Genomic DNA, 122,487 nt, shown 5'->3' with positions numbered 1-122,487 from the left:
ATGGAAATAGGGACTTACCCGCACGGGCTTTTGCAGCTTTGCCCCTCCGCAAAGCCCCGCTCTCCGCTCAGAGCTGCTGACCCACAGCCCCTGCACTGGGGGCTCATCGGAGCCAGCAGCGGGACAGCAGCCGCACCGACCTGCCAGGACACCCTGCAACCAGCCCTGGCCTGCTCGGTGGCACCAGGGACCGGCTGGGGCTGGCCCAGCTTTGCAGGAACCCGTGGGAATGGAGGCAGTCCCATCTTGCAGCTCCACACGTGGGGATGTCACCGTGGCAAGGCTGGGGCAGCGCTGCTGGCACCGGTGGCGTTGGTTGAGCAGCTGTGGTGCTCAGCCTGGGCTGGGTGGCAGAGCCAGGGTTGGTGCCGGGGCTGCAGGCAGGGCTGGGGGGGGACAGTGGCGGTGGAGCTCCCAGCGATTCCCGCACAGCCTGCCACACAGTCCCAGGCTGGTTGGGCTGCAGGAGCTCTGCAGATCCCAGCCCAGCCCTGCTCACGCAGGGTCACAGAGCAGATCACACAGGTGGGTCCAGGGGGTTTGAATGTCTCAGAGCAGGAGACTCCACACCCGCTCTGGGCAGCCTGGGCCAGGCTCTGGCACCTCCCAGCAAACAAGTTTCTGCTCATGTTCACATGGAGCCTCCTGTGTTTCAGTCTGTGCCCGTTGCCCCTCACCCTGGCGTTGGGCACCATGAACAGAGTCTGGTCCATCCTCTGACACCCGCCCTGAGCTATTGATCCATTGATCACATCCCTCTCAGCTTCTCTTCTCCGGCTCAACAGCCCCAGCTCTCTCAGTGTCTCCTCATCACAAAGATGCTCCAGATCCCTCAGCATCTTCATAGTCCAAAGCCCTTCCAGACCCTGAGGGTCTCCAGGTGCTGCTTGATCGCAGCCACGGCCTTGTCTGGCTCTGCCAGGCTCTGGGACTCTTACAGAATCCCAGAATATCAGGGATTGGAAGGGACCTGGAAAGCTCATCCAGTGCAATCCCCCCATGGAGCAGGAACACCCAGATGAGGTTACACAGGAAGGTGTCCAGGCGGGTTGGAATGTCTGCACAGAAGGAGACTCCACAACCCCCTGGGCAGCCTGGGCCAGGCTCTGCCACCCTCACCCCAACAAGTTTCTGCTCAAATTTAAGTGGAACCTCCTGTGTTCCAGTTTGCACCCATTGCCCCTTGTCCTGTCACTGGTTGTCACTGAGAAGAGCCTGGCTCCATCCTCCTGACACTCACCCTTTATATATCTGTAAACATTAACAAGGTCACCCCTCAGTCTCCTCTTGTCCAGCTCCAGAGCCCCAGCTCCCTCAGCCTTTCCTCACACGGGAGATGCTCCACTCCCTGCAGCATCTTGGTGGCTGCGCTGGACTCTCTGCAGCAGTTCCCTGTCCTGCTGGAACTGAGGGGCCACAGCTGGACACAAGATTCCAGGTGTGGTCTCCCCAGGGCAGAGCAGAGGGGCAGCAGAACCTCTCTGACCTACTGACCACCCCCCTTCTCATACACCCCTCTTAGTCCGGTTCTGCTCTTGTTCCTCTGGCCACCTCCATCCCCTGGGCTCATACCCAGCTGTGCTGTGTCAGCACTAACCTGTGCAGGGGGGTTCCTGCCCAACCCCCAAGTTGAGACCCCCCCAGCCCCTCACTGCACCGAAGCACCAGCTGTTCTCCCCCCAGCTCTCCTCAGCACTGGGAGAGGGGCGGCAGCCCACGAAACACTGGAATTGCTCTTCCCCCACTGCCAAGGTGGCCAAGGACACAAAGTAGACACAAAAAGCCTTTTCTTGCAGACTTTGCTGCTGGCTTGGACCCCACATATGTGGAGGGACAGCTCTTCACCACCCATCGGTTTTCACTGAAGTCAGAGCTCCAGAGCCTGATAACAGCTTCACCCTTTGATCATATATTCTCTTTGGAGAACAGTAAGGAAGATGCTTATATCCAGGGATCCTTCTCATGAAGACAACAGCCATCTCCTTTGTGCTAAGGATCACTGTCATCAAGAGCAGAGGCCAGGAGTTGTTCTTGAGGCTCTTTACCCCAAACTTCTACCGCCTTTGCTGCTATTTGATTTTTAGGTGTCCCCAGCTACCCAGCCCCCCTGATGGTCACCTGGCGGATGGCACCATGGTCCCAATATGGGACCGTCACCCCCAATCCAACCTCTGCCTGGGGGACACAACAGGCTCTCCTGAGACAGGAGTCGAGCTTCACCCCCACCTGCTGCAAACTGGTGGCACTAACACGTCCTAGGGAGCCCCCAGATGGGGAATCTGAAGGTGGCATCTATCTCTGACAAAGATTTAATGCTGACTGCATTCTTGCTCTTGAAGAGGCTCCATTTACATGTCAGCGAACTCTGGCAAGGACGTGAATAGCCACGATTGCGTTTGCTACACTCCAGCACCCACTTCAGCGCGGTATTAATGACTACCCAGTGAAGTAGGACAACATCCCGTTTCAGAAACAAAAATGAAACTCCAACATGGATGCTCTCCAGCAGCCTGAGTGCCCTCATTTGCATTATGAATGCACGTTAAATACATACACAATCTTCTGCTGTGGTACAACCTTCCTAAATGAATTCCGGCAACAGGAAAAACAGACCAAAAGGACCACCCTCCGAGCCACCCCAAGGAGCCGCATCCAGACCGTGAGCAACCAAACGGTGGCTGTGGGGACAATTCCTTTCTCCGCTGGAGGTGATGCCTGCCAGGATCTGGATGGGTTGATCTGTGGTCCCCAATGGGTCGATGTGAGTCTTCCCCACATAAAAAAGTGAACATCTCTATAAATGTGGGTGCTGCAAAACACCGTTTTCTGGCAACTCAGTGACCCTCAGGGTGAAGAAATGACCCGGCGGCAGCACAGGGGAATGGCAGAGGTGGGCACGAGACAAACTGATCTGCTACTTGCTGCAAGGAGATGAAGAATGAACAAAGCTGCCCCGAGATACTGGGGTGAGATGCGGAGAGTGACAGGTGGAACGAGCCAAGGGTGTCACTGAGACAAGCAGCAGGTCAGAGCACACACAGCTGTGATACAAGTTCTGCGTTTGGTCACAGCAGAAGCCACAGGGCTGGAGCAACCCACAAAATCATTTGTGCTACAGAAACTATGATTTATTTGACAGTTTTCAGCTGAGCTCTTGTCCATATTGCATATCCATGACACTTCTCAGTCTTCCAGGAATGGAGGGAGGGAGCTGGCTTCTCAGGAGGCCAGAGAAAGAAAGAAAAGACAACCAAAGCTTTATAAAAAGATACAATTTATTGGTCAGAGAGATCTTTGCCCCTTGAACTTCTTGTTCGAGGCGAAAGTTGCCGAGGAGTCATGGAAACACCCCAGAGCCAAAGCCAACGAAGAGCTGTGAAACGCGTCTCCCCGGGCAGGAGGGCAGCACGAAGCTCTCCTGCTCCGCACTGCACTCCTCCATTGATTCCATTAAGCCAGTAAAAAGGTGTTAAGTTAAAACTTAACCTCAATTTAAACTTGATTTATGTGGCTTTGGTTTGCACCAGTAAGTTTACAAGGGCAAAGCGCAAGAGTTTTAAACCAGTAAAACATACCTGTGCAGGACTCGAGCTCTTGTTCGCCAAACTGGCTCTACCTTCATCAGTGCAACCTGGGTTTCATTTTCTGCTTCATGACACCTATATGATAAATTCCCAGCTCCAAAGTGAGGACAGTGTCAGAAACTCAAGTCCCAGCCACCTGGTGCTGTGAAAGGGCACGATCCAGCAAAAACACACCTGACAACTAACCTGAGACATAACAGCCTCTTGTTTCAGTGCACAGGGGCTAGTTCAGCCTATAAGACTTATGGACAAAAAAGCCACAAACACACACACACGTACAATTAGAAAACATTTAATCTGTATTTTTAGAGATTTACAAAAATAATTTATTTTAAAATCATTTTGATCCATGTGGCCTGCTGAGCTTCCACGTGCCCAGCCTGGCCGAGGCCAAGCTTCCCTCTCTCCACCACCCTCTCCTCTCCCAACCCTCTTGGTCCTGTTCCTAGACACATCCTGATCCAAGGAAAAGAAGAATGAGCAGCTCATTAGAAGGAAAGAAGTTTCAAACATGCGGCTCAGCAAGATGCGGTTTCCAAGTCCTGGGTGGTTTTTTCCCCTCTCAGAACAGGCATGAGCTCCTCAACGTGCTCCCATCACTTCAGCACTTTGCCACTCGGGGCTCTCGCTTCCCAATTGTGTCCTCGGCCACGATGGGACCAGCAGCGTTTGTCCCACGAGCAGCAGGAAGAACGTTTTCATTGACACTGAAACATACCGTTCCCCTTCTCTCTTCAGCCTCTCCGTTCCACCACAGCGGACTTCTGAACATTTGCGCAGCAACATATTTCAGTGCTGTGCCCGAGGGCAGCCATCCTCTCCGTTCTGCTTTACGTCCCCACGTTTTCGGCCAACGCTCAGCCCATTTGATGTGCCTGCAGCTAATGCCACCTTTTCAGCGCTTGTCCCTTGCGGAACTTCTTGTGGCCGCTGGTCAGGTACTTGGCAGAGGGGCTGGACCACAGGAGCCAAGCGAAGCGGGTTCCCTAAATGTTATCGTAGGGAACGGCGAGGCCAACGTTGTAGTTGTAACCAGTCACTTCATCGTAGGACGAGCGGCAAATCGGAATGACGCTTTCCACAGCCAGCTGGTCCACCGAGAAGTCATAGGCGTAAATGATCCCTCGGTGCCTGTACGAAACACAACCAGGGCACAACATTTTACCTTAATTATATATTTCAACGAAGGACACTAACAAAGTTAGAGATTGTCATAAAGGATCAAAATTCGACGCTTCAGCAGCTGAATATAAAAACCCTTCTGCGCTAGGGCTGTCTGTGCAGTTTGAACAGGAAAAGCTCCCTCCTGCCTCCTTCCAGGGATCCCATCGGGCCCTGGAAATGAACACAACAGTGAATCATTCACTTTAGCGCTGCCGAGATGTGACTGTCATCAGCTGAGACATCTCTAGTCTATTCAGGAAGGGGAAGATACGTATATTGTAGTCTGATAGTTCAATTAGAGATGTTAACAGCCACCCGAGATGCAAATACCACAATGTGGAGTTTAAACACCAGTGGTTTTCGTTTAGGAGGAGATATCACTACTAATAATTAAAGCAAGGAAAGGGCTGTGTTCCCTCTCTGGCTTCAGTGTCCTTTATATCACCATGCTGAAAAAGAAATGATTTTTTTGGTGCTCAGAAGAAAATCAAGAGTCAATCCACTGATGGTTTTGAAAGCCTTTTGTTTAACCTTTTTTTATCTTTTAGATGCTATACCTTCTCTATTACCGCTCTGGATCATGACTCAGGTGTCATTTAAAAATATGTAACAGAGCAGATCTTCACAGAGCCAAAAATCCTGCCCTTTGGCGCGGGTTCACTCACTTGCGGTGCGCGGTAAGGTCGTCGTCCGTGATGCTGCCGCCCCGGGGGCTTTTCTCATCAGGGATGTTTGCGGTGATGAGGCTGTGAGAATTAAACCAGACGTGGCGGACTGGATGCCTGAAAAATAACCCACAGCACTGGGTGAGATGCCACCTGCGTTAGGCTCCTACAGGGCAAGTGCAGGAAAGGAATAGCTCTGGATTAAAGAAGAAATAATATAAATCAGCGGCCTCTCTATGGAAAGAGACTGAGAACATGCACCTTCGGCTCTTCCCCTGTGTGGAGCAGATATCTGGAGCTTTTATCCCCATCTAGTGGGCTCTTACCAGAACACACGTGGAGGCCAGAAAATTGGCAGCACATGAGCTGTAAGAGATGCAGGTCTGTTCTTCTTTTCTTTTCCTCTCACTGGTAAATAAACTAACGCTGAACCATGTTAACAGGATTTCCTGTTCAAGTAGCAGTAACTTATCTTCTCAGATTACGACAGCTCATCTCCCTGACCCTAACGTGTCTCCTGTCACCTCCCTTGGCTTCTGCCCTTGCTTTCCATCCACAACACGGGGCTGTGGGCACAGATAACACCACACACACCTTATCTCTGGAGGCCTTTTTGATTGAAGTGATCCCTCCTGATTCCTGTATAGATTAAACAGTATTTTAAACGCTTAATCTAATGATTTCACTTTTAGTACACCCCCAAAGCTCAGCAGACCTGCTCTCCTCCTTGGCACGCTCATTAGTGCTGCTCCAGGAGGTAATCAATGCAATATTGTCCTTAATGCATCAGCTGCATCACAACAGGCTTTATAATTCACAGGGTCAAAAGAGAAGGAGATACCTGCTATTAATCAATGCCAAATCCAACTTGAACTTCTCTGACTGTAAATGCCTCATCTAGCTACTCTTTGGGGAAAATGCATTAAGAAAAAAATCAGGATTTATCTCAGCATTTTATTAAGTATCACTCAGACTTACAAGGGGCTAAATCCTTCATTTATTCGAAGTTGACTCCCTGGGAATTTTCCCTTGAAATAATAATTTGGCTGTAGCAACCAACAGTTCTCTGCAACTCCAGGATCCTGATCGCTGTTTGTACTTTCAGTGCTGTACCGCTCGTGCTTTCGGAACAAACTGGTATTTCAATACTTCAGTGAGCGTCAGTACCAACCCGGCTCTGCCCGTCCCTGCGCAGGGAACGCGAGTACGAGCTGAACAGAAACGCAGGTATCGTGTGAGGATACAGCAAACGGAGAGAACCAGAACCAGCTGCTCCGAAGGCAGCAGCCAGTAGTGTGGCATTTAAAATCCAAGGTTTGATAAAGTAAATACTGCTTGGGGATGGGCCAGGGAGAAGATACTAATGGAAAACCCAGGGGAAAGCATTTCCACGCTCCCTTAGGCCAACCAAAGCGCTATTTTAAGTAATGAGTAAAAAGCTACGTTAGCTAAAGGGCACACAAAGAACCAGGCGCAGGACTCCAGGTGGGGAGACAATCTGTTCCCAAATCACAGGAAAACAAACAGAACTCTCAGAAGCTTTAGCCACGGGCACATTCTCATTTTGGTGGTGGATCATCCCATTCCCGTGTCCTTCCAGTTGGCCAGACCCAATCAACACCTTCGCAATAAGACCCCAAAAGGATTAAATTACCTGGCGTGCATTTCCCAGAGCTTGGTGCCCATGCGCTGGTCCCAGACGCACACCAAGCCCTCTTCTCCTCCGCTGACGATCTTCCAGTCGTCCATCTGCACCGCGGACACTCCTAACTGGTGGGCATAGATGGAGCACAAGGACTCGCTTCTGCGGAGATCGAACACCCTGATCCTAAGGGAAAGACAGCGAGGAACAGATAAAAGCAGCTGTGGATCTACAGGCTGGGGGCACCAAGAGCATCAATACTTGTGGGGTCATGACAATGCAGGATACCAGGAGTCCCACGGCCACCACCAGGACAGAAATCCAACAGGGTTGACGCTGTTCCACCACCAAGTATTCACACTGATGTCTATTATGGAAGATCTTTTGAGGCAGAGTTTTCACGCCATACAGGACATCTCTGTCTCTTTATTAAGTCCAAGGTGATATAAACTGCAAGTGAAATTTGGAGACAGCTCTTCTCTCTCTGCCTCCCCAAGCATCAGCGGTGCTGAGAGGTATACAGGACAGTGTTTTGGGGCCAACGCTAACTCGTCCTACCTCTGGATACTGGACTCATGGCCACTATGGCCTAGGGGTAATAACACTGAGGATCAAGGAAAGAATTACTATTACAAAGATTGATGAGGAGACTAAATGTGAGCAATTCAAGAGACAAGTCTAGGAAATCATAGGTTTATATGCTTGAGTTATTCACCAATATTGAAACAAATCTATCCACAAGCACCCAGCAACCAGTATCTCTTCTGAAAAGCCTTCGAAAACACGACCAGTGACTGTGGGCAGCTTTTAGGTATGTCAGATGTTCCAGAGATCATCGATCGCTCAGTCAAGGCATTTTGAAGAGAAATGGATCAAAAACCAGGCTATGTTTAATGAAGCAGAACTGTAGAAAAGGAGCTTAGATTCCAACCACTGCACCAAGCCCACAGAAACAGCTAAAGCTGATGGTGTTAAGTTTTAAATCCAGTACATATCACAAAGGAGTATGGGTTTTGATCCTTTTATGTCAAGGTAAAGCAAAGTACATGAGTGAATTACAGAAAAATGCAGCGAGTGAAAACAAAAGTAAAGGGAAAATACTGATCTCAGATTTGAAAAGAAGCCAGAGAAGTTCCTCCCAGCGGATGGCTATCAAGAATAAATCCACCAAGTACACATTAATTCCAGAAAAAGCCAAAACACACGTGTTCCAACACATCAACTGTACTTTATTCCGTAACCCTGCCATGATCCTAACAGTGCTGCGACTCTCTCCTTTTCCGTTCTCACGTGGAAATTGCATCATATGATTTTACAAATAACACACTGAAATAAAAGGCAGCGCAACAGTCCAAAACTCCAGCACGGCAACATCTGACATGCAGAACATGCTGAAGGGAGCGAGAAGCACACGTTGTGTGGCTCTGCGGCCGCCCGCTGGAAAACCCAACAGTCGCTGATGGCGAAAAGAACTTCTGGCTTTCTCCACCTCCAGCGGAGAGCAGCTTTGGCTCTGTATTAGAGCTGTGCTTTGGGTAAGGATGGGGGATTTTGGAAGTGTTCACACCCAGCGCTCTCCCTGTCTTCCCGCATGTGTTCTGCACGGAAATCAAAGCCTCTGCTGTTCGCAAGCACAGTTGGAAACGAAGATCTGATCGTGTCCTGGTTATTTCATTAGCGAGGGCCCAGGTTTCAGGCAGGTGGCCATTCTGGCACACTCTGGGAAGCACTTGAGTAGTTTAGATGTGCTTTATTAAAGAAAAAAAAACAAAAACAAAAGGAAAAGCATTTTGCAAATCTAATGGGATGCTCTAATGCGGACCTGGCATGGCCCAAACCTCCCGCCTCAACAGCTGGGCTCAGCGGGAGCGCGTCGCATCCATCCCAGCTCGAGGAGCCACAAGGAAGGTGTTCTCATGACCGGGCTTTGCCTCTCCTGTCAGATTACCTTACAACACTCACTCGCCTTAAGGAGAGCATGAAATACATGTTTTGATCTGCATCCTTCAGCGATTACACACACTGGGTTTGCCATATGTTTGCTTTCCCAGCGCTGGCCTCAGGTTCCACCAAGAAACTGGGTGCTGGTGTGTGGTGCACCAGCTCACGCTCCCCGTTACCAGATGTCCCGCCAATGCAGAGCGCAGCTTAGTGACCAAACCCACCAGTGATGCTTCAGGGGGATTTTCTGATGGAAAGACAGGTTTTACAGGTTCTACCCAAAGTATTTTATGAGTGTTACTTCTCAAAATCATGTCGTTGAATAAAAGAATAGCATATAGTAGTATAAATGGTGAAATTGCTGTATTTAACTCAAGCAATACGTCTTCCCAAGGCCACTGTTTTGTACACTTGCTCCGTAATACGGCTACATGTGTTCCAGCCCCATCCCATGTATGGGTGCCGTTGGTGCAGCACCACACAAGAAACCAACCTCTGAGGCACCATAGTCTTGCCTTCTGATGCCAAACTTATCTGCCGGACTATTGATTTCCAGCTTCTTGCTATTTTAGTGATGGGCAACCCCTTGAACTCAGGTTTGTGCTTGAGCTGAAAACCCGAAAAGCTTTTTGGAGGGGAAAGGGCACAAACGTTTACTCTGGTATGGAGTAGATTTCAATATTACTTAAGGGTTATCAACTTTATCTCTCTCCAGTCATTGTGCAAGAGATCAAAACTGGAGGTAGTTTTACCAGGGTGCTTTGGAAAATCAATTATCTACTTTTTAGGGGAAAAAAAAACTGCCAAGGATTCAACCAGACGTCTCAAACTTCAGATATTTCCTTTATCCTCTTTGCTGAGGAAGCGTGAGGTTTGCTTGCGCTACCTATTCACCGAGAAGGGAAAAAAAAAGGAGCTGTTTGACAAAATAATCATTTTTGCAAGCTGCCGCGCTGGCGGGACAGAGGCCTGGGATTTGGCAAAGGGAAATACCCGCCTCACAATCTGATCCCCACCGCCACACCAGACCAACCACCTGCAGCCCGCTGCCCAGCGGAGGGGGAAGGAACCGGGAGCCATTAGGGGTTGGCTCCTCGCCACCCCACGTCTCCTTTGGTGCACTGGATCAGAACCCGCAAACAACCAGCCAACAAAAAAAGAAGAGAAAGCTAAAAATTGGACTCAAAGGGTCTTTTTAAGCACTTTAATCCTTTCGCGCTGGCTGTTCCCAGCGCGTCCGTTCCTGGCACCAGATATTGTGCTGGGAAAATCCTACTCCCCAAGCCAAGGAGTTAAAGAGAAAGCTGCTAATCAGCTAAATAGAAGCTGGAATCTGTTCATATGAAAGTCTCTTTTTTTTGTCACCTGAGGGACATCACAGTGTTCCGAAATACACTCTTGACATCATTTGGCAGCCGGACCCATCTCATCCTACATCATTCATCCCTTAGGTTATTTTTTTAATATCAGAAAGTGAGCTTTTAAATGCCAAACTAATTTTGCGGGTGGTGGTGGGGAAGTGGAAGATATTCCAAGTGGTCTCGCTGGGCTGTACACCAACTGTGTCCACCAAATGGCTTAAAAAGAAAGTCTTCCCATGGAGCTTTCTGAAACAAAGCAAACTGGCAGCCACATCCAACTATTACCTAATAGTTTGATCCTGAAGTTCACGCAGGCTGCATTTGAAGCATTAGAGGAGAAACAAATTCAAGCAGGTCCAGATGTAGGACAGCAGGACAAGAAGGAAGCTAATTGAGGATGGGTTACAGCTCTTGGTTGTACCTACCTTCTGTCTTTATTGCCCGAAACGAGCATGTTTGGAGGACTGTTCTGGAGGTTGACACACGTAAAGTCACCTATGGAGTTGCCCATCTTCTTCAGACACTGACTTGTTTCCAGATCGTAAAGAAGAATCTGGCAGAAAGAGAATAAACAGCGGCTAATGTAACGTGAGCACAACCACCACGCTCTGCTGCAGCATAAAGCGGAGCAGAGAGGGTTTGCAGGACTCGTTTCTCAATGTGCTAATCCACAACCAAGATACAGATGAATCCTTATTAAGAAGGGCAACAACGCCCTCAGAAATAAGGAAACCAAGTTTCGGGATGGAATCCATCCAGAAGCAGGGACGTGACGTTCCTGCCAACCAGCATCGGACAGGTACAGCTCCCGGTCAAACCTTTGAAGGCTTACGTGGAAAAGCAAATAGTTCCCACATTGATTTTAATATCTAAAATAGGAAAAGCAAACAACCACCACGTAGCAGGTTTAGGCAGATGGACTGTGCGAGACAGATTCAATCAAATAAGCAAAAAAACAGCCGAGCAGAACTGAGTCAGCGCTGACAGGCCCTGCTGATCGCTCCTCTGCCGATCCCGCGGCGGAGACAGATGAAGGGAAACGCTACGTTACATCTGAAGTGGCAGCTCAGATGGGAAAGGAATAAAAACAACTCTTATTTTAAGTAACATCCAAGATGATTCGACCAGAGACTGGAAGAGAGGGATGAGTCGTTTCCGTCTGCTCACCCTGCTCCGCTCGGTGCAGCAATCGCTTTCATCGCCTTCCCTGTCTGTCCTGTGCGGCCAGATGAAATTTATCTACTTGGGCCTTTCGATTTAGGAAAGGAGGTATTTTTAGAAATAGAAAAATGTGCTGGTCAAAGCCCAGTGGAGCTCAGCACATCACCTGCTCTTACATAACTTTACAAACTTTATTCAATTTCATGGTGATGCTTCTTTAATTTAAAGGAAATCTATGACCGTGAACAGAGGAACAGTAGCTAAAACATCAGAAAAAAACCTTATGGCTTCCATGGCAACATCGGCATTGGGTTAATTTCTTAATTTCTACTGTTCTAATTATATCCCCATGCAGCTTAATAAATACGACGCTATGTGTACATATTATTTAAGCATTTGCCAGTCCAGCGCCGGCGATGCTGCCTGGCCTTTTATTTAGCTATCTGTGCAATTTTAATAAGCATGTGAAAGGCCGAATTAAGAGAGCAGGAGGGGATCATTTTGTGATGGGTGCCTCTAGGCAACAAAAGTGAAGCTTTAAAAACCTCTAGGAATACTGCAAAGAAAGGCAGAGAATTTGCAGGTTTCCTCCACTTGCCATTTCACCCAACGAAAGAGCAGGTTTTATTGAGCCATATTATCAACTCCCTACTAAAATCAACACCTCCTCAGTTGTCTATAATATTTACAATTCCCCAACTCTTTCCCAGCCTTGTCTTTGTGACGCTATCTGCCTCAAACACCTTTAAAATATAACTTTCCATGCTTTAGACCAAAAACCCCAAAGCAATTTCACCCAAGCTCTGTAGAGCAAGGAAGACTCTATTTTTGCACAGAGACTTAAGTTGCTAAAAAATGAATTTAAGCTTCTACACCTTTAAAAAGTCGCTACAAACTGCATGAAAACGTTGGTCTTCAAGGTAAAGACCAATTTACAGCCTGTTCGCACTTGCGGCGCAGCTTCCAACAGCTCACGAACCAAACCCAGAGATAATGACGTTCTGGCAAAGGTACTTTGCACAGTTTTCCATGCAAAGGAAATTAATTTCTGTGCCTGGCAACTGAATTTCTCCTTGGAAAGTTCTGAACAAAAGACAAAGTCAATAAACTGCTGAATTCAACTTGGGAACAATGAAGGATCGGGTCCCAGTCGGGGTTCTGAACCAGCCCTGGGGCAAGTGCTTCTTCCAGCCCCCCTGGGGCTAATGCTTCAAGTGAACATCCATAAACTATTCATTTATCTAAACGTCCAGAGCTCCCATCTATCCTATAAACATATGATACATACTTGAAAATTCAGTTATGGCCATGAAAGACTAGAATGAAAAATTGCTTCCCCTATTTTGCAGCAACAGTATTTAAAGATTCCCTTGTTTTACACATTGTCCTGTTTGCAGTCTTGATTTTAGACCTGTAGGCAGCGCCAGCTGAAAAATTATGCATTTCTCCTCCAACTGGCCACCAATTTAAAGTGTTTGTGTCTAAGAGAATCCGTAAACAATAAAAGTTCAGATACACAAAACTGGAAGAAAAGCTTTTCCCTCTTATCTTCTCCTACTCCCTTCTCCCTTCTTCATTTTTTTAAAGATCCTTGAGTTGGTTTTGGGTTTTAATTTTATAACGCATAGGTGTATTTCTAGCCAATTAGCCATATCATTGCAAGAATGATTGTCTTTGCGATTCGCAGTATCTGGGTTTTACCCATCTTTAAACTCTCCTTCTGTCTTGAGCAATTTTATGGTCTTGCAAATGAATTTCCAAACCTCATCCTGACAAACCGACAGGTAAAGAAACAGAAGGACCTCAGAATGCTTTTTTAAGGCTGAATAATAATTTCTGGAAGACAGGGGTTTTAAAAGCATTCTGATGACAATTATGGAGTTGCTTCTGATGAGCTCTCCTATCACATCCCAAGGCAACCAGGATTTTCTTTACAAAGGCCAAGGGAAAAGAATAAAAATATCTGGTCAATAGGGACTTGAAATAAGGGCCTGTATGTGAAAGGGCAGATAAAGCGTAAGATCTTGAGGAGGTTTATAATCCTATAATGCACACTGCAAAGGGATTACCCTTTTAAAGATATTTATAATCCTATAATGGACACCCAAGACCAGTGACCTAATAGGTACAGAACTGAAGGTAAGTGAACCAAGAGCATTTGGGTGTGAAATGAAGTGCCCTGGGATGACACACTAACGAGCATCCCTTCCCCCAAGCACTAAATACCTCGTGCAGATGTACCAGGACCTAACGCACAAAACAAAAAGCGTTACCTATTAACATTGTTCAAACGAAAAAGTCTTAAGTTATTGGACGGGAGCCAAGCAATCTCCCAGAATGCTTAATAATTCAACAAGCCAGAAATAGCCAGAGTACCTTTACCATTATGTTTAGTTAAAGACCACAGAGATTAGAAAACACATTATCCATCTCAGAGGTGGTTCTTTCCATGTTACAAGTCCCTTAACGACCTTTACCATCTCTCCCTCTCTCTTTTAATAAGGCTGAGCAAATGGGACTTCATTTTATCCGATTGCCACAGACTAGTGGTATTAATTATTCATGCTTATACTCTCTCTTTTGTTAAGGCAGTGCATTAGACTAATTTCCCTCTTTACTGGGCAAGTTGGGCCAGTCTCAACCTGTGGCCATTGTTCTGGGCGAGATGCACTGAGAAGCTGGTGCGCTGATGAGAGCGGGCAGAGGAAAAAAGGACAAGTTACTGTACTTGAGGAAATGGCAGAGCAGCGGGTACCAGGAACTCTCTTTAAATGCTGTCCAAGAAGACTAAATTAATTCACAAAGAATCAAAATCTCTGTAGACAGAATAGCGAAGCTGGGAACTTTGTTACATCTTGCTGCTAAGCGAGGTCAAGTGTGGACGATGTGCTCTGGTTGAGACACTTCCAAGAAAAACCAAGGAATGGAAGGCAATGCTGTTGATGGAACTCGTCCATGCGCGTCCAAGACGCCAGCAGGTGCTCCGGGATCCTGCGTAGTCGGAGATGTCTTTTTTGGATGGGACATTAAAACAACAAATCCCCAAGCACTTGTTATCCAAGAGCCTGTGGTGCTTTCAACAAGAGCAGGGGTGTACAAACCACCGTCCTGGCGGGAAGCCAGCGGCAACGGCTCCGTGAAACGGCGACTCTCCCTCCGCCATCGCGTTTCTGCTTCTTGTCACAAGTTACCACATCGCACAGCTGGTGAAAGCTGGGTTCTCTCTCAGAACTGGGCGAAGCAGTCTGTATATATAGTGTATTTAGTTATTATTTAGATGAAGTGTTGAACGGAGCATCATAAATATCAGTGAAAAGTACACTGTAAAACCACACGCAAACCCTACATCCTTCTCCTTACTGAATGACGCACAGGATACATTCAAGAATGCCTTTCTCATAAAGAACCATCTAAGACAGAGGTTTCTAACCATCATTTTACAGAATCACAAAATCGACTGGGTTGGAAAAGCCCTCAGAGATCATAAAGTCCAACTCCTGGTCCAACTCCAGCCCATTGACTAGATCATGGCACTGAGTGCCATGTCCAATCTCAGGTTAAAAACCTCCAGGGCCGGTGAGTCCAGCACCTCCCTGGGCAGCCATTCCAATGCCTGACCACTCTCTCTGGAAATAATTTCTTTCTAATATCCAGCCTAAATTTCCCCTGGCAGAGTTGAAGCCCATGGCCCCTTGTCCTATTGCTGATGCCTGGGAGAAGAGCCCAATCCCCACCTGGCTAGAACTGCCCTTCAGGTAGTTGTAGAGAGTGCTGAGCTCACCTCTGAGCCTCCTCTTCTCCAGACTGAACAAGCCCAGCTCCCTCAGCCTCTCCCCAAAGGGCTTGTGTTCCAGTCCCTTCCCCAGTCTTGTTGCTCTTCTCTGGACTCCAGCACTTCAATCTCTTTCCTGAGCTGAGGGGCCCAGAACTGAACACAACACTCCAGATGTGGCCTCCTCAATGCAGAGCACAGGGGAAGGATCACTGCCCTTGTCCTGCTGACCACGCTGGTTTGGATACAGGACAGGACACCATTGGCCTTCTTGGCCACCTGGGCACAGTGTTGGCTCATGTTGAGCTTCCTGTCCATTAGTCCCCCAGGTCCCTTTCTGCCTGACTGCTCTCCAGCCACTCTGCACCCAGCCTGGAGCGCTGCAGGGGGGTGTTGTGGGTGTTGTTTTAGAGACAGAGGATCAGAACAAACAAAACCAAGTTGCTCAAAGAGTCAGAGGAACAAGCAGGAAAACCAGGAACAGAATTTGCATTTATTTTCAGATTATGTTTCTCCCCCTTTCCTTCTGCCAACTAGAAGCAGCGTTGCCCGAACGCACCCAAACATTGCCGACAAAAGAGAGGGTTGTGAAATTTCAAGCCCACCATGAATACAAAGGGATCTGGCTTTTGCTCAGGTCAAAACCATTCAATTCAATGTAGATACACTATCTACAAAAGCAAGAGGGGTATTTCATATGCACTTGCGGCAGAAGTCATCAAATTAAGCACAACATATGGCACACACTAGTGCAATTTTGAATTTTATTTCTAAAGGGATGTGGAAAAAGAATATTTTCCAAGTTTACAAGCCTCGGGGGCACAGTTTCCCAGTGCAAATGTATTGAATTGCCTACTGTAAATATGGCACATAACACTGCAACAACAACAACAACAAAATTTTACTAGTAACAAATGCAAGGTCAGCATATTGATACTTGCACACAGAGATAAGTGTTCTGGCTCCATAAATTTGAAGATGAGCTAAGATTTAAAAGGAGCAGCTGAGAGAGACAGACAGACAAGCAGAGAGAAAGAAAAAGAGTAAATCAAACACAAAACAGCCAGTAAAAAAAAAAACCTAGAGAAAAGCAGTTAATATACATGAATAATGGATGTTTGATTTAAAAGCAGTTTACTCCAATATGATGTAATTTTTGACAATCAGCCAGAGAGACTATTTTGCAAGTTCTTGCCAGATATAAGTCATTGTGTAAAGCTGGTAACACGACTGTTTCTCCAAGCATGTGGAAAATTGACTTTCATGCCATCCTAAAGGTGACTTGACGCTGGCAAACGAGAACTCGGATTATTTCGCAGGCATTGAGCTGCACCAAGCGGCCTCGAGCAATGCTGAAAGACCCGCTGCAAAAATAACCGTATAAACAGCTTGCAGCCAATCCAGCAGCAAAAAATCCCAGCGATACTCACGATTTGCGCCTCCAAACGTCCACCCCTGCTGTAAAAGTTGGATGTGATGCTGAAGACAAGTGGAGTTTGGTTTTTCCTTGAACGTTTTCGTTTCACTGGAGTCAAAAAGGAAGAGTCCAAGCTGGCAGGGGGAAGAAGAGCCAAGCGCGGTGCAGGTTCTGCCAAGGCACCTGCAATCCGCGCGGTTCCAGCCCTGGGGGCTCTGCCAGCGGCCGTGGCTCTGCCAGCCCCACGGGGACGGGGACAGACTGTGCTGGGACCTGGAACCAGGACCCGCCGCTCAAGGCTGATGGAAACATACTGGTATCCAGAGATGAAAGGATATTGTGTTTATCCACTGATAAACATCACTGTGCCTGGAGCACAAGTGTGATGGGAGCGGCTGAGGGAGCTGGGGGTTCAGCTGGAGAACAGGAGCTGAGGGGAGACCTTATCTGTCTACAACTGCCTGAAAGGAGCTTGCAGCGTGGAGGGTGCTGGTCTCTTCTCCCAAGAAGAAAGTGATAGGACCAGAGGAAATGGCCTCAAGTTGCGCCAGGGGAGGCTGAGGTTGGATGTGGGGAACAATTTCTTCCCCAAAGGGCTGTGGGGCATTGGAACAGGCTGCCCAGGGCAGTGCTGGAGTCACCATCCCTGGAGGGCTGGACAGACGGACATGAGGTTCTCAGGACAAGGGTTGGGTTATGGTTGGACCCGATGATCCCGAGGGTCTCTTTCAACTGAAATGATTCTATGACTCTATGAAACACCTGCTCACTAAAGAATAAGTCGTAAGCCAAAAAACCCATACTTGCCCTAACCTAAGGACAGGACAGGTAAAAGGAAGGTGGGGTAGTTTTTAAAGTGGAATAAATTCTCTTGGTCTCACAGACTATCACCTTGAATTCTCAAGGCACATTCTAGTAACTACATTTTCAAAACCTGAGACACTTACCTAAGCAGTTGTGCCAATTCTGAGGTATTCATATTAATGTCCAAACAGGTAAAAAAAGGCAGAACGCCATTAACATTAGCCAATACAAAAGGGATCCTTATATCTATATATCTATATCTATATTTTTTTAACTTGCAAAATACTTTTCATAATTTACAAACATAAAAAATCCCAAATGGATGATGGTTACTTTTCAGCAAGGGAGGGGTTAACCAGTACATCAGGCAAGGAAAACTTGCGGTGTCTCTGCTGAACTGTATTTGTTTCAGTGCCTGACCATAAAATTTACACAGTTCAGATCCTCATAAAGAGTTCTGTCTCTCACACGTGCCACCAAAGAGTTTATAAAGAAAAAGGTATTTAAACCACCCTTCACCTCCAAAGATCTGCTAAGACTCCACAGTCCTATAGCTCCCCAAAGAGAAACGTTTGGCTAAGTCCCAGATGTTCAAATTCAGCCATTGGTAAGACCTGCCCTCCTACTAGTGTGAAAACAAGAGCACATCAAGATGAATTTAATGCAAACTCAATCATTTGCGAGGGCCGCAGTGGTTAACAAAACTGAAAACACACTCCCATTGCTTAAATAAGAAAAATCAAGATTAAAGTATTTGAAGTCTTTGGAACTCTATGAGAACTGGAGATATTACAACAGCAGAAAAGACAACACAAGTTCACCAGCTAAAAAAGAGGAGGATTTTAGTTAAAGTAAGGTGCACGAAAGATGTAGTGGCTTATATAAAGTAGCTATGACCTAAATACATCATCCAAGAGAGACTGTAGAGTATGAAATGCAATTTAAATGATTATTTAATTTTTTTTTTCAGTTAATATTAGCTCATAACATCCATTTCAAGTGGTTAATTCTACTGGATATGCTCACATTAGCAAGCAGTTGAAGAACTCCGTGGAAACATTAAATACGGGGCAAAACGAGGCAGTATTTCAACTGTTGATGAGAAGGGATGGGTGATGCTGAACGACATTTCATCAAGGACAAGCCAATCGCCAGCTCAAAACAGATGAAAAGGCGACAGCATAACAAACAACTCCCAAGACATTGGAACTCAACATATTTAACCTCTTTCTGTGTTGGAAGCTCTAAAAACCACCACTGTCCCTTTGCTCCTTTCTTCCCCATCTGTCTGTTCTGACGTAAGGTTCAAATTCACGCCCAAAGCAACTAAAACCACAGACGTACCCTGAACAGTGTCTTATAATTCACGTAGTACATAAAGAACTATTTATTTGGTGGGAAAAAACCCAAACAAATCCTCTTGTGTTGATTATCTTCTATCACTAAGAGCTCATGAATACATTATTTCAACTACATTTTGAAATATTCTCTTACCCCCAAGAGAATAAAGCACCTATACATTTCAGAGAATAATCCACAAGCAGGAGAGTGCTCACCTGAAGCTACAGCAGGTGACCAGACTGACTTGATAGCAGACAGGCCATTCAGAGCAGCTTATAAATATACCAACTATGAGTAAAGCTTCCATCAGATCCCACCATCAGTGAGATTACTGCATCAGAAACCAGACGACGTTAATCCTCACGCTTACAGTGCTACCTGCTCAAGAGGTTTATACCCTGACATGAAGAGGACCAAAGCCAGCCCTCGTTTAAATCTGCGGATTTAATTCTACGTACGACGCTCAAACTCAAAATGTGAATGCCGAGACTTTGCGATGCTGCTGCAGTGTCGGGATCACGGGTCTCCCAACCACTTGACACAATAATACGCTGCTCATTAGACACCGTCCTTCAAGGTATGTTCGCCGGACGCCACGAGCATTGATTTAGGCTGAAAGGCAAAGCCAGCGCGAGGGTTGTCCCTGTGGGTCATTATCTGGTCTATATTATTAGCTACATATGACCCTCAATGAGAAGATAGACCTCAGCATTTCAATAATTTGGAATTTACGGAAGATGGTACATTCCACGTTGAGTTAATACAGTTGAAATAACCCTTACTAAAGAAACTTCTCTTAGCTTAACATAAAGAATTCCAAGAGCACTAAACGAACTTTCAACAAACAGCATCACGCTTGTGCTGTTTGATGCTTAATGAAGCTGAACTTCTCACAGATGAAGCATTTATATTCTCCCCTCTCTCCTGCACCGATGTCTGTCTAACAACAGGCAAGTCTAAGAAACCGATTTGATGTTTTTCTCCTCTTCAACATAAAAGTTCCTACAAAATTTATGCCTCAGATCTCTACTCTGCTGTCAAATTTGGTTAAAATTAGACAACGATTAAAAAAGAGAGAGGGAAGAAGATGGTTTCCCTAACAATCTTTTCATTAGAAAGCAGTTACTAGGCAGTAGCATTAGGATTGGCAGCTTATGCTAAAAAAAAATGAATATCCCTTGGGAAAAACAAAGAAAACACCAAACTGGGAAAAAAACCCTCAGTTTTCCTGCTACAGCAACACAGGCAGCAGCAAACGGGGCTGGAGTTCTTCACCACTACATTTCCGAGCCCAAAAGCTCTCCTAAAGGCAGATTGTCAACTTGTGACCAGCATAATCAGCCAATGCGAAGTCCCTTCACGTCTGCGCGAGGCGAATCATTATCATAATAGACATTAGTAATTAATTTCCGGCGTGATGTCAGCTGGTGCGGCGATGCCAAGTGAGCGTCGTTGTCAAACACACGCCGGCCGTCTGGACGACTTCGGTCCCATCTCCCTGATTAGGATGCGCGGCTTAATACGACCTGCCACCAAACGCCAAATACTTCGGAACTACATTAGGAAATATGTCCGGCTTTACAGAGCGGCGCTCCGGGGTCTAAGTAGATTTCTCTGTTCCTTGACGAGGCGCAAAGGTGATCACCGATGTAATGCCCCTGAATGAGGCAATTTTACCTTTTAACCTCCCACCTCTGGAGGGAAAAAGAATTGGATTAGGACAGCAAAGGAATTAATAAAGCCAGCACGGCCTCGCAGCGTGTCTCAGCCCTAGAGGTATTTATGGTGGCCTCAGCATTTCCCCCATGAAAGTGAATTTTAAGGGGAAATTAGATGCAGCTGGACACATTTATTCCTAACACACGGGCAGCCCTAAATAAAGCGTTGCTGTTCTAGTTGCTTGCCAAACAAAACGCTGCATTTGTACCCTACAGACCACAGCTCCTTTCATCTGGGCGCTCACCTCCTGCTTACCTCTCCACCTCCTTCTCTCTTTGCTGATAGCCCTGAAGTATAATCCCCCAAAATGGAAATCACAGAGTGGGAAAGTTAGGGAGGATGCAGGAAAGGGACAGAAACTCTCCTCGAGGCATCTGGAAACAGGTTTTTCTGCAGCTTCATCCCTGCCCTGGAGCGGGGCTGTGTCCAGGATCACAGGTAGGATTCTCCCAACAAAATACAATTATTTATGCATTTATTTGGGTCCGCAGGCCCAAAATAGTCCCTCATGCAAGCAGAGAAGTTTGAGAACAGCTGCATTAGAGGCCTCGGCTGTGAGTCTTCAGCAGGGTTAGAAAAACAGTCCAGTTTTGATCTACCTGCTAAAAGAAACAGACTGTGCCACAGGGGCTTCAAACCTATGATTATCATCGAGCTTCCCTTAACATGACAGTCACACCACCCTCATCACCACGTTGGGAGGAACTTAGTTCAAAAACTCATGTGCACTACAAAATAGAAGCATCCTCCTAAGATACAATAGCAATGACATGTGGGTTCCTCATCAGAAAGGCTGAGGGATGCTTTGGCTTTTTGGGCAGGGGTTGTTTATGAGGGTTTTTAGGGGTTTGGGGGGTTTTTTTGAGACGAGTTCCCCCTAGAGGAACACTGCTGTACAGCTGGAGGAGCCGCGACTCGCCGAGGAGCAGAGAATGCAAAATATTTACAGTGAACCTCATTAGTTGAACAATATCCCTACTTCAGCCCACGGGGAGAAAACTAAGAGAAGCATCAGGTTATTGCATTACAAAAACGTCTTCCATCTACTGCCAAAAGCTGAGTAGCAGGGAAGGAAATGATCAGTAGCATGAACTCTTTTTCCCCTTGTTAATTATGAAGGTATAAAAATCTTACCAAAAAAGCAAAATTAAATACCTGGTTTGGCTCATTCAATAACCAGCCGAAGTTTTTCACCCCAAAAGCTGCTTCATGAGCAGACACGTCGAGACACGTGACGGGCTGACCATAGACACAATGGAGAACTTTGCCAGGAACTTGTGCTTTCAGGAGATAGACAATGTCTTCGGCAGCTGCTATTGTCACTGGGCTCCCCGTAACATCTGGAACCAGATTAAGGAAGTTGACCTAAAAAGAACAGACTTTTTATTTTTATTACAGACAAAAATTCTTTTACATCATTACCGCCACACGCTAAACTGAACAAACTACTGATGTGTGGTTATTGGCTGTCCTGAATCCTCCCAATTATGGATTAATTTCAGACCAAGACCAAGGATCAACTTTATTTCTGAACTTGTGCAAGTTTAGGTCGTCTGCTGAAATCGAGCTTGGAGTCTTTCAAATTAGCCCATTTGAAAAACTAATCAGAACATACCAAAATGTCACATGAAAGGAGCGAGACTTAATGGACTCATCCAGATGAAGGACAGAAAGTCATGAGGTTAAAGCTCATGAAGCAATTATTGTGGTGAGAATGTGAATACAGCGCTCCAGGAGAGACACCACATTCACGCAGTGGAAGTGGAATAGCTGATGCTTACCCTGAAATGTATGTATATATATGCTAAATCAATAGAAAAGTCCTCCCACATCTCTTGAACAGTCATATTTTCAGTTCCCCCATCCTCTGTCACAAGACCAGAATGATGTTGCTCTTCCCATTTCAGGAAATAAAGTTAAGATGCTGCTGAAAAGTCTCAGCATGGGAAGGGTTTAAACCACTTAACAGCACAGCTGATCTCTGACCCGGCCTTAGAAGGGAGTGTGGTGTCCTGAGTGTCCGTCTGTCACATGTGGCAAACTGACATTTCACAGCGAGACGCAAGAGTAAAATGGATCCAACTACAATGGATTGCGTGCTGGTGTTTTAACATTTTTTTACTGGGAAACCTCTTAAATGTTTGGAGATTTAAGTATTTTAAGACTTTGCTTTGAAAGAGGAGTGGTTTAAATCAGGAGCGGTTTAAATGGCAGCTCCATACCCACCACCTGCGCAACCAGGAGAAAAGCTGCAAAACTCAATTTATTCCTATGCACTTCACCTTTCAAAAAAGCATTGCTACACTGAGACATAAAGAACTTCAGAGAATGGGCCAGCTTTGGATTTCTAATTAAAATAATCTCAAACCTTCAGTGACAGAAGGTGCAACCTGAAGAAGCCGCACGACCAGTTATGGCTTCACAAGTGATGCTATTAGCTCGGCTGCAATATCCTGCCTCAGAATTAATCAGATAGCGTTGATCTGGAACGAGACCTCGCGTTTGTGCTCCAATTCTACGCGAGAAAACTGATTTACAAAATGAGCCAACGTAGTTTAACGTTGACACAAAAAAAAAGTAATTAAAAGCAGCCAACCTCCTGCACCATATGGACTTGTACTCATTTTCACTTGTAGCTTAAGCCAGTATTTCACCCTCGCTCTTCAGAGAGGAAAGGCTCAGCCATTAACCCGCTGCAAAATCTCTGCCTCTAGCTGATAACGCCGTTATCTAGTTCATTTTACTTGAGTATTAGTTCTCTTGTCACTGCTCTGTTTAAAAATATTAATTCATCTTTTTTCTTTACAATTGACCTATTTAACATGGTCAAAAGTATTCTCAGCATCTTTGTTTTTTCTTATTCTGTTTTATGATAATTCTCTGGTATCGTGCAGTATAACAAAGGAGTGAAGAGAAACTAAGATGATTATATTTAAAACAACTCATTATCTAAAAATATATCCAGAAAACACTCCTTAGCCCTAAATTACTTCTCACAGTGAAAATGATGGTAAGCATGATGGATTACTACTTTTACTCAGGAGCACACCACTCTGAAATATGGTGCTTGCTGTGGAGACAGGTGTTGGAGAAAATAGGCAGAAATAAATAACTGACGCTTTATCAAAGCTCTTGAAAGATTTTTATAAGATACCTCTTAACTGTACCAAAAATAATTAGAGGATCGGGAGCTCCTGGAATGAAGCTGAGTATCATACAGAATCCCAGAATGTCAGGGGTTGAAGGGACCTGGAAAGCTCATCCAGTGCAATCCCCCCATGGAGCAGGAACACCCAGATGAGGTTACACAGGAAGGTGTCCAGGCGCGTTGGAATGTCTGCACAGAAGGAGACTCCACAACCCCCCTGGGCAGCCTGGGCCAGTGTTCTGTCACTCTTACTGAGAAGAAGTTTCTTCTCAAATTTAAGTAGCTCGAACTCACCAGTTTCTGGATTTCAAATGTTCCTGTCGTGTGCCAGAATCCTCTGTCGTCGGCGCTTTCCACCTTGACCTCGAAGCCGGACGCTGTGGCCACCGTGGCGCCCGCTGAGCCCAGAGCTAAAGCCTGGATGCTCTGGTTGTGCTGGTAGTGATGGATGGGCTCCCGCCCCAGCATCAGGCTCCACACGCTAACGGTTCCTGCATACAAAACCAAAATAAACACTATGCGTCACCTCAGAATTCAACAAAACCTTAAAAGATCATTTAAAGATGAAAGTTTTTAAGCATTCTAATGGAAGATGTTAATACAAAGAGAGTGTAGGGCAGGAAACCAGAACTTCAGGACATTGCACAGCACCACATAACAGGGTCAGAGGAAACTTCTCAGAATTAGGGGCTCTGGCATTAGAAGCTCATTGCTCTCATAGTAATTCGGAATTTATTAATTTTAGATAGCATTGTTATCTACCATGATGAAGACTGCTTGAATTCTCCCGCTTTTCCACATTTGGAGAAGCTCAGACTTAAACAGACACCTACATTTTTATTCTGCTACACGCTCGCCCTCAATTACCACTAAAACCAGTGAGGCAGAACCCACCCTGAAAAGTTTTGCACAGAGAAAAGTTTTGAAGTGAAGAATCCGAAGCCCTGCACACAGCAAACAAACCAGGGACTTCAACACCATTTCAAATAGTTTACAACTGGCAGCAAAGCTCCGAATCCTGACGCTCCAGAAAGAAAAAACAACAGAAAATGCAAAGGAACAAGACACAAATAGCTTTTTTTCCCGGCGCAAATCACCAATAATCTACTCAAAAGCACGGAACATTAAAGCAATCATCTGAATAACCGCAATGGGGAGTGTATGACGGACCAGAAGGGCCAGACGGAATTGGAGACTTCAGGGCCACCTTTGCACGGAATTAACGGAGGAGCAATCTTGAGATGCGATGGATAGGGCTGGATAAGCCTTGGCCATTAATGATGAATTGATTAATGGGAGCTGCTCCTTCAAAGGAGACATAAAAGCCCTGACAGGCAGCTGGGGACGGGCACCGGTGCCAGTTCGCAAACACTCCTCCCGCGTCCCAAAGGAGGCGAAGCAAGAGTGTGGTAATGAAACTGCGCAGAGCGAAATGGGATCTAAATGAGTTTAAATTGATTTATGTTTGCTTTTGTAAAGATTATTCGGTAGCTGGAAAGTGCTAGCCATGTGAAATAATGCAGATAATCCTTACGATCCCTGTCTAATGGCACTCCCACTGAATATTTATATTCCTCGCCATGGGAATGGGTACCATAATGGGGACCATTTTTGTTTTATTAGGGATGCATATTTAAATTAATCTGCTATTTGCCTAAACAATTAGCTGCCTCTGTTTGTTTACACAAAGCCAAAACTGCAATTAGGCTTCCATCAAAAAGATAAGTCCCGACTAAAACTGTCCCGGTGGAGTCATAAGGGCTCAGAGCAGAACTTCCCAAAACTACTTCTTAGCATAATGGTAATTATGTTAATTGCTTGAAAGGTAAATAACTGCTGAACTGGTTTTGAAAACCAGACCGTTCGCTCGCATCACACACACGCTTCAAACGAGTTAACAAATACAAATGGACGGCACGGGCTCCAATTCCCCAGCGGAGGCTTCGCAGAGTCCTCGCTGCAGATTCAAACAAAGCAAAGGGAAGAAGTTTCATCCCCAGGACAGCCGATTGAAAGAAGGAAACCAATATCAGCGATAAAAGATCGCGGTGGTGTCAGATCATGAATGTTTGAACTGGACTTTTTCATCAGACAATGAATATCGCTGCCAAGCTCAGAGTACTGTCAACTTTAGTTTGTTTAAACAGAACATTTATCCCAATTAAAGACCAATTTGTGAAGGTAAAGCTGACTTGCTTGCAGTGAAATCTTTTATTTACACATGTCTGTGATGAGCATTTCAATGTGTTTAACGGAGTTTATTAACGCATGAAAGTTCTGCAAAATACCAATAAAATATTCAAGCCAAAGAACCCTCTTCTTGCCACGCAGGCAAGCTGGGAAACCCAGAATTTGGAGTTCTGCTCTCAAAATTTGGGCAAAGCAGCCACTATTATTATTATTACTGCATCTCAACCATAAAAAAGAGAAGGCAGTGAAAACGGCTCATGCAGTAGTACAATCAATTGGAGACAGGTACTTTATTTTGCCAGATGTTCAATAGCAAAATCCACCCAAAATATCTTAAATCAGGCAAACACAGTGTGTGTAACTTGATACACAATATGGTGTGAAAACATCCCTGGTAACAAAAATAACCCAAGTGACTTGTACGGTAACATCTGTTTAATGAAGGAGCACAATATAAATAGCAAAAGGAGAGTTCAGAAGGAATGCAATGAGAAATACTATTTTCTTGCATTAGGATGAACAACTATTTGCTTGTCCCCTCCTCCAAAAGAGCGTCCGATTCTGGAGGTACATCCTCCATCGGCTGTGGAAATGCACTATCAAAAGAGGTATATGCATTCGTGAAGGAAAATATTATCGGGTTTTACATAGCAAAACAAACACTCCACTGTATTTATCAATTGGTAAAGCTGCCAGGTCTGAAAGTGCTACTCAGACTATTTTGTGCTTCATGGCAGACACAGCAAAATGTATTTATTAGCATGGAAGCCTTTGCAACGGTCAATCATGTCTGTGTAAGAGCAAAAGAAAGCCATCGTTATAGGTAAAGTTATTAGTACAGCAACATAAAAAAATGAGGCGTAAGATTTAGCAGTGCAGATGAGATCACTGCTCTCCATAGTCGATCTTCCTGCCTCCAGCACTGACCAGCACTTCATTTCCAAAGCAATATCAATGCTAAGGTGAAGTTAAGGTTGCAAGCATACGGTATCATTTTTCTTTTTTAATACTGTAATCTTAGAAGTGTTAGAAAGCCATGAAATCAAAATTATAAGCAACGCTTTCACAGCGTGCTAAAATCCGCACCACAGTTGTCATTATTCTAATTTAACAATAACACCTCAAAATTATTTAGGCTTTAGAGCTGGCTTATATTTCACCTTGGCCCAAGGAAAAGAATTAAGTACAAGATGCTGATGAAGACGGTTTTGACACTTGACATTACAATCGCTATGCAAGTCTTCTTGTTTAGCACTTCGGCCCAGATTGTACAACAAATTCAGGTTTGTAACTTCTGACTCAATATATTGTTGAAATGTGGCCTGATGGAAGGCCCATTTATTGCAATTCACTCTAGATTTTGAGGTATTTGGTTAAAACGTTTCGCTGTGAGCCTATTGTGCCTTATGCAGGGCGCTGCTGATCCCGCCTGTGCTCCAATTTCGGAGGCACCAGTCAGTCTGACACATCTCCCGCGGTACCGGAGGTGAACGGCTGTGAACAAAGGTGGACGGTTCTGTTAACGGTGCCTGTCTCTGGTCTATCTCCCGTTGGAAGCACAAAATCCTGCAAAAACAGCTGGGTTTTACATCTGTTTTCACACGGGTTTCTCTGGTGTAAAAAGCAACACTTTTGCCGCAAAAAAAAAAAAGGAAAAAAGCATCTCTTTTCCTATGAAATACTCTAATCCTGTAATGGGGAAAGGCAGCTTGAACATAGATGGGAAAAACATTAAATCACACTTGTAAATAAACTGGCTGCGTTCTCCAGCGTAATACAGCATGTATTCGGTGTTAACGGTTTGACACAATGACCATGAAGGTCTTTTCCGAGCGAAATGATGCTATGATTTTATGTCACAGCTCCTCCTAAGAGCGAGCGGAGAGCCGATCACCACCAGGGAACCCGTGGGCCATCCCAGGGACGGCCGCGCTTCAATGTAGATCCCATTACATCAGCTCTTCACCTGCCAGCCCTATCACCTGCACGTTGCTGCCAGCCTCAGGAAAGACGCAGAGCAATCTATGTGGGTGTTATCTGCAAAAATACATTTTAAAAAAGACAGAATTTTGTGTATTTTCATGCTCGCACGCTTCAGCTTCTGAGCGCAGTCGCACGGGAAGGAGAGAAGCTGATTAATCCACGTTCTCTACATGATGTTTTTCCTGGTTGAGGGTCACAGTCCTGACATTTCCTACCTCAATTTCAACAGGACAAAATTCTTTTTCACCTTTTGAAAACACTTCTTACATGCATTTTTTTCCCCTCTAAGCTGGGAACATTAATTTATAGCCTTATAATTTTCAGATAACATTATACTACGAAGTACAGACAGTTAAAACACACAGGAGGAAACGAGCACCAGCCTGAAGTCTCCAAGCTGCTTATCTTGGAGTTTCTCCCAAAAGCTTTTCTAGTCAGAGGGAGCACCAACACACAGCCAGCTCGACCTTAGCAGATGCCTGGTGTTTATTGACTAAAATGTTGCATTTTATGTTCATTGCACTGCGGTTTCCCAACTTTCAGCAGGTACAGCAAGCTGCTTACCGTACTGAATAGTGAGAGATTGAACCTTAGTTGTAAGAGTTGTGCCTTTATGTTACAATGACCACACCAGTTTGCACCAGGTTTAATCTCCATCACTCTTACAGAGATTTCCAAACGACACCATCCCCGTACAGTCAGAAAAGCCACAGACGAGATAGTCGGTGTTTTGTCCACACCTTGGGTACTCAAGAGGCAGACTCACCTTAAAATGATGTGAAATCACATGCTATTTATCGAAACGAAGAGTTTTACATCCACCTGTAAGTATCTGATGGAAATAAATATATTATACTACCGCATGCTTCAAAAAACTCTTCCTTTATTCCAGCTCGCTGGTGTCCCTGCTCTTCCCACCCTACAGCATGTCCTGGCACTTAGGGATAACTCCAAACAAATTCTTTGCAAGGAGGGTACAGAAGAGACAACACCCGCAAGCGGCTCTATGGGCATCAGAACGGACAACACGGCAGATTTCCCATCCCAGAAAGCGGTGCTGCCAAAATTCCCTTCCTGGAGCCTGCCAACAAGCACGAGCGCTCCTGGTCCCTGCAGAAACCACCTTCCTTTGCTCCAGGTCGCTACTCTGCAACTTGTGAAGTACCAACTCACTCCTCCCGATGGGTCTCCAAGCACCACCACGAAGGCTGACAGCGCAGCATCTCCCCTCTGTGCCTACACGAGTATGAAGCGCAGCATTTAAAAAAGAGAAGAAAAGTAAGCTTTCTTGCTGCAACACATTGTTTTCAAGTCAAACTCCGAGATTCTGGAGGTTGGGGGTAGGGTGATGGCTAAAGTAGACTGCTGTTTCCCAAAAGCTGTGGCTCGCAGCCAAAGCCAGGCAAGCATGGAGCAGATGGAGTCCTGGCAAGACCTCCTCTGTCCCTGCATTAGCAGCATCTGCTCATTACCCAGAACCCTCGCCTGCTTTATCTAATGCTCCAGGAAAAGCATTTTGATTTGATTCATTTCAGTGCGGTAACGTGCAACACAATTAGTGGTAAAATCAAACTGGAGGCCTGCCAGTGCTGACAATAGGAAACAAGGCAGAAGAAATATGAGGCCAGTGGGTCGGAATTCAAAAATCACAACTGTGGATCAAGTTGCCAAGTCCCGTTGCCCCAGGTGTACATCCAGCGGCCCCGCTGAGCGCTGGCACGGGCGGAGGGAACTTCATTTTCTCCCCACACATTTTCCCCTCATTTACCTTGTTTCTCAGAGGCTGACGCCGTCGGAAACATTCACCAGAAGTCACAAATCAATTTTTCCTTTAGTGCCATCGCGGAGTTACAATTCGCTTTGGATGCAGGCATCCCAGTAAGAACAGAAAAAATATACATATAAATCTTTCTCCTTCCTATATTTCATATGCCTCGGGAAGCGTTTGCTACCAGCGAAGCAGCAAAAGAGCGCGAGCGGAGTCTGTCTGTTAGTTCTTCCCTGTGATCGGATGCCAAGGACATCGCTGCGTGAGCTCTGGTGAACTGGGAGAAACTGATGTTATCGGGACGAGTCTGCAAGGCAGGGATTCGCCAGGGAAGTCTCGACTCTGCCTGACAGCACCACCTCCAACAACAGCAGATGGTTCCTCTGCCTTAGTCAAACTTATAAACAAAGAGAAAAGGGAACTGGAAATGTACAACAAACAACAATCAAACGCATTCTCTTCAAAGTCGTCCTTGCTGAGTTTAGAATTCTCTCCGCCGAACTGTAAATACACGCTTTCAGATTGTGGTTAGTGAACGTTTCTAAAACGGGTCTTTACAATTCCCTGTTCACATAGAAACTAATCTGTTCTGACCGGGCTTCTCAAATCAGAGTAACTGCCGTATCACAGAGCCCATTAAAGTCTCTACCCAAAAGAATAAAAGAAGCCGGGCTTTCTGCAAACTGGTTTAGTCCCAGCGCACAGGGGACTGACAACAAGACTAAGACAGGAAAAACCCCTTTGACAAATTATTAGATTAGTCAGTGGGAGACTAGAAAACAAAGACCCTCTGCTAGTCATTGTTTGTCACGCTGGACAAAAAGCCAACATTAAAACTATCATTGAGTTATAATTTTCTATGACTCGAGTAAATAATGAGTATTCTGTAACATCAGAATTGTTGTTGTCGGAAAGCGTTGCCTATCAACAATTTATATCCACAGAAAACCATTCCAGCATGATCCATATGAAAAAAAAACAGCTAAGGATGTTGATCATCTTAAAACAATTGTTTTCACATACAAAGCATTTAATTTACTTCTAAAATAAAACATATGGATAAGAGATCTTGTTTGGATTACCCATCTTTGGTTTTGTTTCCCTGTGCAGAAATGCCGGGATCAAAGGCACTATGTGTACAAAGCTCCCTAACTTTGAAAATGCTCTTTATTCACCCCTGAGGAGAGGTTTTTAAGTGTCAAATCAAGAAAGACGATAGGAGTTGAGTTCTGCCTGAGCAACTCAGCCTAGGATCCCAATGGGATCAGCCCAAACCTGACTTTAATTGCTAGTCCCATGTCCAGTAGATGTACGGTTGGTCTCTGGCTCTTGTTGCCCATTATATAAACATCTAAGCATTTAAAACAATGCATGTAACCAGGATTTTATTATGTTTTCATTAAATATTAGGTCACAGGTTTTATTTCTCTCTATATAATAACCCACCACTGCAAACCAATATTTCAGCTAAGAAAACATGCATCCATACACGATGCCAAGAGCAAGAGAGGACGCACATTAATCAGACGTGTGAGTTTACCAGTATTCCCATTACAAAGCCCCACAGAGCCCCAGGGGAGTTCTGGACAGAGGAGAAAGCTGGGGGAAGAACATTTAATATTTTTATAGCAAAACAAGTTATTTGCTTAAGATAGTTTGGCTGGACTAACCCCTGGCACTCTGCGCAGGAGCTCCAGTAGGAATTAAGCACCAGTTTTAATGGGAGCTGTGTTCCAGCGCCTCCTAATGCATTTAGGGTTATTGGCCAACTTCTTTCTCACATAAAAGCGAGTGTGTGCGTGTGTGTGTAGACCTAGGATTACAGACACAAAAAGCTGAGCACAGCTGCTTCGTTTTTGTAAAGCCTTGTTCTTTAGATAGGGAGGAGAGTTGTGGTTACTCACCGTCCTCATGAGCCGCGACAGCCAGCGAGCTGCTTATCCTCACGCAGGAGACGCGTGGCCGAGGTCCAGCATTGGCGGGCCCGTGTGCCGGTTCCAGGATGGGGGCTGTGTAATCCCAGGTGCGAGTGTCCCACAGCCTCACCTCTCCTGATGTGTATCTGGAAGAGAAAGCCATTATTCATCCCAAAAAACAGCTGAGAAGAGGGAGCTGCAGGAGAAGGGAGGAAGAAACAAGAGTTGTGGTTTAAAACCCAATGCCTTTTACAGCTCCTAGACTGACTCTCCCCCTGTTTACATGCTCTGTGTACAAGCCCATCAATTCTGCTCACTTTATTTCTATTTACTGAATGCAGCATTAATTCTACTAAGACAGGCAGGTAAATTGGAGCTACAAAAACGACACGGCTGACCTACCACAGTTACCAACTATTGATATTAGCTTTACTTGTGGTGTGCAAGGAGAGTCGGGCTCAAGGGAAGAAAGATAATCAGTAACGAGCCTAAATTACATCATGGCAAAACTTCAAAGCATTTCCTTTCAGTCTTTAAAAATCTGTGATTGTGGTGGTGCCAAGGAAAGGCTGTTTAATCAGAGTATTTATGTACATGCATATAAGCGCTCACACGCAAACACCCACCCAACCTGCTGCTCTTTATAGAAAGAAACTTTATAATGCCTCATCAACAGATGTCTACATCTCTGAAGACTAATTAATTTATTAATACAATTAAGTGTTGTATTTAGAATTAAGGCACTGCTGTCTTCTTTGCAGAAGGTGCTCTCACTGAAACATCAGGAAAACTATAGTTTAACATCAAACTATGGTTGCCAAAAAATCAGAAAAAATAGAACTCAACTTCTTAGACAATAGTGAATGTATCTAAATAAATGAAGGTTGTAACACAGCAAGCAACATGGAAACTGTTCTGTGCCATAGAGCACGCTATTAAAATAAAAAACACTGCAGGCAAAGTAAAGGAGAAACTCCCTTTACAACTGGTCAAAGAACACAGTTCAAGCTATTTGGAGCAGTTCAATAACTATTTAAGAGAAGTTTTGACAGCACTGTGACAATTAACACAGTTAAATAGTCTAAAGTGTCTTTTTCTGCCATACCCGAGGCTTGGATTCTGTTGGAAAACGAAGGGTCCCTCCTGCTCTCTCAGCTTTGTTGTGATGATTCTGATAAGCTGCAATGATTCTGATAAGCTGCAAAGGTCTACAGGTTAGAAAGCTGGCTGTCCTGTGTTTATGAGGAAAATACGACAAGAGTTATTTACAAAGGAGGCGAAGGAAGGTGCTTAATAAAGGTTTAGAAGATGCTGGAGCTGGACTCTGATCTGGGTCTTGGGGAGCACTGGGGTATAGGAACTCGGGAGCAGGTGAATTTCAACAGCTCTGGGTGAAAATGCTCCACTTTATACACCTAATTAAAGTGCCTGAGGGGGCGGCGAGATCTGTCGAGCAGGAAGAGACGCACATTAATCCTCTGCGCTGAAGCTGTGTCCTTGTCACCCGGATTCCTCTTCAGAGCTTTACACGGTAACACAGAAGGAAATGAGAGAAGAGGGTGGGATGGCGCTTTTCCCTTTTCCTCCCTCTGCAAATGAGGCCCCAAATTCCTCTATGAATCCTGTTTTCATTTCCAATTTATAGCAGCATTATTTAAAAGAAAAGATCATAAAGTAAGCTTCCCTAAAGCAATGCAAAACATTTCCTTTTGGACCAAATAAGCAGCTCAGATTAGCCCACAATAACTATCTTTAGTTACAAAACTGAGAAGTGCTCATTTCAGACAATGTTAAAATTGGAGATAGAGCACAACGGGGCAGGTAATTGCAGATCTGTTGCAGTCCCACTCAGCAGGAGACACACGGAACACTTCGGAAGCATTTCAATTTTGAGCTGCTTTTTGTTTCCCTTTGTGTCTGAGTTGGTTGGGTTCATGTTTTAAAACTTCTAACTGCAAAGGGTAGCACATTATTCTCAAGAGGGAAGCCAAAATTCTCTTGTCACTATATGACCCTGAAAAGCAAGATTCAAGGCACCGGTAGAATTGACAGAACTGACAGAATATTCATTTTCATCCCCAAACATGCAAGACCAGCAGCTCCTCCTCATGCACATACATGTTTGCTGTCATATAGTCCAGCCTGGGAATGTAAAAAGGACTAATAGATGGAGAAAATAGCAAAACAGGAGTAGAGAAGAGGCACGGTGCTGCCTAATTCTGTGAGCACTCTGCTTCTGTTTTTTCTACACAGTGTGTAACACAAGTGATCCAGGGCTCAAGACATGAGCATCACAGTCTTGGAATTAAAGATCCAACATCACAGGAGCACAAGAAGCACTTGAATTAATCTTCCCTGAGAATTCAACGAAGCCTAAATTCAGTTTGAACCATTCTTTCTTCCTGCAGAAGAACCCGAACCGTCTCTATAGCTGGGCTCAAACTGGCACGGAACCACCAAACATTTCCAACTACCAGTTTGAAATAAATTTGAATCAAATTCTGTGGTGGGACTTAAACAGAGGAACTGTCTCTGCTTGGCAGGCTCTGCATCAGAGCACCGGCAGCCTCCTCATTCTCAGCCCTTCCTCTCCATTGATGGACAGGTACACGCTGAAGAGCTTTTACTTCTCCCCATGAAGCCGAGCTGCTCTCCCACCCCAGCAAGGACCTGTTGAACACAAGAGCTTGTCAGTGCTCGAAAGAGGATGATCAGAAACATGGAGACAGACTTTTGAGCAGGGCCTGTTGCGACAGGACAAGGGGTGATGGTTTTAAACTAAAGGAGGGAGATTCAGGCTGGACACGAGGAAGAAATTGTTGCCCTGAGGGTGGTGAGAGCCTGGCCCAGGTTGGCCAGAGAGGGGGTGGCTGAACCATCCCTGGAGACATCCCAGGCCAGGCTGGACGGGGCTCTGAGCAACCTGAGCTGGTGCAGATGTCCCTGCTCATGGCAGGGGGGGCACTGGGGGAGCTGGGAAGGTCCTCCCAACCCAAACCCATCCGTGATTCTATCTCAGTCCCATGAGGTGAACCTAAAAGATGTGGAGAGATGTGACAAGTCCAGGCTGGAAACACAAGTGGAGATCCAGGTCTGGGCAGGGAACCAGCATGGGAAAATGGGAGATATAAACCATCTCCTCGGCTGACAACACGCTCGGTTGGCCATCGCCACCGCCTGCCCGCTTCCAGCGTACACTGGGACTGGACCAGGACTGAACTGGAAGAATTTCAAACACACATGAAGCCAATTCAGGACTAAAAAATTTAATAGTTCCACTCCCCGCTTTTAATGCTGTTGTAAAGAGCACCACACTTTCAATTTGTAACCACAACAAAAGGCTTTTAAACTATTAAAGCATTGCCTTGCTGTAAAAAAATAAAAAGGCTGCTTTATTGCAGATAATTGGCAAATCTGCCAGTCAATAGAGATGGCTGAAGAGAAGAACACGCTGCACTGTACAGACCTATTTCTAGATAATTTCAGCATTCCTCTTCATTTCCTACCACAACAGTCTTTATGCTTTGCCATGGAAATGGGTTTGGATTACCAGCTCTTGAATGAACGCACCCAGGGTAAGTCTTTTGCCCGAGAACAGGCACAGTCCTCCAAACTCCTTCAGTTACTGATTTTCCTATCACGATGGCTACGGAAACCAACAGAACTTTCTGCTGGAACGAATAAAAAAACCCTCAAATCTTTCTGTTTAATATAACAACAAATACATTCTATTTGCTATAACACCGAGAGCATTCAGCTGCTGCTTTTTCCTCCCGATGGGTGTATTGAGATGATTATTGCAGCGGCAGGTAAATACTCCAATGTCTAATATAAGCCACTTTCTCAAAAACAAACCAAAACACAATACCAAACCCAAACCACATCCCAACACCTACAAATTCCGAGTTCTCACCTGATTTACTTCATCTAGAAAGGCTGTTCTAAGTCTTACTTTCTGGAGCACAACAGAAAAAGGCTGTTGGTCACAACCTCAAGTCTCCCCTCTCCAGACACCCCGATGCGTCCCAAGGTGTTTCACCCCCACGGATTTCGGCTCTGGGTCTGTGTGTCTGTCCCTCTTCACCAGACACAGCTTTAGTGTTCAGCAGAGACCTACACTTCACTTTGCTCTCGTTCTGCTGAACATCTCAGTTTATCCACATGAGAAGTAGCAGCAAGAGAATGACGAGTGCTATATTTTTCTAACTATCCTTTTCTAATTATACCTCTCTTTGACAAGCCAGGTCTGTAACTCCGGACACGTACGTACACATCTGTAAAAATTAGTCTGCAAATCCAGCTTAAGCTTTACAGACACGCATAAAAAACTTGCTGAAACAGAGCAACAATAGGTGGAATGTATCAAAGCGTAATCAAAAACATTTCAACGACTTTTTATGGGCAGTAATGTGGCAATGAGATGAAGCGTTTCCTCGTGCCCTCTCATGCCAGTGGAAGGAGAAGGAGCTGGGGTGAGAAGCTGCTGATGTCGGGCGATGGCCGGGAAGCAGGTGGTGAAGCGCGGAGCGCACAGGCTCTAATGAAGTGCTGCTGAAGAGCCGGACGACTTCACAAGGAGAAAAACATCAGGAAACTGGTCAAAACACAGAGTCGCATCTGAAAAAGCTCGACTGTGTTGGATGGCAACAGCCAGAACAAATTTGGGATAGAGGAGGGAGAGGCTGATCTCTCTCCAGAGCCCCAGATGTCTTTATCGCTGCCTAATGACAATTATACTCAACCAATTAAGACACTGCTATCACAGTTGCATTGTTAGTAAGCCTTTGGCCCTGAGTGTTGATGGCTGTCTAATTAGTGTTTGTGCAAAGTACAACTGCAACTAATATATAAACTGACAAATACACAAAGAAAAACTGTTAACATGAACATTTTGAGAACAGTCGAGACTCTGTGCATTCAGCCCATGGCAGCAGCAAAGACAAATCGCTCACTTTTGTGGCTCGCTTACTGCTGGCACCGCAGAATTCCACCTCAAACAAGCGGGTCAACTACATCGTCGTTGGGTTTCTGTTGAAAGAAGACGCCGGTGTTGGTCTGTTCTGTAGGCTGCCTCAAGCATCCCACTCCAGGGCAAGTCTTCCTACACTAAGTTGGTCTGAACACCAAAGATTTTTGATAAGGCACATTAGAAATCAGTTTATGTTTTCCATATTTTCTCTAAAAAATTAATAGCAAGAAAACAATAAGGAAGGGGAAAGGGAAAAAAAACCCCTTTGTTTCACAGTCAGGTTTGACTTCCAGAAGGCAAAGTCTGCTCAGTTTCCAGATACCTGCAGTGATCAACAAAACAAAACACAACAAACCCCACAACTTTCTTTCAGGCAGTCGGTGACCATCTGTTAATGCTCAAAAGATCTGATTACGAAGTCCTTACAATGTCAATGCATTTTATTGAAGTCGGTAGGAATTTTGCTCAAGTAACAATGTCCAACTATAGCTCTGTTTAAACGGATGCCTGTTGATAAGCAAGGAAAATAATGAGTATTTTGCATTGTCTTGCTACAAGAAGCATCTCAAGACCTTTCATCCTCATTCCACTAAAAGCAACTAAGCAGTTCTTCATGTGGTTAATTAAAATATCTACTCAGTGACCTGCTCTGTAGGCTTAAGAATAAAGCCCAATTAAACACGCAAACCCAAGCACAAACACCTTTGTGAGTTGGTTCAAATTGCTCCTACAGCTTCATCTTCCCTATAAGGCTCAAGAAACCGATAATTCAAAATGTTCAATTTATATAAAAACCTCTTCATCAAAAACACCACAAGTTGGAAGGTACCTCAGTCACTGAGATTATTAAATGGAAATTATTGGAATTATTCTAATACCTTCTTTATACCCACAATTCTTCTCTGAAATGAGAGATAAAGATGGGCTGCTCAGATATATTTCCTTAAGGGAAGAAATCAGGAGAAACAATAGTAGTAGCAACAATGGAGTAAAAAACTACTTTATATGGCACAAGAGGATATAAATAACACAATGATAAAACCAAAATTAATAGAATTGGATCAGAAAAGAGAAAAAAATTGCTATTACATAGCTTGGCAGAAAGCTACACCACAAAATACAAACAAAACCCCAAACAACCCAGATGTGGTATAACCAAAACCAGCATTGGAAATAATCCTAACAGTGGTAGGAGAATGTAGAGTAGAAAAGTAATGTCCCTGATGACACCCAAACATTATTTTGGGTTGCTCGATACCCGAGTGTAGCGATGAAGAAAAGTGATTAACTTGTACCAAAGAGGACCTGGAAATATTTGAAGACTTGACATGTAGGAAATACATTCTGGGCATCCCTCAAATCAGTTCCCAACCTCTTCTGCTGGGAACTTGACTTCCCAATCCATCGACACACGTCCATCTGCAGACCACGCTCACAGAAACCGAGCTTATTCCTTTCTTCTCAAGGCCTTATTTAGGAAATCGGAGCTCTAGAAAGTGGGTTATCTGTAACAAAATTAACATTTCACCATCCTAAAGTGCTTCTGCGTGCCTCGCTTTCTTATTAATTTCAAGTGCATGCAAATGTCATACCAAGGGAACAGAAACAAGCCAAAGGGTTATATGGTAGGCAAAACATTTTAATGAACACTTACAAAAGCAGAAGCTAAAGAAAGTCAAACTGACTCTAGTAACTTTCTTTTTTAAGGCCAAGAATCTCCCATCATTTACATTGAGGTTCCAGTGGGTTGCATCAACCGGGCCCATCAATTAACCAGATGCTCTGACCAAGGAAACATATTAATAGTACTATGGGTACTGCCCATAATAATATTTTCAAAAGAATTCATGAGGAATTATGACACAATTTGGGAAGGATCTGGTCCCTCAGCCCTATTAATTCACAAAAGACAAACACATAATACAATGAATGAAACAATGGCTCCAGTTCCAGATGCAGGGGAGGAAACACCATTTGAAGATGATGTAAACCAACACGTTTACATGTTGGAAGGAACACAAACTGCACCATACTGCAAACAGCAGAGGGGAAAAGTACCACCGGAACTCCAAGCACTGACGGCAACAGCCCAGAGGCTGGTGGGTTGTGTGCGAAAATGAAATGTTCAAGAAGCTTACTAGAAAAAGGATGGGTTTGTGTGGCCTCAGCAGAAAACCAGGCTTCACGAGCTCAAAATTAACTATTAATACCATGACTTCACCACACTGGGCATCGCTACACGCCGGCACATCTCCCTGCAGCAACGTGTTCCTCTGCATCCTGTAAAGCCACAGGTAAAGCCACAGGTAAAGCCACAGGTAAAGCCACAGGTAAAGCCACAGGTAAAGCCACAGGTAAAGCCACAGGTAAACCAAGAACTTCAGGCTGGAAAAGCAGCTTTCACAAAGGGTCGGTATCAAGCTTCTGCTATTGGTTTCACCTGAAAGGTTCTTTTTTCACAAGATGACAGAGAAGCCAATGTGTTTGTCACTTAACACAACCTTCCCTAACTCCGACCCCTCTGAACTCATGATGTCATCCCGGTTTCAACCCTCGCTTCAAACAAAAGGTCTGACACTTATTACTTCTTAACGATGATGAGAATGAGTGAAGAGTGAAGAGGAGCTTGGGGAAGGTTGAAGGAAAAAGGCAAATACTTTTACCTTCTGTCTTACACTTTGTTTTACATCCAGGCTCAGTTGCTGGATGGGGAGGGAAAACTCTATCAAAGTTGTGCCATTAAACAAGTGACATTCAAGCAATTAAATAAGGCAGGGGTTTATTCAGGCGGTTTAAGCCTTCAGTTTGTTAACTTTTATCCATTTTCATTACTAATTAATATTTTGGTTTCCTCAGGTCTGCACGGTGAATTAAGATGCAAGAGCTAATAAGAAATACCTTGAGAATAGCCCACAAGCCCTATAGCAAGAAAACCAAATTAGATGAGAGTTGACATGAAGTTTTAAAAGTGCAGAAAAGTGTTTTTGAGCCTTTCGGGCTAGTTTCACACATCATTATAAAGCTAAAAAGAGTGGCAAGCCCATTTCTTAAAAAAAAGTCATTTGCAGGTCACCTTTGAGCAAGAGAAAGGCAGAGCAGGAGGTGATCTAGAGAACAAAGAAATCTACCATATAGTAGCAGCTCCTTATATGTCATAAAGACATATATGCTTATTGCTCATAAAGATTGAAATTGAAAGGCTCAAATTGTTCCAAAGTGCTGCAGTGTTTAAATAGCAACTCCCCTATAACTTCAGCACAAAGACAACTCCATGAAATTTATTTCAGTGTGTTTAGTTTCTCAGTACGAGGGAATCAAAATGTGTCGCTACCTCAAAAAGAGATGATTCCCCAAAGCATGGAAGATATTTAGGTAGTTTTCTTTTGCTTCTCATCACCTTTTTCTAGCATCATGTGGAGAAATCCCACCTGCGCCAGGTGTGCTCCAACCTGGAAAAGGAGGAAGAGTCCGCCTGTTGATTTATGGAGGTGCTCGGAGCAGATGAATCTCATCAGCGCTAACACAAGAAAACAAGAAGTCTAGGAAAGAAGACAGTACTTACTGGGGCAGGAGGAAAAAGGCTGAAGTTAAAATGTAAAGTGAAGAACCAGGGGTTGATCCCCAGCTGAGTCTGTCAGGGATGCGGGGACTCCAGGCAGCGTCTGCCAGACTGGACTTTGCCCTTAAATCTCCATTTATGCAAACTCTAAACTATCGGTCTGCCACTCTTCTTTCGGTCAAAGACGACTGAAAAAAGACAAAGTAGATACCTTTATATCTCTGGGCCTTTGGAGGGGTTGTCTGACTGCGGATCTCTCCTGTGTATTTTCACTCGGGAAGCTTTCAGAGCCACCACCGGCAGCAGTAAAGCCCCGGTGCCCCTTCCACAAGCATAAAGGAGTTAAAACAACGCACAATAAACCATCACCCTGACTCACAGCAGATTTGGTGTGGTTTAACAGGGTGAGATGATCGCCACTGACACCAGGCAAGTTTACCACCCAGCCACGTGTTCAGTATTTCATGCAGTCAGCCTTACATACACATATATACACATATAATACATACAGCCAGTATTTTCACACAGTCAGACAGCAAAACAGCCTCACAACACGTTACATCACAGGAGCCACAGCGTAATGAGAGCACTGTTCAAACAGGGAGCAGATACGTGCTCTGAGATCAGTATCTCCAGAAGACCCAACCTCTGCCTACAAATGCCCATCAGCGTATGGCAACGCTGCCAAGAAAAAAAGTAGCAATTTTACTATCTGAACATGTGCTTCCTTAACAAAAAACCAAACATATATCGAAGATTTTATTATCAAAAGGTGAAGAAATCCAGGCATTCTGTACTGAAAGCAAACATATAGTGTTAGGTACAGCAAACCTAATCATCAGTAGTAATTCATAAAAGCCAAGTGAGCAGACATATAATTGCTTTAAGTAAACTCTGACTCGGAGAAGAAACTACATTTGAATTGAATATGGAGAGGGGGGAGGACAATATCCCTTTAAAGAAGCTCCTTTGAGACGTGTAACTGTAGAAAGGCTGGCGAATACAACATTGATTGGGAGTGAGGTAACCACAAACACCGCTGTCTCAAATGAAAAGGGATTCGAGGTCTGACCCAGAAAACAAGCATCGTAACCATCGGGATGAAATTTTAATGATAAACACAAGATGCTCTGCACGCGGGCCAGATTGAATTATCTGATGTCAGGCAGTAAATGCAGGGCGCTCGGAGCAAGAGGAGCCGCTCGCAGCCACCTTCCACTCGCAGCTCAGGTTGCACTTCATCAATCCTTGATATTGTGCCATCTTCTGGCTCCAGCTTTGGCAGCAGCGCGGAGACAACAGAGAGTGCGCGAAATAGGTGTATTTTTCTAAGGGAGAGCTAACCCTGAGTAGTTCATCTTTTAGTTAACAGCGAGACCCGCTCCTGAACCAGTTCAGGCAAACCATGCCTCTGTGTATTACACTTGTAGCTGCTATTTTAAGTCACTCTGCCTACAGCCCGTACAAATTCCTTCTCGGAAAGAAAAAAGCTCTCCAGCAGCTAAAATAAAGATTATTCTGCTTCCCAGCAGAGTTTGGAGCAGTATAGTGAAGAACACAAGAGCAGGTCTATCAGTCCAAATCAGATTGTTCCCAGGCTCGCTCCAAGACCCCACACACACCACAGCCCCAGCATTTCCGCTGGAGAACCTTCTCTCGCCACCCCTTTTTTTAGATTTTTATACCAATTCTCTGATCTTCCGAGATGCCGAGTGGGAGCTCCTGGAAGCAGGAGCAGCCGCTGTGTCCTGCCACAGCTTCCAGCTCTAAAGACGGAGTTTAACGCCTGCCTGGCCTGACTAGGCCGAGCCAGAGCGTCACAGCTGCTCCGCAAAGTCAGACAGCAAAAAACCTGCTAAAAACTGAGCGGCCTTAATTTTTGCAGCAACCCGACTACAAAAGAAAGGAAGGTCAATGATGCCACCAGCCGCTGCTTCGAAAATCCCGGGAAATGCCACAGACAAAATTAGCTTTAAGATCATCGCCAGCTTCTCAAGTCTCGCAAAGTCACGCGTCTGTTTAGCTTTATGTACATGGCAAGTGTCACTGTAATCTATGATTATTCACATGTAAAGCCAAGAACATAAGTGTTTGTGAAACTGAAGATATAATCATTAAATGCAACAGATAATTGATATTTATACCGAGAAGAAAATTGACTTCTGTTAACCTCAGCTATTAAATTACTTCTTCAGGACTGCAAGAACGCAACAGCCAGCTATTGATCACCAGATTCATTACACTCTTATGACAAATTTGCAAGCACAATGCCATTAAGTACAACACTATAAGCTGGGGAAAAAAAAAACAAAAAGAAGGGTTATGTTTGGATTTAAAAACAAACAAACAAAACCCCAACAAATTCCTCCATACTTATCAAACACACATAATGAATAAAGTCTTTCCCTGCACATCCTGCTAATGTCCTTGGGAGTTTCAGTTATATCTGTAGGTCTGTCTTGTTTGATATTTACCATGACATCCCATGAGCTGTTACTGGGGGGGGTCACAGTGTGGTACCCTCTTGCAGACTTGGATCGTCACTGGCAGAACAATAAATTCATTGTCTTTTGGGTGAGATTCACACAACAGTTTCCCTCTTGCAGCGATTCAGGAGATGCTTTCGGATATCTCAAGCTACCAAAGCAGAGTGAAGGGCGAGTCGTAAACCGCAAAGGGATCAATGTGGTTGTTGTGTTCTAATATACTAAATGGTTCATGCACTAACCAGGTAAAGTCTGATTTTGCCCATGTTTTATCAAAAATAAAATTCATTTTCTCAGAGAAGGGTAATTACCAGAAAGTAATCTGACTGAAACCCATAACATCACTTTTGCTAATGGATACGCACATGCAGCTTTTCCCCCAGTAGTCTCTCACCTGCTCACCTATTATGAGTCTTACAGGAACCTAAATTATTTCCCCCCTCCCTTCCCCATGACAACTGAAGCAAATTCATCAAAAGAATCAAGAGATATTGGAGGAGCTGGGGAACCAACACAAAAAGTGTGCGACTGCATAAACCAAACTTCCATAGTACATCAAGCTAAAATACGGACTATTAGACTTTAACACATGTTTTAGAAGTTACATTTGTGCTGCCTACCTACTGCATGTTTGGATATAAATACAATGGAGAAAGTGAAGCAAAAGAAGAGCTGGAGGTTTTGGCAGCAGCCTGGAGACAAATGGGGTTTCTGGCTCCCAAAAAAACATCCAAGAGATTTCATTAGAGGCAGTGGAACAGATACAGGAGTGCAGACCCCCTCCAAGAGAGGGGCACGGAAGAAATCAACAGGTACAGCAGCGAACTCATCGCGTGAAAAGCAGAGAAATGAAGCAACAATTAATAGGATGGCAGAGAGAACAGAGACTTCCAAATGCAGAATTAATACTAACCCATCAAATATTAAAACTCCCCTCCTGCTGTTCGCCGGTTTAGATGTCCGCTCTCACTTGCCCAACAGCATTCAAAAGTATTTCAACATATATGGGAGTTACCCACACACAATCTATTTCGAGGCCCCTTCCTTATAACCAATGAGTTAATTTTCCAGTATTTTTTATAAATAGTTTTCTCTAGTCCCACAACACAGAAGCACAACACTAACATGAAGTGCTACTACAAAATACAGAACTCTGGCATGTTAAGGACAATGTCCTTATCTGATATAATTTCTAGTTATTCACATGACTGCTTCTGGAGGGCTCTAATTACTCAATCTGGAAAACCCAAGCAGAATACAGTGAAGCCTTCCAGTCACAGCAACCTCATCCAAGAGTTTGGGAGGTTCTCAACAATGTATGTGTGAAGCAAATGAATAGTTAACATTAAATCAATGAATAGTTAACATTAAATCAATGAATAGTTAACATTAAATCAAGGTCCCAACAAAGCTCTATATTCGGAAATGAAAAGCTTGAGCTCCTCTGGTTTTTGGGTGTTTTCCACCCTCCCAAATTTATTTTAAATAACGATGGAGAAAAGTAATACTCCTTCTGAAGTTACCTTGCCACAGCACACAAGAATATCCTTGTGATTAAGAGATTTTTACGGAAAAAAATAATAAAAAGAACATTTTTCAGTCTACAATATTTAATACATTCTGGGTGTTTCTGCAGCAAAATAGATACAGTTCATCAGAAACTACTATTGCCTTTACAGGGACTATATGCACATGAGATAAAAATTAGCGCTGCTCAAATGACTCGCTGATAACCACCATTATCAGTCACTTTAAGGACAATCTCCCTCACCCACAAAGGAACTGCAGTCAGAAAAACGGCACGCTTGTTTCCTCAAAGGGACGCTTCTTTTGGATTTGCTAAAAAGCAGCACTCGAGCCCTCAAACAGCGAGGATGAAACGAGCACGACGCACCCTCGTACTCACCCAGCAATAACAACTCCATCCCAGGAATGCACGTCACAAAGGATTTTTCCCAGCTCGTACTGCAGCTGGCTCACGGCACCAATGCGGTTCTGCACAAAAAGACAAGAAAGGGCGTTGGAATCGCAACAAATTCATCAACCAAGTTCATTTGCTGCTTCTTGGAAAACTCCGAGCTTTACTGTTGCTACTGACAAGTGGCAGAGCAGCTGAGATAAGACCCATCTATTTTATGTTTGCCTCCTGGAATACAGACAGAAATGAAGGAGAAAGCAGCAAGCACTCTTCATTATCATTCATAATGTGCAGGTAGAGAAATAACTATCAGAACAATTAAACAAAAAGCTTTTTCTTTAGCGGGGGTATGTAATGAGCCTTTATCTGTAAAGCTGCTTGTCACTATCAAGGGATGGTTGATGTATAAACATCTCTTGCTGAAGTCAATGCAGTAGAAGAGCAAACAGACTCACTCTCAAAATAATCAGTCATTGAGGAGAAAAAAGGTTTTGCAGCTTGGGCAAAGCCTCAGCAACCCTTCAGCAGCTTTCCCGTCTCCACCAGCAAAAAGGTGTGACACCAAAGACCAGCTTTTCGCTACCACTTGCTTGAAGCAGGTTGCCATTTTTCTACAGTACACGGATCCCATTAAATAGAATCAACTCCCTTGTACCTTCCAGCTGGTTTTCAGAGCGCGCTCTCTGGCACGGCAGCTCCTGAGGACGAGCTTCCAGCAGGAACGCTCCGAGATGCTCGTATCCAACAGGTATCCCTCCTGCTGGCACAACCGGTACCACAGCACTTCGTCTTCTGCGAGGATTTTCCATGTCCTGCTGACCTAGAAATCAAATTTTTATATTAATATAGATATATATTTATATATATATCACAATGTTAAAGTAAAAATCACACTTAATATAAAGTTATTTAAATAACATCTGAAATACACACATATGAAACAATACAGACCTGCACTGAGACTAAATACTTACCTAAGCAAATATACTACTGACAATATGGAAAAAAAACAACCACTCTTTTAACAAAATACTTGTTTTCTGTGGCTTCTTTTGGAAAAAAACTGAGTTTCCACTCCCCTAAAGGTCGCCATGGACACCAGTGAGCAGTGGCCACCCCACCAAAATGAAATGTCGGTGTATTAGAAAACCTTGAAGGAAATAAAGCAAGAAAACAATTAAGACAGCATTGTAAGTTTAGACCAAAAATATGAATTTATTTTCATATTTGCAGCCAAGAAAACCTCTGGGATCACAGCACTCTATCTCTAAATTCCTACTGACAATGCCTGATTAGGTGTAGGACATTGGTGATTTATAACCTATTGTATTACAGTGTGCATAAATAGGAATGAATTATTAAGTTTTTCAAGTAGCCTCAAGTTGCTGTCCATTTCGGAGAGAACAGCTTCATCATAATCAATTGTGGGCTTCGAATTAAAGATTCAAGAGGTAAGAGCCAACTTGAGTAGCATTTGTTCTCTGTTATTCTTAATTTAAAAAAAAAACAGATGTAACCAATGAAAACTGCTCCGGATGAAAGCAGCAATCAATTCCACGCTGTTTCCAAAGGATTACAAAACCCACCTCAGACTGACATCATTTTTAGCAACTTGCAATTAAGCATCTAATGCCCATTTCGGTCCCAAGATTACACCAAGAATCCAGGTCTCCCATCGATACCAGCTCACAGGCCCACATCTCCGCGTTTCCTTGCCATTCATTCCACATTTACACATAGATACAACATGGAACAGGGAGGTGAAAGATGAAATATTACTCATTCTCTATTTTATAAGACTAATCTCCTTTGTATTTTATCATTACCATGCACGTCTTGCTTCAGACTTCTTAAAACTACAGCTTTCAAATACAAAGTATAGCTTCACAAAATTATATAACGTGGGGAATACTGAAATTATAGCTTCACAAAATTCTATATCACAGGGAATAGTGAAATTATGAGTTCCCGCCAGCTGGTACAGATTTGGAAGAAGTCCCTGCAGAACACAGGGGGCTGGAGAAACACAGCGTGCAGTGTGGTTTACCGAGAGGTTAGGGAAACAGCACCCCCGCCTTCAACAAATGAAACGATCTCTGAGTTCATAACATGATCTGTAAAATTTTGCACGTGACAATTTGGAAGCGCACGCCTCAGTCTGCTCAATCTAACGCAGCATCGGGCCAAGACTAAGTAGTCAGCCCCAAATCGCATGGAGACGGGAGCCGAGGTCTAGAAATCCCGCATCAGCACAGCCCTGTTTTACAGAATCACAGAATGGACTGGGTTGGAAAAGCCCTCAGAGATCATCCAGTCCAACCCTTGGTCCAACTCCAGCCCATTGACTAGATCATGGCACTGAGTGCCATGTCCAATCTCAGTTTACAAACCTGCAGGGCCAGTGAGTCCAGCACCTCCCTGGGCAGCCATTCCAATGCCTGACCACTCTCTCTGCACAGAATTGCTTTCTAATCTCCAGCCTCAATTTCCCCTGGCAGAGTTGAAGCCCATGGCCCCTTGTCCTATTGCTGATGCCTGGGAGAAGAGCCCAATCCCCACCTGGCTAGAACTGCCCTTCAGGTAGTTGTAGAGAGTGCTGAGCTCAGCTCTGAGCCTCCTCTTCTCCAGACTGAACAAGCCCAGCTCCCTCAGCCTCTCCCCATAGGGCTTGTGTTCAAGTCCCTTCCCCAGTCTTGTTGCTCTTCTCTGGACCCACTCCAGCGGGTCTCCTTGGGTCACAGTAAATGAAAAAAACATCTTGTGCATGTGGTCCCAAACCTCCTTGCATGCTCTGTCGTCCTCAAACTGGGACAGTGCACACAGCCAGAGGTCCCCTGGAAAACTCTCCTAAGGTCCCAGTCATCTCCTTTACATTGTGTTGCCTGTTGGTCTTGCTGTAACAACACACATCTGTCATCCCTGCTCTCAAAACCCAACAAGCTGCAAGGAATCAAGAATTGCATCATAAGATGAATCTCATGATCTGTTTCTTCCAAAGACAAAACCAATAATAATATGGGAGAAAAAATTCTGGTGGACTGAGTAACCTGCATATTTTTGAAAGATTTGATACTGACATATAAGAGCAGCTCACAAACAGGAATATCCAAGTCCAGCAGAGCTAATATTCTAGTTATTCAACAAAAGACCTTGATTCAAACTAGCAGACATACAATCCCCTTCCATCAGCAGACAAAGAAAACAACCTGGGTAGGGCAATTGTAGCTGCCTTACGAGTGATAGAAACAGCACTGAGTCTTCTTGAGCATTATACATCATCCTGCAATAGTAAAACCAGCGCTTAATGCTCCTGTCTCTATAGGGGAACACTCAGATGGGTCAAAAGCAAAAAAAAAGGCAATCCCAATTTCAAACCGCAACAGTTTAGTGGGGAATTTGCTCTCAATTTGGTTTTAGAGTAACATAAATCCATACATTATTGTTCAAAGAAGGAAAAATAAAGAAGAAACACCCAGCCTTTTGCTGTCACACACACAAAAGCAGCTGTTGTGCAGGAGCGGAGCAGCCGGTCAAGTGACGGCACCTCTGTCCTCTGTCCCCTCCGGTCACAGCGGCACATTCTGCTGACACCGAGGGGATGGAGGACAGACACACGCACAAACAAAGCCAAATGACAGCAGCTCTTGCCTTCCTTAAAAAAAAAGCCAAACACGCACACCTTTGGAGTTTGCCAAAACAGACAATGTTGCACAGACCTTTCTGCTTTCAAGGTCCTAAAAGCATTTTACAAAGACAGTAATAAAAAAAACGGGGGGGGGACTACATCAAATTTAGAGTGGCTTTTCGACTTTCAGGAACAAACGTTCAAGGGGAATAAAGATCCTATCCTATTATGATTTTTTTTTTAATCAAATTACACCGAATCCTGCTGCTTTACAAGCATGAATTTCCAAAGGGTCCCTAACGCGGCCTTTTCTTAATGCACCAAAACTGGCACGACGAGCCCCTGTAAAAGCCCCACTGAGCGAGCCCCAGCTGCAAGAAACCTCTAATAAAAGTGTCTCAAGCATTTCGCTTTACAGCGCCACTGTGAGCCACCGCATTAAAACCAGGCTTTGGCTCGGAGTCAGCTTTATTAGATCTGCTTGACTTCAAGTTGCAGGTGAGGCCCCGAAAGCCGGAGCGTTACGGCTTCATTGATACGCACTCGTACGTTCTGCTGCTTGAGGGGTCGCCGGGAGGTGCAAAGCTCTTAATAAACAATGAACAGAATTATTTCCAAATCTACACTATGTAGAAACTCCAGCGACGATCAATGACAACACCTTACAGGGTCCTTTATAGGTTTCGAGTCCCCGATTCAATTTTGTCTTTAGTTTTCCTATTATCTTTTTACTACGGCTCTCAACAAAGAAACTTTGGTTTCCCCTGAGTTCCACACAGGAACAGTTTTATATCTTAGAGTTCAGCAAGTAATAATGCTCCAAAGGACTTCAAAGGCTTTTGCTGACACAGGTTTTGCCTTTGGGGGATTTTTTTTACCCCAAGAAAGAGAAAAAACCCAATAAATAACCCCACCTCTTCCATCAAATCCTAAATTTCTTCTAATCCTGTCTAAATCAACTGGCTCAAATCCTCCTGGAGGTTTATTCATCTCACTCCATCTGATAAACCGTCTTTGTTTCATGAGGTTTATTTTCTTCCCTAGTCACACAAAGACATATTGAAGGTTCATTCGCTGAAGCCAGGAGCCTCAATTCAAAATATCTGGACTGTCAATTCAGTACAATACGCAGCACCAAATAGTATTTAATCCGAAGCTATTCAGATGCACATTTACCAGGTGGAAGCCGCTCATCTTTTCAATTTATAGCCATAATGTTATTTTAGGTCTCATGCTGAGCCCAGGATATCCTGATCCACCCGTTGCTCTGCTCTCTCTCTATGAGGAGGATGGATGATTAATTTTACCCATACACAACCTCGATGCGAATGTATGCTTAAAAAACACATTCGATTTTCTATTTTTAAAAGTATAAATACTAAAAGTTTGACAATGCCAGAAGCTCTAGAGGAAAACATCTGAAATTCTTGATCTATGCAAGACAATTAATTCTTAAATTCCTAGAAACAGGCTCCCTTGTCCTAGATACATACACAAGTGTTGTGTTGGTAAACACTTCTAAACCATCTCTCAGATGAAAACGTGAACAGTTCAAGGCAATTTCCCACTGATTTGTTCAGAAATAAAACTGCCTTAGCATTGCTGAGATTCAGTACATACAGTCAGGAGATTCAGTATCACAGGATCCCAGAATGTCAGGGATTGGAAGGGACCTGGAAAGCTCATCCAGTGCAATCCCCCCATGGAGCAGGAACACCCAGATGAGGTTACACAGGAAGGTGTCCAGGCGGGTTGGAATGTCTGCACAGAAGGAGACTCCACAACCCCCCTGGGCAGCCTGGGCCAGGCTCTGACACCCTCACCACGAACAAGTTTCTTCTCATATTTAAGTGGAACCTCCTGTGTTCCAGTTTGTACCCATTGCCCCTTGTCCTATCATTGGTTGCCTGGCTCCATCCTCCTGACACTCACCCTTTATATATCTGTAAACATTAATGAGGTCACCCCTCAGTGTCCTCTTGTCCAGCTCCAGAGCCCCAGCTCCCTCAGCCTTTCCTCACACGGGAGATGCTCCACTCCCTGCAGCATCTTGGTGGCTGCGCTGGACTCTCTCCAGCAGTTCCCTGTCCTGCTGGAACTGAGGGGCCACAACTGGACACAAGATTCCAGGTGCGGTCTCCCCAGGGCAGAGCAGAGGGGCAGCAGAACCTCTCTGACCTACTGACCACCCCCTTCTAACCCACCCCAGGTACCACTGGCTGCCTGGCCCTTACAAGGGCCCAGTGCTGGCTCATGGTCACCCTGCTGTCCCCAGGACCCCCAGGTCCCTTTCCCCTACGCTGCTCTCTAATAGGTCATTCCCCAACTTACACTGGAACCTGGGGTTGTTCCTGCCCAGATGCAAGACTCTACACTTTCCCCTTGTTATATTTCATTAAATACTGTCGAGAAGTATTTTGCACCACAAAACGCAATATCTGCAGCTTCTGGTATTTACTAGTAAGCAGTGACAACTGTATATGGAGAAGTTCATAGATAAGACACATCACCTTATCACAAAGCTGAGGGTCTAAAGGCCAGTTAATTGTACATATCTGCAGGATCAGCCCCAAATAACGCAAGAAGCCCTGATGCGTTTCAATCTCTCACACTTGTGGTGTCCCAAGCGATTGTTTTTCTTTTCCCTCTCCATCACAATGAGGAAGGAGAGACTGTTCTCAAATCTGCTCATCATAGATAGTTTGTGCTTTATAGTACTAATTTCAAAAAATCAAAGCAAAGCTGAGGGTGGGGGGAAATATCAGGGTGAAATTAAAGTTCTCCAGGGCAGCCTGTGGTGTGATTAAATCTCAAAGAGGCTCCACAGTCAGGCTACTTTACTATTATTTGGTTACCAATTTGGCATAAAGCGCTAAGCAAACAGGTTTTCTCCAAAGGCACTCCTATGGTTCACGATGCCAATTCCACTAACGGGCCCAATTTCACTAAAATCCCAAGGCACCTTAATAAAAAACCCTTTCTACGACATCACCATAAAGCAGCAGGGCTTTCCACTTAACAGAGGAGGCTTCCCCTCCAAAAAAACACAAAATCACCAAGAGAAAAATGAAAATGGTACTTATTTTTATTGCTTTGCTTTTTATTTGAACACTTAAAAGAGAAGCCAGTTGCGCACTAAAAGCATTTGATATTCATCTTGTTCGGAAAGCCTTGTAAAACATCGGGCATTTGCTCGGCTACCTGTGAGCTGCCATGTAGAACCAACTGACTCGCTCTGGGGAGGTGAATAAGAAACATGGACAATTTTCTGAGTGTTAAGCACATCTTATAAGAACAATTACGAGTTAAAAAGCAAAGTGAGCGAGAGAGAAATGAAGTGCAGCCCAAGCACAGAGAAAAGAGAGCAGCCCTTCATCAGTTCTTGTTCCTAAAAAGTATTAGCAAGTGAACGATTTAAGCAATAACCATCTGTAGCTATTTAACACAATAACTTGCTCATACTGGACATAAAAAGCCCAATTTCTGTTCAATGCATGTGCCACTTGGTGTCTCATTTACTATCCACAAAGCTACACGCTGTGACTTTTCAATTTTTACATGTGATTGGGTTTTTTTGCTCTGACAAACAGTCCACGGCGTGATCCGAGTGTAACACAAAGAATGGGTTTGGTTGGATTTTTGTGAAGTCACAAGATGTCCTTTATATGTAAGAATTCAATGAACATCAGCCCAAAACACTAAATAGTGGCCACGGGAGAATATTCTCAATATTCCACTGTATTTCACAGGGTAATCAGCACTTGCCCATTAAGTTTGCTTTACAGATTCCTTCAGAGAGGATGTTAATCATTCAATGTGTGAAGAAAGGACACAAAGAGGCTAAATAGTGTGGGCTGAACCCTCCTAAGTGTAGCCAGGTGTGTGTGAGTGTCTAAGTTAGTAAAGCTACCTAAAGGGACAGGCAGTTTACAGCTACACGTAAATTACACACCATGTTTTTCACACTGGTGAAAGCATTATCTTAAACTATCACCAAAGAAAAATATAAACCCTTTGCAGGGGGGAGGAGGAAATCAGTGTCATTTAAGAATTTGCCCTCACATGAAATTACCACAGGCAACTTCTAAGGTTCAAGTCACACACTGAAAAGTGAGGGGGAACAGCTTTGTTTCCACGCCTTTAACTCCACAGAGTACCATGTTCTAAATACTGCAGCAAGATGCTCGCTTGTTCCTAAATACATTCACTTGAATCAAAAAAATATTTGCAAGTAGTTATTTTAAATTTGACAGCTTCACTTTTGTCCAAGCCACAAATGTTTTATTCAACTCTACTCAACTGCAAGCTATAAATCCAGCTCATTTATTATTATTTTTTCAATATTCAGCTTTGGAAGTATTTCCAATAAGTAAAAGCACAATCAGCTGAACTACGACACATCTTCTCTGCATCAAGGTGCCTGTTTCTTGACTATTTCTGCCAATTCTACATCGTATCAGAGATGCAAAGTGTCGGCAGCACTGACCTGAGCACACCTTCCCAATTCAGCCTTGCCCAGGTACTGGAATATCTTCAGTGCCAGTTCATAAGGCAGCTGGATATCAAAGAAAGGAACCTCATTTATTTCATTCTGAAAAGAAAAAGGAGAAAAGCATTTGTTAGGCTTCTTCAACACGCAGCTAGATAGTGGCAAAAGTTCCCATAGTACAAAGAAAGGATGTTGTATCTTCGGTGCCATCTCGTTTCCATCAAAATGAACAAGTAATTCTGTCTCTCCATCCCATAACTGCATAACATCAGACAGACCACAGTGGTGTGAAGGTACCCGAGCTGCTCTTTGTTTTCTCTGAGCCATGTCGGGTAAAGAATTTTAAATGACCAAGCGGAGCTTAAAGCAAATCAAGAACTATAAGACTTATCCATAGTCAGATGGCAGAGGAAGACAAGACACAGGTTCTAGTAAGAAAAATCCATCTAAAGTTTCAGCATCAGAAAGACCAAAACCTCATCACTTTGAAGACATACACTCATTATTAATTTCACTTTCAAATGCAGATGAAGAAAAATAAACAAATGTTTTATATAAAGCTGAATGAGGATGTTGTTACAGTTTGTTTGTCTTTAATTAGCAACATATAAATGTCTTTTTAAGATTAAATGTGCTGAAAGAATTGCTACTTCAACTGATTAAGTACCCCCAAAAAATTAAAACCAGCAAATCCATCACTTTAATCTAACAGCTAAATGCACACATACATTTTTATCTAGATGCTTTTCTGTTTAACTACATAATTATTAAATCTTCTTCCTGCAGTTATCAAGATTTGTCTTCTCCCTCATTTCTGTTCTAAATCATTATAATATATAAGAGAGTGCAAAAATCAGCTCATTCTGACCATTTCTATGCCACCTATTCCGAAGTTTTGCTCTGGAGTGTTTTTCCCTGGTTTCCATACCAAACACCTGATCATCCCCATCAGTCCTCACACACAAACCCAGCTGCTCAGTTGAAACCGGTGTCCACTGTTTGCCCTCAGGAAACCAGGCAGATCCCAAATCAGGATCATCCCCTGCCTCTTGGCACCTTTATTTCTTTGCAGGTCTCTTCTACAGCTACCCCTGTCTCATTTAAACCTGGATGTGCCAATGAAGCTGCAAAAACAGGCAAGGCTGGATTTATTTGAAGCACAGTTACACAGGGAAACCATTGGATAGTACAGTTGCGTGAAAATTTTTAAAGCAAAAGGCATTCTATGCTAGGTAAATGCTTAGAAAGCAGAAATATGGGCAATTTTCCTATTAGGCCTTTTTAGGAAGGCAGCACTAATCTACAAACATTAGAACCTTGCGCTTGTTCTAAAGTTACTTAAGCCAGACCTGCAGTCAACATCCCTGCTCCCCTCCCTCCTCGTTTGCAGTTTTCCAGCACAAACGGCTCCTTTTCCCCCTGCACAAGGATCACCGGCTCCGCTCCCTGCTGTGGATTTGCTTTCACGCGCTTCAAATTGCATCTGTTTCCAAAGGGGAGACCAAAGACAAACATAACAGGAGCTCTGAGAGCACATCGCGGCCACACGCAGGCAGAGCCCGAGCTGGCCAGATGAGAACACGCTCGGATCCAGGAGCTGCAGAACCATTTCAGAGCGACGCGCTGCCCAAACAAATAAGATGAGCCATTCGGCAAGGCTAATTAGCTCCGGGCTTATGAGCTCAGGCACAGCACCACTACGAATATATCGCGTCCAAATCGGAGCTGACTTGTGTCCAACCAGCAGAACCTGCTCTGTCTGCAAAAAGTTATCACTGGAAGGACAGGCTGCTTATGGATAGATACAGACACAACAGTCAAGACTGACAGCGCTCTCGTGAAAAAAAATGAGGAAAAAAGAGAACAAACAACTACATATATATATTTTTTTTAACCAGCCTGCTAAGAGTAAAGAGTAAACTAAATAGTAAGAGTAAACTAACCTGCTAAGAGTCAAACTGTAAGCACAAGCCCGTGACAAAGCACAAGCAACATCTCACACTGATTCCACCCTAATGTAATCTTAACACTCGAGACAGACCAAGGTCTTCCCTTCGTACACCCCCAAAGTTCCCGCAGTTTGTCTGTAGCCCATTGCTCACCCCCGCAAACCAAGTGGTGACGTTAACTCAGCACCAGCCTGGAATGAATCCAAAACTCAAATACCACCATCCCCTCCGAGACTGATTGGGGCTCCCGTGTGCTAATGGAGCACTAATTCTGTAAATGGATTAATTTGTGCCTTGCAGACAGAAATTTAATCTGTTCCTTTTAATTTTTTTTTTAAGCAAAGAGTAATTAGTTGCGGTTAGGTTAGTGAAAAGCAAGAAAATGGGTTTCCCCCCTAGTTTTCCTACACTGTAAATAAAATCTCTATCACATTCAGAGGATTTACCAAAATAACTTTTATCTGGTTCAGAACTGTATTTAAGACTATTTCCAAATTAACTCCTTTATTTAAAGAATTAAGACTTGTTTTCTTACTGCGCTGCTGTGGCACAAGGCAGGATGTCATTAATTACCTTAATGCACCGAATGGCCTGAATAAACAACAAAATATTTAAGAGAAAAAAAAATATCATGAGAAGAAAAGATTTTGAAGAGTTAAAACCTTGCCAGATGAAACATATTCAGAAGCTGAGGCTACAAACAAGCTCATGGAACCCAGAACTCGCCCCATCCCGGGGCTGAGGCACAAACGGGCCCTTCACAGGATCCCAGAATGTCAGGGGTTGGAAAGGACCTGGAAAGCTCATCCAGTGCAATCCCCCCATGGAGCAGGAACACCCAGATGAGGTTACACAGGAAGGTGTCCAGGCGGGTTGGAATGTCTGCACAGAAGGAGACTCCACAACCCCCTGGGCAGCCTGGGCCAGGCTCTGACACCCTCACCCCCAACAAGTTTCTTCTCATATTTAAGTGGAGCCTCCTGTGTTCCAGTTTGCACCCATTGCCCCTTGTCCTGTCACTGGTTGTCACCGAGAACAGCCTGGCTCCATCCTCCTGACACTCCCCCTTTATATATTTATAAACATTACCGAGGTCACCGCTCCGCTCCCCCCAGAGCGGCCCCACCGCCCCCCGGCTCCAAACCCACAAACCCCCCGGCTCCCCCGGCACCGACCGCAGCGCCGCCAGCCCTACCAGGTCCCGGATGAGCTGCCCCAACAGGTCGTCGCCGTCGCCGCCTCCGTCCCCCGCGGGCTGCGCGGCGGGGCGGGCGGGGCCCGGGCTGCGCGGGGCCGGGCCGGGCGGGCCGCCGCCGTCCAGCAGCCCGCGGGCCAGCGCCAGGTAGCCCGGCTCGGGCGGCTCCGCGCTGCGGCGGCTCTCGGGCTCCGCCGGGGGCTCCGCCGCCGCCTCCCGCCGCCGCCGCTTGGCGCCCCCCGCCAGCTCCTCCCGCCATTGGCGGCGGAACAGCTCCAGCTCCGCCGAGCCCTCGGCCATGGCGGCGGGGCCGGGCCCGGCCCAGCCTCCCGCGGGCCCGGCACGGAAACCGGCCCCCGCTCCCGCGCGTTCCGCCGCACGAAGGTTCCTACGGGCTCCGGGCCCGGCTGACAGGGGCCGCCGGCCGCCATTTTGTGGGCCTGGGATGGGTGTGAGCGCGGGGGCTGCCCGCGGACGTCGGGCACACGAGGGAGCGGTGGAGGCCAAGGGAGCTGCCGGAGGCCAGGGGGCCACAGCCCGGCCTGGGAGAGCCGCTGGTGCTGAGGGCCGGACTGAGGGCAGAGTCCCGGCGGGAAGCCCTCAGCTGCCTCCCAGCCACGGCCAGGCTGTGAGGCCCCACAGGGGAAGTGCGCTCCCAGAAAAGCAGAGGAGTCACCACTGAGGGGGCTGTTGCCCACAGAGGAGGCGCAGAGACACGTTGTTCTCCCATCGGACGACAGGCCCCAGTCAGCCCATTTCCTCCACCTGTCTCGTTGGCCAGGTGTGAACCGGAGCCCGCGGGCAGGGCCGGTCCTGCCTCGCACCACGGCCACCGGTCCTGCCCCGACCACGGCCACCGGTCCTGCCCCGACCACGGCCATCGGTCCTGCCCCTCACCACGGCCATCGGTCCTGCCCCGCACCAGCCACCGGTCCTGCCCCGCACCAGCCACCGGTCCTGCCCCGCACCACGGCCACCGGTCCTGTCCTGCACCAGCCACCGGTCCTGCCCCGCACCACGGCCACCGGTCCTGCCCCGCACCACGGCCACCGCGCCTCCCTGAGCCGCAACCGCCACCCTGCAGCCGCCACAGCCCCGGAGCTGCTGCTTTCGTGGCGCTTTGGGAACGAAATAACATTTGCTCCTCAGCCCTGCAACGTCAACACACCTTGTTGCTTAAAATCTGCATTTCAAATGACAGCGAAACCCAAGCGCCAAAACACAGCTGTGGAGCTGCTGCTGCTTCAGCCGGTCCAGCTGCTCAGTGGAAAAGCTGCGAGTGTTTAAGTCTTCAGCACAACTTCTGTGAAGCACTTGGGGAAATAAAACAGGTAAGCGATACTTGTCCATGCAAATCAAACAGCTGGGCACTGGTCACCATGATAAAATCTGTGGCCTTGCTCTCAGCAGCTCGTGCCAAAGCGCCTCCACCCTCACACCCGCCTCCAACCGATGCCATTCAGCATCATCAGAGACTACTTGCTGGTTTTTCTCCTTTGCAGCTTGTTGCTGCTCATGCAGGTTACAGAACCCAAATTCATGAGCAGGCATTTTGGATTCTAGGAAAAACACGAACTGCCTCATTTTGAGGAGGGTTTCCTGCATGTAGAAACCCCACATAAGGTTTGTTTTCCCTGCAAAACAACCATGTGAACTTGCAGGATCTCCCTGGGCTGCGGTGAGGGGCTGCAGAGCAGGAGCTTTCCCTGTGTGGGGACGCAGGGCTGCTCTGGGGATGGCACGCGGGCTGCGAAGGTGCTGAGCCCCAGGAGGGCCTCCTTGGAGCCCTTTGCAATATCAGCGTGACCTGCTAAGAAGGTGGCAGCAGCCTCCCTGCCCAGGTGGAAAAGAAATGAACCACTTTGGGGTGATTCCTGCCCCACAGGGAGCCCCTGCTGCCACCCCAGGGCTGGATATGTGATGGGGAGATCTGCCTGGGGGTCCCAGCCCAGCTCCTGCGCCGTGACGGCTGGGGGGGCTCTGCATCCCCCTGGGTGGGTATGCGGGGGGTGTGCAGTCCTGCCTTGGCCACTCAAAATGTGATCAGAATCGGTAATGCTTTGGGTGATGAAATCCCCTCGAGCTCTGTGTAATCCCCTCACTGCCCTCTGCATCTCCACACTGTCGCCTGCATCCCACACTGTCCCCTCCATTCTGCACTGTCACCTGCATCCCCACACTGTCGCCTCCATCGCATGTTGTCCCCTGCGTCCCCACACTGTCCCCTGCATCCCCACATGGTCCCATCCATCCCATATTGTCCCTTGTATCTCCACACTGTCCCCTCCATCCCACACTATCACCTGCATCCCCACACAGTGCCCTCCATCCTGTGTTGTCACCTGCATCCCCATGTTGTCACCTGCATCCCCACACAGTCCCCTCCATCCCATGTTGTCCCCTGCGTCCCCACACTGTCCCATGCATCCCACACTGTCACCTGTGTCCCACACCATCACCTGTATCCCCAGCCGGTCCCCTCCATCCCACACTGTCACCTGTGTCCCCACATGGTCCCTCCCATCCCATATTGTCCCTTGTATCTCCACACTGTCCCCTCCATCCCACACTGTCACCTGCATCCCCACACAGTGCCCTCCATCCTGTGTTGTCACCTGCATCCCCATGTTGTCACCTGCATCCCCACACAGTCCCCTCCATCCCATGTTGTCACCTGCATCCCCACACTGTCACCTGCATCCCCACACAGTCCCCTCCATCCCGTGTTGTCACCTGCATCCCCACACTGTCTCCTGCATCCCCACACGGTCCCCTCCATCCCATGTTGTCACCTACATCCCCATACGGTCCCCTGCATCCCCACACAGTCCCCTCCATCTCATGTTGTCCCCTGCATCCCCACACTGTCCCCTGCATCCCCACACAGTGCCCTCTATCCTGTGTTGTCACCTGCATCCCCACACGGTCACCTGCATCCCCACACTGTCCCCTGCATCCCCACACTGTCCCATGCATCCCACACTGTCACCTGTGTCCCACACCATCACCTGTATCCCCAGCCGGTCCCCTCCATCCCACACTGTCACCTGTGTCCCCACATGGTCCCTCCCATCCCATATTGTCCCTTGTATCTCCACACTGTCCCCTCCATCCCACACTGTCACCTGCATCCCCACACAGTCCCCTCCATCCCGTGTTGTCACCTGCATCCCCACACGGTCCCCTCCATCCCATGTTGTCACCTACATCCCCACACGGTCCCCTGCATCCCCACACAGTCCCCTCCATCCCATGTTGTCACCTGCATCCCCACACAGTCCCCTCCATCCCATGTTGTCATCTGGATCCCCACACAGTCCCCTCCATCCCATGTTGTCACCTGCATCCCCACACGGTCCCTCCATGCCTGCGCTGTCCTGTCAAACTCCCACACCATCCCTAGATAACTAATGTCCCACGACACAAACCTTCTGTTCCCCACAAGTCCCCCCATCCCCCGCTTTCCCTCGGATCCCCCACTGTCCCCCCCATCCACACACCGTCCCCGCGCCGCAAACTCCCCCCACCCTTCGCCGCCCCCCCGCTCCCCGCGGCCGAGCGCCGCCCCGCGGGGGATGATGTAACCCCCCCGGCCCCCGCCCGCCGCCGCCCCGGCCCGCCCGCCCGCCCGCACACGCCGCGGCACTCGGCGGCGAGCGGCGGCGCAGCCATGTGCCCCTGCGCGCTGCACGGCGGCCCCCCCGCGCCCTGCCCCTGCAGCCCCGGCCGCGCCGCACGGCCCTCGGCCGCCGCCCGCCTGGTCGCCGCCCGCCTGCGCCGCCTGGGCGATGAGCTGGAGCAGCGGGCGGCGCGGCGCAAGGCGCGGGGCCGGGGCCACGGGGCCGCCCGCCGCTTGGCCGCCGTGGTGTGCCTGCTGTGCGCCCTGCCGCCCGCGGCCGCGCTGGCCTGGCTGATCCGCAGGAGGAGCCTCTAGGAGAGACGGGCGCTGGCCGGAGCGGGGAGCAGGCGGGACGCGCAACAGGTCGGCACCGCGCCGGGGGACGGGGACGGGGGGAGGCGGCGGCGGGGCGGCCGTGAGGGCACGGAACGGAGCGGTACGGTGTGGAACGGAGCGGCAGCGCCCGGTACCGCCCGGTGCGGCACCGCAGGGCAGGGGTCGGTACAGCCCGATACGCCGCGGGTCGGCATGGGGCGGTCCGGCCCGGCAGGGTACGGCCCGGGTCCGGCTCGGTGCGGCCCGGGGACCCGGCTGTGTCCAGCCCAGGGAGCAGGGACGCGGCTCGGTCCGGCGGGGCCGGCTGCGGGGCTGGCCCGGCGCAGCGCGCTGTCCGCGGTACTCGCGGGGCTGTGGCGGCTGATCGCGGGCTGCGGGTACCGGCGGTACAGGCAGCGGCTGCCAGATCGCACCTCTTCTCTCTCCTCTCATCAATGTCCCCTGTCCCAGGACTCCCCAAACACCCCCCTTCCCCTTCCCCAAACTTTCATGGCTTCCAGCCTGGGACCTCCCCTCCACCCAGGTGATCTGTGCTCTCACAGGGCACTTTCAGCCCTGTGCCCACCTGGGTGAGCCTGTGGCCCCAGTGGCAGCAGCACAGGGCAGCTCAGGGGGATTGGAGCAGGTCCTGTGTCAGCTGGACTGCCAGACCGTGGGGACAGAGGACGCTCACAGCCTCCTGGCCCGGCCACACACCTGTGCCGGCCAAGCCTCCAGCCCTCTTGTGAGCGGAGGAACTTCTGTGTCCTGCCTGGTGGCCTTTAGACCCGTGGGTGCTGCAGGGCCCCCATCGTTGTGGTCCCTAGGTGGTGGGATGTCCCCACAGGACCATCCAGTGGGACAGTCTTGGACTTTGGCTGGCTGTGCCTGGCTCTGTGTTTCGGATAATGTGCTTTCCCTAAGCTGGGTCCCAAGCCACCAGCCGTGGAAAAGCATCCAAGCCCAGTTACTGCTGGTTCCTAGAGCCCCCAATGTGCTCCAGAGCCATCGAGCAAACCAACAGAAGGGAAATGGTTCTGTAACTTTTGTTGTCATCCTGGTGACAGCTCCTGGGCTGGGAGTGACAGGTCTGCGCCCTCAGCCCTGCAGCACTCGGATACTGAGCATACCTGGGGTCACCTCAGGGATTTTGGGATGTGGGTTTCTCCCCACAAACATGAGGAGCAAGGGCTTCTATTTTGGGTGCTTTAAATTACGTTTTTGTCCCCCAATGTCTGTCTGTGTTCAGGAAGGACCTTAAGTGCATGTCTAACTTTCAGTGTGCGCTCACATCCCACCACCTTGGTTAGGGTCTTGACAAGAGCTTAAAATCAGTTGAAAAATGCCACCAACTGGGCTGACCTTGTGCAGCTTTCAGCTTAACTGGGCTGTTTGCAGCTCTTGGGCCAGATCTTGGCTGTTGGAAGTCAGGTCTTGTATTGCAAAATGTCTTGCTTGCTTTTTAGGTGCATGAAATACAATTAGATATATATGTATGGTGTGGGGAAAAGTATGGGGTTTGAGCGAGTTTAAAAGTAGGGTTTTCCAGCAGGTATGTGTGTTTGCACTGTATGTGTGTGTATGTACATGCGCCGGTATATGGGGGGGCATTGTTGTCATCTGTCTGAGCCACGACTGCTGCGACTGTCAGCAGGTTCAGCTGCTTACCTTTGGAAAGCTTTCTTTGTGCTGAATCAAAGCCTCAGTTTCTATAAAATCATCAGCACAGAGGTATGAGGCTCCAGGATGGAGAGTGTTCGTGGTGTGGGGCCGTGGTTAGAGACGTGAGGCTGTGGTCAGGAGCAGAGCTTAGAGATCTTTCCCTTCCCCTCAGTTTGTGGCAAGTTCGGTTCCAGTGTTTGGAAGCAAACCCACTTGTCTGCCTTGCTTGCCTGCTCAAGAAGTTGAAATCCACATGGGACTGCAGTGATCTCCCTTACAGAGTGTCTCAGGTGTCCTTTTCTTTCTAACAACCCCAGGGAATTTCCTCCCCTCTCAGTTGGGGACTTTGTCCCACATAGAGAAGGTGGCAGGTGAGAGGTGCTGGCAGAGGGAACCGGTTCGCTGGCCCCATGTGCACACACTCGGTCCAGACTCCCCGGTTGTCCCGCGAGGATAAGGCTGTTTGGATTTGTAGTTTTTGGGAAGGTTCACGTAGCTTTGGTTAGGCAGGTATTACTTTTTTTCCCAATCTCTTCTGCTGTTGACTCTGTGGAGGCCTCACCGCCTTCTGCCTTTCTGCACTTCAGACCCAACAATAACTGCCTTTGATAAAGACACTACAGAAAAGCAAAGCGTCATCCTCAACACAACCAGGGCGAACACAATCCTTCAAAGGCTGCCGCAGACAGGACGTGCTGAGCTTCCTCCACATGCCCTGGGGCTTCCCGGACACAAACACAAATGTAAGGGTCTGGAAAGAAGATCCTCGTGTGGGGTGTGAAGCAATTTCAGGGATACAGGGGCCAGATGTGGGAGAGTAATGAGCTGGGAACAGCCTCCTGGGTGCCCCATGCACAGCGGCCTGACCTGTCCGGCTCCTAAGGCACAAGTGACCAAGCTGCAGATGAGAATACAATGTAACCCCAGAGTCATTAAATATATCATCGACACCTCAGTTCCTGAGTTATTTTTGCCATTAAGAATCTTTTCTTTCTCACTAGTAGTTTGCTCACACCAGTTGAAGCATCTGATTATCTGGAGTGTCTCAGAGCCCAAGTGATAGCACAGTGAGCTGGGTTAGACTTAGAGGTGGGGTAAGACAGCAGTGTTTTATTAACTCAGCAGAGTATTTCTGAACAAAATAAATGTTTTTTCTGCCATCTTCAGGGACACTCTGCAGTGATTATAACATTGTTCTGCAACAAGGTGGGTAGTCCAGGCTCTGAGCACTTGTGATCTTGGGATTTCACAGAGCAGCTCGTAAGAGGAGAGTAATTTGTGCACTTAATAAATGGGTTGCAAAGTCAGCATTTGTCTTGTGGTGGTTGTAGAAGGGACAGAGAAGTTAAAGGCCAGTTCCAGCTTGGCTTACTACGCAAGTTCACCCTCTCCTTTTCTATGGGGTGATGGCGTTTTGCATTGGCGGCCGCGTGTGTACGCACCGTTTCTGAGGAAGAGGGTTGGTAGTTGTTCCCTCAGGTCCTTGTGGCCTCACACACCAGTGCAGCCGAGGGAGTAATCCCGTGCACCAGGGAACTTCTGCTCGCCCAGCCCCTGGCTGGTTCCACCGAAAGCAGCATTAGGGCCACTGCATGTGACCGACTTCTTGTTTCTGTGGATCGTGCTTGGGATTTGGGGATGAATGCTTTGCAAATGGCAGTTTTATAATGTATAATCTGACATCACCTTGAAATAGCCAGCCAGGGCATGAAGTATAGTTGTCACGTGCCAGTTTGGCATACAGTGTCACTCGTATTTCGCTCTATTAGTTCAGAAGTGGCAGTGTATTAAAATCAAACCCTGCTTGTCCCTGCCAGCTTCACCAGCCTGGTTCCGTGCCCACTGTGTTGCCAGTAATTCCCCCCGCTGTTTGCTGCGAGGTTCATGCAGAGCCACTCTGTCCAAAGTCTCTGTGCAGTTAATTATCTGTATTAAAATCAGGTTGATAAGATTTCTGGAGATGTCACGCTGAGCTGTGCAGGAGTGCAAAGCAAATGAAGGACCAGAGGCGGTGCAGCCAGCGCGGGACCGAGCGGAGGAGCTCAGGGTGAGCCGCGGGTGTGCGGGGGGACCAACACTCAGCCTGTTGCACCCCCTGTGCATCCCTGACACAAACAGGCGAGCGCTGGTGTTTATCCTCCCAGATAACGAAGGAAGAAGGAGGCTGCTCATCCTAGGGGCGAGCGTCCTGCTCAAAAACACCAAAGGTCCCTGCCACCCTTGCGCCAACTTCACAGTTAAATTGCACAAGGAAAAACCTTCAGTGTTAACTTGCATGATAAACAAGCAGCGGAGTTTTCAAAAATAAACAGCAGTCCCAAAATGCCTCTTTCTGCAGGGGGACTGTGGCCAAACCGGCCGCTTCTTTGGGGGAAGATTGGAGCCCCAACATGTTTCTTCACCCTCTCCGGGTTCCTCAGTCTAAGTCTAAGATCTAAATCTAAGTCTAAGTCTGTGCTAAGATCTCCCAGACACACCATTCTTTGGAGTTCTTTCCTAGTAGTTCTACTCTTCTCTTGCCTCTCAAACCCCCTTCTAATTGTTTTTTGGGCTTCCAAGTTACCCTTCCACCTCCCGCGGAGCCGCTAATGAAGTGTGAGCATACACGGATGCAGGCTGCTCGGGAATTTGTCGAGGCGCTTGCCCAGCCCTTGTTTTCTCATTAACCTGCTGCTGTGTGAGGAAGGAAGCGAGCGTGCCTCGTTTTGTCCCTGCCGCGAGCTTTCCCTCGGCAATCCAAGCCCTTGGATAGGTTTCTTTTCTTTAAATATATCAATAACTGTTATTTTATTAGGAGTGCAACACGTGCCAACCGAATTGCCTGTGTAACCCATTTAAATCAAGAAGTCACAGGCTGACACATTAGCTGTGAGCAGCACCGCTTTAGGGGACATGCGCTCAGATTCTCCGACGGCTTTATGCCCGTGGTACCCAAGCACGGCTTTGCGTCCCGTCTCTGAATAAAGATTAGTCACAGAAATGCTGAGATGAGACTAAGGACCCCCTACCTGAGTCATTTCATGCTCGTCCTACTCAGCATCCCAGAGAAGAGCGGCTTTTTTCCCTGGTAAACACGGGCTTAGCAGGCTGTGTGGTAAAACCGTAGGATTTAAGGCTGCGGAGTTCAAAGTAATTGCAAAGACGAGACGCCCGTATCTATTAAAAGCGACGAGATGTGTCGAGCCTGGCTCAGATGGTTTCGCAAATATCAGCCAATGTGATTTGTTGTCTCCCAACCTTATTGCTTAATAGGTGCAGTGAATAAGAGCAATTTTCTGAGCAGAAGCTGCATCTCCCGAAACAACCAGGAAGAGGGGGATATGTCACCAAAGGGAATGTTGCTTCCCATGAGAAATTTCAAAGCAAGTGATTTTTGTTCCTTTAGCACTTGCATGTTTTCATAAGACACCGCATTTTTTATATAGGAACTCAGCTAGAGTTCTTCTTGTTTCTTTAATAATAAAAAACTTTAATAATAATGGACCATCCCCCACAAAAGTTGCAGCGTTATAAGAATGACATGTAAAATAAATGATGTTTCAGCAGCTCTACGGAGGGGTTATGCTGGCACTCTGATTTACTATCAACCCCAGTATTACAAATGGGATGTTGTTTGGTTTTCCTCAGCCTTTTTCAGCCTCAAAGTACCACATTTTGATCTATCTGCCGAGTGCCTATTGTGGGAAATTTGGAGGAACTCCACCGAAGTCAACTGGGTTGCCCTGGATTTACAGCGCTGTAAATGAGATCAGAATTTGGCTCCAACTATATTCCATTAATGAGTCAGATACTGGCAATGCAGCCAATATGCACCCAGAAATGGCTTTAACACAGCTTAGGATATTCAAAATCGCTTTATTGCGAGATGGGCTGAAGGCCAGGGTTCTGGGCTTCTCTTTTATTCTTTCCATGAAACTCACCTTTATGCAGAAAGCCAGCGCGGGGCTGATGCAAAACTTAAGAGCCATTTAAGCCCTTAGAATAGGGCTTGTGAGATGCATAAACGCTACACTTTGCCTGCCCCAGAGCAGATTTACGGCTCAGAGTTCAAGACGGTCTAGGATTTATCAACTTTTACAGGTTTCTAAAGATTTTCTGTACTTTAAGTGACGCAGAGTGGCAGTTTGTAAAATGTAACGCCAGCATGGATGATCTGTTGCAGGCCGTAGGTGGCACAGCAGGACAGGGGCTCGTAGCTGCCGTTTGGAAGTGCTGCTACGGGAGAAATAATAAATAAGGATTAGATGGTTTTGCTTTGGAGGAAATCCTTTCATCGACTCCTGAAGTCTTTATTTCAGCATAACCCGAGTGAATACCTCACCTCTTTGAGGGGAAGCAACCGCATCACGGGCTCTTCCTCCGCATCGCCAGCCCGGTTTCTCCGCACCACCTCAGGTCGTGCCCCGATTTCCCAGTGACAGGGTGAATTATGACGACCTTTCTGTAAATTCATCTTGTGTGAGAAATGCAGGTGCCCAAATCTCCTCCTGGTGCCGTTGTGCGTGTCTGGAGCGAGCCGTGGTGCTGGCTGTCTGTCTGTCCGTCCGCTCAGCGCTGGCCTAGACCCGAGTGTGCGGTTGTGCTGAGATCCCAGGGGGCCCAACGGGGACACGTTCCAACCTCTCTGCAAAAAACCCTCATAAAACACCTTTGGTGCTTCCCAAGAGTAGGGGGGTGTGAAAGTCTGTGCACGTGCACATGTGGAAGCTGTAGAAACTGTGTGGCTTAGCCTTGATCGCAGCAAGACAAATAAAATGGGCTTCTGTTCTAGCTGATCCATTCTGGCTCTAGTCCCTTGGGCTGTTTTCGCTGTTGCTTCAGATGCCCCAACACGAGAAAGCGAAACTGCGACTGGAGGGAAAGGGAGGTTCTGATTGCCGCGGCCGGCGCGCAGCAGCAGCTGGAGCAGCTGGCGCTCACTGCGATAACGCAGAGACGGTTCAGTCTTGTGAGGCTGAACCAGAGATGCTGGAGGTTACTCAGAATCCAGGATCCTGAGAACCTTCACGCTGCATAACCCGAGGGGCAGTGCGGGAGGAAGGGAACCCATCCCGGGCTTGCAGCAGAGCGGTGCCGATGGGAATCTGCCCCAGAGCTGTTTGCCGGCCCTAGTGATGCTCTGACTCCACAGCCCATGCAGTTGCACAGTCAGCTGCTCCCCCCTCCTTTCTCCCAGCCGGTGAAATCACCGGCAGGCGGCCGGCGGAGGTTTCTCCATGGAGGTTTTCACCAGATTGTCATTGTCCCAGTCTCGTCTGAAAGACGGGATCCACCCCAGCGAACGGCGCTAGAAATGTGGGAAATGGGAGTTTCAGAGCAGATGCCCCTTGGGCACCTCTCCTGCTAATTTGCACTTAGATGGGTGCCTTTCCCTGAGCACTTTATTAATTAAGGCTTGCAGCCCACCTCTGAGGCAAATAAGTTATTACTGCCCTCATTTTCCAGCAGCAACTGCAAGAAGTGGTTTGCCCGAGGCCACAAATCTAATCAGTGGCAGAACCAGGAATGAGTGAGCTCTGCCCGCCTCCTGTGGTACTCGGTGCACCCGTTGCCTACCTGCAACAAAGTTAACAGCTTCCCTAAAACTTCGCATTTTTGTTAACACGATGCGAATGAAGATGGAGCACCCAAAAGAACGGGCTTTGCAAAAGGAGAGCTCACCAGAAATCTGCCATAGCCCAGGGGTAAAGGCGCAATCTCATGTTGAACCACAAAACCATCCTCCCCATAAATTATACACCTCTTCTCGTCGGTAAATTTAGCAGGAGGGTTCAAGCATAAATTTAAAAGAAGCTTTTATTGTAAGCAATGCATCAATATAATTAAAACCAAACCCAATTCTTTTCCTTTCTTAGGCTGGAGAAAACCCTGTGCCCTTGGAGAAAATTGTTTCCCCTTTTCCTCCAGGGAATCCAGAGCCCGAGCAGCAGCTGTGAAGAGTGGAGAGAAAGAAAGAAGTGGAAGATGTTGGAAGTGCTTTGGGCAACATGAAGAAGGATTTGCACGGAAGGAGCTGTTCAAGGGCCCAGCAGCAAACCAGAGACACATACATGCTTATATATAGAAGAATGTAAACCCTCCTGTATGCATACGTTAAAACGTGCATGCCTTGTTGAGAACGTAAGCAACATTCCTTGTAGATGATGGTGGTCTGAGCATTCGTGCTCCTGCAGTCTGAGTCAAAAGATTAGTGATGTCCTCGCTGTGCCGTTAGCATTTTCTCCACTGCACCTTGTTTATGGCAACATAAACATTCCTTTCAATGCAGCAGGATGAAAAGTAATCTGTCCATCTGGAGTTAAGTAACGTATTGAGAGAACAAACTCGCTGCAAAATGGGCACGTCCCAGGCTGGGTGGTGGGGGAACAGGTGCTTGGCAGCTTGGACAACAGCCAGTTTGTGTGTGTATATATTAAGCGCTATAGCACCAGGTGAGAGAAGCTGTTCTTATGACTTTAGTTTGTCTGGTGCTACATTTAATATTTGTCTGGGGCTAAACCGCCTCTCTGTGGTGCTACAGTTTCCCCAAGAGGATGTTCTGAAACATGGGACAAGGAGAAATCTATTTTGGTTATTAATATTTATACACAAGATAGCAAAAAATAATACTTGTTGAGAAGGTGCTATTTTTTTTTTCTTTCTTTCAATCTCTGCATAAATTAAGACAAAACAAAGAATCTAACCCAGAGCTTTATAAAACTCCTTTTCTTTGGGGCAGTTTGTTAATTCTTGTGACGGTTGGGAGCTTGGGAAGCAGCATTCCCTGAGGCAGTAAACACACAGCAGGGCTTTTCGGCGCAGTGAGCGCGTCAGAGTGAGCTCGTGCTGCATGGCCTGCAGCCCCGGGGCTGCGTGTGCTGCTGCCCGCTGCTTTGAGATCCTGGGAACTGCATCTCCGATAATCAACAGACTATGGGATACCAGGAGAACTTGGCCTTACGAGTCAAAGGGCTTTTCTCAGTCTAGTACTGAGCACTTTTTGTTTTTTTCTTGCAGCCAAAACTTACCTGTCACATTCAGGACACCTTCCAGATGCTATTTACAGTAATTATTACACACATTGTTTGAGAAACATTTTTCCCAAGACATTTTTCCCAGCTTCAGATATTTGCACCTCCCATGGCAGGAGGGAATTCTCAAAGGCATAAGGGAATGTTAACAACCCAATTTCCCAAGGAAGTTTGGCTCCCCGTCTGTTAAAAATGCTTCCTAACCCTCGCCCAGCCAAGGAACGAGCCGAGGGGCCACCATGTCCAAGTGTTTTTCGCTACTGCAGAAGAAATGTTTCTAAGAAATCTAAAAGCTAAACTCTCCCTTTATCAAATATTCACCGATGTGTCTTGGCCCCCTGCGCACATATTTGTGGGTATTATTGATCCCAGTCAGTTCACAAACAGCAGAAAGGGCGATGCTGGAAGAGCAAATTGTTCCTAATGAATAACCTTGCTCTGCTTTATATGATGTGCAGTGGTGGGGGGGATCGTGTAGCTCAGTGTGTAGTTTGGCTGTGATAGAGTTTGGGTGGCCTCAGAACCACAGGGACCAATAAAACGTTTTCCTGCCAGTTTTGGCCCAATGCTCAGTAACACTCGGCATCCTGCCCTCAATCCTGGCTCGGTCTCCTGCTGAAATCAGTAAGAATTCTTCCAGAGGAGGAGCCGCCGCTGATTTCAGCAGGGTTGCAAGTGCTGGGTCAGTGACTGCTGGATCTGACATAGTCTTAAAAATACAACTTGCTGCAAATCACTCGAATGAGTGAAATTGTGTTTATGGGGTTGGACAAGTCCGATTTGAACAGAAAACAATTGATTGGGGAAGACTGGATGCGTCACTTTGCTACACGGGACACGCGGCCTGCAGGACCCCCCAGAACTGTCCCCCACCCTGTGTGTGTACCCACAACATGGGCTGGCTGGTCACACTTAGTGTGAGAGAGGGCTCTCCAAAATCCCTCACCTGTACCAGGTATTAGCTCCGGAGTTCTGGATGTTGAATCAACATCTCACTTGGAATCTGCGTTACAGAGAGAGCGGTCAGGCATTGGAATGGCTGCCCAGGGAGGTGCTGGACTCGCCGTCCCTGGAGGTTTTTAAAGTGAGGTTGGATGTGGCACTTAGTGCCATGATCTAGTCAAGGGACTGGAGTTGGACCAGGGTTGGACTCGATGATCTCTGAGGTCTTTTCCAACCCAGTCCATTCCGTGATTCTGTGATTCTGTTTTCCTTTGCATCTCCTGTGCGGTTTGCCCGGCCGTTGGTTCTGCCACGCCGGCTCTTTGCCTCTGAGCCTTTTTGTAGCGTTTTTCCCAAAGAGGCGGCTCCCCTGCAACAGCACAGCACAGCGAAAGGGAAGTTCTGTTCTTACTGTGGTATCCTCACCTTGGGAAAGCCCCTCAAATTGTCATCAACCTCAGCAGCAAAGTGATGGACCAGTCCCTCAGCCCTGCCCCTCCCTGGACAGGCCTCTCTGCAAAAACCCCAAACCCCAGAACCGCCTGCTCAGTCTCCTCCTTGGTGGTTCCCAACATTCCCATTGTGATTTTTGTAAAACAACCACCAAATCCATGGTGCTTCCCAAGCGCAAACAAGAGCGGGTCCAGCACCCCAAATCCTGCTTTAATCCTGATTCGCTTCACTTTTTAGTTCTAAATCAGATGTTTCATGTGAACTGAGGGTTGAGTTTTGGAGACTTTGATCTCTTAGTTGCTGGGTCAAGCAAGCCTTGCTAGAGAAACAGCTTACCAGCACTTCAGAGCCAGCACTCACTGTACAGAAATCAAATTACTGACTAGAGGGTATGTATTTGTCAAAGCCTTACATTTTCTGGTGTAATTGCTATTCTTGAATGCCTCTGTTTTTTGACAAGGGGTGTTTTTATCCTTTTTAAAAGCTCTGATTTAACCCTGGTTGGTGTTTGTATTGGAAAAGACAGCATGCTGTGTACTCCCCTAGCGCTGTCCGGACTGTATTGCAGCCGCTGTGTGAGACGGGGGATTTCTGTACCGCACCAAGGGGTAGGAAACCAGCACAGTTCCTCTCGCTCTTTATTTTTCCAGCAGCCAAGAAGTCATTGATTTTGATCGGCTCTGCAGTCGCGCCTCCACAAGACCGAGGATGCCTCTCAAAATGAAAAAATAGAGCTCAGCTTAGGTTTCAGCAGGCAGAGGAGGAGGTTATGAGATCATAGTCTATACAGAACGCCGCATAATGTGGCTGAGAGGAAAGTCTTTATTAATTTTTAAAGCGGCACTCCACCAAGACGGCTCCCACCGCATATTGGAACTTCATATTTCAAGTTCGAAAAGCAGCCTCGTGTGGACTGCGAGTCATCTCCTCTCCCCCTGCCTGTGAAAATAAGTCCTTTGGGCAAATGAATTGTAAGATGGCACTGCTGTGTGCAGTGTTACACCCAGGCCAGAATTTAGCCCTTCGATTCCAGATTCCTCTTCTACCTTAGAATTATTGTCAGTAGTTATAAAAATATGGAATGGGAGCAGTTCTACCTCCTGTATTGTGCAGGAACAGCGATACCTCCTGTGTCACACACTTTCATGCGCCCAGGAGAGGCATCACCTGATAAAAACATAAAGCAAATCATCAAAATCAGTGAGGAATGAGAAACCCATCCTACTGCTGCTTCAGAGCATGCAGAAATTACCCTGAAGCCCATTACTAAAGCAATTTACTTGAATCAGAAACACTCGTTAAATCAGTTTAATCTGATTTGTGAATTTGCTTCGTTTCTCTATCAAGCTAAGATTACCAGGGTCTCAGCACCACTGCAAAAGCAGCAGCGATACCTTCTAGGGAAAAGATCACAACCCGATTTGGTGAAGCTGGTGCAGTGTCTGTGTCCACGTGCACCTTGGAATTGGGCACGTTTCCCCCAGACAGACCCGTTTGGTTGGGTGTTGCTGTCGCTGTTGTCCTCACAGCGGGAGCAGCCAGAGCAGAGTGTCACTTTGTGGGGAACGATGGACAATGGGGAGGCAAAACTAAAGATCTTTGCCTCTGAAAAGCTGCGCCAGCACTTACAAAAGAGTTCGTGATGAGGGCAGAATAGCAAACCTACCTTAATTTTAATTTTCCTACAAGTGGTTTTAAACCAGCTGTCTGGCAGCGTGACAGAAGGCTGAGTTACGTACAACTACCTGTGGCTCCATGTTGAATGCTGGACTCACATTTTTTGGTCCCTGTCGAAGCCTCCTGGCTGTATCCTACCTCCACAACAGGAAGGTATTGACCTTCACAAATTTGCTTAGAGCAAATGGAAGGTATTCTACCTTCGCAACGTTTCTTAGAGCAAATTTACTAATGGCAGATTTGATTTTGAATCCAAGATCAGCCTCGTTCTTGTGTGACGCTTTGCGAGGCACTGCTTGCTGTGTGCTGAGCGAGACTTGTTCATCTCTCTTGGTACAACAGGTGAGGAGAGGAGACACTGCCCATGTTATTTCAGAATCCAAAAGCTTAGGAAATGCTTAGGAAGAGCCTAGTACCTCAGCTAGTCTGACTGGAGGAGAGGAATCCTCGCTTGCTGCTCCTACCTTGGTCTTTAAGTCTGTCCTTTTCATTCTAAAGCCCGGCTTTGCTCACCATAGGGGTGTTAATCCATCCCTGTTCCCAGCCTAAGACACTCCCGTGGTTCTTCCCTCCTGCCTTGGCTCGCGCTCTGGCTGCGTGATGAGAATCCATCAGCGTTTGCTCCAAACTCGGTTCTTCCGACCAGCTCTGCCTTGAGCAGCCGTGCGGGAAAGCGGACTGGGCCACTCAAACCTGCAGAATTTCCATATAAAACTACAAAATATGAAACAGGTGATTATTATTATTATTATTATTATTTTTGACAATCTTTATTTGAATACAAGAGTGAATTTTTGTGTAACTCCAATGACACTTCTACAGCGTTCAAGTGCATGAATACTTGAGTACTTGAATTTCACAGGTTTTTTAATATTTACAGCAAGTGGCTCTGGAGCTTGACAAATATTCACTGAAAGCATCTGAGGGTTGAACTGCCATTATTAGTTAGATCTGTTATTAGTTACAGACGCCACCTAAGCAGAGAGCAAAACCAGCTACAATGCATTCAGGGCTATCACAGCACAATCTTTCCAGTCCATTCAAAGACCAGAGATTATCCCAAGAAAAAGATCTTCCCATCACCTTCAGTCCTTAGGGCATTTGCAGGTTTTCCCGTCTGCTCCCATCTGTTGCTAACGGGATAACCCAGAGCAAACGCGGTGAATACGCAGCTCCCTGCACATTCCCGCTTTGGGACTGTTTGGATTTAAACTCTTGCAGAGTCACTGTGCGAGTTTCCCCCCTCTGCTCTCTGCTGATCATCCCAGTTCATGAAGGCTCCTGGTCATGGTTGGATGTGGCTTCTCTCTTTTGTAAAAGGAATTTCGTATGCTGAGACTCTTTGTACATATTTATAATGACTTTATTAAAAAAAAAAAAGAAAAATAACTGTTCAATGGCAAAAAAAAGGCTCTGAGTTTTATTTCCTTTCTGAGAGAATAACTTCTTTCCACAACCCTGTTTTCCCGTGGAAATCAACAGACATTTCTCATCACTTGTCATTAGAGCTGAAGTTTCCCCTGTACGTTTTCTGGTCCAGGAGTGGTGTTGTATGGGGAAGCAGAGCTGTCCCGCCGGCCAAACCTTCACAGAGCCGCTCCTGCCACCGCGGCCGGGCCCAAAGAATAAGGGCCGAAGGATGCTGGTTTAATTTAACAGCTATATAATAGTGGCCTCTAGTAAATTCTTCTGTCTTGCAGGAATTAAGATGATCTTTGTTATGCTTCCAGTAGAATAAATATCCACATTTTCCAGGAGCATTTAGAAAAATAATCAGAATTAGAGGTGGCTTTTCAAACATTTTCAAAGCAAATACCACCAACCCTTTAATTAATTGGCATTGCCCTGAAAACCATCGCTGAAACTTTTAGTAAACTGAGTGTCCACAGAGTAATTTTCCCTTTTCCTGGTGAATATATCAGACTAGTGTACATAACAACATCTTCATGGCCACTGAAAACCCTGCTTCCTTCCTACTGAACTCTCTTCCCCCATCCCAAAAAGGCTGTTCCCATCAGAGATGGCCCCCGGATTCCTTGGCTTCATTCTCCAATTTCAAGGGATCTATTTGACAAGAATCACATTATTTTAGAAAGTCAAGCTTTTCTTCCTTAACTTCCCTGTAGCTCTCAGGCCAGATTTGGACCATGTTCCCCACTCAGGCTCTGCCGCTCCCCGTTTCTCCTCTAGTCATACTGAACTACTATTTCCAAATAAATGTTCAGCCTTAATCCTGTTACCATGAGCTCCTGTTTGCTTTAATTCTCCTCCCTGTGGAGTCGCGCAGCAGGAGGGGAAGGCGCAGTCAGTTACATCCACACACACGGGTTCATTTCCCCCAGGTACGGTTCCTCCTGATTATCCACTCAAGTGGGATTGTAACCTTACGGCCATTTCCATAGTAATGAGCGCGGAAGATGCCACAAGTGCCTAATGAGGAACTTTCTCCGGGTTTAGTGAAAGACAAAGCTCCAGCGAACAAACAGCAACTCCATTTGCACACAAGCACCATGCGGCCCCCTCAGCAGAGATGGAAACGGGGGCAATATGAAGTGTGTAGAGTCTTGTATCTGGGCAGGAACAACCCCAGGTTCCAGTATAAGTTGGGGAACAAAGTGTTGCAGAGCTGTGTAGGAGAAAGGGACCTGGGTGTCCTGGGGACAGCAGGGTGACCGTGAGCCAGCACTGGGTCCTTGTGGCCAGGAAGCCAATGGTACCTGGAGTGGGTTAGAAGGGAGTGGTCAGTAGGTCAGAGAGGTTCTCCTGCCCCTCTGCTCTGCCCTGGGGAGACCACACCTGGAATATTGTGTCCAGCTGTGGCCCCTCAGTTCCAGCAGGACAGGGAACTGCTGCAGAGAGTCCAGCGCAGCCACCAAGATGCTGAAGGGAGTGGAGCATCTCCCGTGTGAGGAAAGGCTGAGGGAGCTGGGGCTCTGGAGCTGGACAAGAGGACACTGAGGGGGGACTCATTCATGGGGATCAATATGGAAAGGGGGAGTGTCAGGAGGATGGAGCCAGGCTCTTCTGGGTGACAACCAGTGACAGGACAAGGGGCAATGGGTGCAAACTGGAACACAGGAGGTTCCACTTAAATATGAGAAGAAACTTGTTCGTGGTGAGGGTGTCAGAGCCTGGCCCAGGCTGCCCAGGGGGGGTTGTGGAGTCTCCTTCTGTGCAGACATTCCAACCCGCCTGGACACCTTCCTGTGTAACCTCATCTGGGTGTTCCTGCTCCATGGGGGGATTGCACTGGATGAGCTTTCCAGGGCCCTTCCAACCCCTGACATTCTGGGACTCTGTGTTAATTCTGTTAACAGTCCAAGGTATCTCCTTGAAGAGCTTTTTCCGAAGTCAAGGTATTACCATCATGCCTCCACCACCACAGGTGGATTATCCAGCCCGGGTGTAAGCCAGGCTGGCTCCTGAAGCAATGCAGCTGCCTCTGTAATTCTGCCCTCAAACTCGTCAATCAAAGCCAGGACGCCTTGTCTCAAGTGGCTGCACATGTTGCAGAGATACCTGAATTGGCGACGTTCTCTTGGTTGGGATCTCAACTTTTCACCTAGTCAAACCCAACTGGACTTCAGTCTCTACTTGCCTCTCTCTGTTCTCTCCATACGCTGGGAAATCAGAAAGGCTGAGCATGAAAGTTAAAGAGCAGAAACCTTCCTGAGAAAAGCAAGCGTCATTTCCAGCTTCACTAGCACGGTCTTTCCCAAGTTCCTTGAGATTTTGTTATGATAACAACATGTGCAATTTGTGGAATCCACTGCAAAAACATGGCTGCTGAGAAGTGACATTTCTCTGACCCCAAAGAAAATTTGGTGGTTCTGAAACAGTGTTTTGGAAGAACAACAGTGTGATACTCTGAAGTTACAGATTCAGGGAAGTTAGGCCTATTTAATGTGAAAAATCAATGTTCTGAGCCAGAGGGGACAGATTTTTCCAGTATACCAGGTTATACACATGCAATTCACAGTATGCTTTCCTTATACACACAATCTTTGTCTATACTAAAAGGACAGAAAAAAAGGAAACATCCCAGGCAGTTTACAACCAAGAAAAACCTTGGCTGTAATTTAGCCACGGAGTTTGCCATAACGTAAAACATCTCCCTTGCCTTTGAGGATAAAGTTTCCGATTAGTCACAATTATTATGTTGGCTCTTGGAAAACAGACCCAAAGGCAACTAAATAGGGGTGTGGGATCACCAGGTCTTCCAGCTTTTCCTTCTCTCTGCACGTGTTATTCCATTTGTCCGTAGATACTGGGTTTAATACACCTGGAAGTGAGCAGAGGTGGTGCCGTCTTTCCAGCATCGCAGGGTTTCTACTGTGACAGAGCGACAAAGAGGACAGGTCTTCTCCCTGTCGAACCAGAGGCAGAGGCATTCTTCACAGAACACGTGCTGTGGGGACAAAAGGGCATCGTCAAGGTCCGGTCTGTCCCTACATGTGCATACTCTGTAGGACAGCGATGGGAGCAAGGAAGGATTCCAGTTCAGGCGGACAATGCAGCTGATCAGCAGCGTTCACATGGTACGAAAAATAAACCCCAGCATTACTAGTACGTCAGTCTGCCAAAGCTAATGATATATTACATCGTTTCTTAATATAGCTGTAGAAAGAAACATTAAAAAGGCCGACGACACTTGGGCTGACAAAGCAGCTGAGAGGGTTTTTGCCTATCCTGTTCCCATCCTCAATTCCCTGGGTTATTTTACAGATCTTAGCCCAAACAACCCCTTTTCTTTCCCCTATTCCTTATTGCATTTGTTTTTTTTCTGCTAACATCACCCACTCCTAGTCAGAAGCTTTGCAGTCGCACTTTCCCCTTCTCTATAAGTGTCAGTTCTAATCCCTTATCTCCTCTCATTTCTACACAGAGCTACTAACAGAGATGAGGAGGGATGACTGTCCAGCACACGACCCATCCACCCCAGACTGGAAGAGCAGGAATAGAATCATAGAATGTCCTGAGTTGGAAGGAACCCATAAAGATGACTGAGTTCAACTCCTAGGCAATAGGGCAAGAAGGGAGAATTAGAAGCTGTAAGAAGCTGAGACCTGCTCAACATGTGGAATCAACAGAAATGTTACTCCTCAAAGTCTCGACTCTGATAAGCACAAAGATAGTTTCTCTGGGGCTTACAGCTTGGTAACATCTGCACAGATGTTCAGAGGAATAGCACTTTTGATGCACATGTGACCTACTTGCTTTAATTTGATAACCTTGTTACAAAGCATAAGAATGTTAAAGCTCTCCAGAAAAAGGCTTTTGAGCTCTATGCCGATATCACAAGAGAGCAGATATCCCACCAATTCCATCCCCAGAAAAAGCTGAATCATTCTGCCTGAGCTTTTCCTGCAGGCTCCCACACATCAGCCAGAGACAGGCTCTGGGATGGAAAACTTCAACTTCCAATACACAAAGTGTGACCGGGTCAGAAGCAACGGAAGAGAAAATCTTGGGGAAGCATCATGTTGCGATGCCTTCAGCTGCCCTCTGGTACATCAACAGAACCCAGGGCAGCGCGGTGTGTTTGCCGGGTTTTACCAGCACCAGGTTAGGACTCGATGATCCTGAGGGTCTCTTCCAACTGAAATGATTCTATGATTCTATGACTGCTGCATTACTCTGAGGATGCCGTTCTTAAGCTCTAGGTTTTGCCAGTGTTTACCAAATGAGAAACAAAACAATTCCCAGGTGCTGGCAGCAGCGCCCAGCCTCTACAGGCAGAACTACTTTTATTCCTGGCCAGGCGTTCAGAGGCCAGACTGTAATTACATGGTGCTGCATCAGTCCTCATGCATCCTATCAGGCCCAGGCTGGATCTGTGCCCCTCTGATCATAATTTGGTTGGCCTGTTGACCAGCCAGTCTCCCCAAGGGTCAGATAAAAATGTCTTGTGCTCTAGATCCAAGGTCTGGACTGCCAACTGCAGGTCCTGGACCACAGGGCTGCTCTTTTCCATCTCACTCGTCAGACGCACGAGTGGCCCAGCTCTCGTGCATCTCTGGCAATAAATATTCACTTGATAAAGACCAAGCAAATAATTGTAGAAGTTCTCAAGCTACCTGTGCCTCTCCCCAGCTGCAGAAATTAACCACAGGAATGCCAGCGGGGGAGCCTGACAGGGGAAGTTCGGGGTCTTACCTGGCACATAAGGATCAAAGGTTCCCTGAATTCTGCTTGGCAAATGGCACAGATGTCACCTGCCTCGCTGCACTGCTGGCTGGTGGCACGAACTCCGTAGGTCTGTCAGGGAGAGGTGCAAAAAAACCCCAGTGTCAAAGAGTTTGAAGATAACCTGGTTTGTGGCTAAGCATCCACACAGACATTGTTTTTCACACCCAGATTCCCTGCACGGCCTGGGAGAGACACCGGTGTCATGTCGCTGTGTATGGGGAAGGGAGCTTTGGGCACCAGCACACACAACACAGGGAGTCTGGAGCTCTGCGGTCTCTGTTTTGTTTTCCCCCCGAGCTGACTCCATCTTTTAGTGCCTCCACTTGCGGGGCAATGATAATGAAATTTAATGAGCTCAACAGGGAGCTGAAAGGATTAATTCAGCATCATTTGCAGAGGTGTTTAGATAGCGGGAGGTATTATTATTAGCAAGTTAGACAATAGAAGAAAGAATAACAGCAGCTGAACCCACAGGCTTCTCACTTTTTAAATATGTGGAAGGTAAATGTTGCTTCTCCTATTGTAACAGTAATAGGGGAAATGGAAACACACTGAGGAAAAATGACCAGCCCAAGCCCACAGAATAAGCAAGGCGAGCTCTAACAAACTTCTATGATGTTATGTTCCTTTGCTCTGCAGTCCTTGGCCTGACCATTTTAAAATACAAGTTGCAGTATTTCACTGCAGCAGATCTAAATATCAGGACCGCATAATGCTGTGCCTGGGGCAGCTCTCGTGTGCTGGGTTTGGCTGGGGCAGAGGCAGTTTTCTCCACAGCGGCCAGTACAGGGCTGTGGGTTGGGCTTGTGCTGCAAACAGCTGATAATTCAGGGATGTTTTCATTATTGCTGAGCAGCACTTACACTGTCAAGGCCTTTTCTGCTCCTTACCCCACCAGCAAGTGGGCTGGGGGTGCACGAGGAGCTGGGAGGGGACACAGCGGGGACAGCTGACCCCAGCCAACCAGGGGATACCCTGCACTGTATGACATGAATGCAGGGCTTTTGCTTTATCTGTTAAACTGTCTTTATCCCAACCTACGAGTTTTCTCACTTTTTCTCTGCTGATTCTCTCCCCCGTCCCACCAGAGGGTGGTGAATGAGTGGCTGTGTGGGGTTAGTTGCGAGCTGCAGTTAAAACACCACAACTGTAGGATCTGTTTTAACGGCACTGCACAGCAGGCTCTACATATCCCTACTCAAAGTCTTTCTCACACTCTGCTCTACAAAGTTTTGTCAGCTTCTTGCAGTTTGGGCCTCCATGGATTAATACTTACTACACAGGGCTTCCAATCAGACAAAACAGGCCAGACCAGCTATGATAAAATGTTCCTAACATCCCTGACAAGAGACACCAGCTTATCCAGACACAGGACAACAAATTTTATTCTACAGACCTGACACACTGAGTCACTGTCAACTCCATCATTCAATAGTAACAAGATTTCACCTATGAAGCTGGTCTAATACATATGACTACTTACCTGTGGGGTGCAAAGGACCTTCAGTGCCTTCCGGACACTTCCCACACGACCGCAGATGTCAAAAGACTGCAATAAAGACATTCCATTTTAGATAACTTTCAGACAGCGTGTGCGCATGTGTGTGTACAGTCCAGAAACACAGGAAACATGCGGCACAGTTTCTCCAAATGGATACTTGGAGGGAACAAAAATTCTAAGAAACAAAGGTGCCAAAATAGATTTCATAGTGATCACGAAATATGTAATTAATGAGAATTGACAGTACAGAAGGGTAACCAGAAAAGCTCTGGTAGCAATGGACTGTGATCAGGGGCAATTCAGGAGAGAAAGATGTGCAGACATGAGGAGACTGTGGCAGAGTAAACTGCCCAGCCCCGGTAGGTAGGAAAGGGCTGAATGGACCCATGGCTCTACCACACTGCTTGGCATTTTAACGCCCAGGTGATATTATGAAAGAAGTGGAAATTGCTTGTCATGCTGCAGCGCAATTTAGCAGAGTGCAGTGATTAAATGCTGCCAAGAGAAGAACAGTCTGAGGAATGAGGAGCAGGACGGAGTTGCTCCCATCCGCCTAAAGAGTGAGAAATTTCAAACACCAGGAATGGAGCGAGTTTCCAGCACCTCCGTACTTTGCAGACACCCAAGGATCACAGAATCCCAGAATGTCAGGGGTTGGAAGGGACCTGGAAAGCTCATCCAGTGCAATCCCCCCATGGAGCAGGAACACCCAGATGAGGTTACACAGGAAGGTGTCCAGGCGGGTTGGAATGTCTGCACAGAAGGAGACTCCACAACCCCCCTGGGCAGCCTGGGCCAGGCTCTGACACCCTCACCCCAAACAAGTTTTTCCTCATATTTAAGTGGAACCTCCTGTGTTCCAGTTTGTACCCATTGCCCCTTGTCCTATCATTGGTTGTCCTATCATTGGTTGCCTGGCTCCATCCTCCTGACACTCACCCTTTATATATCTGTAAACATTAATGAGGTCACCCCTCAGTGTCCTCTTGTTCAGCTCCAGAGCCCCAGCTCCCTCAGCCTTTCCTCACACGGGAGATGCTCCACTCCCTTCAGCATCTTGGTGGCTGCGCTGGACTCTCTGCAGCAGTTCCCTGTCCTGCTGGAACTGAGGGGCCACAACTGGACACAAGATTCCAGGTGTGGTCTCCCCAGGGCAGAGCAGAGGGGCAGGAGAACCTCTCTGACCTACTGACCACCCCCTTCTAATCCACCCCAGGATGAGCAACAGCAGGGGCACCACCAGGTCCCTTTCTCTCACGCTTCCTCCATTGCCCAGTAAATGTGATGTAACTGCACTTGCAGAGCCGTGCTCATTCAGAGCTCCTCATTAAAGACTAAAAGCAGTTCAGAGAAGAGCAGAAAAAGAGCCGGCAGAAACTGATTTCTGAAAAGAGACTGAAAGATATAAATATTTACAGCTTGGCTGAGCAGTACAAAAGCGAGGGGAAAAGATGATAAACTGCCTACAAATATCAAAGGGCTGAACACACTCAGCATTCTTAAAGTGAAGACACAGTACTAATAAAAAGGAAAACAGCTTGACAAACCTAATCTGGAATGCCACCTTCATCTTCCCTGTCTGGCAGGACACAGGGACAAAGACACTATGAACTAGACAAGATATGAAGAAATGATTGTGCAAAGAACAGCCCTGCATCAGTTGGGAGAAGGGCCAGACGACATAGCAGGACCTTTTCATTTCTAACCCGAGCGAGGGCAGAGGAAGGTGTGATGCAGAATATGCAGAACTGCACTGGACCAGCAGTACACAAGCACCACAATGCCTGGAGCTGGCTTTCTATTTTTTTTTGGTTAGCATGATTAAGTGGGCTCACTGCAGGGAATGCCAATGAGATCATCGTGCAATAGATGTGGAATCAAATGAAGGCACCAATAATGCTTCCAGTCAGCACGTAAAAAGGCTCTCGGGGTCCTACCAGTAATGCTTTCAGTCAGCAACCAGCACTCGAAGCTGCCTACTGCTACAGACTTTTTATCTTCTAACAAGGACAGGGATCAGCTCTTTCCTACAGTCCAGTGCACAGCTTTTTCTGGTTGCTTTGCTTTTAGCATGACTTCTAGTGCCTTTGCTCTGGCTCTGATGTCCCCTTTTATCTCCATCCATTTCCCCCCTTCAATTTTTTTCCTCCGGAGTTTCCTATACCCCCAAAAGATTCACGTTTCAGTTGTCTCTTTAACATCGATTTACCACCCGCCACACCAAAGTCTATGTTGCATCAGTCATCCTGCTAGCAATAGGATTGCAACAATTGCGTTCACAGTGAGCACTTATGTTCGGGATAGGGAAAAAAAGTACAACCTGGATGCCCTTAATGATGAACATTTGGGATTTCTTTGCCAAAATCAGAGGTTCGTGTTCACACAGGCCAGAGAGAGACACCACGACAGCTCCCACCAGCTGCACTGAAGTCAAGCCCACCCTTTGTGTAGGGGAAAGGGACGTGGCCCTGGCTGAGCCCTAGATTTTTGCCAGGAGCACAGAAGGTCTGAGTGCCAAATTGGCTTCTGTGGTTTTTCTAATGTGGTTTGTGGCTTTGCTAATGTGGACTCCTTTGGGTATATTTTCAGTGTCTCAGGCAAGGAATTAGACCTGCAATCCTTGTGATTGTAAATGGGATGCACACACCTAGTGTTTTGTGACCCGTATTAGAAGAGTGTGCTCCCTCTTTTCTTTCGCTTCCAGGTAAAGCCTTTACTGTGCAGAGGTCTAATGCCAACCTGGACACATCTGTGACACTAAGTAGCTGCCACACAGTGACCCAGGACATGTTCCTGGAGCCACCACCCTTCAGCTGGCCTATCCATCCATTTAAACCACTAATAAAATAGATGAATTAAAGGAAGAAACACATACCTTAGAGGCACAGGCTGTAGCCAAGGCACTTTCATACAAAGTGTGCCCCACAGTCCTAGTCCTAAGTTACAGCCAAGGCCAGTAAATAGCTGTAATTTTCTCCTTATGGAGCTTCCAACTACTAGATCAGCAGAACTTTTCAAAATCAGGTTGCTTTTCCAATGCAGACTATCAAAACACAAGCTACAAAGGCTTCATAGTAAACAAATACCAGGCAAACCCAGAAAGAACTAGTTGCACCCATGTGCCATGGCCTAATAGGCCTTCAGGTGCCGACAAGCCTCACCTGGGGTCTCCACCCACAATCCCTGCCCATGAGCCAGGGGCTCTATTTAAACTCAGCTCTGGAGGCCTCAGCTTGTATGTGAGCTGTGCAAGTGTTACTTTTAAGCTAAGTTGTGGTTGTGCCTTGCTAAAGATCCTACTGCTCTGACCACCCCCCCATAAAGAGTATTCTTTAGCCTGTTTTACCACTGTGGCTTTGTGCTGCAATTCCTGGACTGTATCTGACCCCAGCTGTTTTCACCAGACCCCATTGTGATCTGTGGACTGATGTTTGGGTTTTATCTTGGACCTATTGTGCTACCTGAACACCTGGACTCTTTGAACCTGGTTATCACCCCAGGGCTGCCCTGTTGCCTCATCTGGGTGCTGTGGTGCTGGGCCCTGGCTGGTGAGGCCCTTGCTCTGCCAGCTGTGGTTTTGTGCTTGGCTTTCCTTTCTCCAAGGAGCAGGTGGACCCCAGTGCTTCTTCACACTATGATTTCTCCAGATATAAGAAGTGGCACGTGGAACTGCAGGTAAGCATTCTTTCTGCAGGTGATAAGTAACTTTTGCAAGAAGGGATACCAGAAAGATCACTTGAAATCTGTTATTGTAATTGTGATTTGTATACCTGACCTCACAAGACAGAAGGGTACAGAAGGGTTGGATGCTGTTGTCTAGAGGGGATCCAGACAGCAACATGTTTGAAAGGGGCAACAATCCTCTCACAGAGCAAAGAGCAGGAAACATGCATCTGACAGAACAGATGGGTGTGCAGGGAGCTATGCTGGTCTCATGTGTCTTCTATTTTGGCACCGTTCGCTCTGTTTCTGCTGTGATCAGACCTGCTGTGACCAAGTCACTTCCTATGACCTCCTCTGCCTGTCTTAACTACAAAAGCTCTAAATTCCTTGACAGCAGGGGTTGTGTTGCCCCATTCCTGTACAAGATGTAGCTGCAACTGCAGCCATGTATCACATAAGAGCTATAGCATTATTGTGTATTGCCCAGCAATCCATTAGCACCTTTGAGCTGTTTTCAGCTCAGATATATTCTCTCTTCTCTGTTCTTCAGTCTGAAAAGCTATAGTCCCTTTTCTGTAGGCAGAAACAAGCACCAGGGCTGCAGCAAGCCTGACCCACTTGGCCTTTCTCACAGGGAGGGATAACACAGGTATATCACTGTTTGCTTCAGCTACTGCCCTGTCTCTTGGCAGGGTTCAACACACAATTAGAAATACAACTATTTCTAGACCTCAGACTTAGGACTCTTCTAAATAAGTCACACTTATTCATTTACAACTGTACAGGCAGACTTTGTGCTCTTAGCATTCTTATTTTTAAGGAAACATTAATTACTCTTGTCTATTGCTGAGATCTTGGGCTTCTATCAGCCAGACCAGGAACCAAAGTGGGACCAGTACACATTTCAGCAGGACTTGGATGATTCTCTCTCTCACCCTCCTGCACTCAGTGCTGTGAGTGACAGAGAGCCTCTCCTGCCTTGAAAGGCAGAGGAAGGCTTAGAGAGAAACATTTAACTGTTTGCAACCTTCCTTTTGGTATTGCCTCTAGAAGCCCGGGGATAGCTGATTTCTCTTCCAGTACTGTTTCCCCAAGACTCCACTCCCGTTCTCCTCCAGCCTTTAATGACAAGTATTAGAAAGCAGCAATGACCTCATCAGCCTGATGCAACACTACATGAGCAGTCACAGATCTTCCTCAAGCTCACCAATGCCCACACACTGTCGAAGCAAAATGCTTTGGCAACTAAAGCACATTTTGTCCCCAGCTGCTGCAGCTTCTGTTCCTGGGTAGTGACAGCAACAATCAAAAGGTGTCTTTGTTCCCTCAGCTGCGCTGCTTTCTCTGTTCTTGCTACAGCTCCTAGAAGGGTTATTAATGAGGTAGCACTTGCCTTGCAGAGGCTGTACAGGATGATCAAGATCCCACCCAGGAAGTAGCTGCTGGATGGATCATCTCCCATGATGTATTTGTACCACAGCTGGATGGGGACGAGGGAGCGGAACAGCTGGCTCAGCTCCTCAATAACCAGGTAAAACTTTCCCTGGAAAACAGACAAACAAGTGATACACTATTACTATCAGGGAGCCAAAAGAAAAGCACTTAACAGATACACAGCTTGAAATTTATAGGACTTTTGTTCACTGTTCACCTACGCACTCTGTTAAATGGTGCAAAGATCAGCACCCATGAGGTGCAGCATTCTCTGCAGCCATTGAAGTCGGTGCCTAGAGAGGACAGCTATCACTTAATTGTTTCTTAGTGTTCCTCTTGCTCTGTCATTTATACAGCTATTCTACACTTTTGAATCTTAAACTTTCAGAGCAGGTTATGAATATACAGCTTATGGCATATCTGTGCAATGCTATGGAATGCTGGCAGCGGAAGTTAAGATTTACAGGGCTGAAAATTATGTAAACTGTAGATACTATTAATAATGAGAAAAAGAACAAAAGGCAAGCCTCTTTGATCCTATACCTCCTTCTGAAGGTATAAAGATTTAAATGTAAGGTGAGATCAGCCATCCTAACAACTTTCTATACAATCCTAAAGAATCAAAATAATTACCAAGTTTGCCAGTATCCTTCCCATTCTACTTGGGTATGTTGGGTTTTGTACAGTACACAGAAAAAAATGACTCTGGGGAAAACACCACCACCACCACAAAAACCAAAACCAAACCAACCAACAACAAAAACAAACCCACCATGAAAACAAACCCTCAAAGCATTTTTGAACTCAGAGATACCAAATGTTCCCCAGGACTTTAGGGAAGAAAATGGTGAAAGCATGCTCGTTGAAACACTTCTCTCTCAAAAGAGATTTGAAGAATGGGCAGCATCCTTTGTAAACCTTCACTAAAGCTGTCCTTGCCCTTCTGGTGTGTACTCCAGTTATTAGAGCAAGCTTTCCTTCCTTGAAGGATACCTGCAAGGTAACAGACTCCTTCCTGGGTTACTACAACTGAAAGGGATTTTTCTTCTTGTATCATGTAATTTCTATTTTAAAGTAAGACTAGGGCTGAGAAGCTGGCTAAATAAGGCTGATTTAGGGCCCCTCAGTCTTAATGAGGACCTGTTTATGTTCTGTCCCACCCTGGTGACAGGGCACTCAGTCAGGGCAAGCTGTGAGCCCACTATGATGCTTAATCTGCAGTGACATTCATTATCTGGACTGAAAGATTTGCTTTTGACATGTCAAAAATCCTTTATTTGATAAGATCGCGGAGAAGAGGAAATTCCCCTGGAATTTTGCTGTGCTGTCCCAGTTAGCTTTGTCATCAGTGATGTCATCTCAGGTCAGTTGTTAATTGGAGAGATTTGGAAGTGGGGATTAAGTCGTCCGCAGTCCGCGAGGCTGGCGGCGGCTCGCGCCCTTCCCTCGGGTCTCGGGGATGAGATCATCGGGCAGGCCATCCTGATGTACCGAACAAATCGAATCCTTCAGAGAGCTCTGGCATTCTCATGATCTCATTTCCCCCCCGGGACAAGGAGTGAGGTCACACCAGTGGTTGCTAACGGACCTGAGCTGCTTTCTTCCTCTTCCCCCCGCCCCCATCCCCTCCTCCTTGTTAATCCCAGGTGGCATCACATAGCAAAAATGTAACAGCAACAATCTGGGCTCCTAAATGCAAGCAATTTATTAAATTAGCACAGAGGTCTCTATCCAGCCTCCTGCTTCAATATAATCATCGTTTATTTTAGGAGCCCCTGTGACAGAGGGTCGCAGGCTGCTAATGACTATGCTGTCACTTCTTTCTCCCTCATCCCCAGCTCTGATGAAAGCCAACAGCAAGCTAAAGGCACCAAAGTGTTTGTATTTTATTTTTTCCTCCTCAGACTTGTACCTCCCACCAGGCTCATGCTCATCATCTCTTATTTAGCATCTTATTTATCTCTTCCCTAGCAGGCTGGGCTGGGACAGGTCACTGCTTACTTTCTCATTGCATCAGATGGAACCTCTGGATCCAGCATTTGAGGCATCAAAGCTGAAATTCTTCTACAACAGAAGCTTTTGAGGTGCTAGAACACTAGAGGTCACAGCACAACTTAAGGAAAAATGGGTCACAGGCAGAACTAGAGGTCCAGACAGGCTGTGGAATTGGAAGTGATGGACGGTGGCTCTAAAATGAACATGCAGCAAGTGACAAATTTCCGTTTCCTCACCACAAAATCTCCACCCTTTACAAAGCTTTCATAATTCCTTTCTCTAATGCAAATCTTCAGTTTTCAGGGCTAACTGCAGAGTATTGGGATTTCTGAGCAACTAGATACCTGTAAAAACCCTCACCGGAGTGTAGTTTGTTTTAAAGGGATGCATCTCTCCATTCAGCCCATTAATATCACCCACTTGATTATTTGAGGCTTGTTGATAAGCTCAAGGTGATCACAGCAAGGAGGAGGGCAGTGATACAGGGATGGCTGAGCATCCTTTAGAAGAGAACTAGTGCTCCAGCAAATGATCACAGAAAAGCAAGGCTTGCCGGGCATCTCAGTCCCCAGTGCAACACACCAGCCCCTTTTTAAACTAGGAAAAGCGCCTAGAAAATCAGAAGTAATTCTACGAAGGGCTGCGGCAGAAGCAGCGACTTCCTTCTGAGCCAGAAACTTAGAAAACACGGGTTGTTCCCCATAATTTGAGCAGCGAAATTTAGCCTTCTGATAGCAGGAACTTATTGTAGATGGTGCTCATCACTTGGAAGCACACTCAGTACACCTGTCTTCTGCTTTTCAGCTTTTTTGTATCTTGGATATCTAGGCTGAAGTTTTCAAAGCCAAATACTTGTCTCAAGCTGTATTTTGTCTGAAAACATCAGCTAAAGTAATTCAGCTATTGCTTACCAAGATTAGTAAAAACTTTGTGTTAATTATACACAAGTACAATTATTTCTCCTGTGTATCTGACTCAGAACAGCAGCTTTATATAAGGCAGGGCCTGCTTGTGTTAGGTGACTTTTCCTTTTTTATAAACATCCATGTAAATCTGGGAATCTTCTGTTGATTACACTCTAGAGGGATGGGACTTTGACTTTTTTTTCCCCATAATGCTTTTTTAAAAAACTAAACCAATTACTCATGTGTTTGCTTCCATTTCCCTCAGCCTTCTTCATCACAAAGAAGCATTTTTACACTTCAAATCATGCACAGAATGCAGGATTTTCATATAATTGCAGTTTTCCTTCTGACCATGCAGTACTATGGAGTGTAATGATGTCAGCACATACTATTTTTTGAGGTTCAGTGGTACTCGTTAAGCATGTGACTCTTTACTATTTTGTTACAGCCTCATTACTTGATGGCAGGTCTGCATCCTATCACTTCATGCTATTTGAGCTCTGCTCAGAGCAGCAAATTAATAAAATGTCTTCATTCTTTTAATGACATCACTGCTACAGTAAAAGATTTTAAAATCTCCTTATTTTCACATTGTTGGCTGACAGCAGGGACAGCTGTTCTCTGCGCTTTCTAAATGAAAATGTGAGATGTGGAAACACTAAGGTTAAGGTAAGGTTGTTTTGGTGTCCAAATGGAGATGTCTGGAATCAGACTTTTTGTAAAGCACTTAATTTTATAGATCAGGTTACCATTAAAAGCTAAACCACTGACTTCAGTTTGCAGCTGTACACGGCTTTTCTAGAATCACACAGGAATTATTTGGCAAAGAAAAGGATGGAATTGAATTCTCTGGCGTGGCATTCAACTGTAACTCATAGAATGTTCTTCTTCCAATGGTTTCTTTGTTCTCTATGCACTTTCCAGTTTCCGCAAGAGCTTCTTTCAGCACCTCACCTTGCTTCATCCATGGGGCACAGCACACACTGGTGACAGATGGAAGAGTCTTACAGAAAAATAACATGGAGTCACACAATTAAAAATTGAAACATAATGTATACACAACAAAAGGGGCAAACCGCAGCTGCAGAAGCAATGCTAATTCCTGCATAGCCTGAGTGTTAACTTTCTAGTCTCTTCTGACATAAGGCTTTGCATATGTGTGCATGTTTGCCTCCACAGAAGGAAACAGAAAGGCATGCTAAGGTTTTACACAGCGGAATTAAAACGGGATGCAAAAGAAGTGAGAGAAGTTGCAATGAGGCAACTGTAAGTTGTGATTAGCACTCAAGGGAGGATCCAAGTCTCACTTGTTCTGTTGCCAGCAGCATTAGGACATATTCTGAAACAGGAAGATGCTGGGGAAAAAAACTTTTGAGACCTGCTGGCAATTTGGATCAGAGGAGAGCAGGCTCTGCTGGGATTGCAGGTCATGTTGCCAATATAAGAAGGTGTTGGGTAGGAGCGGTAAACAGGACTGTGGTACAGAGGATGCTGGTGAAAATCCATGCAGGACCATGGTCTCCCACGGAGCTGAGCTCTGACACAAGATGGAGGCAGGTTGCAGAACAATTATCATCATTTTAAGTGCTCATGTTCCTTACAATAACAATTTAGTTGAACAAGGCTGTGCACAGAGACAGGAACAGGTGGGGACACAAGAACCAAAGTAACTGTGGACAAGCTTGTGCTCCATTAGAACACAGAAGAGCACTGGGGCTACTCAAAATCAAGTCTTAGTAGCTTCAGACTCACAGGATACACAGTTACCACAGATCAGCTGACACTAATATATTGCCTGAAGTTTGCTTCAGCTGAATGATTCAGAACATTACGCAAAAGACATTCTGATATTTCAAGTCCAAGGTGCAGTTTCAGAAGGTGTATAGAAAGCTTAATGTATAGTTTAGATGGCAGAGCTGTACCCATCTATGCTAGGAAACATAGTACGTGCCTGAAAAAGGGATCTGGTCCAGAGTCTGAGTGCAAAACTGTAAAGAATGGCTGTCACATATGGGCCAAGGGTCCTCCAACCACATTTGATGAGATGGTACTTCAAACCGAAACACAACCCAAACAAATATTTCATATATTTTCAAAGATGCAGTGAGTTCACAGTGCTAGTGTGGACTACTTTTGTACACTTGCCACTGACACCATTTGAAAAGCACAAAGGAAAAATTTAACATGAGTAATGCCAGTCTTGCCACAAAGAAACCTAACTCGCAATGTCTAGATCTAGTTTTCAAACAAAACTGTTAAGTATTTATTCCACATGAATTCCATGCTATGTTTTCAACAGACAAATGTTAGCATCTTTCTTTTGAATTTTCAGTCTTCTGGAAATGCAGCCACTTTTAACTTGGTTGCATATCTGTATTTGGTACACAAAAAGTCTTACTTAGGATCTTTCTTATATACTGTTTTCCAAGACCATTGGAAAAACACATGTCCTTGGTATCTCTCTCCCCTATAGAGATAAGGATATATGTATGTATATATACAACAACATGGGATACTAGTTTTCTTACCGTTTGGTTCCCCCCCACCATGCTTCACTTCCTTCTCCAGGATATCAGCTTAGATTGCTGACAGCAGCATGAGGAGGGGATGGGAGACTTGCAGGCATCTGGGATTTCCTAAACGAAATCTTTGGCAACTGCGTCTTTTTATTATTTATTTCCTTATTTTTAATTCCACCCCCCTCAAGCTGTCATTCCTTAGCAGTGAAAATGAAAAGCTGCCATTTATGTGCATACAACAATGGAGGGCTCTGCAGGCCACATGGCTCCTGCAGTTTAATTTACTTTAATTCATTTTATATTGAACCAAATGATCTTATTTGCCTTTTTTTAATGGAGAGCCTTCAGCATGCAGAGTGGGAGCCAAGCCCCCTTTCCAAAGAAATTATGAGCCCAGCTGCTATTAAAACTTGTACTCAGCTGGATGTGCCCCTTGCAGCCCCCAGGGAGGAGAGGACACCCTTGGCCACAGGTACGATCCTTCTCCCGCTGACTGCAGAGGTGTAAGATCAGAGTCTGATGTTGGGGTTACCTTCCTTTCTCTGCTTTTTTCCTCTATTTGCAAGCTCTTCTTTCCCTGCCTTCCAGCCCAACTGTCTCACAGCCTCTCGGGGCAGCTCTGTTTTCTGAGCTGGTTTGGAACCTGGGAAAGTCGGGGATTACCTTGCCAATTTTTCAGTCTTTCCTTGTTCTTTGGAGGGGTTGCTTGCAGGGATATTCCATTTCTGAGTTATTCAAGCTTGGAGAACTCTGGCTAGTAACCTGATAATACAGCAGTCTTCATGATTCACCCTTTAAGTGCTCATTATCATGTTTACTGTTCTCTGTATTCTGATTGCAAAGACAAACCTCTTTTTCTGCCTTTTATTTTTACTTTGCTTTTTCTCAGTTAAAAGGTAAACTGATGCTACAAATCCAAGATGGTTCTTGATGTCATTTTAAACCAAATGTTGCCCTTCCTGTGATGGGGCCATACTAGAAAGACATGATCCAGGTACTTCAGACTGGAGAACAGAGTGCTCTAGCCCAAAATTGTAATGTATGCATTGTCAAAATTAAAAGATGCATCTAACTAAGATAAGTGGAGTTCAGTAGTACTCCCTATTTTCATTAATGATCTTGATGGAACAGAGAATGCTTATCAAATGTGCAGCTGACACCAAATTTGGAAAGGCTGTAAAACACACTGGAAAGAAGGATTATAATCCAAACTCATCTTGACAGACTGGAGAAAAGACCTGGAAAACAGGAGGGATGGAAGACAGTCCAGAAGAGAATAATATGATCTAGAATTAACGATCTCTAAGAAAAGACTCAAAAGATTGGTGATGTTCATTCTACAGAGAACTGAGGGGGAGATAAGATATCTCATCTATGGGCAAATTTTATCATCAACTACTGACTGCCAGCAAGAAGGTGCTATGAGTATTAAAAACCTTAATCCAATTGACAGCTTCAGGCCCTGTATTGTGGGGAGCTAGAGGCTGCTGTTCTGACAAGTTAATTCTCAGTGTGTGTGTATGGATATATATATATCCACACACACGTATATGTGTGTGGATATATATATATGTATGTATCTCAAAAACATCTTCTAGCTCCACTCTGTGACTAATTTATATTTCTCCAGCAGCTTTCTACCTGCTACCACTAAGTGACAGCCATCTAGGAGTTCATAAACAACAAGCTGGGCTTCAGGCAGAAACACCACAACAAGCACATGGGGAAGAAGAGAGTAACTTTGTGTCTGGCAAGTATTAAGATAGCAGATAACAAATAACTTGATAAGAATTTGGTTGATGTGTCTAAAGTGCAATAGAAATGTTTTAGCTCAGAAAAAGCTTACATTAAAAAATCATCTGAAAACTAAGACGTGTTGCATTGAGCTGGCCTAAGAAGTAAGCTGGGTCTTCAAGCTCAGGGAAAGAGCTCAGCTATGTGGTTACCAGTTACAATTTCTGTGGCATCCTGGGGTTCTCTTGGAGCTCTCCCATCCCAGTTTGATCTTGTTTAATTTGTTACACCAGATCTCATCCCTGGTTGGCTTAATGGATGCAGTGCAGAGAGGGGGATAAAAATAAATCCAGATCCATAGAGGTAGGTAACAGGAGTCTCATATGTCAAGGGATATTGAGACCATCAACAGCATCCTAAGACAAAAAAGGACTTAAAAAAAGTGAGAAATATTGCTATCCAGAAAAAGGTATTAAAAATGAAGCATCTGTGCTCTGAGTCATTATAGGCCCTTGACAGATGTGGTCTTACCAGCCTCCCACTGTAGCTGCAAATAAAGACCCCTTCTCTTTCTTCTCTCCCGACAAGGATTAATGAGTACTTGGGATAGCTCTCAGACAAGCAAGCAAAGGCTGTGAACCTTTTCCAATGCTGCAATTTATCTTGGGAAGACTATTCACATCACTTTACCCTCCCTCCCCAGGCTGGATTATGCTCTGACCTAGCACATTAATCTCCCAAAATAAAATAATAATAATAATAGAAGATGAAGGAAAAAAAAGAGCTGGACAATTGCCAGAAATAAATTAATAACCATCTCATATAGCCCTGCTGTGCAGGAACAAACTGCTCAACTCCCCTGCCACCCATGTCATTTGTAAGCAAAACTATTCCCAGTTTAGATATCCCCTTAAGTGCCCTGCCTGAGAATTTCAGTGATTAATAATATCTTGCATCTATATAGTGTGTTTAGTCCCTTTAGCTGCCAGAAAGTTTCTTTACCAAAGGCAAACAATACACATTGCTACATTTGCCACTGAAATGTAGACACTATTTAGTGGAGGAAGGGGCAACACGACAGATCTGCAAGACCAAAAAAATAGGAGAAGGTATTTCAAGAGAGAGATTGTGGTGAGAAAGTTTCAAAAGTTAGATCTAGTCTACATATGATTTTATAAACATTTAAGTATGTTAACCACTTAGTGAAAATATTTCTTCATCCATGCTTAAAACTGGCACTGTCTTCTGTGGTATCAGTAGCTTCAATTCAATACCATTGCTGCTTTGACCCAAGTGGAAAGCCAAAGAGACAAGTACTTGCAATTTCTTTTCATTAAATGAAGAGATTTGTGCTTCAGAAATATCTGTTCACAGAGATTACTCAGAAAACAAGACTTGGAATACAGTCAAACTGAAAAGCAATTATCTCATTGCTAGTACCTATTAGTTTTCATGCGATGCTTACTTCTCCCTGGACTATAATTACTTGCTGGCATTACCAAACCCTTGCTCAGGTCTGCGATGGCTCAAAAACCAAAACTCACTACCCAGGTGACTTTCTGCCAAAGTTTTATCAGAGATTGTATTATTTTTATTCTTCCACCCATATTTCATGCTGTGAACATGTTGTAAAGGTGTCAGATTATCAACAACATCTGAACATCAAGAAGAAAAGAGACTCTTACCTTTGACTTGACAGCTAGGATGATCTTAGGCAGGGCAACAATCAGGCATTTCAACGCTATGGTGAGGTACTTCAGTACAAAGTCTGCAATCCCCACAATCCACATCAGGTCAAAGAAGTCCAGCCTCTCAAGGTTGGGTTTCAGAAATATGAGGCTGAAAAGCATGACAAGAAGGCTCAAATACCAATGAGGAGAACCTCGCTGAAGCTTCTTGCCACCAGCTGTATCCACTGCTGGCTAGAGAAAGCCTAGAAACTGCACTGAACTTCCAGGAAGTTCTCAAGGGCAATAGGAATAAGACATGCAAATGAGTCCCATGGTTCCTCTGAGCCTCTTGATTTTGTTCTTGCCCATTTCTACTGAGGTCAGCAGCCTTGCCCACTATCCAAAACCAGGACCCAAACATGTACAAAACCTGCTTTGGAAGACCGCAGTCTCCATAACCTGCAATCCAAAAGAGCCTTTTGTCCAATGATGGTGCTGTAAGTCCATGAGCTTGCTCTATCAGATTGACTGTAAAAGATTTTCTGCTGAAGTCCAAGTCATCGGTAGTTATGATACCTTGGGGAAGTCATGGCCAAGTCAAGGCCACTGTGTGCTGCTCCCCTGAGCATGGCTTGAAGCTACTCATGCGTGTGAAACCAAGTGGTATATTAGACACAGCAGACAGGTCAGAACTTGAGGTGCGTCATGCTCTGACACTGCGTTGCCACTGTCTGCAGCAGACCGAGAGCTAGGCTGTGTTAATTAGCAACTCTTACCTGAACCAAAGATCAAGAATGTAATGCCCCTTACATAGTGTTATTGACTGGGCTGAACATTTGCACTATAAAGAAGGGGAGCCCAGGGCAGCAGAACTTCATATAGTGGTGGGAAGGAGCTACTGACCTGAGCAGCAATGAGGACTGGACCCTACTCAGACTGAAAGACCAGGATTCCTCTTCAGGATATTTACCTACTAAAGCCTCATGGTAGAAAGCAAAAACTTAACAACAACAAAATCCAAAATTGAAATAACCAACCCAAAATGAAAAGCCTGAACGTGAATTTAAAATACTCACAACACTGGCACAGCACAACAGGTAAAATTACACCCTAAAAACAGAAACAGAATCAGAGACTTTACTACTATTCATGCACTAGGAAAAAAAAAAAAAGTAAATAAATCAGGAAATGAAAAATAAGCTGAAAGAAACAAAATCAAAGCAGCTACTTCTAATTTCACAGGCCTCCCTCATGAATTGTCTCAGGTCCCCACACTAGCCCAAGCACAGTACAGCAGGCACCACAACACTTGCAGAAATAGGGCTTTTTTGTGAAGCTCTTGCCCAGTCTCCTCACTGTTAATAAACCATACTCTAAACAGGATGCCCCCAATTTGCTGAAACCCTTTTCTTTTAGATTATATATCCTTTTTCTTAAACTAAACCCATTCATGCTTTTAAACTTATCCTTCTTTTTGGGCCGCACTCTTTCCATGTGGTGCAAATTTCTTCTTAATATTCTCACACTCTGCTGCCATACCTGTTTCTCTTTTCCATCCCCTCCACAAGCCCCATACAGTGTCCCACACTTGCCACCTCTCATTTGGACCCACACATAAAAGCCTTCTCATCTTCCCCCCCCTTTCTAGAAGTGTTTGCATTCCCAGCTTTCCAACGTTCAAACCCAAATCCATTATGGGCAATTCCAAAGGATACCAGGGTTGTGGGCAGACCTTGACTCCTGCACCGCATAGACAGTGTTGGTGGGAAGAAGCAGGGATGCAATAAAATAAACAACAGAAAAAACACACCCAAGAGCCATCAAGCCATAACCCAACGGATGTGTGTTACACACGTTGTGTCTTCAGTCTGGAGTTCTAAGTCCCCTTCAGCGGGACAAATGAAATTTTCGTTGGGAAGATAATTCAGACAGTCTTAGCTACTAATATCAAAACTATTTTCTCAAGTAACTAGGTTTGATATTGCTCCATTTCTTCCTGTTTATTCTACTAACATTGCCTCATTTAAGTTCTGTATCTTTGCTTCCTATCTGCCATTTAATCCCTGCTTTATAATAAGCAGGGGTAGTATTGAACCAAATCCATGGGTACTAACTTTTCTGTATTTGAGGACCACTTTAGTCAGAATTTGAAAATGGAGGCTGTCTTAACTATCTCAGATCCAAACGCCTTCAAGCCCTGAGGACACTGAAGGAAAACACTACTATTTCACCTCTGGTTTATTTCCTGTAATAGACTCAAAGCTGGATAGAATGAAGGGAAAAGCAAACATTTCAGGAAGAGGAAAATCCGTGGGTCAGTTTCTTATCTGCTTCTAAGACCTATTCTTCATGTTCAGTACTTCATGTTCAGTTCTTCATTCTGTTCCATGGTCAGAATGGAAATTCAGAAATCCCACTATAAAAAAGTATCCACCCTGCTTCAATACAGAAAAAAATTGCAACATCACAGCCTGGTCCATTCAGACCTGGCTATGCTGACATTATTTTCCTCCATTGAAAGGTATTAAAAGATTTAACAAAGACAGCAGATACCTTAAATATGCACACTTCCTCTCAAAGTGTGGGAAAAGTGGGCTTCCCTCTTTTCCTCTCTGACAATTACCACTGGCTTCCATCACGTACAATGTAAATTTTGCCCACCTGTTGTACAGCTGCTGAGAGCTGAATGTGTAAAGCAAGTAAAAGGTGTTTCCAGTGAGAAAGGCCAGGATCCAGAAGACAACCAACACGGACCTCTTCTCCTGAGCAAGAAAAAGGAGCAAAGATAAATTCCAAAGTCTCAAGGGTTGCACTCTGAGCCTTTAGCTGCTGAAACAATGCAAGACCAACTCAGGGGACACAAATACGCAACTAAGTCTTCAGTAATTAGTTTATTTACATAGGGCTGAGACTCAGAAACAGGCTGCTAGGTAAAGACGTATACAAAGGCAAGCAGAAATGGCTCTCATCTAACCTTTTCAAATAAAGCAACTTCAGAGAAATTAATCAAAATACAATGGTGAAAATGACAGCCTTACTTGCAAAACACATTTTTCAGAGTAGGGATCTTTCTTGGGACATCTAAATTCTCCTGATACTTAAAATGCAGTGTGAAAAGCAGATTAAAAAAGAAGAAAAAAAATCAATTCCATATATTGCACTGTAATTCTGAGCTGTTACCCGTTTTGAATGACACTTCATCAAAGGAATGTTTGACAAATAGATCCAAAGTCACTTAGAAGGTGCCATAGCTAAATCAAATGTAACGTAACCCATCATTACATGCAGCACCTATGCATGTTATCTGAATGCATGGAGGTTCTAGAACAAGCATTTTTGGTTGGAGGAATAATTAAAGGTCAAAAGAAGTGCAAATTTTGCATTTCAATAGACATGGAACATTATAGGCGGAAGCTGGATGGCAGAAGATCTTGTCCTGGGTCTTGGTCCAGTGTAATTCTGGAGAGTAAATTTTACTCCTGGAATGAAAAACACCAGCATTTTTCTTGTGAGATGATATATTATGAAAATAGCTCTTTGCAGTGATTCAACAGCCAGGGATGTTAGGTTGAGATTTAAAGCAGGGGGATTAAGGGGCACAGTGCTGGAAAGACAGAGGTGCAAAGTGCAAGGCAACAGCAATCTATTACGTGATTGTGCAATTTATCTGTTCATTCAGCATCGTATCACATTTATTGCACTGCTGCTGGTAGATATAAATATACACTTGTGCCACCCACGTCATTTTTGCAAAAAAGCAATTCTAGTCTTGTGTTTTTAGTGCTGTTGAAATATTCTGCTGACACCAAAGATCATAAGGCCTGAAAAGATCTGCTGGTTTCTTTGTATTTTAAGCATATTATCAACAGAGCATTCTAAGATTCCAACAAGTAACACACATACAAAATCCTTCAGCTGAACATCTCAAAACATTATCTAACTCCTAATCAATTCTCATCGTTATCTAGTGAAATAGGTTTCAGCACCTCTGCTGTACATAATAGGGAACTAAGGCATAGAGAAGAGCTTGAAGTGGCAGAGCCACAAGCACATTACAAAATCCCTGATTTTCCTCTCTTTGTTTTATCGTGTCACACTTTCACAAAAGAGCAGGATGGAAATGGTGGGAGAGTATCTATGGGGAGCAGGAAGAAGAAAAAGCGAAGATTAAAGCTCTTATTCTGACAGATTGTAAGAAGCTGTACTCACCTTCAGAGCAACCTGTTCTCGAAGCGTCGAGTTGGCGTAGGCAAAGGTGCTGGCCATCCCAATGCATACGGCAATCCCTGCGGGGAAAGGCACTGTCAAAGTATGTGATGCTGGGCAGGAGGATCTGTGGTCCTAAAACATTTGGTGTCAGCATCTCAAGCTTAGAAAAAAAATTACTGGGTGATATTCTGGGTGCACTGAGAATTAAAATATATAGGTGACTAAACCAGGGCAGTCTGGACTTGTAAGAAGTTCAGATTCAAGCTAAATGAAAATGAAGGTGCTGCAGTGAGCACTTGGCCCCCAGCCCAATACAGACACTCCGTCCTAATGTCAGGTTCTGTGCCAAAGGAGAAGCCAAGTGCTGTAAGTTGGGGCTGTACTGTGTAAACAGAACTCAGCTCCATGACCATATTACAATAGCAGTTCAGCAGTTCACGGAGGACAGGGCGCACTTTCAAAACCATACATGATACCAGGTTCAAAGAACAAGATGTTGTAGACATGAATTGACACCTGGTTTTGGGCACACTGGCAGAATGGTAAGTGGACTAAACTCAAGCATTATTGGCTTCCCTGGGATAATAATCTCAGCATACCACTCCCACAATGATTAAGATCCTCAGCTATGCTACACATAAAATTCCATAGTAAGAGAAGCATTAGATTAATAGATTTTACGTGACTATTGAGGGGATGAAATACTCAGGTATTATACTGTTAAAGAAACCTGGACAGACATACTCTTTAGGGAACTCTAAAGATCTTGACTGTAGGATGTAACTGTTTGGTTTGATTTCACAACTATGATCCTTCCAGCTATAGGAGTGTCTCATCCCTCTGGACCCTTCTGTGCTACACAGAAGCCTTTGCTCATCACCAACGTGAGCTCTCCCCATCTCTCCTAGAGAGAAGTCTGCGGGAGAAACCTTGGTAGCATCCTCAGCCCCTACAGGAATGTCAAGGAGAGATTAGGAAAAGGTACAGAACAGATCTCCCAGGACAGGAAACAGATGGGACTGACACAGATGAAAACAGCTTGGACCAAAAGTAGGGTGGATTTATCAAATGCATTATCCTGCACATTTGGATATATCCCCTTCATGCTAGACTACCTCTAGACACTGTCACATGGATAAATATATCAGACACCACAGCACGATAAAGCTTCTGAACCACCCTCTTACAATCCAGAAAGGAGAGATGCTTACCAAGCTTATGCTGGAAACAAACTTTTGCCAGAAGGATCAAGATGAAGGGAAGTCCCTTCTGCAGCCAGCCGATCACAGCTTTCAACTCAGAAAGAGCCGGGGCTGGAGTCCCAGCCTGTTCATCGCTGCCTTCCTCAGTGTGCCCGTGGCGGTCCCCTCCTGCCATGTGTAGCAGAGACGAACCCCGGTGGTGGCCGTGGTGGAAATGATGTGACGATTGCCGGTGGTGAAACGGGGCTCCTTCCGTACGACTGGCCCCTTCCTCCCTCGGGGCTGGCATCTGAATGAAAACCTCCCCACCGCCTGCAGAAGAGCCCAGAACCAAACCTGACTGGAACGGCGTGGCTGTGATGGTGCCTGACGGAATTCCTGCCAGGCCTGAGAACAGCTGTTGCGGTGAGGAAGCTTCGGCCTTCAGACTTTCAAAAACTCCGCTTTCATCCACGCTGGTTTCAGAACTGACTGTTTGGCTCCGGTTTCTGCAGTGGATGGAGATTAGAGAAAAGTTATTGAACAGTCTTTTAGCCCAGTCCTGACTGTAGTTATTTAAGAGTTCCTCACACACTATTAGAATATGTAGGTGTCCAGATGACAGGTGCTTTTCTGTCTATTTGCTGTTGGAAAGTCACAGTTACAGAACTAGAGGCCAGTAACCAGACTCCTAAGGTAAGATCAGAGTAGTTCTAAAGGACTGATCAAAATACACCAGTTCCTTCATCTAAGGAACAGAGTTCCCAAGCATCCTCTTTACTTTTGGGGGGACAAAAGAAATAAGACATATGATACCAAATCCATCATCTTCTATAAATATTTTAACATATAAAGAAAAGCATACAAACCCCCAATTAACTTTACACAGCACAACCAAGACAGGTCATTATATACAAACAAATTAATCAAGCTAACTCAAAGAAATGACCTATCCCCCAAATTTGTCTTTATTTCAGGATGATGGTTGCTTGCCTACTGGTGAATAACACAAACAACAGACAGAGTCAACTGGGGAAGAGAAACGTTCAGAGCTGCTTGTGTGTCCATGATGCAACAAATACTAAAAGTGAAAGATGTGCTCATGGGTCAGGAGAAATTATTTTATTTTGATACTCTCAGAAAGCCAAATTACTGGGCACTGGACAGAATTAGATCTGGCACTGATTCTTTTCTGAGCTTCTTGGATTATAGCCAGATTCCAAAAAGAAAGTCTTAACTATCTTCATCCTAATACCAAGAGAAAATAGTCTTTCTTCGCCTGAACTCAGTATTGTGGTACTGAAATGAATACATGGACAGTTTAGATGACAGGGAACAATACAGGTAACAAGTAGAAAAATCATTAGGCAGTAAATGCCTGGCAAACAGCAAATACCTTTCTAAGTAAAAGAAGAATAAAGTATATATAAAGCTCAGCAAGAGGCAAAGCACACAAATAAGGCACGTCGCGGAGTTTGGTCTCTCTTGATTTTAATCCTTGGAGATCTCTAACTTTAGAAATAGTGGTCACAATTGAGACAGCACATGCAGCACATACAGGGCCCTTAACCCACTTTCTCCCATGGGTTCAAAAGCCTCCCCAGGCATCTCACAGGGCACAGAGCACTGCCTTTCGTCTCACTCCAGAGAGAGCTTCAGATCTCTCTGGGCATACCTTCGCCCTAAGTAAACTCCTAATAAAGCTTTTTATAGCTACACCCCATTCCCAATGTCTCTCCACAGGCTCCAGCAAGGAATCAAATCAACAAGACACTGCACATCTCTTTTTGGTTCAAAATATTTATCAACCAGATCTCGGATTTTAAGCCTAATGTTACAATTTAGGGATGTACATACAAGACAGGGACATAATGTGACAGTACTTACATCTGGGAACATAACAAACAAACTGAGTGGGACCCAGTGTTACAGATAAAAGCACAAGTATTGTTTGGAGCAATACTACCAAGATACAAGACTGTGCTTTCAGCAGGAAGGAATTAATCAGGAACATATTTAAAAACAAACAAAGATTTAATTCTGAGTGTGCTGAAGTCAACAGAAGCGGAGACCAGTGGCAATTGCATTTAATTCTACAGCTAGAAAACCTTCAGCCTATGTTAGTGACAACATGCATTTACCTTGTTAAAAAGCAGATGCATTTCTAAAAAGCAATTGACATTACTCTGCCTATCTTTTGCACTCAGTAACAGACAGCTACCCTGAATACATTTTAACTATTCAAACAGATTCTAAAGTGCCTTACAAGTTTGTACAGACTGCAAGAGCTCTACACTGCAGATGAAATGGCCCATACAACATCTTATGTGCCTCTCAAGGCCCAGACTTGCCTGCCCATGTAAAAACCACAGGCTGCACTGAGGCTTCAGCGGCATCATGCAGAAAAGGTTGAAGCTGACTTTCTGCTTCCCCGAAACTAAGAATGGTACTGTGCTAGAAGAGGTCATGACATCAATCTTCACCTCTACCTGCAAAACCACTACAAAATACTTAGTGACTGCTTGTGATCAGCATCTTTCACTTGCAATCTCAGCTTAGCCAGAGAAATGATATTCGTTAGTTCCATCTTTGTCTTAGAGTAATTAGATTAGCTTCTTCTTTAGGAAATAAAAAGGTCACACTCTAACCCTGGGAAAGCGCAAGGGAATATTTAGTACCAGAACAACAACAGTGGCAAGCCTTCCTTGCTGATGTGATAATTACAGAAATGAATTAGAGGTATTCTATTTCTAAATATTCACATACATGAAGCTAGGTACAGATTCTGGGATAATGTAAAGGATCACCCAAGATCTTTATAAAATACTATCATAGTAGTTGGGAGTTTCAGACCAGCAGACTTTTTAAGCACCTTAATAACAGAAGTATAAATGTGTTTTTCTTTTTTTTTAATATAGGTGTATCGTTTCAGATTGATAGTGCCCAGGATTCCCATGGGACTGTGCTGTAATTTGTTCGTGTAGAGCTCCAAAATGTCCTGCTGATGCTAAGCCAACTGTCTCCATATGTGCCATGCTGGACTGTGAAACCTGAAACACTGTAGTTCACAGCAGTCCATAACTGACATGGAGGAGGAAAGTCAATCTGTCTCTAAACTCAAGCGTAACGCCTGGCCACGCTACATGCACTTTTTGAGCTTTCATCTTCTAAAACACACCATGCACTTTAATCAGAACATTCCCCTCCAGAGAGGAAAACGGAGGAAAAAAAGAAAGAAAAATCTGTACCTTTCAGGAGGAGCGTTGTCAGTGTTGCTGCTATGCCGTCTCTGCATTTTCCTCAAAACCTTAAAACACAACACACTCAACATGAACGTTGTAGGTCAACGATTCCTAGTGCGACAACTAACAAAGCCCCAGAGAGTCAGAGGGTTGTGGAGCCCATGCGGCTGGTGACATGGCTGGTATAAATCATGTGCTTCTCTGAAACAGACCCCCAAGCTCACACACTTGTTTCTCAGCACACTGGCAAAGGAACAGTTTTCAACTGGCAAACGGGAGTGCACGTCAACAGGTCTCCAGGCAGGGCAGGAAGTAGTCAGATCCCCCTCTGTGCTGTGTGGCAGTCACAGGGGCGTCCAGCTGTGCTGTGACATGTTCTGATGAAGAACTTGAGGACAATGAACAGTAGCTCTCGATGTGACATGTGAATCAGCATATGCTCTCTGGAAATGAAATCCCTTCTTCCTCTTCTGAAGAAACTTCCTTTGTAAAGCAAAACCCAGAGGGAGGGAAAAAAAAGAAAGATGTAGAAACATTTTTTTCTGAAAAAATACAATCAGGCCATGATAATATTATTTTAAATAAGCAACCCATCTCTTTAAACCACAAAAATGCCATTAGCAAACTCTGCACAATGGTTATAAATAATATGCAGACATGCAAAAGATCACATCTTCCTGCTCCATATTCTGGAATTGCCAGCAGAAATAAAGTAAGGTCTGGAGTGAGAAATAAGAAGGTATTGAAATTGCATTAACTTGAGAAACTTTTCTAGAACAAGGAGAGAAGTTCTTTGTTTTGTTATTTAATTCTCTGCTTTTAAGTGTCTAATCTTAAGGGAGCAACTGCAAACGCATTACACTTTTTAAAAATAAAGGTAATTCAAAAGCAAAGAACACAGAATTATCATCACCAAGGCACAGCACAAAGTCCCTGGCAAATAGTCTGACACTGCTTTATGTTATATTAGTTGTATAAATGGCCTAGTTTTGCAAGTGATTTGTCCAGGTGCCCACAGGCATTTCATAGAAGATTTAGAGAGATATCCTTTAAATATTGAAGTCTGCTCCTACTCAGTCCTCAACTACGATAGCTACTAATAAAATGTAAAAGGCTTTTGAGAATACTTTTGAATATCAAAAGTTATAACATTATTTATAACATTTAAATAAACGTGTAGCCCTATATCTATATTCTGTAAAGGCACATGCGGCTCTATGGGGAGACACTTTTTTCTTTTGGAATCAGCCATGAAAGGGACAGTGACATGAGTGCTAAGTACTGAAGATGCAGGACTTCATGAGATGTAATCCTCTGTTCTGCCCAGAGCCCTACAGATTTAAGATCCAAAAGAATTTAAATGGACTTTGTTCCAAAAGGCACTCAGCTTCAATACTGAGTGGTCCTGCCTTTTCTGGATTAGGGGTTTTCATCTTGTAACACATGTTTTTTTAACAGTACCTGAATGACAGGTTTAACCAGAGGTACAAGGTGCCACGGTGGGAGACAGGGAAGCTCAAGAGGGTGCAGACATCTCACACATGCGAGTCCTTCAGATAATCGATGTTGGTCCAAATTTCAAACCCATCACAGGTCTTCAAGCTGGATGACTGTAAGGAACCTGGATCACCGTGCCCAAACAGGTGTATCTGTAAGAAGCACAGGCATAGAGTCATTTTCACCATAGCACAGTGAGTTCCACCTCTCCATCTCCCCATCTCCTTGGGGAAGGCAAAGAAGAGCAGGAACCCTTGGTGCTTCAACCCCTGCACATGTGCACAATCCAATAAGGATGTTTTCCTCTGGGATCCGCACCTACAGCCTTGCTTGCTGCACAGGCATCCGCTGGACTGTATTCTGCCTTCCTTGTCTATACACAAACACATGTCTGTGTCTGCTAAATACATATATACATAAATTTATTTATACCTTTTTTTCCCGAAAATAAGCCCTAGAATGATCTTCCAGGATTTTTGAGGATACTCAAAATATAAGCCCTACTCCAAAAATAAGCCCTAGTTACAGTTCATTAAGAAAGTCAATTTAAATTGTGTCTAGGCAGCTATACATGTAAAAAAAAGTAAAATTAATTGGCAACAGAATGCAGCAGGACAGACAGACCCTTCACCAAGAAAGGCAGACACCCCCCAAAGGATCACGCTCAAGAGACCCCACGAGACCCGAAACAATACAGGTTCATGGCAAAATAAGGCATCACCTGAAAATAACACCTAACACATCTTTTGGAGCAAAAATTAACATAAGACCTTGCCTTATTTTTGGGGAAACAGTATATATGCACACACACATATATATATATCTATAAATAGTTACATACATACACATATGTACACACACAGAGAGACACAGGTGGAGCCTTTTTATTCCAATTAGGTCTGGGAAGGAGATTCCCGCTGGAGTCTGTGGCTAAATGGCCCAGCGGGGGCGGGAAAAGGCCGGGTTTGGGGTGCAGAAGGCCCAGCCAGAGAGGCCGGGGGGCCCGTACCTACCGTGCGGCCCCGCCCCGCCCTGGCCGCGCCTCCTCCGCGCACGCACATCCGCGGTTCCGCCTCCCCCGGCCCCCGGCGGGCGGAAGCGCTTGGGTTGCGCTCCTGGGGTGGGAGCCAGGGGCTCGCTCTCGCTCTTTCCTCCCTCCGCCCGAGCCGAGGATGCCGGTCCCGGCTCAGCACCGTCCCCTGCGGCGGGCGAGCGCGGCGGCGGGGGGCTGAGGATCCACCCCGCGGGCTCGGGGCCGCCATGGTGCCCTGGGGAGCGGTGCTGTGGCGGCGGCTGCTGAGGAAGCGCTGGGTCCTCGGCCTCGTCCTCGGGCTCTCCCTCGTCTACTTCCTCAGCAGCACCTTCAAGCAGGTCAGTGCCCTCCCCGGAGCCCCCGGCGGGACGTGCGGGCCCGGTTAGAGAAATCCCTTATCCCAGGATTGCTTTTCTTCTTTAAGTGCTGTCACTGAACTCCTGGGATATGTTGCTGTAAGAATTACATCGTTATCATTAAATCAAGCCAAGAGTTTAAAAAAGCGATATTATATTTGACAGCAATAGTGTTTTGAACCAAAACTGGGAAAAAAAAAGAAAAAACAAACTTGAATTGACGTGATGATTCTGTTGTAATATCTCTTGTGAACTGTAATTCCACTAGCAAAGGACTTGGAAAAGAGAAATATGTGTAGCTACAGTTATTTAATTAGTATATACTGCTTTTGCGGTTGTAGTAACGGAGTCTGGCTGCGTGAGCTGATCCCATAGTGAACTTGCACACCCCTGTTTTATGGGGTTACGTTGCTCTCATGCTGCATGTAGCAACAAGTCAGCTACTGCAACTCAGATGTTGCTCACTCCATTGTGCGTTTCCTGTTCTGTGGAGTTTACAATTACTAAGCATTTTTAACTGTGGGAAAAGCATGTGGACTGGAACGGCAGAAGGAACTTGTGTGTTTGGTGGCATTGCTGTCTTTCCTTGCAGGAAGAAAGGACAGTGAGAGATCGGAACCTCCTCCAAGTGCAAGAGCACGAGCAGCCGATCGCGTGGAAGGTGAAGTTCAGTTCGGGAAACAGCAGTCAGCTGAGTAACCAGTGCAGGAATTCTGTACAGGGGAAGCTCCTCATTACAGATGAACTGGGTATACTTGACACTAAGAATTTATTCTGCGTATTGCAGTGTTGAATGTTTGCCTGTCCAATTACTGATAGCACTTCCCAGTAAGAACTGTGCGTTATTAAGGCATTCTTAATGCAGAACCTCAGTTGTTGGCATTTTATTCTCAGACTGGATTAATTTTGCAATAGCTACAGGTTCTGTAGTTTAGATTCTGTGCACAGCAGGCTTGGGTCCCGCTGGACTTGGCTTAGGAGTGTGGCTCTGTTGTTTCCAGGACCACCTTAGACTCAAAGAACTCCAGTCACCTTTGCACAGAACTCAAACACTGAGCCCTGCTCAATTTAGTGTGGTTGCTTCCAGAGCTGTTTGTACCCCCCTGCAGTGTATTCCTACTGCCAGGTATGTTAGGGAGAGTAATCAGGGACACCTGATTGGCCTTGTGTGGAGGCACCTCCAGACTGGTGTAATTAGAGCTCAGTCCCAGTAACAGGCTCACCTGACCCTTGTAAACCCAAGGATATCTCTTGCAGGTTCTCAAATTAACCACTGGTTTTAAGTATATGGAGCTTTTTTTTGCCATCTGCAGATGTGCCTGTTGCTCAGACACTGGGCCTTTGACCCGAAATCAAGGCTGTAAGAAAACCACCACATCTTCTGTGATTTGCATCAATATTAAGTTTAAGCACTACTTGAAATATGCTTACTGATGATTGACTAAGGCCTCTGAAATCACAGAGATTTTTCACAGTCTAACACTGTGGTAGTAGTTTCCCTAAGGACATAGGCTGTGGTTCTATACTATTAAGGGTTCCTCTCAACAGTGAACATTACAGCTATCCTGTGTGGATAAATTTAAGTCTCTTCATATGGAACTGTAAAGAGAATTATCCTGACGCAGATAAGTTGAAAGAACTTATGTCATAAATTTCTCCAGTATAGTCATCACTGATCACCCTTCCCCTTCTGACCACTACAATGAATTATGTTGAAAAGAATCAGAACTTAAATATTCTGCATTTAAAGACTCCTATTGCACGTGCAGCGTAGTAGAGTAGATACATAATGGTTGTACAGATAACACCAGGCTGTAGTAAAACTCAGCTCTATGTCCAAGTGTTATTTAAAGTAATTGCTAGTTAGGACTTCAGCCAAATCCAGGGGATCATAATCTACTAATGATAAATAAGCCTGTTCTTAAGTAATGTGAATCTTACTGCAGCATTTCTATAGAATGTACAAATGAGTATGTCTTGCCAATTGGTCCTACTGTTTTTGTTTTTCAGGCTACATCTGTGAGAGGAAGGACCTACTGGTCAATGGCTGTTGTAATGTCAATGTGCCCAATACAAAGCTGTACAGCTGTGAGAGCTGCCTTCCCAACGGCTGCTGCAGCGTGTACGAGTGTTGCGTGTCCTGTTGCCTGCAGCCCAGCAAGGTGCGGTGACTCTCTCTTGCTTTTTGGGTGTTCTCAGGTTCCTATGTGGCTAAAAGTGCTTGTTTGTGAGGAGCTTTTCCCTTAGAGGGGGCAGTTTCTTTTCTTGGAAGGATGAGGAAAGCCTGCAATGATCATACAGCAAGCTGGAAATAAAGCTTCTAAAAAAAAAAATGTTCTTCCCACCTTTGAGAGGAAATACTGGGAGCCTGGCAAAACGTTTAAACTTCAGGAGAATTGCATTTGCTGAAGAGAAATGATTGCAGAAAAGCTATTCCAGCCATATCAGTTTTGCAATTTGTACTTCCCTGTGTTCTTTTCTTCCTACTGCTGAGGTTCTGTGACATGTTAACCTTGCGATGCTTGCTAGAAATTTTGAGTTGCTTACTATTCCTCTGATACTTGAGCTGTGTAGGTTAAGGTAGACTTTGGTTACTCCTTGCTAAAGTATGATGTTTGTGGGTTTTTTTTGTTTTGTTATATTTTTTGCTAACCATTTTAGCAACATCTTCTGGAACGTTTCTTGAACCGGGCAGCAGTTGCTTTCCAAAACCTCTTCATGGCAGTGGAAGATCGCTTTGAGTTGTGTCTGGCAAAATGTAGGACCTCATCACAGGTAAGACACAAGTACATGTTCAGGGCTCAAAAATGGAAAAACACCTGAAAAGTGCCATTGAAAATTGGGGCTTGGTCCCATGAATGGCTGGTCGGCTGTGCTTGCGTGCACATGGGCATTCTCATAAATGCTGAAGCTATGGCTAAGAGCTAATCTGAAGGCAATCCTCTGATTTTTATTTTTTTAAGGTGAAATAGTAACATCAGCAGTAAATGAAGAGTAAAGTGCATATTTAGAGCAGGATGACTTGTACGCTATCTTTAGAAAAGAGGTGCTTAACTAAAAAGAGACCAGCTGAGTTCAGTGGCTAGTGAAGATCTTATAAGGGTAAGAACTGGGGGAGTTGTTCCCAGCAGCTTCAGAATGCTATTTGTGGTATCTCTTTAAACTTGCCACGTGCTGACAATCGTCTGCATAGTAACTCAAAGTGTGTTGTAATTTTTTGGCGTTTTAAGAAGAGTGGGGAACTTCTGTTACCCATGTTATTTTACCAGAATTTTTGGTCTAAGCAAGCATTGGCCCTCTTGAAAAGTGCTGCTGGAGATGTCATGCAGCTTGAGTATTTAATATTGCAATAGATTGCAAACAAAAGATACTGTGCCAAATGTCTTTGAAGGTGTGTTGGTTTTTTTACCTGTAGTATCTGAACTCTAGCTTTAGCAAAAAAAAATGCCCACATCTCAAGTAGGAACTTCATTATAACTTGCTTAGGGCATTTGACAATACTGCCTAAATGTATATGATTTTTTTGTTAATGTTGAATCTGTTCCTACCTACTTGAATAGCCTCTTGAAAATGAGGTTCTAGGTGTGGTTCAATATTAAAGTGCTATATTAGAGCAACTTCCTTTTATGTGGTAGGAGTGTGGTGATGTTTGACTCCAGATGATACTCTAATGTGCAGAAGAATTTTGGAAGTGTTTTGCAAATGTATCAAAGCTCTGGGTTTTGGCCCTCAGTGAAGGGAGGATGTATTGTTTCAATATGTGTGTATTGTTAAAAGCTTCTCTTCTTCTTCCTGACAGAGCGTGCAGCATGAAAACACCTATAGAGATCCAATTGCAAAATATTGCTATGGCGAATATCCCCCGGAGCTTCTGCCTGTTTGAAAGCTGCCTGATGTAAGCAACAAAGAGAAGGAACTGGAGACTGGAATCCAAAAGAGCAAGACAGCAGCTGGTGCTTTGAAGGAGCCTCGGTGTAAATGGCTTACGTTGGTTCTGGGCATGAACCCAGAGGTGCACGGTTTAAGCAGGGGACTTAAGTTCTCTAGGATTGAATCCTTCTTCAGTTTGTTACGCTTTAGAGTACTAGTACTACAGTACTAGTACATTCTTTTAATACTTCCCCTAAATTTTAGGATGGACAGAGTTGATCTAGGCTATAAAACATCATAGGAAAAAAAAATCTATTGTAGCTTTGTACATAGTGGTTCAATTGTGTCTCTCCAGTCCAGACACTTTCCAGAGTAACAGTAATAATTGGAGGATTTTTGCTTTTAGAGGGGGTAAAGCATGCCTGTTGCGCTGCTCTCTCTGGAGCACTTCTTGCCATGCACAGTATATACTGTGTATGTAATTATGAATTATTTATTCATTTTATATGGATTCCTAGCTGCAAGTATTGATGCTTTGCATGGCTAGTTGTTGATGCCTTTCAGTCCCCGTTTTGTTATGTCAGATAGAAAGGATATTTTAGATCCTGACTAAAATTGGCTGTTTTCTTTCCTCCTTAGTCTGAAGGAATTGTACGGGGATTTGTCACTATAGTGCTCATGTTCCTCTTAGTGAGTTTAAAGCATTCCGAACTCCAATGGAGTTGTTATTCTGTCAAAGTCCCATAGCATGACAGAAGAGCAGGGATCTGCCTAGAATGGGATGTTTATTGCCTCTAAACACTTCCCTTGTTTCTTTGCAACAGTTTCCTCAAAGAGGAGTCTTAGTCTTCTAAACAACTCTCTGCTAATCTGCTTTCTGACAGGGAGCACTGAAGATTTGTTTGAACTTGTTCAGGCCTTGGTAATTCAAATGTAGCGCATTCCTGGTTGTGCAGGAGGCAAATGGGTGGAGTTGTTCTAGGATTTCGGTTTAGTGATGTCCTTGTGCATTAAGTAATTAGAATGTCAGAACATGGTGCAAGCCCTTTCTTGAGGACAACTGTGTTGCATGAGTTTAAACAGTCGTGATGGGTTTGGTTTGGTGTTTGACATACTTGCTACTCTGGAATTTCAGTGTGATCAGAATGGCACTAGCACAGGGTTGGTTCTCCTAACTCTGTAAAGCTCCAGTTTAAACTGCCTCACTCTTAAGGCCACTCAACACTGAAAAGATGGTTAGAGAAACTGTCAAATGCTGCCTAAATTTGTGCTCACCCTGCAAGTCACTGGGGAAAGTCCAAACAGTAGACAAAACGGAGCTATTCTTTTCTATATGCAGAGCCTCATTTCTCTTGTTTTTATTCCATTCATCTCCTCCGTGATTTTGACTTAGCTTGTTTAAACTGATACTTCCTATTCCCTAAACACAATAAAACAATCTACAGAGGCTTAAAAAAAATCCAGCAAAAAACAAGCACAGTGGTAGAATTCCGTGATGCAAAAGATCTGGAGAATGCTATTGCAATTACATATCATGTAAACAGGAACTAGTTACCAGCCATCTGATAAAATCCACTTGCATTGTTTTCATTGTTCTTTCCCAGAAGTCATCAAGTGCGATAATGGTTCTGTCAGCAGATTCTCTTGAAAAATCTTGTTTCTCCAAAAGCTTAAAAGCTTTGGCGTTAGCAGCTTATCCAGCTGAAAATCTGTCTCCCCTTTGCTGCCATCCTACGGCAACTTGCTGCAGCAGACACGATACAGCGTGAAGATGCAGTGTGACACGCTCCCTTCAGAGGGTAGCAGAGGTTACTTCTCTTTTCAGTGTCAAACAGGTTCTTCACCTCTGTTCCAGCACTTCATAACTGTTTTTCTCGGGTAAGGCCATCAGGTTGGTCTGTTGTAGCATTCCTGCTGAGATGTTTTCCAGCATTTCACGTTGTTGCACTGTGACTGATGAGATCAAGACACTGATGGCTTGCCCTTGCTTTCTTTTCCCACTTGGTGTTAATTCCTTAGCAGGTGATACCGCTGCTTGAAGCAGTAATTGTAAGAAATCCTAAGAACCAACCTGATTCAGACAATGTTAGTGGCAATTCCTGGCCCCGTTCTCTTCTAGAAAAACAGGATGTGATCAGAAGTGCATTGTGACCATTATCTGTTCAGTGGGACAGAAACCGCATCTTCCCTCCCTGGCTGTTGAGCTGTTCAACTAGTGTTTGTACTGTATGTTAAATCATTAAAAAATTATCTGTGTTCCAAAATACTGCCTGATCTCATGTCTTTCCCCGAATTACAAGACAACTGTACCAAAAGACAAATTTGAAGAATGCAGGGAGGGGCACTGATTTGAATACATGTAGTAAAGGTAAGCAAGTAGAGGGAATTGGGGAATTTGATGTCAATCTAAGAAAAGCACACGCTGCTCTCAGCGGTGCACAGGCAGGTCTGGACCTTTGCAAAAGTGGATTGAGGAGGGAAAAAATTCAAATGATTGCTTCACGTTGTGAAGATAAGGTGAGAAATGTCAAATCTGTGTTTCTTGGTAATGCTCCTGTGTGGTTTAAGTGATGTCCGTCCCTCTGGCATTCTGTGGTTGTCAGTGGCTGCCTGACATCTCTATTTGTCAGACAGACAAGATCCTCAAGTTGTTGACTTGTGCTTGGCAGCAGATTTAATGAGAGCATTTGATGGAGTGACCGGCTCTGCTTATCTGCACAGAGGTCAGTGCTAGGGATAATTGAATGGGTTGTGTACTCCTTGATTTCTATAGTTTACAAGAATATTAATGCTAGTGAGAAATGGTAGCAGCTGACATTAGTGAGGAACAGGTATAGTATTTGCCTGTAATCTATGGCAGAAGGGCAAAGCAGTAACAGCTATGTTAGCTCAATTTAAACTTGAGCCACTGGCCTCGAAAGAATCTGTTGTACCGCTCCACTGGGATGGTACATGGAGAATTGCATTAAAATTCTTATTGTGACAGGCTGGAGTTCTGAAAAGGCAAAAGCAGACTTGTGGCTTGAGTCCAATGCTAACCAGTTGATGAGTTCTGATCATAGTTTCTGCGTTCTCAGAATCTTGCTCATTGTAGTGGCAATTCTTCACTCTTATCTCCTGTATGTGTTCAGGCTCCAATTGCTTGGAGAACTTGCTAAGAAACTATGTTAATGATAAATTTTTGCATAGAAAGCACTAAGCACAGCAAATCCTAAACATGAGTCTTTGTTCTGATATGCTTTTAAAAAGCAAATGCCTCCTTTATATTTTCTTTATTACTTGTCATTTAGCTGGACAGGATTTGTTCTGTCTTGTGCTGGTCTCTTAAACTGCAAACATCCTAGATCCTTTAACCTAGCACCATAATGTGATATTTGTTCTTCAGTTGTTCTAGTCAAGGAGAGGTGGGGGAGGAGGTGAAAAGGAATTTTCTAACTCAGCAAGTTCCACAAAAGATGGAGTTCAGCAAATTATTGGTGCTTTAATAAGAGCTCTTTTTTTTTTTTTAATAACCTGAGGCAAACAGTTAACTATATGCAGCGGGGGAAAAATGCCAGCCTCAAAACTTGTAGGGAATGATGGGAAAGTACTTAGTTCTTCATTTTTGATCCATAGCTAATTAAACAGGTAGTTTTATCTAGTATTTGTGGTCAAATAAGGTCTGACTTGTAGAAACACGCATACTGTCTACCTGATGTTTTCCCTTTTAAGACCACAGATTTTTCTTGGAAATCATGGTTCTTGGTAAATTAGAAGTATAGGTCTTAAGCAAGAATTCTCATGATGCCTTTAGACTGAAGTATGTTTGCTGTGTTCTGCTGTTGTGCCTATGGTAAGATAACAGATAACACGAAGTTGCAGAGTAGAGAAAATAAAAAGAAATATTTCTGGTTGAAAAGCTTGCCTTGTAGAAGCTTTTCTAGCTGTGTTTCAATTAAGGGGATAGAAGATCACAAGCTGTAATTGCAAATGGAATGGGAGGCTAGTGTTATGTTTTTCATTGATGAAGATTACAATTAATCTGTTTCTGCTGTTAGTGGTTAAAATGAGGACAAGCACCTGATTTCTTGCCAATTTAGTGGAAGCTTCCAATAAAACCCAGCTTTCATTTATCCCAGGTTTTCTGTCTCTCTGCATGAACCTACAGAGTTAAGACACACTAACAGGAATCACAGTGAATGCGAATCACATGTCAATTGTCCTTATTCGGTTCCTGTCCCGCACAAAATCTGTTTAGATTTTTAAACTCCTCTGTGTAAAAAGCCAATTTACTTTTGTAGCTCCTACAGCTGCTGACCACAGGCTCACCTGGGGCCTTTAATGTACCTATTGATATGAGTAATACCTGTCTTACACAGATATGAAATATCACCATTTGAAGAACAGGGATAAGGTTGGGTATAAGTTACAGGTGTGATATGTTTGTTTTAAAACAGAGTAGCATCCTTAGCTATTAACATTATCATATGCATAAAAACGTATCTGTCAGCTGTGTAGGATGACACTGGGTATGCTGCATCCACATATTCAAACTGAAAAATGCAGATTATTTTCAAACTACAGTCACAGAGCTGCTTATAATAAATGTTGTGCTTTCTGAGGAAATAAACGTTTTCATACACAGAAAAACAGGGTCCTAATTTATCTAAATCACAGATGCGTTAAAAAAACCCCACATTAAATTAAAAAAAAAATCGTATGTGGTAGTAAATGCACACAAAAGTATAAGCAAGCGTAATATACCTCCTGTGATGTCTTTTTGTCTTCTCGCAGCCTGTGTTACCGGGTGTAACGGCGAGGAAGAGCCAGCAGAGGTTACCACAGCACTTGGATAAAGCCGGTCTGTGTGCAGCCGGGCTGGCGATGGCCCCAGAGCTGAATTTCTCTTGCCAAAAGGCAGCAAACCTAAAAGTACACACAAATCATTACATTGCTGCAGGAAAACGTGTGGAGTGTCTATCTGGAATTACCCCTGCACTTTCAGTACCTCTGCACTTTTAGGCTGGCCACCCAACCCCGCAAAATAAACTCATCTTTGAGGGCTGCTGTTTTCAAGCTGTTGGGTACTAATGTGGGAAAATGGCCATGGTACTGGGGCAACCCGATTGACAGCTGTTGATAATAATTGAAAAAAATCTGGCTCTCACAGTATTGGGGGAACGGGAGAGTCCCGCCCAGCACGCTGACCCATCATGGCGGCGTCTCCTCAGCCCTCAGCCCGGCTGCTCTGCCCCTGCGCTCTGACAGGGCAGCGAAAAAGGCTCCTCCCCGCCAGCCCGGCGCTGGAGGTGTGAGGGGAGGGCTCTGCCGTCGAGGCTGGGGCGGCTGCACAGCCGAGTTGCGGTGATGCGGGTTAGATGCCACGGCACAGAGTGAGCTCCCCGGCCCTGCGCTGCCTCCGCGCTCGGCGCCGCTTCCCGCCCTTTCCCCTCACGCTCCCCCTTTCTGCCCAGTGCGGTTTGAGGGGAGCCCTGGGCTGACGTGGCCGCTGTGGTAACGAACCGGGCGCAGGGACGAGGCCCTCGGACAGGACATGGCACCCGTGGTTCTCAGGCCGGTCTCCGGCTCTTGGCAGAGCTCCATGACCGCGGCTGGAGCACCCTCTGCCCCGCTGCCCACCGGTGACTCCTCGGTGGTGGCTCCGCCATGGCAGAACGAGGTAAGGCGGCAGTCGAGGTCTGGTCGAGCGCCTGTAGACTTCGAGGTGCTGCTTTCTTTCAGCAGTAGCTTTGTTTACACTCTTGTAGAAGCTTCCTCTGATTGACTATAGCTGTATTTTAATGTGTAGTTAAGTTTTAACCTCCCTGTTGCCCAAGGGTTGTGTCCGTCGTGCTCGGGGCCTGTGGCAGCTGATCACAGTCACCTCTGCCCCTCACAGCCCCATTTCCTCCTCCATGTTCCCATCCCCTCAGCGCAGATTCTGTGGTTCTGCTTTTTAACCTCCTGCCACCCCTAAACCTGTTTCATCTTCTCTCAGCTCACTGATTGCTCTCGTTTCTTTTATTTATTCTTTTTGTTTCTTCTCCTTTCTTCCCCTCAGGCCCCTGTATCTTTTCTCCCTTCCCCAGCTCTGCCTTGGATCTGTCTCAGCTGTGGGTACTGAAGGCTGAAATAGAATAGTAGGAGTTCTCCCTCTTGAAGGAAAAGTTGCTTTTCTGAGTAGAGGCAGCGTAGCACTCTCCCTTGCTTTTCAGGTAATGGGATATATCTCTGCTCTTTTTTTTCCCCTTCACTGCACTTTAGTCTGTGCTTGCCATAGCTTTCCAGTGTCTCAGTCCCCCTTTGCATTGAGAATCTATGCAAAATTTCATGCTACCATGGTTGCAGTGCATGTTAAAAGGCATACCCATCCAAAGTTTCAGGAGAGAAAACTAGTGTTTCTTGGCACCTGTGCTCAACTGAGCTTGGAAATAGAGTAGGAATTTTCCAATTAATGTTGTATTTGTCCCTAAGAACTCAGATCCTGGACCTGAATCCTGCTGGACAAGTGCATCTCAAATGTGTGGGGTTTGCTTTGGTAAGCATACAGTTACTTTTTCAGTAACAAGAGTTCTGAATCTATCTGAAAGTTACTGAAAATCTCTAGGTTGCCAAAGAAGGCATTTGTTCTGATTATGATGTCCTAGCTTGCTGCCAACAGCACGCGAGGCTTGCTTGCAGGAGAAATACGACTTAGAAAGGTGTATCCGCTTTCTGGTTTCAATCTTTCTTTGTGAAAAGTTTTATTTATTTGTTGTAATGCCAAAATGGCACCAGGATCAGCCAAGCGTTTTTTGTTGGGTTTTTTTTTGAGTAGTTACCTAAAATTTTTTTATTATTTCAAAATGAGCCCAGATGACTTGTGCTTGTTAACCCTCATCTCGCTGTATGGGAAGCCCAGCCTGATGCTGAAAAGTAATTCTAAAAAGATATATAAACAATTATCACTTTTGCTTAGTCACACCTGGGAAGACTAGTTCTCAGTACTCAGCATGCTTTTTTCCTCTGCTGCTAGTTTATAAATTCAGGCTGTGTTCTATCCGTATGATGCATATTCCTATTTATAAAAGCGTTGCAGGTGGAAGTGAGGTGATTTACTGGTGATATATGGACCCAAGCAGCAGTGTTGAATGCTGAGAGTTCTAAGTCTTAGTGTTCAGCGATCACTGGTCCACTCCTAAGAGCCAAATATATTTAAAAGTAAGTGAGAGCTGTGCTTGTGTATCTTCTGAAGATGGACTAATGAAGTTTCAAAGGTCTGAGTTCCTTTCCTCTCTGCAATTGTAGAGGTTTCATTTTTCTTTCTTCTGTAAAAACGGAGGTTTCTATGTGGTCACCTTACTCCAGCAGCTGCAACTGGAAATAAAGCAGCAAATATTATGAGATCCATGAAAATATCTTAGGAGCTGGTGACCAACAGCCCTGCTGTTTCTACAAGATGAGTGAAATAAAAATCAAACCTTACCCTATAAGGACTTTAGTTGCTTCTGTGTAGGAAAAGTAAATTCATTCAGGGTTTTTTTGGTATACAAGTAATACTCAGCTACAGAAGATCTGTTAAGGAACTGCAATTTTTATGAAGTAATTTTTTTTTTTTTCTGATTCTGAGTCCTACAACTGAAAAAATGGTGGAAGGAGGGGAGGTGGAATTCCTTTGGTATATAGCGAGTGTTGTATTTTGGATCAAGACTGAGAGCTTTGGACCTCATCAGGATTCTCCCTGGCTGTCTGCCAGCTGGCTTTGCAGGTGGATTTTGTAGAAAGAGCTGATATATTCCGTCCTCAAAACCAGAGTTTGCAGTGGAAATGCTGCAAGGGACCAGGCTATTAAAACAAATTAAGCCATCTATTTGTGAGCATCGGGGAAACATTTTGTGATGACACACTTTATGTGCTTGTCACAGCCCTGCCACATCAAGGTTAGAGTGAGGAGGTGACTAGCTGGCAGTCACTTAATCAAACAGGGGTGTTGATTTCTCGGGTAACCCAGGCAGGGTGAAGCTTGCATGCTCCGTTGCTTTTAACAACCAGATAATGAATATGCTTTCCAGAATTCGTGTTTCTCCTCGTGGAAGCAGCAGCTGCATGTGATGTGTGTCACTGTCAAAGGGAAGTGAGATGTAGTTAATTCAGAGCCACACAACAAAGACATATTGATCAGGGCTCTGCTTGCTGTGGTTGGATATCTGCAATAACAGTGACTAGGGCAATGCAGCAAACTGCGATGGCAAAACCAAATATGTTTTGACTTGATCCAAAAAGTGAGAGGGTTTACCACCCAGCTTCTCTGCTGAGCATCACTGATTTCAGAGCAGTTTTGCTCCAGTCTTCAGAGGGTCGGTTAGATGCTGAAATCAAGTGAAAAGGGCACATCTTGTTCGTGTCATTATAAATACACTTCATTTGTAGCTATAAGGTTAAAATCATGGATTCAGTACAAACAGCTTGCAGTGGATCAGTTCCACATGATTTAAAAAAAGCTGCGCTTGTGGTTTCTGGGTAAAGTTATACTGAACTACTTACAGTGGTACTGAATGTTGCAAGAATTATATGGAGTGGATGTATACATTATGTTTCCTCTGCTCCTTCTCTATTAGTAGTACTTGGATGTTGATGATTATGTGCTATATATTTAGTAGTGTTCATATGGCAGCATATTTCTTTTTAGTGCAAAGCTAAAAATCCTCGTATGCCAGTTTTGTAATAAAAAAAAGAGTAATCTTTATTTTTTATTTCTGCAGAGGTACCCAACTCATTGTCTGCCTTCCCACTTTTCCTTCCTGTCGGTTTCCCTTAATAGCTGTGTCTGCTTTTCTTTTGTTCCTGTGTTGCACAGAAGAAAAATGAGCACTAACAGGTTTGCTAATTACTATAAAATTCTTCCCAGCCTTGTTCTGTTCAGATCATTCTATTAACTAAAGTAATGGAGTGCAATGGCATGATGGCTCTCACACATTTCATTATATAAGGTCTTTCTGGTGCAATAGATTACTGAGATTGTCTTCTGGGGCTGTCACCAATAGCTTTTGATTTTCTACACCTGCTGTTCTCTTTTATCTCAACATTCCCTTTTTGCTACCATGTTAATCCTCCTTATCTTTCCTAAATGATTTTTAAGGGGACAGGACTGTTAGTTGTCTGCCTGGTGTCAGTGCATCCACATCAGTGCAACAGTTCTGTCAGTCTTAAGTTTTACTGCTATATGTAAAAGCAAGGTCTTTACTCTCTCTGCATCGTTTTGCTACTGACATGTATTTTTCCTTACCTATCAATATTGTCAGTGTCACCATCTTCAGCAGCATTTACAGCAGCAGACTTTTGTCTCATCACTCTGATTATATTGGCTCCAGTGATTGTGCTTTCACCTCATTACTGAAATAAAGTTAACATTAATGAGAGTCATGCAGCTAAACCTCTGCTCACCTCTCTGGAAATTTATTCTAATGATGAAAAGGAGATGCATGTGGATCTATTTAAAAGCAAGCTAGCTTTTTTCCAGCCGCCACCTGGCTACACACCAAATTCAGTGTTAAATAAAATCTTTTGTTATTAAGAGCCAATGATGCAAAAGAATTCAAATAAATTATACAACATTAACAAGGACAAATTATATTGGTTAAACGTTGGTCTAGGTACTGGTCTGCTACAGAGTTCCTTTATGATCCAAATTTGTGTTGGTGCTGCTTCTGGATAGGAACTCTCACATCTGACTTCCACAATAAATTAGCTATAAAGCACTTGGAGGTTGTAGGGGGTATGTTGGAAAGTTCAAGGTATTGTCAAGTGTAACAGTAATCGCATCTATAAATGAGATGAAGTATTGAGAGGTGGAAATTGTGTATAGAAGACACAGCAAAGCTTTGAGCTGAAAGAAGAAATATTATTTAGATAAGCAAAAGTTAATAAGACAAATGTATGTGATGCATGTCTCAAGCAAAGAGGCTCATGAGGTTTTTTTAGTGATCGAAATTTGGATTTACAATAAGGGCAGTCATTTAGCTACTGGTTATTGCTAGGGGAGCCATATCAGTAGAGGTGGTTTGTTTGTGTTTTTTTTTGTTGTTGTTAGTTACTGAAAGGTTAGTGAATAAGAATTTTCTTTTTATTAAATCTTCTTATAAGCAACTACCATGACGTGACCTCAGTCTCATCTGAGGCCATTGTGTGCTGTAGCAACACAGGTTAACTAGGAAGACAGCAATATTGACTAAAAGGAATACGTCCTCTGAATCAGCCTTACTGTTTGATGTTTTCCTTTAATGTTCCCTCTTCATGTATGAAATGAGATTGAGCCTGGTGTAGTTTAAGAGGTCCAAAATGATTCTTGCTAAAAATTTGCATATCTTTTAAATAGCTTTTATTAAAAAAATAAATGTGATGTTCACCCCACAGAATATTGTGAGCAAACAAACCTCCTTTGTTTTGGTTTGTGCTTTTTTTTTTTTTTTTTTTAAAAAAAATATATATATATATATGTCTCACTGAAAAATTTCACAGGCCTGTCTAGTGGAATTTTTTGGATCTCAAGTGTTCTAAAATGCTTGCTTGAGGTTTTCAAAGAAAAGAGTAATCCAAGAATTACCAACACATGTTTGCCTCAGAAGAGGGAGTGAAATATTGCTGTGATGCTAATCATGCTTTGACCTATTTCAAATTCCAGAGTGTAGAAGTATTTTCTCCCTTGTGCAGGTTTGATTTTTGACCACAAGGTTCACAAGGAAGAATATGTAGACTTGTCACCAAATGAGAAGCCTTCTAATAGGAAGACTGTTTAAGTTAGCCTTTTCAAATGTCAAAATCCTAAACAAAATAGATAAAGTTGGATAAAGGTGACCCTTTACAAAGGTTGGTGAAATAACATTATCGCCCTTTGGCAGAGAGAGAAATTGAAACACAGTGTTTAGGAGACATCAGTCTTGTCAGATGATGCAGCAGGAGTGGGCTGTGGGGCAGCAGCTCAAACTGGTCCCTGGATCCCTGTCCTGCTTTGCTTTCTGGAGACTTGTGTCTTCTCTGTCTGAGATTGCTGCTGTTGTACCTGAAGATAGTACTGACTTATGTAATGAAATAAGGCATGTTATGTTTAATTTGAGAGATTTTTACAAGAGTCTCTCCTAAAGTAGATTTTCTTATAGATGCAGACAAAATGAAATCTTCTCTGTATAAGCAACATGAATTAAATAATTTTCAGCCCATGTTTCATGGTCATTCCCAGTGCTTCTGCAAGCACTCTGTTTTGAAAATGGTCTCTACAAGCTGCAAGTATTTACTTTACATTTTGTTCTTTTTCCTTTCTGTGCACATCCCCTCTTCTCCCACCTGCTTTCACAGCTTGACTTTTCCTCATCTTGGTGCCCAGGAAATGCCAGCGTCTAGTTGAATGAGCTCTGCTATGAATCAAAGTGTCATCACTTAGCTGGTAGAAGTGATTTAATTAATGCGTCATGCCATCCCCAGAGCCTCTCCCCACCTGACTGCTAATCAACCTTCAGCAGCAGGAGGAAAACGTAGCCCTTTTGGAACTGTGCAGGAGAGGCTGAAGGAAAGACAGTTAATTGCAGCTGCAGAGATCAGCCTTGTCACTTGTCTCTAATCTGTTGTCTGCTGCCTGAAATGCTGCTGTCCCGGTCTCTTACGAGCTATGCTCAACTCCATTCATACAGATATTATCTAATATCATATCAGCAATCACTTTGTCAGGAAATGTATTTGACAGTTGACACGTTTAAAAGAACCCTATTGTGCATATGAGTGTTGGAGCAACTTTTACAGCCCGAGTGCTCTTTTAGCTGGAATGAGCAGTTTATAAATAAACACTTCTGTGCACTGTGGATGCTCTTTATAGGTGATGCTGTGCAATTAACACTGCAGATCACAGAGTCAAAAATGGTTGTGCCAGTACGGAATTACATGGCAGATGTTGTTAGTGAGTGGTACCCTTTGTCAGCTGCTGAATAAATAGTTGATGGTTTTATCTCAGGTATGTATGTGTCAAAATAATAACTTCTGTAAAAGCCAAAGCACTTTGTGATTTCGTTTTGGTGCTTTCCACAACTTAGTGCAGGATCTGTGGTAATGGGACTCTCAGCCTCCATCTATTGGATAATGTGAGCATAAAAATTTGGGGAGTGTTGTCTTTGTGACTATTCATAGTTATATAGGTGATCAAGATAAATATGGGAAGTAGCAACTGTGGGAAGCGCTATTTTTTATGCTTTCTAGGTTTGACCACTCCCAAGTTGCCAGATCACCACGAGAAAGGCACTCAACTAGTTTTTATCTAGATTTGCCCCAACTATGATGTCTACTAGAGGACATATTGTACTTCAGACAGGACACTGCTCTCTCTTTGTAGAACCAGTTCTACTGAAGCAGATGGGCCAGCATCACCCTCTGTGGAGATCAATGAGACTCATCAGTAAGATGAACAGCAGTGTGCTCAGGATTGATTTAAGGTCTGTAGGCCCTTGAGATGACAGAAGTGCAACAATGATGATTTAAGCCTTAATATTGAGGTGTTAGAGGGAAGGTTTCTGCCCTTGGAGCCTAAGATGATTTCTCAGTGTGGCACCTGGGTGAGCTTTGGAGGGCAGTAGAAGAAGAACCTGACCCACACTAACTCTCAGTATAGGCTAAAAACCACCACAAGCAGTAGGATATGTGAGATGGGCCACAATGGGTCACCTCCAGTATCCCACCCTATCTTATGCTGGTGCCACATGGCTTGTGTTGAACACACTCACAGCCTTTAATCCTTCTTGGGATGACCTGTCACACCATCAGCCAAACCCACTGCTCGGACCTGTTCCTCAGCCTGTCTTATGACAACTGATACAGGTGAGTCAGCTACAGGCTCTGTGCAATGACACTAATCCAGTTCCATCTTGGTGTCATCGTGTGTTGCACGAGACGGGTGCCCTGAGCTGCAGCCTCAAGGTTGGGTGCTCCGCAGTCTGACCAGAGTCATTACCATGATGGTTAAGCAGCTGTTTCCTTTGTAAGTCCATAATTTTGAGACTTTATTACATGGACATAAAAGTCCTCTCCAGGCAGAGATTTGGCAGAGAAAGCCCGGCCAGGAAGCTGTTTCATCATTTGTTAGTTTGTTTATTTTTGCATCTGTTGGGCAATTCTTTTGGTATTTTGTATACAAGGCAGCAACAGATCCAACTGTAGTCGTTTTCAGTTGCTTACCATTAAAGTCTTAATTGATCTGTGTTTTGCTATTGATCGCTTAAGATTTATTTGAATAAATAAATGTATATTACTATATTAAAAATGTTTATGCAGTATTCAAGTAGCAGCTTTTTCTGACACTTCACTGATTTCCTTGTTTAATCTGCGTGCTTTGTTTTACTGAATTCCCACAAACTCTGCTGTTCTGCTATTGCTTGCTGCTGGTTCTGTTGTTTTATACTGGAGTACTTGGTAGAGCAGGAGACAGTGTTCCCTCCATAATTTTGCTGCTATTTTAATTCTTTCCTCAGCTTTTCTTTTTGACAGACCTGAAAATCTGGAACCAAGCTGCATAAATCATCGTTTTTTTTTTTTAAATTCAAGTTGATAAGAACACCAGGTAGTGGAATGACTCTACTTTTATACCAATGCAACTACTAACAAGAGTTTGTGCCTACTGAGGATTTTTTATATTTTTTTTTTTTAGGAGGTGCTGTTGAATGGAACATCCATAAATTTGATCTCTGAAGGGAACTGTGTCCTCAGGTTTCTAAAGTTCTGCAGCATCCCTTATTTCTACAGTTTAAACCACACCTGAGCTAATTTAAAAGCAAGATGCACTGATGCTATAGCATGTGTAGCACTGACGCTAAAGCCTGTTGGGCTCTGCTGGGCTTTGTCAGGCTCTGTCAGACCCTGTCAGGCTTTGTAAAACCTTGTCAGGTTCTGTAGGGCTCTGTTGGGCCCTGTCTACCTTTGTCGGGCTCTGCTGGGCCCTGCGAGGTTTTGTTGGGCTATGTCAACACAGTCAAGCTTTGTCGGGCTCTATCAGGCCCTCTCAGGCCCGGTCAGGCTCTGTCGGGCCCTGTTGGCCTCCGTCAGGCTTTTTT

At 45.2% G+C, this 122,487-nt stretch overlaps 4 protein-coding genes across 6 annotated transcripts; 2 read left to right on the top strand and 2 right to left on the bottom strand.

Annotated features, from left to right (window-relative positions):
• Positions 1-3,860: 3,860 nt before the first annotated feature.
• On the bottom strand, positions 3,861-56,066 carry FBXW8 (F-box and WD repeat domain containing 8; the record flags this gene model as incomplete). 3 transcript variants are annotated; one of them, XM_080355092.1, is made up of 11 exons in its annotated part: positions 3,861-4,715; positions 5,414-5,530; positions 7,068-7,241; positions 10,783-10,910; positions 21,727-21,936; positions 24,014-24,210; positions 31,565-31,722; positions 44,497-44,585; positions 45,164-45,328; positions 52,620-52,724; positions 55,767-56,066. In XM_080355092.1, 11 exons carry the CDS (start codon positions 56,064-56,066, stop codon positions 4,571-4,573), a joined length of 1,788 nt encoding a protein of 595 aa, XP_080211218.1. In that variant the 3' UTR covers positions 3,861-4,570. The 3 variants fall into 3 exon arrangements, with proteins under 3 accessions (XP_080211218.1, XP_080211220.1, XP_080211219.1); XM_080355094.1 differs by lacking the exons at positions 3,861-4,715; positions 5,414-5,530; positions 7,068-7,241 and adding an exon at positions 8,053-8,803; XM_080355093.1 differs by lacking the exons at positions 3,861-4,715; positions 5,414-5,530; positions 7,068-7,241 and adding an exon at positions 10,255-10,603.
• A 3,370-nt stretch (positions 56,067-59,436) lies between these two features.
• On the top strand, positions 59,437-59,700 carry HRK (harakiri, BCL2 interacting protein; the record flags this gene model as incomplete). Its single annotated transcript, XM_080355318.1, has 1 exon — positions 59,437-59,700. The coding sequence occupies one exon, from the start codon at positions 59,437-59,439 to the stop codon at positions 59,698-59,700; it is 264 nt and encodes an 87-aa protein (XP_080211444.1).
• Positions 59,701-75,717: 16,017 nt separating this feature from the next.
• RNFT2 (ring finger protein, transmembrane 2) lies at positions 75,718-104,174 on the bottom strand (the record flags this gene model as incomplete). Its single annotated transcript, XM_080355206.1, has 11 exons — positions 104,025-104,174; positions 103,148-103,335; positions 101,693-102,169; positions 98,475-98,953; positions 97,264-97,340; positions 95,716-95,816; positions 93,070-93,223; positions 84,191-84,340; positions 79,117-79,182; positions 77,601-77,702; positions 75,718-75,852 (listed from the first exon to the last, which is right to left on the bottom strand). Exons 3-11 carry the CDS (start codon positions 101,773-101,775, stop codon positions 75,718-75,720), a joined length of 1,347 nt encoding a protein of 448 aa, XP_080211332.1. The 5' UTR covers positions 101,776-102,169; positions 103,148-103,335; positions 104,025-104,174.
• Positions 104,175-104,273: 99 nt separating this feature from the next.
• On the top strand, positions 104,274-112,761 carry SPRING1 (SREBF pathway regulator in golgi 1). The gene is made up of 5 exons (XM_080355470.1): positions 104,274-104,554; positions 105,165-105,321; positions 106,583-106,734; positions 107,234-107,347; positions 108,372-112,761. Exons 1-5 carry the CDS (start codon positions 104,444-104,446, stop codon positions 108,453-108,455), a joined length of 618 nt encoding a protein of 205 aa, XP_080211596.1. The 5' UTR covers positions 104,274-104,443; the 3' UTR covers positions 108,456-112,761.
• Positions 112,762-122,487: the final 9,726 nt, after the last annotated feature.

The sequence above is a fragment of the Nesoenas mayeri genome, assembly GCF_963082525.1.
Source record: "Nesoenas mayeri genome assembly, chromosome: 17".
Lineage (NCBI taxonomy): Eukaryota > Metazoa > Chordata > Aves > Columbiformes > Columbidae > Nesoenas > Nesoenas mayeri.
This window is presented reverse-complemented; position numbering and strand designations above follow the sequence as displayed.

What these genes read in the sequence shown, in the direction of transcription:
- SPRING1 (XM_080355470.1), top strand. Translation starts at nt 104,444, where the DNA reads ATGGTGCCCTGGGGAGCGGTGCTGTGGCGGCGGCTGCTGAGGAAGCGC. An exon ending in TCAGCAGCACCTTCAAGCAG is followed by an intron (nt 104,555 to 105,164) that starts GTCAGTGCCCTC and finishes CTTTCCTTGCAG; the next exon opens with GAAGAAAGGACAGTGAGAGA. An exon ending in AATGTAGGACCTCATCACAG is followed by an intron (nt 107,348 to 108,371) that starts GTAAGACACAAG and finishes TCTTCCTGACAG; the next exon opens with AGCGTGCAGCATGAAAACAC.